General features: G+C 46.2%; 5 protein-coding genes across 5 annotated transcripts; 3 read left to right on the top strand and 2 right to left on the bottom strand.

Annotated features, from left to right (window-relative positions):
* Positions 1-11,930: 11,930 nt before the first annotated feature.
* Positions 11,931-39,682, bottom strand: LOC149339512 (uncharacterized). Its single transcript, XM_089548274.1, has 8 exons — positions 39,360-39,682; positions 34,679-34,892; positions 30,387-30,508; positions 28,772-28,853; positions 24,000-24,084; positions 21,542-21,622; positions 14,043-14,205; positions 11,931-12,523 (listed from the first exon to the last, which is right to left on the bottom strand). The coding sequence occupies exons 1-8, from the start codon at positions 39,494-39,496 to the stop codon at positions 12,418-12,420; spliced, it is 990 nt and encodes a 329-aa protein (XP_089404400.1). The 5' UTR covers positions 39,497-39,682; the 3' UTR covers positions 11,931-12,417.
* A 219-nt stretch (positions 39,683-39,901) lies between these two features.
* Cdk7 (Cyclin-dependent kinase 7) lies at positions 39,902-42,970 on the top strand. The gene is made up of 2 exons (XM_089548273.1): positions 39,902-40,608; positions 41,953-42,970. Exons 1-2 carry the CDS (start codon positions 40,102-40,104, stop codon positions 42,499-42,501), a joined length of 1,056 nt encoding a protein of 351 aa, XP_089404399.1. The 5' UTR covers positions 39,902-40,101; the 3' UTR covers positions 42,502-42,970.
* A 21,598-nt stretch (positions 42,971-64,568) lies between these two features.
* Positions 64,569-102,696, top strand: LOC149339510 (uncharacterized). Its single transcript, XM_089550496.1, has 13 exons — positions 64,569-64,643; positions 69,546-70,392; positions 70,644-71,045; positions 71,204-71,342; positions 73,516-73,663; positions 76,379-76,491; positions 78,978-79,157; positions 81,645-81,707; positions 82,823-82,914; positions 91,241-91,314; positions 93,181-93,409; positions 94,479-94,581; positions 102,339-102,696. The coding sequence occupies exons 1-13, from the start codon at positions 64,569-64,571 to the stop codon at positions 102,694-102,696; spliced, it is 2,823 nt and encodes a 940-aa protein (XP_089406622.1).
* A 2,420-nt stretch (positions 102,697-105,116) lies between these two features.
* Positions 105,117-107,576, bottom strand: LOC149339509 (uncharacterized). Its single transcript, XM_089550939.1, has one exon. It carries the CDS (start codon positions 107,574-107,576, stop codon positions 105,117-105,119), a length of 2,460 nt encoding a protein of 819 aa, XP_089407065.1.
* A 9,336-nt stretch (positions 107,577-116,912) lies between these two features.
* On the top strand, positions 116,913-131,258 carry LOC149339508 (uncharacterized). The gene is made up of 7 exons (XM_089550938.1): positions 116,913-117,003; positions 117,198-117,253; positions 118,276-118,371; positions 120,207-120,254; positions 123,925-123,942; positions 125,457-125,515; positions 131,132-131,258. The coding sequence occupies exons 1-7, from the start codon at positions 116,913-116,915 to the stop codon at positions 131,256-131,258; spliced, it is 495 nt and encodes a 164-aa protein (XP_089407064.1).
* Positions 131,259-137,413: the final 6,155 nt, after the last annotated feature.

Below are 137,413 nucleotides of genomic sequence, written 5' to 3'. Positions count from 1 at the left end.
CCGTGTACTGTGCGATGTCAGTGCACGTTAAAGAACCCTTGGTGGTCGAAATTTCCGGAGCTCTCCACTACGGCGTCTCTCATAGCCTTAGTCGCTTTGGGACGTTAAACCCCATAAACGGCCGCCGCGGTGGCTCAGCGGTTACGGTGCTCGGCTGCTGACCCGAAAGACGCGGGTTCGATCCCGGCCGTGGCGGCTGGAATTTCTTTGGAGGAGAAATTCTAGAGGCCCGTGTACTGTGCGATGTCAGTGCACGTTAAAGAACCCCAGGTGGTCGAAATTTCCGGACCCCTCCACTACGGCGTCTCTCATAGCCTCAGTCGCTTTGGGACGTTAAACCCCATAAAAACCCAAAAAACCCCATAAACCATAAACCATAAAGCTCATGGTGACACAGCGCAAAAAGAAGAACCAGAGTAAGAAAGATACAGGACAAGCGCTGACTCGCAACTAAAGGCTTTATTTGCTAAAACCTTATATGATGGAAACAAGCAGCAAGATACACACAAAAAAACACACAAAACTAAAAACACTTTTGAAAATGCGCACGACAATCAACCATTCTGAAGAAAATCTATCTTCTTATCAATTAAGGAAACTGATGATTTGGTGATGCAGTTTCGCTTGTCATTTTCAATGTGGAAAGCCTCAACCACTTCCCATGTAGTCTGATCATTGTGCTTGTCCAGCACTCGTGCGCAATGAAATAAAGCAGTGCACTTTTTATTTTCCATCTCTTCACATCCTAGACAATGTTTGACCAGATATGACAGGGCGTCCGGATTTCTTAACTTGTTCCTATGCTCTTGTAGGCGCTTATTTAGGCACCGTCCGGTCTAGCCAATGTACCGGGCCCCGCAGGAGAGAGGAATTGTATACACCACACCTGTGCTGCAGGCCACGAACTTGTCGCTGTGTGCGACGCCACACCCATTACTATTGCCTCCCTCTTTCTTTGAATAGCTGGGCATACTTGCTTTAGATTGGTTGGCCAGACCAGACGGTGCCTAAATAAGCGCCTACAAGAGCATAGGAACAAGTTAAGAAATCGGAACGCCCTATCACATCTGGTCAAACAGTGTCTAGGATGTGAAGAGATGAAAAAGAAAAAGTGCACTGCTTTATTTTATCGCGCACGAGTGCTGTACAAGCACAAAGATCAGACAACACGGGAAGTGGTTGAGGCATTTCACATTGAAAATGACAAGCAAAATTGCGTCAGCAAACCATCAGTTTCCTTAATTGATAAGGAGATGCGTTTTCTTCAGAACGCTTGATTGTCGTGCGCATTTTCAAAGGCGTTTTTAGCTTAGTGTGTATCTTCCTGCTTGTTTCCTTCATATCAGGTTTTAGCAAATAAATCCTTTAGTTGCGAGTCAGCGCTTGTCCAGTGTCTTTCTAACTCTGATCACTCGTCTTTTTGCGCTATGTGCCACTATGAATATTTCTCAACAAGCCCAGTTGAACGTCTTGCTTTACTTCAAGTGATTGGTTACACTTTGTTCTCGTGCTGCGTTCTCGTCGGATACGTGTGTGCGCTCGATCTTTCCTTACCACCACAGTTCCAGTCGCAGGTTCTGGCGTTGCAGCCCTTGGACAGACGATGTCCTTCGAGACAAAGAGCATGCAGCTTGAGACAACTGGTTCTTTTTAGGAATTTTATAACTGCTCCGTTGGCATCATACTGAGACGGTAAGTTAACAGTCTCTGCGTGCCTGTAGCAGCCAGAAAGATAACGCTTTTGTGGGAGGTGTCAGATGTGACTTTCGGGTGATCGCTTGTTAGTTTGTACGGAGAAGCATGTTCCGTATGTAATTATATGTTCATTTACTGCAGCCTGCAGTAGAACTGAATAATTACGTGTTCTATTGTCTGTGCTGGGTAATATAATTCAACAGATTATTTTTGCGCCCATAGACGCCACATTTTCACGTGCACTTGGAAGGATTTGCATGTCCTGCACAAGTATTGCGTGGCGTGCCATTTCGGTAATTTGAAGCGTACGTGTGTTTTATAACTCTCAACAAAACATCATCAATGAGTTATACAGGCAGTGCAGAACGGTGGGGCTAAAAATTAATACACAAAAAAACAGTCATGTTTAACTATTTCGGAAAAGAGCAGCAGTTTACAAGTGGTAGCGAGCTGCTGGAAGTGGCAACAGATTACGTCGACTTAGAATACGCAGCGACCGCAGATCCGAATCATGAGAGCGAAATAACTACAGGAATAAGAATGGGGTGAAGCGAATTTGCTCGGTTCTCTCAGATCGTGAATGGCAGTTAACCAATATCACTCCAGAGAAAAGTATATAACAGCTGTATCTTACCGGTACTCACCTATGGGGCACAAACGTGGAGGCTAACGAAAAGGGTTCAACTTAAGGACAGCGCTGCGAGGTATGGAAAGAAAAATAAGAGGTGCAACGTTAAGAGATCGGAAGCGGGGGGAGTGGGTGAGGGAACAAACACGGGTTAATGACATCGTCGTCGAAATTAAGAGGAAGAAATGGGCTTAACTGGCAGGGAATGTAACGCGAAGGAAAGGGAACCGATGGTCCTTAAGGGTAACGGAGTGGATCCCGAGGGAAGGCAAGAGTAGCATGAGGAGGAGAGAGAGAGAGAGAGAGAAAACTTTTATTGCTCTTTCAAGAGATTCGCGGAGATGAAGACTTCTTGGTCGTCCTGCTTGTGCGCTGGCGACTTGAGCATGAGGAGGAAGAAAATTAGGTGGGCGAATGAGATTAAGAAGTTTGCTAGGATAGGGTGGCCGCAGCTGGCACAGGACAGGGTTAATTGGACTGATATGAGAGAGGCCTTTGTCCTGCAGAGGGCGCAATCAGGCTGCTGCTGATGATGATGAGCTTGGCAGACATTTTATTGCCGTGATGCTGCCATTTTATACTTCCTTATTAGAGTATATAAAAAAAAGTGTTGTATGTCTGTGTGTCACGGTCTGCTCCTTTTGCAGAATCTCGATGCTCCCATGCTATTTCTGTTTGTGTGTAAGCACAAAGCAGTCTGTATTGAGATGAACTGTTTATTTAAATTTCTTGGACTAAGTGCTTGCTTGAAAGTTTCCTATTACTAACAAGCTCATTATTCGTTTTTTGCTCATTCTGCCGCACCTTCGGTTCTTGCGCATGTGTGAGCACTTTGATTGTATGTTTCATTCGGTCTGCGTAGCATTTAATCGCAATAATGAAAATGTCTGTCCTCCATATATTCTAAGAGCCAGGCTTAATTGCACTGGGCAAGTGCAGCGTTATTTGCAACACTCTTATGACATTTATGCACCGCAAGGCGCTAGCTTGCATACTCTACAGGTGATCACAAAGTGAACAAAGGAGGGAAAATCTCAGGGTGATTGCCAATGTTTCGACATGTGGAGTTATCTTCGTCTGGCCCTCTACCATGTACTCTTAAGGTTTAAATTTTAAAACCCATCTCCTGAGCTAGTTCAGCAAACTATTATTGTGTCACTACCTTAATTTTATGTTCTGGTTTTGAAATATAAAAATTATGGTGTGTAATAAAAGTTTAAACTATTGCTTCTCTTTACTGGTAGCGAAGCGCTTGAAGCGATAAGGAAACACATCTACTTAGGGCAGGTAATGTCCGCATAGCCGGGCCACTAGAGTGAAATAACTAAGAAGAATAAGAATGGAGTGGAGCGTATTTGGGAGCTACACTCTCAGTCCATGAATGGAAGTTTACCAATATTCCTGAAGAGAAAAGTATATAACAGCGGTATCCTACCGATACTCACATATATGGGGCAGAAACGTGGACGCTAACGAAAGGAGTTCTTAAATTGAGGGACACGCAGAGAGCTATGGAAAGGAAGACGATAGGAGTAACGTTAAGAGACAGGAAGAGAGCAGAATGGATCAGGGAACAAACGGCGGTTAGCGATAACCTAGTCGAAATCATGAAAAAGAAATAGGCTTGGGCCGGGCATATGTAATGCGAAGGCAAGATCACCGATGATCGTTATAAGGGTAACTGACTCAATTAGGAAAGGCAAGCATAGGAGGGGGCGGCAGAAAGTTAGGTGGGCGAGTGAGGTTGAAGGGCAACAGCGGCACTTTTTTGAGAATTTCGCGATATTCAAGGATTAAAATCTATGTAGGCTGTAGGTAAAGCATGCCAAGTATTTTTGCACTAGCATTTAAAATAGTGACGTAATCGACGATTGAATTTTGCGCTTCTCCTCAATGCACCGGAGGACTGCAGGGAAACTCAGCGTGACGTCACGGAAGGTATGATTTCAAATTACTGCTGTCGTCAGCCACACCCTTGCCCTTACTCGTTAGACGCTGCCAAACAACTCTCGGCAGGGTTCGCCTTCGGTGGCGTTGGTTTTCTCCATCAAAGCAGGCGTTTGTGCGTTGGAAATGTACCAATACCTTCGATGACGTCATTATGCGCCCCCCACTTGGCGCTGTGCGCTGCGGAGAAGCTTGAAGGGTGTCCGGATTTTAATCGGCGATTACTTCACTATTTCAAGTGCTAGCCCAAAAAGACTTCGCATGCTTTACCTGCAGGTTTCACACATTCGTCCCTGTTAAGCTTGTTGATTTCTAAAACCTTTGCAGTTTCCCTTTAAGAAGTTTGCGGGGATAAGGTCGCCGTTGCTGGCAAAGGACAGGTAGGTGGCGGTGTACACCTGCAAATAACCGTACGTGCTTTCGCGCAATATTTCGTGCTTAGCAATGCTAAACCGCCAGCCATTTTTTGATGTTTGTCTGTACCAGACAAGAGGCATCAAAATTCTTGAGTTAATTTCGTCTCGTGATTAGCTTCTTGTTGGAAAGCTTCAACAGCGTCTATTTTTCGGCGGTCCTGAATGTGGGCGGATGGAGCTTCACTGGAGACTCCTATCCCACCCAAAAACAACTGGATCCATTGCTCTAATATGGGTTGCAACCGCAGCTTGAGAAATTCGCTAGGAAAGGCATTTTGTGCGTTACTAAAGCGGCAATAGAAGCAGCTTGGCACAGCTGCTCCTCGCCTTGTCGCACCTGCATCGCCCGGCTTATTCCGAATAAAGTTGTGGTATGCCTACGATGTTAGAGGACGCTGCTCCACAAATATCCTCCAGCGAGAATTTTTTTTAGCGCGTTTTGTGGAAGTTCACTTATCAACAGTCAAAATTTGAATTTACGCTTCTTCGCGCCTTTCACTCTCCCCTCGTCACTTCTTGCACGCTGAAATGTCGGCGCTCCTCCGCCGGCCCCACTACAGAGGCTAGAAGGTTTTCCTAGTGTCGTGAACGGCCGCCGTTTCAAAGGGCCCTTGTGAAACCGGTTTGGATGCACAGCGTAGATGGCGCTGCAGCTGCCAGGCGTGCGGCTTTTGGCGCGCTATGCAAGCCGCGCCGTTCGCCCAGCCAGTTGGCAAGTGCGCGCGGGCGATTTGTGACAATGAAGGTGATGCCACACATCACGCAATCACATGTGCATCCAAACGCATTCGAAAAAATGCAAGTCTTGCATTTCAGCTGTTCAGTCAGGAGGTACTAAAGGGTATTTTCTTTTACGGGACCATTTGCAAAGGGACAACGTCAGAAACATCGAACCGACAGAACGGTTTGTAAAACTAATGGAAAGACTAATTTTTATAATATCATCTAGAATCCCATCAAAAGGCCTTCGTGCTGATTCAAGAAGTGCACAGTTTTTGAATGAGTTCATTGTTTTTCTCAAGGAATGGGAGTAACATGCTGCGCAGTATGGTGGCGGCTTTTTAAGTGCAGGAACTGCCCTTGGGCTGCGTGTAACGCTGCAAAGCACACTGTCGCTTGTAAGATACCTGACCACGTCGCTGCAATACAAGTACTTGTTGACTGCAAACCTAAGCCAAGAATGGAGAAAGTATTTGGGATTGTGCGCCAGTGCTTCGATCGGTTGCAATGATCATCCAACTGTGGGGCAGTTTTTGATAATTATCAACAACCTTTCTTTCTACAGCCTCGCAAAGCCTCCAAAAGGAGCAAAAGTACCTGCAGAAGTCGTGACTGCCCTCTAGCAACCATCTGATGTTCCCAAAGAAAAAAATGAACGAATAACTGAACTTGTCGATAATTTACTGGATGGCGGAAACTTGGCTTCTGCTGCAGAGCTGCTCGAGGAGCACAGCAGCCTGAGCGATCATCAGGGCTGTGTAGACAAAAAAAGTGACAGCAGACTAATTTTTTATGTAGCTGGGTATGTTGTAAGAAAAATCCTTAAAAGATTTCCTTGCCCCGAATGTGCAACTTGTTTCAGCACTTCCCCTTTGCAAGCCGAGTCAAACAACAATGCCTCACTTACTCGAAATTTTGACCATGGAGGCTTAGTTTATCCATCAAGGCCAATTGAACAGCTCATAGCTAAGCTTGAGGACGCATTTACGGTGTTTTTCAGCCGCAATGAGCTACACGCAGATAGCATGGTCAGCCTTCTGCATTTTCTTCAGGGACGTGAGCTTCAATGTGTGGGCTGCGCGGAGCATGGACGTCGAATTACGACAGAAGTGGTCAAGTTTTAAGCCTTGACTAGGATGCATTTCCTTGTAAAGTCGGTAAACAAAGAGCGCGGCGCGCAGCGAGAAAAGAAAAAGTTGCTGAAAATGAGGCGCTGTCAGTAGCCTCGCAAAGGGCACTTCGCACAAAAAAAGGCATTCGTACATTGCTGTCATGGAACCTTGCGTAATAAAGACGTTCCACCCTGCAATTTGTGCCGCTTCCTTTTCTCATTTCGGTATCATGTACAAAATGCGTTTTTACGCTTCTTTACGGCGCAGTAGGTGAGGCCCGACGTGACGCTTGCATTTGCTCCTGCCGCGGCACACTGTCGGCGTTACAGCTAGTCCGTGTCGAATCTAAATGAGAAGAGAACCTAAGCCAGTGTTTGCACCGTCTTTAACACTAACGCCTTGTCAAAGCAGTGATAGCAACCCACACACGATCAACCGACTGAACCAGCGAGCGCTACCCATAGGGGCTTCTTGCGCCCGCCCGCACGCCAGCGGGCGGCAGCGCCATCTGCCTTGAGCATAGCAAGTTATTTCAGCTGCGCCGGCCCGGTCGCGACACTAGGAAAACCTTCTAGCCTCTGTAGCCCCACCCACCGGCTGCCGACAGGCGCGGGACGAGGGGGCGGAGCTTCCGGCTGCGGCCATGATGATGATGACAACTTTTATTTCCACCGGAAATGAAGGCCCCTTACTACTCCCCGCCAGCGGAGACTCCGCGACTAAAGGCTAACAAAGAGATGTTGTCTCTTCGTGGCCGCCGCCAGGCTGATAGTTGTTTCTGCCGAGGGGGATCTTCGCTCCGCAGCAGGCCTTCCCAGCTTCCTCAGCTGCTATGAATATTTTATTCGACTCTGGGGGAGTCGGCGTATTCCGATATTATGCGGTCGAGGGTGCCCCTCTCGCCACACATTTTACAAAGATCGTTTTCGTTTTCCCCTGGAAGGACGTGAAAGGCCCATACGGGTTTAACGAAATTTGCGGCTTGCAGGCGCCGCCATGCGGTCGCTTCTCTATTTCTTAACTTATTATCCGGTGGTTGGTGGCACCATTTTTCTGTTTATAGTCTATAGTTCTCAACGATTTCGGAATAGGTTGGCGCGCACCTGTCCAGGTTCCAACAGTCCGGCGGTTCCACGGTTACCCGGAAGATGCCCGGAAGTATAGAGCATAACACCGAAAGGAGGAATAAGAGAGCCGAGGCGTTTACAAAACGCTTCGAAAAAATTAAACGCGGAGAGGTCGCCTACGGGGACGCGTGGTAAGCGATAGTAAAACTGCCATCTGGAATTTCATGAAAGGCAGAGTGCCGCCGGAAGCGGCGAGGATCCTGGCCGGCAGGAAGCTGACCCGCAAAGTCAGCTTAGCATGGACCCCAGCGCACGCGTCGGTTCCCGGCAACGAAGCGGCCATGGAGGAAAAAAAACTGAGGAGGGAGCGGCCGGCGACAACCTTGAAGCCTAGTCTTAACAAGTAAAGACATAGTAAAAAAAAAACAAAACTTTCAGCGCACCTTGGTCTACAAAACTCACCGTGATATTTTCAGTATTGTCGAAGAATTAAAGGTGCACTGAAGAGGATTCTGAACTTGCCTTTTTGCCGCGGAAACTCGATCTACACGTTCCTAGCATTCTTAGAAACTGCAACTTATTGCCCTGTATGGCCGATTTCCCTAATTAAATCGAATTAACGTCGGCTCCCGCCCTTTTACGCCTAGGCTCCGACTTTTACGACTTTTACGACTCCGCCCTCGTACGATGGGCGGAGTCGACTAACGCGTGAAGTTCCTTTCAGCCAGCTCCGTGGAGGCTTTGCTTTCGCTTTATTTTGTTTTTTAGGTTTCCATGAATAAATAGTTTCATTCGCAGATAATATAGCTGCAAAATAAGCCCGCAGAAATAAAAATACGCGCGGACTATTTGCTACTACGGACTACTACGTATTACTCCTCCGATGGCAGAGCGGCAAGCAAGCCACCACGGGACTGGGTGAAAGGCACTCCACGCGTTGGTCGACTCCGCCCACCGTACAAGGCAGAAATAAAAAAAAAAGGACGGGAGCCGGACGTTAATTCGATTTAATTAGGGAAATTGGCCACACAGGGCAATAAGTCGCAGTTTCTAAGAATGCTAGGAACGTGTAGATTGAGTTCCCGCGGCAAAAAGACAAGTTCAGATTCCTCTTCAGTGCACCTTTAAGTCTCATACACTCAACGTATATATCCTTCAGCGACTGGAGTGCTGTGTACTTACAATTTGTATATATAGTTATTCTTTGTATTTGTTAACTACTGTGTGCAAATACAAGGTCTGTTCTGAAAGTAGTAGGACTGGTTTTTTCCTGGGCGAACGGGTGGACGAGAGGTAGTCTGCACGTACAGGATCATTGAAGGGGGATATTGGGAATGCTGGGGAAAATCGGCAGTCGGCTCTCGGCCGTTGAAGAGAGGAGGTCGCTTGTACTGTGAACCCCTGTCAAAACGTCTCGTCACGCAGAATCGTCGAGCGTTTACTGGATCAGCGATACGCAATCAAATTTTGAGTAAATCTTGATAAAACGGGCAGAGAGACTCACAACATGATTAAGGAGGCCTACGGTGACGCTTCCATGGGTAGATCAGGTGTTTTTTGAGTGGCACAAGCTTTTCCGAGAAGGTAAGGAAAGAGTGGAGGAAGACGACCGCTCCGGACGCCCTTCGACCAGCAAGACCAACGAAACTGTGTAACTAGTGAAACATTTAGTTAACAGTGATCGTAGAATGAGTATCAGAATGATTGCTGATGACTTGAGCATTTCTCAAACCCAAGTTTTTGAGATCGTGACAGAAAACTTATCCATGAGGAAAGCGTGCGCGAAGTTGGTGCCGGGAGTGTTGTCAGAGGAGGAAAAGGCCAACCGGTAGGATCTTCTTCATCATGTTAATGGGGAACCCGATTTTTTGCCCAGCACAAGGCGGCAACGCTGCCTCAGCCCCCCTACAGCCTCGACTTGGCCCCGCCAGCCTTTTTTCCATTCCCGAGAATAAAATCAACGCTCGAGGGGAAATATCACGGATCGGTAGAGGTGGTTCAACAGGCCGTGACGAGGGAGCTAAACAGCATTCCGGTCCAGGCGTTCCTGGAGGCGTACGAAAACAGTAAAACTCATTGGCAGCAGCGTGTAGGTGCGGAAGGGTGCTACCTTGAAAAATTGTAATCGATTGCACTATTCTCATGAATAAATTTTGTTTAAAAAAATGAGTCCTACTACTTTCAGAATAGACCATATATTCTGTATTGTTTTGTTTTGATGCCCTCCCCCCCTATGTAATGCCCACTTGGGCCTTTAGGGTATTTAAATAAATAAATAAATAAATAAAGTAATGTTTCACCCTCAGAGAAGAAAAGAAATCCACACGACTCCTGGTGTATTTAGGTCACAGTAAGGCAAGGCGCAGCGCTGGGATGGTGCTGTTGTGCGGCGACTCAGCTCCCATCACTACAGTTGCCTACACAAGGTTAACCATTACTTATAATGACAGATGAACAAGAAGCATCCTTGCAAGCTCACCGCCGGGCCTGGGAACATGCAAGAATGTAGAGTCCATCAAAATGGCGCCAGAAACCTGATGGGCAGTGTGTGGTGAGAAAAAGGCAGTTTGTGCAGTCACACGTGTTATCTGTTGTGCCTCCGCAGTGTACTGAGAGCCGTAACTAAAATTCCCACTACAAAGGTAAAAAGGTCGCACTTTTCAGCACACAACAGCAGTAAACAGAAGATAGATGGCTGAGAAGGAATCGCACTTTTTACATGCAGCAGCAGCAGCAGCAGCAGCAATTTATACCTCTGCTAGGATTTTGCTGGGTTTTTATGTAACCACTGTTTGTGAGAAATTGCATTTTACTTTCACAGTGAGTGATGTATTCACAGTGAGTGATGTATTCACAGTGAGTGATGTACATAGGGAAACAGAAAAGAAAGCATAGCTTCTACTACACTGGATGTTTCTTTAATACATTGCAAGAAAATGTAAAACCAGATAAAATCACACATGATACAGCCTCATAACTGCCTTGAACCCTAATGAAAATTATACCTATTAGACAAGTATTGACATAAAACACCTTGCTCACCAAAAAGAACTTTAGCAGAATGTATGAAGGGCAAAAGTTTTTCTCCCACTTTAAAGAAAGTGAAACACAAAGATAAATTTCACCAAAGGCAACAAGGCTGGGAAAGGAATTGTAGCAAACAGGGCTGTGCCTAGCACCTTACTTATCCAATTACAGAGAGTTGTTCCAAAAGCGATTCCCCAGAAGACGAGTTTCTTCACTAAAAAAAGCAACAGAATATACATTTGCCCCTAAACCAACCAAGCAATCCAGTGTGAGGTGATTATGATCTTTGAACTTCAATTCTGAGATGACGAGTGTGATCTGTACATTTGTGATCCGTACAAAAGAAATCTTGTACATTTTTCATAGACACAGTAACAAGGAGTTGCCAACCATACTTCTTTACACAAATAGATTCGTGGCTTGACTACACTCTGGGCAATGCTTTGAACTTTTGCAATGAAACACTCCGTGTTTGAGTTTGATATAAAAATAGCAGCAATTGTGCAAAAGCAACACAACAAGTAAACTTCACACAAGTATATTTTGTGAGCACAATAATTCTCAGTGATGGACCCTGTACCACTTTAGCAAGCCTCACAAATGCTAGTGCAATCATAACATCTACACCACAAGGTAAAAGCAAGATCACAGTAAAAACAAAAATGCTGACTAAAAAATAACACTTAAAATATATAACCACATCACTGACAGGACTGGTCCTCCAATTAACACAATGAGAACACCCAGCCATAACCTAGCCCTTGAAAGTATCTAAAGCAAAAGTAAAAGATCTCATTAAAGCAAATGCATTTCATAGCCAGGTACGCCCGACCAAATCTTTAAATGGCTCGGGTGTTGTATCGCTAAATGCACCTAGTAAAAGGTTCTTTTCGGCTACATCACTGCCATATTCATGCTGTAATTTGACGCGTGAGATAGCATTTCGTGGTTCCTTTTTTGTTCACATAATGTTTTAGTGGAGTACTTGCTTATTTAGATCAAAGTTATGCCAAAATATTCATCGTCTGCCACTATGAAGAGCCGAAACAAGCCGAATATCCAGCAGTGGTTCTGGTGGCACATTTGTGCTTACTCTGGGTAAACGCCTTGTCCACCATGAAAGGAGTCGTAGTTTACCCAGAGGAAGAGGCCATATGGACCATAACCATTGCTGCGTATGCCGCTTGTTTTAGCTCTTCGTAGATGTGGACGATGAATATTTCTGATAACTTTGATCTAAACACGCAAGTACTCCACTCAAACATTATATGAACAAAAAGGAACCACTAAATGCCATCTCACACGTTGAATTACAGCATGAATATGCCAGCGGTGTAGCCGAAGAGAACCTTTCACAAGGTGCATTTAGCGATGCAACACCCGAGCCAGTTAAAGATTTGGCCGGGTGTACATTAAAGTGGACACAATAAATCCATATAGATAGTGCCCCCCATATACAAAATTAAATGCTAGTTCTCCTCTGACCATGGCTAACCTGGCATATGCAACTGACTTTAATAGTAAAATATCTCTCTCATGCTAATTAATACAATTATACACATTTCATGGCGGCAGAGTACAAGTGTATGCTACCAACTACAGAAGCCATACACTCTTGAGCACCGAACTACTTTCAATCAAAACATAATTGAGCGATTAATCAACTGCTGACGTGCAGCTGCGGTATGTTTTCGTGTTTTCCCCTTGGTACCATCAGCGTGCGAAGTGTTGTGTAGAAATCAACACAGGAACACTGAATTGCAATAGGGAGAGAAAAACTTCCCGATGACTACAGACAGGCGTCATCACAATGCCAGGTTTGTCGAACTTTGGTCACCTCCTGCTAGCTGCCGCTCCCTCTCATTCCAGTTGGAAATGGCAACAGCCATCTTCCGCTTTGGGCCGATGAGGCTGCAGCACAGAGACAGGAGAGAGAATGTCACTGTTCCCATTTGAAACACAGATTGCATAACAGGCATTCATACAACTCACCACACCAGCCACATTACCTGACATAAGCAAAAGTGTAGATTCCTCCAGAGTGTTATACAGGGGCCTTCCATGTGTCACATGAAATTCTGTGCCTTTTGAGCACAAGCTCGCGGTGCCTCGGCATTCGGTCACTATACTGACATCTTTTTTCATACCTCGGAAAACAAATCAAAGGCTTTAAAATTTCAAAAAATTTTACTAAGGCTTTTTTCACTATGGAATGTATCAAACACTAGTAGGCACATTGTTTTAAGTACCAATATTTTCATTTTTCAACTTCATTTTTCCTAAAGCGATTGTTGCTGTTTCATTGTAGAATTTGTTTTTTAGGTTTTACTTTCGGAATGTTAAATGTCCTGTTACCATGTTGCTGCTAGAAGAAGCATGCTTTTTTTTTCCTTCGTTGTATTTATGTGTGTTCTTTAGTTTTGCCATTGCATGCAAATGCTGCCTCCCTATGTGATATCCTCAACTGAGGGCCTTTAAGAGTGCAGTGAATACCAATAATAATATAAAATTCAGGGGACAGTTATGCTCTGCCTTAAGGGCATGACAAGATAGGTTTGATGGGATCCCCTTAGCACATCACTTCGCAGACACGAAAAACATCATTTATTTTATGTTATTTTTAAATTTTGTTTTATTATTATTATCATTTTCATTGACAAGAAGACACAGGAGGTGAGCTCCCTTCAACCAAGTCGAATAAACGTTCCTCAGTGGTCGGGTGGCAGCAGCGCATGCCCAGCTCACAAACCAAGGGGCAGCAGTTGCAGTCCTGGCTCAAGCATTTTTTTTTTCTCCACAATTGCTTTTACTTCTTCAGAGGCACTAGGTAATAGCGGTGAAATGATGTCACGACCCTGCAGACCAATCAGGAATTGTGTAGTGACGTCATCACCGTTGCACTTTGTGATCGCTGTGAGGTGTTTGAATTACCAGCGTGAGGTCATGTAGTTGTGATGTCATGACCCTCTCGACCATTCCCGATTTGCTCAACACGCCAATACCAATCACAGTGGTTCGTACGGTGAACAGGACCCTTTAAAAACACTGATCATCTTAGCAGCGTGAAGTGTGTCACCCACTGGTAACCAGGTCAGGCCTAGGGTTGCTCAACAATTGCTTCAAATGGCCTTCGCAGAAGTGAAATGCCAGGCTACTTGCAGTGTCTCTCAGCAGCCCAAGAAACTAGCTGTAAACAGTGACCCACAAGAGGGTCACCATTTTGGAGCACAACGGAGGTAAGCAGCAGATGACCCATCAGCAGCCTATGATGCATGTAGGTCTAAAAAAGGGCTAAAAAAGGGCTAAAAAAGGGCTAAAAAAGGGCTAGCGCTGAGTGAACCTTTCCCTGTCATGCTCGAGAAGGAGTTAGTTGTTGACAAAGTTAATGCAGGAGAGAAAAAAAAAGAGAGAGAATCGAGTCAGTCCTCACCGAATGCCTGCCTGCTCGAGCTGAGCATCACCGAAGGTGAGCAACTGCTCCAGGCCAATGCCCTGGGACTCAAGCACGGGCACGTACTTGGACAGCCCTAGATGGCCGAGGAAGTCGGCAAGGTTGCGAACAGCTGACTTCGGAGGCAGGCTAAGGCAGCTGTCTGCAAATGTAGTGCGAGCAAGAAAAAGCATGCTCTGGACAATGATGCTATCCGAAGGTTGCTTTAAGCCCAAATTCTGTCCCAATGCTCCCCTTAACGTTTGACTGACGTTGTGCTGAACCACAGTTCCGAAATGGCACGCAAAAGTATCCTTTCAATCTTTTAGTAATGACGATACATGAAAGAAAAGTCCACTATACTCAAAAATGAACTTATTCCAGAATTCAAGGCTGCTACAATAACTGGAAGTGCATCCAACATTTCCACTGCCTCTAATTCCGTTACACCAGGCTTTAAGGCTGGAATCAATTATAGCTAAAAAATTCTGCTGTACTGATGTACAAAAATCAAAACAAAGCTGGTGTACTATAAAAAGCTACAGATGCAGCGTTGTCAACTGTAATCAAATAGCTTTTTCTCTATCCTCCCTTTTCAGTGCTTGTATGAAATAATATTGTGATTCTGAAAGCTCAATCTTTTTGATGTGAAGCAAAAAAATGCACAGACGCGGTTTTACGCTCGACTGCAACTTAAGCTTTTGGTGGTGTTCTTTCCCCTTTCAAGAAATGACAAATCTCGCTATTTCTGGGGACTTAATAAATAGGGACGCAAAATGTGTGGTAATTCTGAAGAAAGAGGTAGACACTTCCACTAACTCAAGCCGTTTTCGTGGCACGACCTTAACACGAGAGCAGCGTTCACACACAGCTGATTTCATGCCACCATGTTACAATAAAGGAAGCCCCCGATGCAAGGTGACTGTGTCAAGTATTGTAGCAACTGAGGTTAACTAACACTGCAGCTCCTATTTCTGTAGATTACTGGCAGCTGCTTTGCCTAGCATTAACTTTAATGCAAAGCTGTCAACAATCCTTGATGTTGTGTTCACAATCACTCATGTAAAATGAACATAACACATTACCAGAATATCCTACAGTCAGTCTCTTCTTCTACCAGCATCCTGAGACATGCAGAACACATGGGCCATCCACATGCTTAAGTCATTAGTACTGAAATTCTTCCACATGCATTTCAGTGTCTGACGCGATACCTTTAGTGGGTTAATGCCCATATATGCAGAACTAGTCATTCTCTACTTAACATTCGTAGAAGACAGCGAGTCCTCCTACCACTGCCAGCGCAATAGCGCAGCGGTTAAGCAATGTGTCACTCCACTGGCAGGTGGCTGTTTCTATCACAGCCACCAGTAGGGGACTGTGCGACTCATGTTGCTCAGGTAGTAACACAGGTTGCTAGGCAATGACACAAGATCTTATGTAGGTATGGATGTACGGTGACAATACTTTTGGTCGGTGTTGGTGAGTGTATAAGTTTTTTTGCACTAATATCTCATGAAATTTGAGGTACATTTCATTTCTACGGCACCTTCAGCAGCGAAGCAGGCCACGCCAGATCCGCCGGCAGCCATCAGTCAGCTAGGTTGGCTTCGCCTCATGACAAGTGGTACACCGAATGCCGGCTTCCCCGTATGGCAGCGGTGGTGCTTTCAAAATAAGCATGCCAGACTGATCAACATCCACGACACCCCTCCCCTCTAGTCACACGGTTCTACAACATGTTCAAGAACATATTCACATGGCTAACATAGCCAGCAGGTCTCCCAGGCTGTGCTGCCAACACGGGTCAGTGCGCGAAAAGTAATCCAGGAGGGCCGTTAGGAGAAGTGCTACTGGCAGGGGCGCAGCATACCGTTCGTGATACCTAATGTTCCGCTGATTGGGAATTCGATAAACAAGAACAGTAATGCTATACTTTTGCATGCGACTTTCAGGGGATGTCCTGACTGTTCTATATAAACAATAATTCGATATACCCCATTTCAATATACCTGCATCAACTGCATGGAGTTTTAGCATACTGTAATTCACGTTCGCGGTGGAAGAATTTTGTGACCCACTTCTGCAAAGCGCCAACTGTGGACGTACTACCTTTGCTTGGCAAGGAGATGCATGCGCAGTTAGGAACAGGAGTAAATGTACACCTTTTTTTACTGTGCACGCATAATTGGCTCTCCCAGAAAGTGGATCGCGTTAGGCTAATATACTCTCTAATGCCAGAAGGTGGTGGAATGCAAAAATGGCCCACATGAGAATCGAACAGTAGAAGCACGAAGACCGGAAAAAAGGCACAATATCTAGAATGTGTGAAGTGAAAGATACAAGAACACGAGACAGGGCATCGAAGATGGAAGGCAGAAACTTTAACCCGGTGTGCTCCAAACTAAGGCTAACTACGAGCAACATGCGCAGCAGCGATAATAACGGCACAAGCACGGCATCACAATTAAATGGGCACCTGAGAGGTATTTTTTTCTTTTGTATGTGTTCATTGTGTTTGTTTCAGAAAATTTAACCAGCGTGATCTCTACAAATGTGCATACACTATGTACAAACAAAAAGTGGAAAGGTGCCTAAAAGTGAATAAAAGTTCAATTTTGTCGGCCACCATTTTCATCCTATATCAATCGAATAAACTAATGACCCATGCGTATGGATAAGGCAGTACTCCTACCACATCAGCTACGGTCATTACACCTGTATTTGGGCGTAGCGTTAGAGAAGTTTTAAGAAAAGCCCTAGTAGCATGTAGCAGGTTGCAAGCGTGGTGCAACTGTTGCAGGCAGAGCCATATATCAATATATGGCTCAATATATATAAATATCAACATATGGCAATATATGGCTATATCAATATCAATATATATTGTTACGGGCTTAAAAAAACGCAGGAAGGGCACGGCAGAGAACGAAAGAAGAGGAAGTTGACAGTGTTGTGCCCCATTGGACGCTGATCCCCGCTCGCCAATTCAACCGCTCGCCGCTGGCCTGTTGAACCAGCTAGAACACCCCGGCTGTGAGATTATAGTCGTAACAATATCAATATATCACTCAGGCTGCAGAACTTCCACCACTGCCGATTATCCAGAAGTGGCATGAAGACTTATCTTGGCTGCAGGGTGGCTGTGCCATGATTAGCTAAACAACTTTCCAGGAATTCCACAGGGAAGCACATTGAATTGCTACACCATTGCAAACACACTGCCTCTCTGAACAGCCCCTCAATGCTGGTAGCGCAGATGAAAACAATAACGATGAGTCATGGTTACGGCGATCGACTATTGAGCTGCAGGACCTAGGCTCAATCCTGGCCAGCCGCATTTCGATGGAGTTGAAACGCAAAAGGCACTTGTGACTGTGCAATGTCAGTGCACGTTCGAGAACCCCAGGTGGTCTACATTAATCTGGAGCCCTCTACTGCGGGATCCCTCACAGGCCATCTGTCACTCTGGGACATTAAACCATACAATTTACAATCCGAAATTCAAGCGAGCTTAGCTCTATCACAAGTAGTGCAGGCTGAGACACTCAGCTTTAGTGGTTATTAAAGGGTAACTGGGGATAAATTGAAGTTGGCTTGTATAGATAGATTAGCGCACTGTAATGAGAAACAATGGGAGGCAACACTTAAACGATAACTGCATACTTCTTAGAGATCGACGAGCTTAAAGGGACACTGAGGAGAGCACTATTAATATTTTTTTAATAGTAAAATCCGATAGTTCGGCATGTCATGGCTTTGTTGCCACTTGGCCGGCAGCGAAAGATGCATTTATTTCTAAGAAATTTGGATTCGAAGTTGAAAAAGTTTTTCCCGCCGCTCTGATTCAAACTTGGGATTCGCCTATGACGACACAGGACTAAGAGACGTGAAACATGACGTAACGCAGACTCCGTGATTTCTGGCTGCCAGCAGTGCGGCCTAGCAGCAGCCGAAAAGAAAGCTACCGCCGGCCGCACATTGAAGGCATCTATCGGCTATTGCCGCCGTCGCTACAGTCGCTTCGATTACGTTTGCACTGGCGTTTTGCCAGCGTTACGATTGATCTCGTTCTCGAAGTCGTCAACGAAGTTCTCGCAAATAGACACCTTTAGCATACCGTGTACCTTGTTACCGCTAGCGGAATACCGGAAGCCCGCCTACCGCCGGAAAACAGGCGCTGATTTGTCCCGATGCTTCAGGAGCGCGCGTAGCAGCCGGGCACGTCGCGCCATCTGGCGACATCAAGGAGATTTGCGCATGCATTGGCTGCGCCTCAGTGATTCATGGTTTCTCGGTTCCTGGTGTTGCTAGAACCATTCGTTCTAGCAACACTGTTTTGGCCTATGATCTCATCACGCTTGTACTTGCGAGTTTGGCCTGTGGCGGCGATACCTGTATTTTGGTTCTTGCTCTTTTCTACGTTACAAGAGCTTTGTTGTCAGTATGAGTGGCGTTTTTGTAATCAGGAGCTGGTATTCTGTCGATACAAGCCAACTTCAATTTCTCCTCAGTGTCCCTTTAAAATGGTAGAATGTGTGAAACTTGCAGGTAAAGCATGCGAAGTCCTTTTGGGCTAGCATCTGAACTGGTGACATAATTGCTGATTAAAATAGCAACGGCCCTCAAGCTTCCCTGAAGTGCACAACGCAAAGTGGGGGGCGTCTGACGATGTCATTGAAGGTATCAAGACATTTCCAGCGCATAAACGCCTGCTTTGAAGAAAAAAAACCAACACCACAGAAGGCGAAGCCCGCCGAGCATTGTTTGGCAGCATACAATGAGGCACAGCAGGGTGTGGCTGATGGCAGCGGTAATTTAAAATTATATCTTCCGTGACATCGCACTAAGTTTACGTGCACCCCTCCGGTGCCTTTGAGGAGAAGCGCAAAATTGAGTCGTCAATTCCGTCACTATTTTAAATGCTATTGCAAAAATACTTGGCATACTTTACCTAGAGCCTATGAAGATTTGAATCCTCTAATATTGCGAAATTCTCAAAAAGCGATGTAGTAGCCCTTTAAGCTCCGCATTAAGGGTATGACGTGATGGCGTTATTGGGTTCATGACCATATATGCGAATGTGTCATTTTTTACTTAAAGTCAGAGATCCCTGGGAGTCCTCATACCCCTACTGGCGAAGGAACGTATAACCGGAAGGTGGTTACCGTGGAAGGATACGGAGGATGCACACAACGCGAAATTAAATTAAAAGCTGTTGCTAAATCTTGCGTTGCACAGTGGTAACTGTCCTGAGGTTTTCTTTTGTGCACAGATCTCTGAGGTTACAAGCTACACCATCATTCACTTGGAACTGGTGATCACGAAGTCTTTTTCATCACTGACGTGAAAGGTCTGAATTGCATGGAGGGATAAAAAAGGTTCCATTTCTAAATCCAATTTTCTCACCAAGAAGTACTTCTCTTGCTGGCAAAACAAACATCAACATAGCCATAGAGGGGTGAACGATCAAATTTTATTGTGAACAAAAATTGAAGGGGTTACCCTCAGTGGCCCCTTGAAGTAAGAATTTTTCAAGGGCTAGTGGGTTGGAATGTTTCTGGCCTTGTGGAATGCTTCCCAGACAGATCTCATAAATGTTCTACGACTACGCAGCTTGCTGAGAAACTTTTAAAGAATAATTTCAGACCAGCGTGACCTTTAAAGTGAAAAACAATTAAAAGTGTCCGTCTTGAAAGACTAACTAAATTTTGGCGTCCTCTACCGCTTCACTCCAAAGAAGTGATAGTAACCACTGTAATGTATCCCATTTAACAGGAGTTTCTGGCTCTTTTGAGCAACACTGACACTCAAGTATACAATAAAAACCAGTAGATGTCATAAACACAGCAATCAATATGAAAAATTTGAAAATAAAAGCAGTAAAAGAAAGTGAATTCCTGTTGTTTCTACACTCCACTTGCGATTTGCTTCAAGAAATCTTAGCATTAGCCTCTGAATGGTGCAAAATATCAGGGCATGAATTCACAATGTTGGAATGGCTTTCGACTGCATAAGATGCGGTGCTATTTTAGATCTTGCACTTGAACACATACAAACAAAACATAAAGAAGACACTCCTGGAACTCCAGACAAAACCTTATGAACCAACAAAATACAAAGCTCTTTCACTCACGGTGACAAATTCTTCTATGTTATGTTCAGTTCACAAATGAAGGGCTAGACATTGCATAGTCCCAACCGTATACCAGGCTGTTGGTAACAAGACAGCAATGATCCCAGAAATTTATTGATCATCTTTGAAAATGCATCATTTTCATTTCCCATGCCTCAAGCTAGCACATCTGTACTGTTTAATTCCAGCAAGCAAGTCAACAATAATCGCAAGATTGCTCTGCTCAAGGAGATTCATGCAAATGGCTGTGCCAAACTTTCCTCATCGATAAGAAATACTAGTAAAAATTTAGTTTTATGTTCTCAAGCAACATTCCTGCCATGAGCAAAATAAGGAAATTTAGATTTTGCAGTAAATTAAAATTTCCACCAGGAAAATTCTTGTTTTCTCTTTGGCGAAATAATGCTATAGCTTCTCCATGGGCATACACATGCTTGCAAATGTCCCAACTGCCCGGCCACAACACCAGAGACAAACATTCACTAAAAGAAGACCACGATGGGCAATGACAGAATGTAAGTAAAAAGTAGGAAAAGTTACACAACAACAGCTAGGATGGTCCCCTTTGGACTTACATCTCAAAATAAAAACGCAACGAAAAAAAAGGCACCTCTTAAAAATAGGAGAAGACATTTAAAGGTGCAGCGAAGAGGAATCCGAACTCGTTTTTTTGCCGCGGGAACTCAATCTACATGTTCCGAGCATTCTTAGAAACTTCGATTTATTGCCCTGTGTGGCCGATTTCTCTAATTAAATCGAATTAACGTCCGGCTCCCGTTTTTTTTAATTCTCCGCGTACGGTGGGCGGAGTCAACCAACGCGTGGAGTGCCTTTCAGCCAGCTCCGTGGAGGCTTGCCGCTCTGCCATTGGCGGAGTAATACGTAGTAATCTGTAGAAGCAAATAGTCCGTGCATATTTTTATTTCTGCATGCTTAATTTGCAGCTACATTATCTGTGAATGAAACTATGTATTCATGGAGACCTAAAAACAAAATAAAGCGAAAGCAAAGCCTCCACGAAGCTGGCTGAAAGGCACTCCACGCGTTGGTCGACTCTGCCCACCGTACGCGGAGAATTAGAAAAAAAAAAAAAGGCGGGAGCCGGATGTTAATCCGATTTAATTAGGGAAATCGGCCACACAGGGCAATAAGTCGCAGTTTCTAAGAGTGCCCGGAACGTGTAGATCGAGTTCCCGTGGCAAAAAGACGAGTTCAGATTCCTCTTCACTGCACCTTTAAGCTCTGCGTAAAGGGTATGACGCGATAGCATTATTGGGTCAACACCCAGGATTTGCTGTAGAACAGTAGCCTTAATGCTATCACGCTAATAAATACACACACACACAAAAAAAAGGCATCTCACTAGGACGAGGTGATGTCCCTTCCAAAGCGAGGTTGGTACAACGACGGACCAAACTCTCTACTTCGGGGGTCCTCTTGAGACCTGCAGACATGAACCATCCATTAAAATCCTTCGGTTATTCTTCACTGCACTGCGAGCCCAAATCTTAGAAACAAAGCATACACATGTGCAAGCACATAATGTGCACCCAAACATTTTTATTTGCCTCAGTGGCAGCTATATGCATTTCTTCAGGTACTGTGTAAGAAGCCATTTTTTTTTTTCTTGCAGCAGCTGCATGCAATGCCACTGAAATAGCCCTTTATTACCATTAAACTGGAGCCACACTACTAGATTGCATACATTGCATACGTGAGACTGAATACGTCCTTGAAAAGGTATGTCACAAGTTCTCTGCCTGCAACTGCAAAATAAGAGCTCACAAATGCAAACGGCATTTCATCTGTGCTTCGTGTCCTTGCCATCAATGGTGCTTCTTGGCGATGGCCACATCAGCTCAGCCAGTCCCAAATCATGCCTCTGCCTTTTTTTATTGCTGGGTGATGCTCCTGTTTTTTCCGCCCTATCCCAGTGCTCCTCAGTTAAAGGAAAATGCTATTTAATGCATTCAGTAGCCAGTATTATTCCTGCCCGTCTCTCTATGCAAAAACCAGTTCATTTTAGACAGTGTAACAACTAGTGCAAACAAACATATTGTTCAAACTTGTATGGTTGTAGAGGGAAAAAAAGAAAGATGACAACCTTCAGACCACAAGCTCAGCAGGTATAAAGTTTCACTTGTAAAGCTCCCCTCTGTAACTAAGTACTAGGCCTAGTTCATAAATACAGTATATAAGAAACCTCAGTTTCTAAAACTAAGTCGTTTAATGTTAGCTGCTGAGAAAAAATATAAAAAAGCTAACACTTTTCACATACAAGGGGGTAGAGAATTTATTATTTTGCCATTTTATCCCTCCATACATCAAGGATCCCTAGTACAATGCCTCTTTGCTCTGACATTCAAATCCGCAACACATGCAACGTCGAGAGATATTGCCTATGACAATAAAGTGATGTAAAACTTTGATAACGGAAGAAAAACAGCATGCTAACAAAAGTGCAGTGAATATTATCCACACAATTACAGAGTCCTCTGATGTAGATTTATGCAAGTACCAAGTGTGCAAGGTATTTCAGAACACTATTCCCTACCACGACAGATACAAGCAGATATTTCAGAACACTATTACCTACTGCAACAGATACAAGCAGTCTCACCACATCTATCTAGGCATGCAGCTTCATGTATACTGACACCTCATCATTCATACTGTTCCAAGATGGAAGCGTACAACTTGATGCAGGAGATAAAATGCCATGCTTTCCTCATTGCCCTGCAGCACAGCACAGCAACTAAGAAATTGCCGCCTTTCTGAATACAGAGAAGTCTTCCGTTTACAAGGTGCGGAAAGAACTGATGTGCTCTGACAGTGGCGTGTAGGCACCTCATCAAAGCTTGCGTAGAGTCACCTCTCGTTAAGGCAGTTAGTGGCCAAAGTTCTTTCCATCTGAAAAAAAAAAAAAAGCACAGCACTCCACACTTCTCAAGTTTCTTCAGCTTGCTTAGGAAGCGCTTGGACCGGCACACACGATTCTCCGGGGTTTTCTCGGACATGAATTGCCCTCTCCTAAGGACGTAGGAATGGTACCTGAAGTCCTCGTGTACAGTGAGCCCGGCAGTCGACACTGCAACTTGGAGCTCCTCTGCTTTTGATCAACTTTCCTGGGTTGTCACTCACAACGAATTGCAGCCACTGGAAAAAATCACGCGTTGTAGCAACACCTGACAGCCGACTGTGCCTTCTGCTCTTTTGCCACAAATGCCACGTCACCGTCAAACCACATCAGGTCTTTTCGTACAAAGTTAAGTGAAAGACCTTGCTACGATCAGAAAGGTGGCAATTTCCAAGTTGCTGTGGCCAGGGTGACAAGGATTGCATGGCGTTTCATTTCCTGCTTCAACCTGTGCGCTTCCTCGGAAAAAACTGCTCAGTATGAAAGATAACGTGTCAATATACAAGAAGCTGCACACCTAGATTGATGTGGTGAGGCCGCTGGTGCCCATGGTGATAGGGAATAGTGTTCTCAAATACCATGCGCCCTGTAGCTCCTAGTCAGTGGCACAGTAGGAGACACTGTGTTGAAATGAAACCAGCAGTGTCTACTCCCCTTGGACAGTAACTGACGCACTGGGACAAAAATGTCAGCACTTCCAAAAACTTTTCATAACGTTCTCAGGCAACTTAGGCTAACCATATTTGAGCTCACAATAATAATGGCCCCTTAGATGAGCAACAGTGTATGCAACGCAAAATAAAATATCAGTAGTGATCAAATTTAAAAAAAATATCATTAGATGCTTTATATTACAGCAGTCTTGATCGTGCTGTAAAGAAAATGGCTTCTTGGCATCTCTTACCACAGGGCGATGTTTTCGGGATGTTGTCCTGGCGTACGGGGTACAATGTGTTCCCATTTGTTATGACCTGCGCGAACCTTGAACCCTGGGGAATAAGCCACAAAGATAAGGAATGCCAACACCTTAATAAGCAGCAAAAGGATCCATCAAAGCACAACCTTGCAACGAAGATATAGCAACCAGTTAAGACCCGCTTAATTATTTACAGCTTTTAAGGTTCAAAATAGGTATAAGGTATCGTAAGTACATAACTTCTAGCCTGAATACTTGTGATTTTTCCAATCACGAATGAGCACTCACTTGAAGAAAACAATACAGCTGCAAAAAAAAAAAGGAAGTTATGAAACTTGCTCAAAATCCCGCTTACAAGAACAAGCTTTTGTTGCGCAATGAATGCATTAAAGGTGCACTGAAGAGGATTCTGAACTTGTCTTTTTGCCGCGGGAACTCTATCTACACGTTCCTAGCATTCTTAGAAACAGTGACTTATTGCCCTGTGTGGCCGATTTCCCCAATTAAATCGAATTAACGTCAGACTCCCGCCTCTTTTTTTGAATTCTGCCTCGTACGGTGGGCGGAGTCGACCAACGCGTGGAGCGCCTTTCACCCAGTCCCGTGACGGCTTGCCGCTCTGCCATCGGCGGAGTAATACGTAGTAGTCCGTAGTAGCAAATAGTCCGCGCGTATTTTTATTTCTTCGGGCTTATTTTGCGGCTATATTATCTGCGAATGAAACTATTTATTCATGGAAAGCTAAAAAACAAAATAAAGCGAAAGCAAAGCCTCCACGGAGCTGGCTGAAAGGAACTTCACGCGTTGATCGACTCCGCCCATCGTACGAGGCAGAATTAAAAAAAAAGGCGGGAGCCGGACGTTAATTCGTTTTAATTGGGGAAATCGGCCACACAGGGCAATAAGTCACTGTTTTTAAGAATGCTAGAAACGTGTGGATCGAGTTCCCGCGGCAAAAAGACATGTTCAGAATCCTCTTCAGTGCACCTTTAAAGCAGTTCAGGCATCTAACTTTGGTGGCATGCTTTCTTTTTTTTTTGACATTACTATACAAGATCCCCACGTGGTATTCGCCTAGTTCCCTCAAATAACTTATAGTCGAATTTCTTCTCTCATGCGGTGTCAGTTTCAGTTTAAACAGCTCTGTGATGTCAAAGTTCCGTATAGGTCATGTGAGGGATGAGAAAACTGCACTATAATTGCATGATACAGGATGACTTTAGTGTTGTAGTGAATTAGAGTGACGAAGCAGTGATTATAATGCAGTCTTTTCATGCCTCGCGTGACCTATACGCGACTTGGATGTCACAACCATCGTTTTGGCTGTTGAAACAGAAACCGAAACAGCTCGACAGAGAAATTCGATTATAATTTATGTAGCGGTCGTAGGTGAACATCAAGTGGTAAGCCATGTATACTGATGCCTGACACATCCCTACAAAGAAAACATGCACACAAAAATTAGTTGTCTATACTCCTTTAAGCAGCTTTACTAGAACTTTTCTTCTGAACATGCACTCAGGTGAATGTCAGTTGCACTGCTGTGCATTTTCATATGTCAGAAATCTATTCAACCTGAGGGATCCACTCTGGACCCTTACCGATCACTGCAGCCACTCAGCACGCTTAAATTTTCATTGCGCAGCACGATATTGTTGCGCACAGCTGGAATGTAGTCACAATGAAACACTACTGCCAGAATTTAACTGCTTTACGACTGTAATGTGGACCTATCCGACAAGCCAGAAGTCCCTATAAAATATGAGGCCAACAACGGCACTCATCTAACAGGCTGTCAAATGAGCGCAGTGTGCAGTCGTAGTTAGTGAGGAAAGCAAAGTGTTGATATAAGCTTCCAATGACGACTGAAGCAGCACATTGGAGTTAGAGACAAAAAGCCTGTGGCAACTTGCTCAAAGTGTAGCTCCTGAATCCTATAGCAATGAGATTTGGTGACACAGAACCACAACATGCAAAGAAGAAGAAACCCCGCTGGTAATACTGGCGATACTAGCAACTATTTCCTTGCTTGTAACCCTCCTATGGCTTGACGATGACTAGATGAGGTCATATAAGAAGGCACTAGAAGAAATGTGCTTGCTGTGCCCTCTTGAGGTGCACAATAGTAGGCTCTAGACCACTGGACGTATATGTAACACTACAGCACTGGACCAGGCACCAGCCACATCATAACTATTGGCACAACAAAGTGAAAGACGGAAGTAAAGTTTTAAAGTACATTGGCACAGAGCTAAATGTCATCAATATCTGGTAAGGAAATCGGCAAACACAATACCACAGCAACACAGAGCCAGCCTAAGCCCCTCATCAGCACAATGCAGTACCTAATTAATCACTCCTCTGTCAGCATTATTCTTCTAGGTTAAGTTTGACATCAAATCTGTTAACGTCGATACAGTGAGTCCTCTGTTTACGAGAAAGTCTCATGCCACTTGGAGCATGGAATATCTACTGGCAGAGTTAATCAAGGTTGCAGTCAAGTTCTTGTAGAGCCTTGTAGTTTCAACCATTAACTCCAAATACTGCACTTCTTGCAAAGTGTCAGCCAAGCATACACCATCATTCGTGATTAGGTAAAGTCTTTGAAGTCTTGCAAAGCATGCAGCTTACGATGAAATCTCACACAGACACACCAGTGCATCATTCTTGATCAAGTAATAAAGAAACGAAAACCATGCCCCACTGGTCAAGCCAGTGATTGCACTGTTCATTTCTTTATTTTGAAACCAGCATGCTACTGATTGAGCTATGGACACATCACAGCAGCATACACTAAAAGAAATTAACGGTGCAGTTATATAACACATAAAACATGTCAAAGGAAGAAACTGCTTGAAGACCAGAAAAAGAAAGATGACAATTATGGCCGAGAATGTAATTAATAGACATTAACAATATAGACCTTTATATGTTTCAAACAATACTGCACTTAATTCTTCTTCTGGCTACAGAGCATGCTGCAGTTCTTACAAAATGTGATTTATGAAGATTCAATTACGGGCACTGAACGTGCTTAATTTTTTTTTAAGCTTCAAAGCCAGAATAACGACAACTGTATAGCTTTGTAATACTACTAATTTGCACTTAATTGTCGTAATGAATTACAATGACCATAGCCAGGCCTTATTCTGAGTGTCTCTGTATGCATGCACATGCCAAGCACATGACTGGTACATGACTCATTCCTAACCACGAACAACCACCTAACACCTTGCTTCACCCAACAAGACCTTCTAGGCGAGCTTATGTCAGTGCGGCACTCTGAAATGCGGTATACTCCTATTAAACCACAAATATGGAACACACCAGAAAATACAGTAAAACCTCGCTGATACGCACCCAATTCATATGATTTCCCAGGTCACAGGCTCAAAATCACGGACAATTCAAATTGCCGTCGAGCTATATTTTTTTTTGGCTAACGTGTTCCAGGATAACACAACTTCCTGGCTACCACATTCAAAAATTTTTCAAATTCTTGGCGTGTGATAAATTTAGAGGTCAAATGTGCATGTGCAAACACACAACTGGGCCAAACCTGGGGGCACGCGACATGAATAGCTGGAATGCAGTGGCAGTCAACTGTCATGGTGGCTTCTCTGCAGTACTTTGATGTAAAGAAGCAAAGCACAAAAAAAAACTGTGCTTACATATGAGCCGGCCGTTCTTGCGAGGATTGAGGAAAAAAAGAGCTGAAAAGCCACTGCGTTTTTTTTACTCTCCGTCTGATGTGATGTGAAGACGTCAGACGAACAGAAAAAACACAGCGGCTTTTTCGGACAGCCTAAGGGCAAGGAGGCGAAGCATCTGAGAACTACAACAGTGCGCTTGCAACGAGTGAGCTTGGTCTGGAGAACGCGGAGCAAAAATGCTGCAATAGTCAGCCGTGGCAGTGGCTTCCCCGCGGTGCACTAGAGCAAGGAAGCGAAGTATCTGTAAGCGAGGAAAAGTCCCCATAAATTCTGCCACTGCTGTCGATGAACCTGCCGGATGTGCTGTGAAGTTTCTGCCCCACCAAAGAAAATGCAAATCTGGACTGAATTCTGCTAGACCAAAAAGGGAACCGTTCAGAAATAGCGCTACAGAGTGCTAATCGAGATTTCGTCAATGCATGCCTTTGTACCCACTTCAACAGCTACATTTCTCAAAATTACGTCGTTTTGATTATAAGTTTTCCCTAATAAGTTTGGAATAAGTGCGTAACAATAAGTGTGGAACAATAATGCCTCGGAAGAGAGCGTCAACAACTTATCAACGGATTAGAGAATGTAATGCGGAGACAATGCATCTGCAATGTGTGGCTGAAATTGCTGAAGAGAACCAATGGTGTGCGGCAGTAGATGCTGAAGCGAATGCTGTCACATTTCCTCTGCATCAGTCCAATCGACTACCCCTAAAAGAAGGGCAAATGTGCCAGCGCACCCAAGTTGCATTTAGTTTAGCCAGGTAAATCGGGGGCCATTTTTTTTTGTTTTTTAGAACATATCAGCTAGGTTTTACTGCATTATCAAGGAAGATCAGGGCCAAAACAGTGATCAGAATTTTACACCTGTTCCTAAAAAGCCAAGAGGTCATGGCCATCAAACCATCAAGATTGAGTTAACGACTCCCAAATTTGTCAAAAGCAGTGTAACAAAGCAAAATAACCACGGCTACACTGTGTTTCACCAGAGATTACTAGCAACGTTCTAGGCATACTGGGTGGTAGAATAGAACTGCCCTCGACAGCAAAAACTCACAGCATTCAAGAGTATCTCCACTATACTGTCATGGTGGTTCTCTGCTGCTATGCTCTTTGGGCTGTGTCCACTGAACTGCTCCCTGGAATTAAAAAAACACAAAGTTTTCCAGGAAATCGACTTGAGGTTATTGTAATCATCAACTACTGCCAGGTGTCAGCGTTTACTACTCATTTCAATTTCACACTCTTGCAGCATGTCGCTGAGTACACCACGAAGTTTTTTTGCTTAATTTCTTTTCATCTGGATTTCAGTCATGTGATTCTAGTTTACATTATTTTTCTGTACCTAATGACTAAGTCACATTCATGTGAAAGGAATGCGACATACAAAAATAATTTGAATCATGCTGTAAGTACTAACAGCAATGATTCCAAAGAGGACAATGTGCCCTGTATATACGAAGATGCCCAACGAGTGTCGCAAAGCTTTTCCTGGAAATGTATAATAAAGTATAATAATTATAATAATAACCACACATGAAGATTACACGCATGAAAATAAAGCACGGGAAAAATTCATTTCCAAATAATGTGACTGATTTTTGTAATCTGAGCAACAATGACAATACGATGGGATGATCACCCTCATGCAGTTAGAGATGGTCAGGTTGCTTCATGCATATAAAGCAAGTGCTTGCTCTAAGTTGGCCTGACTATACTTTCCAAATAAAGTAATGTTTGTTTCTCATGGCTGCAAACAAAAACACTATTTCACTCGCTGAAAATGTCTCTACACATGCAATATTCACTGAGGCAGGCAACACAGAGTTATTTACAGCAGCAGAAAGCTACATTCCCATGCCAATGGTAAACTCGTATCTGGTCTGGTCAGGCTACATTCCTCTCCAGCCCAAGTTCTAATGTATCTGCGCGGCAAAATACTCAATTAGCACCAACCCTCAAGTCGCTGTTAGCAATATTTTACAACCCTAATGAAGACAAATTTCGAATTTATAGAAATTCACCAATTTTCCAATTTACACTGGTGCCTCAGAAACTATCTAGTCACGCAGCCTATGCTGTTACATACCCCTGAGAACAGCAGACTATGAATGCTCAAACTGTCCAAGAAATGTTCTCAAACACTAAATTTTAAATATATTGAAACTGTTTTCTGTTTAAAAACGTTTAAAAAGTTTCTCGGGCTAGCAAAGGCTGAAGGTTAATCCTCTCGCTTTCACGCAAGAGGATTAACAAATTATGCGAAATATTCCTTCACAGTGCTTGGAACCTGGCGAAATTCTTGGTTTGTTTTGTTGGGGTTTAACGTCCCAAAGCGACTCAGGCTATGAGAGACGCCGTAGTGAAGGGCTACAGAAATTTTTACCATCTGTGTCAGAAGGTTAATCCTCTCGCTTTCACGCAAGAGGATTAACAAATTATGCGAAATATTCCTTCACAGTGCTTGGAACCTGGCAAAATTCTTGGTTTGGTTTGTTGGGGTTTAACATCCCGATGCGACTCAGGCCATGAGGGACGTCGTAGTGAAGGGCTACAGAAATTTTGACCATGTGGGGTTCTTTAACGTGCACCGACATCGCACAGTAAATGGGCCACTAGAATTTCACCTCCATTGAAATTCAACTGCTGCGGCCGGGATCAAACCTGCTTACACGCAGTTGATGTTGACGCCCAAGTCAACGAGAACCTGCACCACCTCAGTGTGGCCAAAAAGAGCAGCATGGAAGAGGGCTGTGCAGTCTTCATCGTCCCTTGCTTCAAGGTCAGCCCCATACTTGGTCGTCGAGGGAAGGCAGTGAGACGGGTGGTGAAGTAAAACAGTAAAGCAAAAGAGGGCAACATCAGCACAACGTGAAGGAGTATGCGTTGTCATCAAGTACAACAGAACAATGTGCACATGTAGTTTCTTGCTATATGAAGTGAGAAAAACTACAGCTTGAAATGAAAACTTAAAAAGGTGCAAAAAAAAAAATTCTGACAAGGTCCTTAAGAGTGTTCAAAGCATCTTGGCGCACACTGCATGCCATGGAGGAATGCAAAGAATTCCTGAAAGGAAGTTGTTCGTAAGATACATGATGACTAGTTGCCCTCTGAACGAGGTGCACAGGGTTTATAACAAAGAAGAACAAGAGAAATAGTCGTTTGCAGCAACACGCCACATTGGAAGCGCCCAGGGACTACACTACCTATCTTAGTTGTGTTTATAATGCCAAGTGCCTACAATTCACTTTTTTCAAACAAGCCTCCCACCATAGGTTAAGCTTTCGATGAGGCGTAATTATCAATGTGTTCGGAATAGAAGCAAAAACTTGTGACATGTATTTTCCGACTTTCTTTCAGACATTTTTAGTGTGTGACTTAAATCCTTTCACAAACAGCAACTGGGGAAAGCAGACAGTAAGTGACATCACCAAAATGTTCTTACAACTCCACTGTGACCTCAGCATCAGTCAGAAGGACCAGAAGCTAAGCAGAGTTTGAAGCAGTCTTGGAGGTCAAATGTGGGATTGCCTAAGGTATGTACCATGGCCATGCTCTTCTAATACATATCCATGTATCATAGTTTCTCATTGCATTTAAAAAATTCGCTGTGGCTTAGCTTGGTTAAGCCCGGTAATTGCGAAAGCAATATCCGTACCTACACCATGGTACAGCTGGTAGTGTAGCTGGTGATGGTGCTTGTGGTTAGACTTGTGGTGATGCATCGGTTATCCAATCCAATCCAATCCCATCCAATTCAATCCATTCCAATGCAATCCAATCCATTTTAATCCAATCCACTCCTATCCAATCAAATCCAATCCAATCCAAACCAATGTAATCTACTCTAATCTAATGTAATCTAATCTAATGTAATCTAATCCAATCCAGTCAAGTCCAATCCAATCTAATCTAATCCAATCTAATGCAGTCAAGGTGAAATGAAGGTCAGTGGTGGTCACCGCCGCGGCACGGCAAAGGCGTGAAAGTGCAAGTAGTATTGCTTTCGCAATAAAATGCCAGAAATTGTTTACCACTGCTCACAATAAATGACATTTTGGGCACCACTAGGGAAGCACTGAAAGGAGACATCTACTTAGCTTTTATTACTATGTCACTAAGAGAATATCCTGTTCTCACAGATGATAGTAAATCTTGAAGCCAAGGCATCATAATATAAGCACCATACATTTGTCATGTCCTGCACTGCATACAAAAATCAGCTACTGGGTAGAAGAGATATTAATTTGTAATTTTAAAGACCACTGGCTAGTTTTAAAGAGTGTGCACTACTGCCACAAAATATAAAAACCTGGAAAATAATGCAAATCAGTGCAGGCATACATTACCCAAAGAATTATCTATACTTACTATTTTGTTAATGAGTATGAAGGGACTAAATCTGGCATATGCACACCACTGTGATCAAGCAATCTGTACAAAATCATTTTCACTGTGATAACACAGATTGGCAGTTCACAGGACTGACCGAAGGGTATTCATAACAGAGTGACACAGTTGGCCATCTAGAAGTCTGGAAGGAATCCAAAGCCTTTTAAGCTCAGTTTGGAGAGAAAGCAGGGCATGCCAGAGACAAAAATGGAGTGCTCATGAAGCCACACCAGACATTGGTTTTAAACCAGGCTTCATTAAAAAAGCTTTGGCATTTTCCCAGGATTTCACATGAACAGGCCGATATCCTCCCTTATAAATGAACACTTCGTGACATGCCACGTAAGCGAGCATTCTTTGGTTTTTGAAAAACATGTTCAGGAGACACAAGCACTCAGTATCGTATCATGGCTACCGAAACAGCAGGTATCAATTAAAGCAAAAAAAGCGAAAATTAGAAACTGATTAAGATACTTGCATCGCGCCTAGTTTAACACTTTAAGGCGCCATGTACACATCTGAGCACATAGTGAACTCACATCTTTGAAGAGCGTTAGCTCTCATTACTTACGTTTGTCAAGGACGTTTCTGTCTGCAATGAAGGTCTAATTGACCAAAACAGTAACCACGTGACCACACTATATGACATAGCAACAGTGGACACATAGCGTCTCAATTGATACCTATAACTGATACCTGCATTTTCAATCTGTTATAAAATGTGCCAGTATAGCGGCCATCGAAGTGGGACCCTCCCGGGACCACCATCTGCATAAAATGTGGGGGCCACCCGTTTCATGCAGAATGATCCAAGTGGTGTCAAATGACTTGGCATGTTCCTGAGGATGAAATTATTAACTGAGATGAAGCCCAAAATACATGTGGAATTCGCAAAGACGACCTTTCCGCCTCCAAACCATGCATTTTGAGGACCTTCAGATGCTCATTACGGCCAAACCGTTTGTCGCAAGGGGTTATGGATGGTGCCAAATTATTCTTCATGTTGTGACGGACATGTTTAAAAAACTTATCAACTGATATAAGGAGAAAATATGCCAGAAATAGTGGAGGTGGCTGAAAATCGCAATAGTAGTGCAAAATTCATGAGCTAGATGGCGCTGCTTGTGTCTTAGAATGGACGTTGCCAGAAAGGACATATCCACAAATGTTTGGATTCAGTCTTCTCTATGTTTGCTGAGCACACCGATGTAAACACTCAAAGCTCCCGCAGCTAATGCTCTTAAGTCGAACACAGAGGCAGTGTTGGTAGAGAATGTCTTTTTAGAGTGTACTACATGTACCATGTCTTTGCTTCAAAGTGCTTTTTTTTTTATGCCAACCATCGAGAGCTGTAAACAATATTCCTAAAAACAGTGAGCTCGGCAGCACATCTTTTGGAGTGACTCGTGAAAAAGGAAGGGAAAAAGAGGTGTGTGGGAGCATGTTAAGCTGGATTTTTCGTGCCTGGAATTCAACCAGTTTGAATGAAATCTGGCTTGAAAAGCTCTGGAGGCTAACTGCCAAGGCCCGAACCTCAGGGGACCTTCCCATTCCTCAATGCCATGATGCTGGATATCATTTGCTCCCTGACTTTCGAGCATAAGGTGCATCTTCAAAACAAGAAAGAGTTCCACGACCTTTTGGGTGTTTACCTTTTACCTGACAAATCCTGGTATCCCGATGCTACAATGTTCAACCATTTCAACACTCAGCTAGTTTTTGTGCAAGCCTACAAAGAAATAACTGTTGGGGTTCGGTGGCAGAGAACTAACAAACAGCTTTCCTTGAGGCCAGGTAGGCAGGCCAATGTTTGTTTTAATCGAAATAATAAGGGGCACCTGAAAGCTCTTAGTTCACCTTAAAGTCTTTTCTCCCTATCTCTCTTAAAGGTGCACTGAAGAGGAATCTGAACTTGTCTTTTTGCCGTGGGAACTCGATCTATACGTTTCGAGCTTTCTTAGAAACTGCGATTTACTGCCCTGTGTGGCCGATTTCCCCAATTAAATCGAATTAACGTCAGGATCCCGCCTTTTTTTTTTATTCTGCCTCGTACGGTGGGCAGAGTCGACCAACGCGTGGAGCGCCTTTCACCCAGTCCCGTGGCGGCTTGCCGCTCTGCTATCAGCGGAGTAATACGTAGTAGTCCGTAGTAGCAAATAGTCTGCGCGTATTTTTATTTCTTCGGGCTTATTTTGCGGCTATATTATCTGCGAATGAAACTATTTATTCATGGAAACCTAAAAAACAAAATAAAGCGAAAGCAAAGCCTCCAGGGGACTGGGTGAAAGGCGCTCCACGCGTTGGTCGACTCCGCCCACCGTATGAGGCAGAATTTTAAAAAAAAGGCGGGAGCCGGACGCTAATTCGTTTTAATTGGGGAAATCGGCCACACAGGGCAATAAGTCACTGTTTCTAAGAATGCTAGGAACGTGTGGATCGAGTTCCCGCGGCAAAAAGACATGTTCAGAATCCTCTTCAGTGCACCTTTAAGGCTGCTACTGCATTCCTTGTTTTCTGCCGACTCACGAAGGAAGAAATCTAACAAGAACCTGCGCAGCTCAGGTTTGCCCACCTGGTACAGCAAGGTGATGCAATGGTGGTGGCCATACATGGCGGCAAGGATGGCAGGTGTGCGCCCTCGACCGTTGCGCTGGTTTACATTGGCCCCATGTTCAAGCAACAGCTTCACTGTCTCCCGCCTGCCTGAGCTTGCGGCATACATGAGAGGGGTCCAGCCACCACGATTCTGCGCATTCACATCCACTGGCTGGGTAGCCCCATTGCTCCTGCACAAGGGTCCACAAATCATGTCCATCAGACAAAATCAAGAAAGAAAGTGAATCTTCTAAACCAGAAAAAAAATATACCTTCTCGAATGCAGTATTCTATGAATTTGCAGCTTTTCTTTGTTTATTACGTTTCATTACGGAGGTCAATATTTCAGCCACATTGCTGGCTTGTGACCCCTAAAGCTACTGCATTTTTCTTGTTCTTTCAGAACGAACACAGTAAGTGCTTGCAGAACTGTGGTAGCAAAACATGAGCCTAAGAGCGAACCATAATTTTACTGTCAGGTAGCGCAGCTAACAAGAAATGTATACAAAAGTAAAGAAAATTCTTCAATATATACTGGAAATACCAGACCTCTCTGGTCTCATGCTTCAGAATGGTGGCACATGCTGTAGCTATCGGCCGTTGAAAATGAGCCTTCTTTGCACAGAATTTTTTAGTATAAGAAGTTTCACACAAAAATTCTTTTGTAAAACACTACCTCCTAAACCGCATCATCACCTTCGTTTCTGTAACCGATAGAGCTGCTGAAGGCAGGTCATTACTCTGCTACCTTCACAACTGTAGCAGAGCTAGTGCACTGAAATGCAGTAGTAATAAAAACTCTCAAACTATTGACCCATTCTTGAAATTAAGAAGCAGCAATAACAATTACTGCATCACTGTCCACAACCAGTATTTTACATTTGTACGTACTTATAGGCCCTCCTGCATCACATAGGCAGAAATGGCATACTCTCAAGGACACCTACTGATCAACACGCATGTTTTAACAGCTTAGGTCCACCACTATAACATTTTTTGGGGATATTAAGACAACAGAGAACATTACCCTACAAGTACTGTTTCCATACATTATTGTACTGCTGTAAAATAAAGAAATCCCCATATCAAATATTGCAGCTTTATTTTCTTGTACTACAAAAAAAGCAAATATACTGAATTTCACTTCTGCAAATGTTCATCATACATAATGGAAGATCACATTCCCATGCACCGCATGAATGGCCACCTATGGTGGGGTATGGGGCAAGACAAGATGTGCATGTTTGACTGTGGATGCATTACCTAAGAATATTGCATGTACAGCTCAAAAAGCTCTATTTTTCACACACATCTTGCTTGATAAGAAAAAACTGTTAGAGAATTCTTCCTATGGGCTGATGCATGGCAGCTATTTGGAGAATGAACGCACTACACGCCCTTTTCATGAGCAAAAATACTTTGGGGTAATTAGTTTACTAACGCATGTGCCTAAGGCTACTTTCTGTACTACAAGTCTGCATGGCCAGTTCATCACCGACTTACTTGCACCTGGGGTTACATGCTAATTGCAAAAAGACCAACATGTACAGGACCTCTCCATTGCAAAACAGATGCTTACAGTGAAAAATGTCCACACATTCAGATGACGCACGCATTCTGCACAAATGAGTGTTTTGTGGAGATGCCATTCTCTGACCCCACTGAGACGTACACTGCTACAGGCAAATCCCATTTTACCGTCTATTTCAAGAGACACACACAAGATTTCCCTTCTGGTTAATGGCAGAGTGTCATTTTTGAATATCAGAGTGCAGCTGGCTGGGATGCAATAATTTCATACAATTCCTGCCCTTAATTTTGATTGAGGACAAATTGAAGTTGCCATGTACCGACAGTCTACCGCATTCTCATTACCAAAAGACACTACTTTCCCTGAAAATGGAGCTTTTAGAAACCACAAAAGGTCAAAAAACGAAATACAGCTATTGCTACCTACAGCTTGTTTTCGCACACAAACTACGGTGATGTTATGACGTTTTGTATGCCGATCTCTGCGGCTAAGCTACATCGTTATTCGATTCCCTGCGATGATCACAAAGTCCTTTTCTGTCCTGACGTCACGAGTTTAAATCGAGTATAGGGAAGAAAATGTTTCCTCCTTAAATCCAATTTTCCCAGCTATAAATGTGGTCTTTAATGCCAGAGAAGCGTAAATACCCCCAGAAAAAGACACAGAATCGATTTTTAAAATGAACAAAACTTTAACAGTCGTCCTCCGGGCCCCTTCCAAGGTCGACATCTTGCGAGGACGTCAATTTGTTATTAGCGCAATCTTGCAAAGTCCTCTTGTTTCCGTACTGCTGAAGTGGTCAAATTTTAGGCAACATTTTCATGCACAGGTCAGGCTGCTACAAGAACTAGGTCTAGATAACATGCATGTGAGACGCTTCAGTTCTGATACTTTACTCACTTCTCTGTTACAGAAAAGGGTGACACTGGTGACCATTTACTGAAGTATGTGACTGCAGCCGTATATAATCTCAATGGCAATCAAATAATATTGCTGTGGAACTTGCCAAGGTTCCATCTTACTTCCTAAAGCTGTTGATGATGCAAAGCATTAAGTAAACTGCTCCTAACAGCTTCCACGATAAACAGCTAATGTTGAAGTCTGTAGCATTTCCTTTTTGCTAGCTTAAATGATTCCAAACAGACAAAACTAAAGTAATTTAACAATCACTAATACCGCAGCATGAGACGATCTTGGTCCAATGTTTAGGGGAATCCTTCAAAGCGGAGTAGACTTGTAATGAGGGAGTAAATACTCATTAGCATCACCCCAAGCACAGCCATAATACACAAGGAAAGCTCACTACATGACTTGTGTTGACTTCCGCACTTAGCTCCGACAGGGTTACTAATAAAGAAAGAGATTGAAAGAGATAGGGTTTAACGCCCTAAAGCGACTCAGGCTATGAGAGACGCCGTAGTGAAGGACTCCAGAAATTTTGACCACCTGGGGTTCTTTAGCATGCACTGACATCACACAGTACATGGGCCTCTAGAATTTCGCCTCCATAGAAACTCGACCGGCACGGCCGGGATTGAACCTGCATCTTTCGGGTCAGCAGCCGAGCACCATAACCACTGAGTCATCGCGGCAGCTACAAGGTTAATAGTGCAAAAACACAAAGGACGAGGAAAATGGTTCTTACAGAAAACAACGGTAGACAACAAATGAAGTTTATTGGTCACAGGAAAGTGGTACACCTGAACAAACCAGAAACGCATGCACTGAAAGCATTCTTTTTCTCACTTCTTTTCTTACTCAGCACAGCAACCAATCTTAACACCTTGATGAATGAGAGTGTACCACTCTCCCGTGTCCAATAAAGTTCAGTTGATATCTAGTACTGTGTCCTGTGGAAACCTTTCCTTTGTCCTTCATGTTTTCACAACAGTAATCAAGACAGAGATATTTAATAGGCACTAATTAGGCAAGCTTTCAACTTCAGTCATACTCGTGGAGTTTAGCAGTTTCTTCAGTTGCCCTCTGATTTCTGCATCAAAATAATCTACCCCTGTGCACAGCTACGCTACAAACAGCCATCCAGTTCGGGATGTTAAGAAGAAAGTCTGTTTTATGGCCATGGCAGCTACATTGCAATGAAGGCCAAATACAAACATGGTTGCATAAAGCATGATGCTTGTAAGAAGGAACTTTTGTGACAGTAACCGCAAAGAATGCATGTGCAAAACAGGAGGACACCTATTCCACATGTGTGGTACGCTGTTCGCAGCAAAATGGATGCTGCATACTACTATAACTGTAGCAGCATGATATGTAAGTGCATGCTGCTGTAACTATATAGTTATCATTGACATAACTGATGTAATCATCACAAAAAGACACAGTCATAACATCCATAAATGTGATGTGCGAACATTAACAGCACCACTGATAATTATCTGCTATTACTGGAGAGCTACAGTAGCATTAAAAATAAGTCAAGTAATCTATCGGCCACTGCACCCATTTTGTGCTGCACAAAATCACAAACATAAGCAGAAGTGGTCTTCCATAACACAACCAATCAGGCCACTTTTCCATCACTAGTCCTGCAATCGATTGGGCAAAATGAATTGCGCACAATAACATCGATGGTTTTCTTGGCCACACAATGCAACGGCTGTCAAAAACCGTCTTCAGTGTTCAACACATTTAACTCTTCCCGCACCTCAAAAACGTGGCTTTCACAACAGAATAGGCGCATGGCACTAACTTACCGCAGACCAAATCGCAACCACTAAACGTTTGTTTATAGATTTCTCGTTTGTACCGCTAACTGCGTCGCACTCCGAGTTCAGCCGCTGCCCATGCGCGACCGTTACGAATGGAGGCACGGGCTAACCACTCGTAAACAGTGGATGCATACAATTACCACTAGGATAACTATACATTAGCTTCAGCAGCCATTACAGACTTACAACCTAACTTTCTACCTATACGCAAATCTCGCCATGTGCCAACGTTCAATCACCGAAATCTGTCATTCATGTCCGAACAACAAGAGCAAACGATATCTGGCAAGTCCGAGGCGTGGCATGAACGTCAGTCAGAAGAGCATGGCGCCACTCTATTTAACGCGCCGACGACAAGTAAGTGACGGCGCCATAGCAACATAATAAATACTCGCCCCACGCTCAAGAGCTCTCGCACAAGCGATACGCAGCCGAAGTTTGAAGCTGTGTAGATATCGAAGGGAGCGGCGCTTTCCAACACCTCCGTCGACAACGCCGGCATGTCAACGTCAACATCTTCAACCGAATCCATTGCAGGGATGACAACAGAACGTTGCACAAGCGCAGATGATGTTTTGGCGGAGAGAAAGAAAAGGAAGGGGCTAGGTCAGAGGAAAACTGAAACGCAAACGCCAACACACATCACTGCGCTCCAGCTTCAAGCACCGCTGGTCCGGTGGCTTCCACAAATCACTCACGTTACTTTCGCTTTACAGTGTTGACAGCGGTTGACAGATGGTGGCTGAGAGGTGGAGTAACTTTTTTTTTACATAGGCGCTTATAAAAATAAAATTTATATACAATTACTAATTTTTATTTAGCCCTCATTATATATTTTTAGTTTTTGTGAGCCAAATGTGCCAGATAACAACGTGTTTTTTTTTCATAACGCCCGGGCGTGTAGATGACAGTAGCCGATATAGGACAATCTGCGAGCCAAATCGTGATGCATGTTTTGACGGTTCTAAGCAAACGTGGTGTCAGCCGGTAGTGCCTTGGTGCCTTTGCCGGCTCGCAGCTGCTGCACGCTGCTGTTGATTTCAAGCGCTGGCCATGTTATAAGAGCGAGGATAAAGGTTTTCCGTTCTTCCTTTCTTCTGTGCGGGTAGTTTCTCCGGCGTCCTGAAACCTTGAGCCATGTCTGACGACAGGACCAAGAGGTACGAGAAGATCGAGTTCCTCGGAGAAGGACAGTTCGCCACGGTGTACAAGGCCCGAGACGTTGTAAAGGATGAGATAGTCGCCGTGAAAAAGATCAAACTGGGAACGCGAGCAGAAGCCAAGGACGGCATCAATCGGACGGCGCTACGCGAGATCAAGCTGCTGCAGGAGCTGTCGCACCCAAACATAATTGGACTGTATGACGTGTTTGGCCACCGGTCCAATGTGTCGCTTGTGTTCGACTTTATGGTAACTGATCTGGAAGCTATTATCAAAGACACCACGATTGTACTGACCGCGGGGCATATCAAGTCTTACGTGTTGCAGACGCTCCAAGGGCTTGAATACCTGCACATGAACTGGATCTTACACCGCGATCTCAAACCCAACAACTTGCTGCTCGACGACCGGGGGATTCTAAAAATTGCCGATTTTGGTCTCGCCAAGTTCTTCGGCTCACCCACGCGCATATACACCCATCAGGTACGGAATGGGCTTACGATTGTACCATTGCTGAATATGGAAAGCGCTAGTACAGAAGCTGTTCTTGTTCAGTGAATCACTTTGCAGAAAGATAAATTACTGAGAAGACAGAGCTAATTAAATGTTTCAAGTGTGTCATCGCCCCATTTTTTCCCCTTTGCTTCTGCAAAAAGTGCTAATATAGCTTCATTAACAACAAGACGGGACATAAGTGTCAGTGAACGCCTACTGACATCTACATGCTACAGCAGCATCTGTTTGCGCAAAATTCGTAAAAGTGCTGCACGGCTTGTTCTTCAGAGGTGAAGTGTTTAGGTTGGCCTTCAACATCTTATTGCCAAATTGAACTTGGAGAAAAACCATTGGTGGAAACTTAATCAGAAAATAAAAATTAAAAAGAACAGGGAGGTCAGATATTTTTGGTCGTATTCAAATCAGACTGCAGACTATTGCTTATGGGGTTTAACATCCCAAAGCTACACAGGTGATGCAGGCACCGTAGTGCAGGGCTGAGGATAATTTTGTCGACCTGGGGTTGTTTAACATGCACTGACATCGCACAGTACACAGGCCTCTAGGATTTTGCCTCCATTGAAATGCAACCGCCATGGCCGGGATCGAACCCGTTTCTTTCGGGTACTATTGAACTTTCAGTAATTCCACTTGAACACTGGCGAGATGGCTTGCTCAGCTTTGTAGATTGCAGCTCAGCAAGTGAGCTTGTGAAAAACACACTTGTATGTACAAAGCTCACAACAGCACAACTTTAATCTATGTTACTGTCTTATTTTTTTCCAGCCGCAATTCATAGCTTGCAGTACTTTCTCTTACCCAGTGTATGCATGGCACCATGTGCAACATATTCCATGTTCGGTACAAATGATTGGCCAATAAAAAAAAAAGAGAAAAGGAAAGTAAACTGCCAGATTTTTTGCTTGTGGGACATTTTGCGAGCTGTGAACAATGAAGGAATGGTGAGGCCCTTCCAGATCTGTGCTTATTGCTGCAAGCTAGTGGTGAGCATCACAGTAAATTGTGGCAAACTAACCTCACAATGGTTACATTGTTGTGTATTTCATGGTCGCGTGTATACAGTTGGCTCATTTTGGCACTGTATTCTGTCAGATGACATTGATTGACTGGTCTACCAACACTTGCATGATGCTATTTAAAAAATTTTAGATTATTTGATGCTTCTCACCAGCCCTCGCGAGCTAGTGAGGTTAAGCAGCAGTAGTGCATGTTTTGGTGTACACTTGCTGCAAGCCAAAATGCTGTTTAGTGGAATCGCAGCTATATTTCACCTCTTAGTCATAACACCTGAATGCATTGTTTCACACCCAGGTGGTGACTAGGTGGTACCGTGCACCAGAGCTGCTTTTTGGTGCACGCATCTACGGCACCGGCATCGACATGTGGGCAGTCGGGTGCATTCTCGCTGAGCTGCTCCTGCGTGTGCCCTTCTTGCCCGGAGACTCTGATCTGGACCAGCTGAGCCGCATCTTCCAGACTCTTGGCACACCCACTGAGAAGGACTGGCCTGGCATGCCCGCGCTTCCCGATTACGTGCAGTTCCGTAGTTTCCCCGGCACTCCCTTCCGCCACATCTTCACCGCAGCTGGAGACGACCTCCTGGATGTCATTGGCCGGATGCTCGCAATCAATCCTCTGTCTCGCTGCACCTGTACAGAAGCCTTGCAGATGCCTTACTTTTCAAACCGGCCCCCGCCTACCGAGGGACCTAACTTGCCGCTGCCGGCTGCCGTGGTTCAAAAGAGGAATGGCGGTGCTGTCAGTAGTGGTAGCAGCAGTAGCAGCAGCAACAACCATGGTCTGAAGCGTACCCACAAGGGCGGTGACGATCCAGGTGTCATAAAGAAGCTTGTTTTCTGATTGGCCTTTTCCTGCGTGTCCTGGCCTCCGGTTGGAATTGCTAGTGCCTTGGTGGAGTGCCACGTCAGTTGTCTGGGCTTTGACATCTTTATCATTGGATCACCACATGGCAATACCCATTGCTTCTGCTGGTTGAGCCTTTTCTCCCACTGCGTTTCTGTGAAGGCTGCTCAGTGACCAGCAAGAATGGAAAAATAAATGCCAACAAGAGCTGCACAGGACCTCTGCAAGCTGGGCTCATTGTAGAACTTGCAGGTCAACTGTAGTCGAAAGATCCATTCCAGGAGGAAAGCTGAAGAGCCATTTTTCACTGCTGTGCAGCACAAACAGCACATGAAGTACGGGAAAACAGCTTGTGATCAAAATTTCTGCTTTCTGCAAGGAAGACTTGTGTACATTGGACGTGATCAAGAGGAAATGTCAAGTTATGTCAAAACTTGGAGGAAAATAAAACGATTGCATCACTACAGACTAATCTAAGACCGAAATTACTCAAAACCCAGAGACGGTGGTTGGTTTAAGTTTGTCTTGCTTTAATAAGCTTCTGCAAGAGCAAGCTTCTGTAAGCGTGATCATTTTTTCGATAAAACCAGCTGATTTGGAACAGTTGTGATTTTAGTGCTTAAAGTAGTATAGACACCTAACTTTCGGGTGCTTGTTTTCTTCTTTGTTGTGATGCGTAAGGCATTATCATACATGTATTACCACGTGGTATTCTCCCACGACCGCTAAATAATTTATATCCGAATTTTTTTCTCGTTGTGTTCCGATTTCAACAGCCAAACGAGGACTGTGACGTCAACTTGTTCTTATAGGTCACATGAGGCATGAAAAAGCTGCAATATAATCGCTGCTTCTACTTTTGTTTTCATTCCGGCTCTTGAGGCAGGCTGGCTTTTTAGCATTGTGGTGACTTACAGGTTTTGAAGTTTTTTATGCCTCGCGTGACTTATAAGCACACGTTTGACGTCACAGTCGTCGTTTGACTGTTGAAACCAAAACAGCATGACAGAAAAAATTCTATTATAAATTATTTAGCAGCTGCAGTCAAATACCATGTGGTGATTCATGCGTAGTAGTGTCTTACGCATCGTTATACAGAAGAAAACATGCCACCGAAATTAGGTGTCCATACTCCTGTAATGAAAGGCCGTCAGCACGTTTCATGGCTGCCATTAAAGAGCATGGGAGTGATGACATAATTTTGTTATCACCATTACTCGCCTCCACCCTTGACACGAGTTACATGTATGTGTAACTCATGTGAGCTGTGTTTTACATGCGAATCGCTAGCAGTTGTTTATAGTTGGGTGCACCAGAAAACACATTTTTGTCAAGCTGTCAGCCCCTGTGCCTAGCATGTTGCATAGCAAATTGCTCAATGTATGATCATTACTGCAGGCGAAAGACAGTATGAGAGAACTGCGCAATTATTTTAGTGTTCTTGAAAATGGTGGGGACCAACCTGAAACATCTGCCACTGCAGAAAAGGTGCTATTCATTTGAGAAATGGTCTACTGTGAACTATTGTGGACTAATATATGTGGCAAAATGGGTTTCGTCATACAATGAACTACATTTTCAATGTTTCTATTTTCCTACAGAAGACTTATACCAAGTGTTTCAGTAAAACAGTTTAACACATTCACTGTGTCATGTGTCATCGGTGGGCCACGTCGTCTATTCCTGCTGGGCGGCATGAATACTGAGTGGATCTATAGCCATGGGGCAGCTCGGGTTTTTCTTGGAGGTTGCGAAAAACACATATAGCAGGTTACTATTGCTATCTATTGTCACTTCCAATTAGTCGACTTTGCCGCAAGCTATATGGCAGGTCCCGCTGCACCCAAGAAAATCTAAGGAACCCCAAAAAAAACCCATGAAACCCAAACCCAAGAAAACTAAACTAAACCCAACTAAAGAAACCCAAGAAAAATGACGCACAAAGATTAGGGCCCTGAAAATTGCTGCTGCAATGAATGTGTTAAACAGTTCCTAACATTAAGGAATTAATAGACAGAAAATCTTGTTAGGAACGAAGTTTCATCATCAACAGATGTCAGTGACTATAAAAATCGTCCTTATTAGATAGCTAGTTAGCTAAAATAATGAATTAACATTTTAGTTAACACTTTCATGGTTAGTGCCAGTGGAGAGCTCAAAGCTTTGAGCAAGACAATGCCTGTTCTTGCTGGAATTCACCGTCTTGATAGGTTGATGCTGGAGACTGGCAGACTGTCACACATAAGCACATCCTATTTGCTAGTTTGTTCACAGTGACGCTTGAGGTGAGTTAGATTTAGCAAAGGAGTAATTGGAGTTGTTAATTGTGCATTCTTTTCAATTGCTGCACCACTACGGAGCCATTACAGGACACTAACAGACAGAGTAATCTGAGACAATAAAGGCTCAGTGTGCTCATAGCTTTGTTACTGAGACGTGAAGGTGCTTTAACACAAATCATTACACGTGCTTGAAAAAGGTATCAAAAATTAAGGAGGGCAGTTAAGCTCTGCCTTAAGGGTATGAGGTGACAGAGTTAATGGTTATTTTCTACTTTCTTAATTTGGTCCTCTTTTAAGTACACGCACTAATGAGCATGTATCAAAAGGCACACTACACTGCAGGATACACCACAAGAAACACAAGTTCTCCCTTTAACCAAGATGAACGAACGGGCCTCAATGGCCTGTTGGTAACTTATCCGACTAGCAACCCAAGGGTCATGGGTTCGATTCTGAATTACCCCAGTTTTCTTTTCTGAGAAATTAATTTACTTTGCATCCTTGTATGTCGTGATATTTCAGTCATGCTACGACCTCAGTCATAATTTAACTCATTTTCATTCCACAGCTCAACATGTGACGTCACAGCCCTCTCGACCAGTCCTGAATTAATTCTGAACTAGTATGACAACGTCCGCTATAGTGCTGTAGCTTTAAACACACTTCGTGGAGCCGTACCAGACATAGTCCACGGTTAGTGTTAAAGGATTTCACGCACACGCAAGTGTTTCTACAAAACCACGTTCATTTCTGTTCTGCAGAGCCACGTTCGTTTCTGATTAACAAAGAAAAAAACTTGTTCGGGATTCTTTGAATTTATGGTCTAACATACCTCCTATTAGTGCCCGGCAGTGTCACTGTATAGCGCGCTATTTGAACGGAGTGACATTACCGCGGTGTGCTCCTCTTATTTCCGTTTGCGCTGGTACAACCGAATATTCCAGCGCTCGCCCATCACCGCTCCGCCAGACAAGCGCAAGCTGATTGCGTCCGCATCTGCGGCCACCATGCCCGAGGATGGCACAGCGGTACAGCGCGGCGCGCCCGGGCGTTATCAAAGGCATCGTCATGTCTCTGTCTCCGGCAGCGTGGCTGCTCACGGATCACACCGCGTTCCAGACACAAGCGCGATAACGTCTTCGCTACGAGCCGACGAACTACGATCGGTGATCCGAGACACCTAGCTGTTCCTAACCTCAGCCTTCCATGGCGCTCTAGTAGAACCATTACTCTTGGTCTCACCAATACTTTTCAAGGAAGCAGGCTTGCGCGTCACGTGAAATGACATCAGCTAATCTACCATCCGCCGGCCGCGCTTGCCGCCGCAGGTGTTCTCAGAACTGTGGATCAGCGGTTACCGCGCTCGACCGCTTAACTTGAGGACGTATACGTAGGCCCTGGACGAAATGAAAGACGCCCGCGTACAGTGCGTTGTCGGTTGCCTAACTTCATCCGGAGCTCCCCCCTTGCACCGCCTCTTTCTTCCTTCTTTCACCTACTCCATCACCCGCAGCAGTGGCTCAGTGGTTAGAGCGCTCGGCTACGAAGCCGGGGTACCCGGGTTCCATATAATTTCTAAATATTAACTAGAGGGAACGCTGCCGGCCCTGCACTTCGTCTACCTTATCCACAAAGGACGCCCGTTGCATGCCGGGAAGACGTGGCTTCGCATTGACATCTGGTGGCTTGCTGACTGTTCTACGTCTACAGGTTGGATGTTTTGGTTGGTCAGTTTCGTTTTTATTGATTGGTGCATTTTCTGGTGGTGTAGTTATGGAGCTACGCACTAGTTCATTTGAAATATGATGCAACTGCGGGGTGCAATAACTGCGACATATTTAGTGACCGTAAAGATAGCGCAGGCGTAACGGCGTAATGTTTTGGTGCTGCTCGAGAGGCTAGTTGGTGCTGCATATTGTGAAAAAAAACAGCGCTAAAATCAGACAAGAAAAGGCACATCAGACCTGTGTGTGCGCGCGCGCGCGCGCGCACACGCACGCACGCACGCACGCACGCACGCACACAGAGAGAGAGGATATCCCAGCTAACTTGCACCAAGATTTTGAAAAAGCCCAAGCGTTCTTCAGAACTGAAATCGCATGGATGTTGTTAGGGTTTGTCTAAAGTTACAGTACCATTTTTTTTTTGCTCGTTCTACTTCAATAATTATAGACAAATCAATTAACTTTTTAAATATAACCTGAAACGTTCAGGCGTCAATTGGAAAGTTGTGGAGCTTCACAAATGTTGTCCAACTAAGGCACTCCCAACGAGCGTTGCCGTCTCTATTCGGGAAAAACTATAGCTCGCGGAGTTTAAAAACAACCACGTCACAGCGCGCTTCGTGCGCCCGAATTCGCCGCGCTTGCTGCGCTCTCATGCTTTCTAAAAAAAAAACATCAATCGCCTCGAGCCTTTGGTGCTACCCAAGACAGAGCTTCACGTTGTGATTGGTTCCAAGATAAGCGCCAGTGGAATCTGTCGCCATTTGGAAAAAGCGCGGCTCCCGTTTTTCAGCGTAATTCACACGACGTTATCAAGCTTATTGTTATAATGCGTCTTTGCTCGTTGGGGTCTTGCTCCCAAATTCCAACCCACGAGATTGTCGTCGCCCCTCCGCGTGCATTCTGCTAACGTGATCGGAGCGCAATTTTCGCCGCAGAAACGGGAGCCCCGCTTTCTTTCAAATGCCTCCCGAACTCACTGGCGCTTATCTTGGAACCAAGCATATAACGCAAAGCTCTGTCTTGGGTAGCACGAAAGGCGCGAAACGAGTGATGTGTTTTACAAAGCACTGTTGAGAGCGCTGTAACCGCGGCGCATTCAGGCGCACGGAGCGCGCTGTCACGTGGTATTTTTTTACACTCCACGGGCTATCGTTATTCCCGAATAAAAACGGGTTGGACGTGCCTAGATTGGACAATATTTGTGGCGCTCCACAACTTTCCTAATGATGCCTGAATGTTTCAAGCTATATTTAAAAAGCAAATTTATTTATCTCGACTAACTATTGAAGTAGGATGAGCAAGAAAATGGTACTGTAACTTTAGATAAACCCTAACAATATCCACATGATTTCAGTTCTGAAGAACGCTTAGGTTTTTTAAATACCTTGGCCCAAGTTAGCTGGGACACCTTGTACACATCTCTGTATAACAATTTGAATAAAGAATAGGTAGTAGGGCAGGTGAATGTCTGATGAATTTGTCTCGACGTTTCGATCGGAGCACCAATCGAAACGTTGAGTCAAATAAATGTTTCTTTTAACGAAGCGTATACACCGTTATGTATATGTATATATATTGATATGTTTTGCTGTGCTTGTAGCGTGTCCCACCAGGCATCGGGTACAGGATCACCGCCGCATTGCCGAAGGGGGAAGGAACGTGGGCCGGAGACGGGGAGTAGGGGAAGTGAAGGAAAAACTGTATTCACATATTTACATTATTTACATAGAGCGGTACTGAGAATGGCTCTCAGTGGAAGGGGAACGTCTTCGTCAACCGTAGTCGACTGGAGCTAGCAGGCTTCTCTTCGACCACACTCACGGCCGAGTTAAATATCGTTCGGTTTCCCCAGATCCCTGGCTGGGGAATAATGGTCGACGAACACTGTCCAATCGGATGGACCGAAGGGGACGTTCTTGTTACCGCCCACGGCTGGGCAGGTGCGAGCTTTTTCACTCTCTCTCGCAGCTGGTTGATGAGAGGAGGAGATGCTGACTCATCCAGCGCTGCGGGATAGGAATCTCCCGAAGTCCTCCAGCAGGTGAATAAACTTGCTTCCCCGCCGAATGCCCAGAACGCGAGTCGGGGACACAGAATTCTTCAATTATCCGCCAGCGTGACCGGCGCCGCCAGGTCGCCTCCGCATTCACGGTGGTTGCTCGGACAATAGCTCCTGGGCCTCGCCTGCCTTCGTCGCCGCTGCACTCTGCTCAAGGAATTTCGCTGGGATTACTGCTGACAATGGCCTTTGACATTCCTGCTACACTAATCCGCTGAGGCTCGGAGGGGCATTCCAAGCATCCAACTTCCCATGGTCGTCGCGAGGTTGTCGACCTCGATGAATGTTCACGGTAGCTGCATGATCGGGCCCACGTGGTCCGAGTGGACACAGGTGTGACGGGAACACACAAAGAGAGTTAAGGGGGGGGGGGGGGGGGGGTAGAAACACAACAGCACGTCCGCCGCCCGAAGAGGTCTCGTAGTGGTTGCAGCCAACGCTGCTGCGCGCAGAGACCTGGAGTTGTGTCCGTTCGGCTTTTGGTCACAGCTGGGCCCAAAGGTTCTTCTTGCTTCGTTGACAGCTGTAACGAGCTCAACCAGCAAAGTCCAAAGCCCAACAAGCAGAAAGCGCCAAACCGACTTTAAGAACTGCCAAGCTGTTTTCGGTCAACAAAACCTCTTTAGAGAAAATGAGCTGTCGCGTGAAATTTACGTCCTCCTCCGAAAGTTTCCAAGTTTGACCAAACCAGAATACACAGAGCTTGTTTAGCCAAAAGGGAAAAATTTCCTAAAATTTTTGGGGGGGTGCCGTAGCACGGTGTATGTCACAGAAAGCCACCGCCCGTGAGAGCACAAAGGGAAGGTGGAGCTGCTGAACACACATACAAAACAGACAAAATGATTTCCGCTAAAGCAAAAAACAAAATACAAATTTGCATAGCGGATTAACGTCCGGGGAGTCAGGAAAGGGCATTACACGGGAAAGCCTCGGCTGAGGCCATCAGCGTTGCCATTATCTCTTCTCTTTTTGTAACGCACGTAAACTGAGTCCGGCAATGCCAATCTCCAAAATTTCGCTCTCATTTCGCATAGGAGAGTGTAATCAACAAAAAAAAAATAAGCATTAAAGTCAATATGAGATTATGCCTCGTATCCGCTCACCAAGAGCGTTGCGACTCAAGGAATGTACTGATTCCTATTCTTCAGCCGCCCCTTGCGCGGCCGCGGTCCGACAGCTGCTTTAGCATTTGAGACATTGACATAATGCTAGGAATTTCAGCCTGCATTTCCGTACAGTACAGTTAAATGAACAAAAAGAAACAAGCAATAAACTGAATAGGATTATTCCTCGAAACCGTCCAGAAACAACTTTACGATTAGAGGAATTTACTGGTTCCTATTCTTCAGCCGCCCTCTGCGCGGCCGCGATCCGATAGCTACTCTAGCAGGTGCAAAATTACACAAGGCTAGAAACTTCCGCTTGGGACCCTGCACTGTTCTTCGTCCAAGTCTCGCGGTTCTGAAGTTTAGCTGACGCTCAGAAAGCAGAATGCGAGAAGGGAGCGAACGAGTGCGAATGCCGTGCCAGCGAATCTGCCTTTCTCGGATTGGGTTCGCGCGTTGCATCCCCTTAGCTTGTGTTCCCTTCAAGCGGCGCGTGCGAACTCTTGAGCGCTGAGGTGCCAAATTGGGGCGGGTAACCGGTTGTCCGGTTTTCTGTGCAGCAGTCAACATGAGGCGCACTTTCCCCTTCATTAACATTCCCCGTTTGGCCACCTCTATACGCTGCCGCTCTGTGGAAACCCTCGCTGTTGGTTTGCGGGGCGCGTCACTAGCCATTGCGGAACCGTCACAGGTTAAGTCGTCGGCGTTCGCCTCTTTGTCCGTTTGTGATCCAGCCTGCTCTGGCTCACTACCGTGAGAGTTTATAAGGCTTACAGGGCCACGTTTGCCCTCTTCACCCGCGTGCTCTGCTGGCTCTGCGAATTCTGGAGCCTTCGAACTGGTAAGGACCTGCGCAGCATTATCTCCAAAACAAAGGCCTTTTTCTTTGGGCAGCATATCCAAGCGATTTGATAAAATCGAGGGATACTGCATAGGCAGGTTTTGGGAGACGGCTGCCTTGGTCAGACGCAGCTCGAGCGGGCTCTCGTTCGCGACGCGGGCAGTAAGTTGGTCGTATTGGATACCTTTCCTATCCTTATACTGGCGGTACAGCAGGCCAGAACGGAGCTGGAAAGGTATGTTCTTCCGTGACACACCTATGTCACTTTGGTGACTCAAGTTGCGTAGAGATTGGTCTTTCTCTTGCTCAGCGGTGAACGTTTCCCTGTCTACACGAAGGAGTTCGAGAAAGCCATCTGAGTGGGGCAACACTAGATTCGTATTCAATTCCTCACCTAGCCCCAGCTCATCACATGCGCCTGCTTCGGAAGACTCACTATAGGCTGCACTACTGTCGGTACTCTTTACCGCTGTGCTAGAGGTGAGTAAGTCCTGGGCTGGCTCGTCATTAGGTAGCGCGGAGCCGTCACGGGTAAAGTCGCCGGCGTTCGCCTCATCGCCAGTTTGCAATAAAGCCTGCTCTAGCTCATCACCGTGAGAATTTACAGGCTTCGGGCTTACAGGTTCAGGTTTGCCCTCTTCAACCACGTGCTCTGCTGGCGCCGCGACCTCACGAGCCTTCGAAATGGTAAGGACCTTCGCAGCGTTATCTCCAAAACAAAGGCCTTTTTCTTGGGGCAGCATATCCAAGCGATTAGAGAAAATCGAGGGATGCTGCTTAGGCAGGTTTTGGGAGACGGCTGCACCGGTCAGACACACCTCGAGCGGGCTCTCGATCGCGACGCTGGCAATGGGCAAAGACACGCTGGTTTCAGTGGAGCATAACTCATTTTCGGGTGTTTGGTCGCGAGCGGCTGTCGTTCCCTGATCGTTGAACTGATCATTGTTTCGAGGCAGCGCTGAGGCGCATTCCTCGCTTACAATAGAACTTGCAGTTGCCACTTTCAGCGCGCGACTGCTTTCTGGAGGACTGCCTTTTTGCGCTGCGCCTACGCCTATCTGGGTTGCAAGGAAAATCTGCGCGGCATCGCGCTTTTCAGCTAGCGCTGCGCTCTGGCTTGGAGCGCCACAGTCGCTGTCAGGTGACTGACAACGACGCTCTGTGCCGTAGATTATCGCGTCAACTTCCCGACTGCCACTGTTCTTCTGAGCAACTACATTGTGCGTAGCTGACCAAGCGAGGCTCTTTGGCTGGTCACTGACGCACTGACGGGAGCGCGGCCCGCTGCTATCACTTCGGCTTTTAGACTCGGTCTGTACGCGAATTCCGAAGTATCGGAAGAGGGCACTTTTGGCTTTGTCGTAGTTTCTGGCATCCTCATCGGACAGTCGCGCTAATACGGCGCTGACATCGCAAGGAAGGATGGCCAGCAACATCATTGACCATTCGCCCTGATCTAGTTCCTCCTCCGCACATACCTGTTCAAAATTCGCGAGGAACGTTCTGAAGCTCTCGCCTCTCTGAAAAGTCCGCAACCGATCTCGGGCCCTTCGCTGTCTGAGAAACTGAGTAGTACGTATGAGCTGCTGCTGTTCTCGTTTTCGTAGTTCCTCGAGCTCAGCGAGTCTCTTACGGCATTGCTCCTGCCATTCTTTTTCAACCCTGTCGGCCTTCTCCTTGCGTTCTTTTTCAACCCTGACGGCCTTCTCCTTGCGTTCCTTTTCAACCCTGTCGGCCTCCTCCTTAGCGTTCCTGATTCCCTCCTGAATGACTTCCCAGGTCTCCCAAATTTTGTCACCCTCCTCCTTAGCACCACATTCCTTAATAGACTCAATCAGTTGCGGCTTTCTGTGACTTTTCCTGGCCTCAATACCCAGCTTTTCACACAGCAACATCAACTCTGGCTTCTTTAGCTTGCTCAAATCCATGGCAACTTCCGAACGAGGACTTTCATAAAATAAGCTGCTACGTGAAATGCTTAAGCGAGCACGTGCAGAAAAACAATCTACAGGTAGTGATAAATTTCCAGAGTTATCAAGCCTGGCAGATTCTTAAAGAAAGTCAAGCGCTCACCACTGCTGAAGCCACGACCAAGCGTGGAAGATCCCGCCGCTGCCAACCAGTTGATATATTTGTCGATGCTAGAAGCGTGTCCCACCAGGCATCGGATCCAGGATCACCGCCGTAGTGCCGAAGGAGGAAGGAAACGTGGGCCGGAGACGGGGAGTAGGGGAAGTGAAGGAAAAAACTGTATTCACATATTTACATTATTTACATAGAGCGGTACTGAGAATGGCTCTCAGTGGAAGGGGAACGTCTTCGTCAACCGTAGTCGACTGGAGCTAGCAGGCTTCTCTTCGACCACACTCACGGCCGAGTTAAATATCGTTCGGTTTCCCCAGATCCCTGGCTGGGGAATAATGGTCGACGAACACTGTCCAATCGGATGGACCGAAGGGGACGTTCTTGTTACCGCCCACGGCTGGGCAGGTGCGAGCTTTTTCACTCTCTCTCGCAGCTGGTTGATGAGAGGAGGAGATGCTGACTCATCCAGCGCTGCGGGATAGGAATCTCCCGAAGTCCTCCAGCAGGTGAATAAACTTGCTTCCCCGCCGAATGCCCAGAACGCGAGTCGGGGACACAGAATTCTTCAATTATCCGCCAGCGTGACCGGCGCCGCCAGGTCGCCTCCGCATTCGCGGTGGTTGCTCGGACAATAGCTCCTGGGCCTCGCCTGCCTTCGTCGCCGCTGCACTCTGCTCAAGGAATTTCGCTGGGATTACTGCTGACAATGGCCTTTGACATTCCTGCTACACTAATCCGCTGAGGCTCGGAGGGGCATTCCAAGCATCCAACTTCCCATGGTCGTCGCGAGGTTGTCGACCTCGATGAATGTTCACGGTAGCTGCATGATCGGGCCCACGTGGTCCGAGTGGACACAGGTGTGACGGGAACACACAAAGAGAGTTAAGGGGGGGGGGGGGTAGAAACACAACAATATATATATACACCAGGTGTCCCAGCTAAATGTAACCAAGCTTTTAAAAAACACGGGGTGTCCTAGCCGTCTGAAACCAAATGAGGGTTGTTTAGAGTCACGTGACCTAGTCTGCAGTATATTTTTCGTTCTTCGAAGTTGAATAATTAGTTAAGATTAATTAACTAACTTTTTAATTATTGACTTGAGGAACAAAGTGTCAATGGAAAAGTTGTCGATCGCTTTGAGAAACAGCTTACTGAGACATTTGCAGCAAAGTAATATTAACGTAAAGTAGTTTTTTTACCTGCCTTTAACCATAACCCGCACAATAAGAAAAAGCTTCTACATGACAACTGTGCCACTTCAACGTCCCAAGACGGGCCTTAAAGTATAAAATCCATTTTTTCTGAAGTCCTCTCCTCGATGAGACTTTGGGTGCACATTGGGGCAGAGAAGTGAGCGAGCAGATGGTCACGTGACAACTTTCTTTCAAGGCCAATAAATGAAGCTACGTAAATCGTAACTTGACGGAAACAGCACTACTACCGGTTTTTCGAGGTGATCTAAAACTTTTGCATTGACACTTTCTTCCTGATGTTAATAATTAAAAAGCTAGCTAATTAAACTTAACTAATTAATTAACTTTGAAGAGCGAAAAAAATACTCAAGACTAGGCCACGCGACTATGAACAACCCTGAGTTGGTTTCACTGGACTAGGACCCTTCGCCTTTTTTAAAAGTTTGGTTACATTTAGCTGGGACACCCGGTATAATTCTCAGTTGAATGTAGGACCCTTTACAAAACACAATAATTTTCGGTCCGGTCAAGCATTCGGGCTGCGAAGAGCTTCACACCTCTGGGTCATCTTCTTATATAGCGTGACTTCTACGCTACAGTTACCTTCAAACGGAAAATGAGGCATCCTGACGACAAAAGGAGCAAGCACGATAGGCGGATCATAGCATGCCTTGAGGCATGGCATGAGCGAGGCTGAGAAATGGACCCGACCACCGTAACCACGCTGCTAGAAGTATTTCTGGTGGTGGTGGTGTTGATGATACCAGATCCCAGCTCGAAGAGGGTGAAGCTCCTTGGTTAAGGTAGCGGTTTGCTAGGGTGTGACTAGCCGGTGATTACTGTAAGTGCTACGCTGGACTAGGCCTGCCTTTTACCTTGCGCCTGCTAGTCACACCCCAGCAAACCACGGTGGCTATCTTAATCAAAGACCTTCTTCAAGCTGGGATCTGGAGTCACCATCGTCGGGCTGAGAAAGAGCAACACACAGGGACAACTTTCTGTGGCTAAGCATAGCTGAGATCATTGCTGCTTTAGGTGTAAGTGATGATTCCAAAAAGGTGGTAGTAGTAGTCGATATTAATAAAATGAGGGAAATGGACCCGACCACCGTAACCATGCTGCTAGAAGTATTTCTCGTGGTGGTGACGATTCCAGATGCCAGCTCAACGAAGGTGAAGCTCCTTGATTAATGTAGCCATTAATTAATGTATGATTAAGCTATTATTGATGTATGATTAATGTAGTCATGGAAAAAGAAAAAGCTTGCATGGAGCTGGCATGTCCTTGCTGGCTGCTGCTGTTCTCCACTTCTCCTGGTGGTTCCGGCTTGTTCATCATTGGTGAGGCCGTTCTTCGTTGGAGAGTTTTAGCCAAAGCTTGATTTTGACGCAGTTCATGTGAGCCTGAGGGTGCGTTTCACTGAGAGATGTCGTTGACCTCCCCAGGTGGAGGGTTGGATTGCCAGCCCAACCAAAGCCTGTCCCCCCCCCCCCCCCCCCCAAAAAAAAAATGGCATTGATGCAGTTACCATGGCTCTCGTCCCACTCAGTTAAGGTGTGACCAAAATGAAAACCACCAAACCAATTCAAAAGGAGCTAAAATCTTTGACAGCTCACTATCTGCAGATCTCTGAAGTGCGTCCATTTGGCCGTAGAGGCATTGTTTGCAGGTCCTCAGACATCGCTTGTGTAGCAGACTTGCTTCAGTGCAAAATTTTCAGCTCATTGTCAGTGAACACATTCATTCCCGAGCAGCTTGCATGTGTCAAGGGTATTACGTGGTGTCGACCCAGAATCTTCCCCGTAATAAATTCTAGGAGAATTTTGGGATGCAGGAGTTGGAGTACTTTCAGTCTATTGCTGCAGTAGAGAGGTAAATGGCTCGCGTGTTGCTACTGAGTCAGTAATAACAACTTTTGCTGGCTCTTCCTGCCCTGATGAACTAAAAATCTGGCTGATTGTATAGCGTGTGGACACTCTGTAACTGCGCCCTCTTCTATGCACCAACTGTTGGCGGTTCGGGCATAGCGGCAAAGCATGCAAATCGGAGACCCGCTGCCGTTTCTGTGGAGGCGGTCATTCTGCTGATAACTGCACCTCAGAGCAGCCTCATTGTTGCCTCTGCAGCAACAACCACTCAGCAGATGCCGATTATGCAAAACGCAGTGAAGAGCGTAGCTTATTAGATATCAAAGAGGAGTAGTGCTCAAGAGCCGATGCTTACGCTTTTCTTAACAGGAAAAAGGATTCATATGCTAGTCGTGTGCGCGCTTCTGTTGAGAACATTGAGTCTAGTTTGACTTTCTTCATTGTGACCACTGTAGAAAAAGCCCTTAACAATGTGATTGAGCGAATGCTAAACACATTTTCTGGGGCGTTGGCTCAGTTTGTTACAGTCCAATCTATGTCACCTTCAACATCCATTCTGGCAGCAACGCCTGCGTCTGTTTCAGCTTGTGCAGCTAGTGCTAGCCGCTCAACATCACCTCCTGATGCTTTTCAGGTCCCACTTAACATCTCTGTTCCTAGCACTGCATGGCGCACTGACATCTACACAACAGATGTTGAAATGTCATGCCCTACGCAGAAGCGTCATGCTTTTTCGTCACGATCTAAATCTAGTTCTTCCCAGATGAAAGCTAAAAAAGCACCACCTAAACTTCTTCCCCAGGTTGATATCCTCAAAGAGGCAGTTTCTGCCTCTTCAATTGGTCAGTAATCATGACAGGCATCAAAGTGTTACAATGGAATAGCCGCTCCGTACTGTTGTCTCTTCCAGATCTAGAACTAATTATTCACAATCATCACCCTGGCATTGTGCTTTTACAAGAAACATGGTTATCACCTTATAAATCATTTTCAATGAGAAATTTTCGAGTTTTCAGATCAGATCGAAATGTTGGAAGGGGAGGTGGATTAGTATCCATGCTATTTAAACATATATGTCGTCAGGCATCTATCTCTAAGAAAATTCTTCGCCCTGACTGTGAGCTTTTAGCAATCAAATTTTAATTTCTGCAATGGGCTGATATTACAATTGCTAATATCTATTTTTCTTTAGGGGTCTATAGGACATACTGTTTAGACAGCTTGGGGGCTGACGCAAGCAGTGTAGTCATTTAAGGAGATTTTAAAGCCCACCTTAATGATTGGGGAAGTTGTACTGATTCCTGCGGCCAGCTTCTCTGGTCGTGGCTGTCTGCAAATGCTGTACGCTGCTGCAATTCCAGAGAAATAACCTTTATGCGAGAGGTTGCTCGCTCAGCCATTGACTTAACATTATCAGCAGGTAAGCTAGAGGTGACTGATTGGTCGACAGATGATTCGGGTACATCTAGTGACCACTTTCCTATAACTTTCACTATCCGGTTATCTCCACTCAAATATAGTTGTGTAACCCTAAATTTCCCAACTACAATATTTATAAAAATTTGATGTCCGCCTCACTTGCCTGTATAATTAGTACAAGCCAGGACGACAGTGCTCAGCATATGGTTTCATTTTTGTAAAATTAGACCACTCAATATTCACTGTGCCTGCAGCAGCCTCTAATAAACAGCCGCCTCCTTGGTGCACAGAAAAATGTGAGAAGGCCCACCGTCGCAGAGAAGCGGCCTGGAAAAGGCGATCCTGCAACCAGAGTCGAGCTGATTGGTTAAATTACAAATTATTTTCTGTATCTTACAATAGAACAATTGCCAGAGCCACGGAGGAGTATAACCGAAATTTAAACACTTATCTTTCCAATCCACATAATCGGAAGGCCTTGTATAGATTCATGGAGCGTAACAAGAGTTCTCCAGTCCCTCACCTTACTTCTTCAACAGTGTTATCACCACAAAAGGCTCAGGAAACCCAGGAGAGTATTGCTCAGGGATTGACATTACGTTCCCAGACGCAGAGAAATGTCCCTTTGTGCACAATCTCACCCTCTTGGGATTATACCGAGGTTGTCGCATCAGAGCTCCTCTCAGTCCTGGCAATGTTGCATTCTGCAGCTCCAGGTCAAGGTGGTGTCACTGTTGGTATGATTAAAATTATAGCCCAGGATTTTACAAGCAACATTTTATATATTGTCAATGCTTCGTTGGAAAATGCATGGATTCCAAAGATTTGGAAGATAGCGAAAATTATTTTATTGATGAAAGATGCAGAGAAAGGATACGTCTTGGAAAATATTCGGACAATTGCGCTAACTTCAAATTTAGTCAAATTAATAGAAAGAATAGGGCATAGTCGCCTCACAAAACATGTTCAGGATGTTAACGGCCTTAGCTCAGCACAGATTGGCTTTCGTCGCAGATGCTCTGTGTGGTCCGCGCATGTGGGCCTAGAGAGTAGAATCCGGCTCTCGATACACAGAAGGGAAGTTTCAGCTTTGGTGACTCTTGTTGCAGCAAAGGCCTATGATAGTGTAGAACATACTATTTTACTTATCAGACTTGCGCAGTTACATCCTTCAACCTACATTTATGCGTGGATATTTGAATTTATGAAGGACTGATACTTTTACTGCACAGAGGGAACCCTATGTTCTAATACTTACTATCATTCAAGAGGTGTGCCGCAAGGATCGGTACTATCATCGCTGCTTTTTAATATTTTGGTCAGTGACATCCCCATTCGTCCTGATATAGCAGTTTTCGTGTATTCAGATGACATAACATTTTTCGCCTTGGCCAGGGATATCTATTCCCTTTACCAGATTCTGAAGGGGTATTTGGATGCTCTTGGAGCATGGTTGCACCATATTAATTTATCCCTGAATGTTAACAAATGCGGCATACTGGTATTTCCTCCAGACACGCCTTTGCACATTTCATTAGTCTGTTGCTCTAATCAGATTCCACAAGTGGAATCCGTTAAATATTTAGGTGTTACTTATCACCCAGCATTAGATTGGAGCCTTCATATAAAGAACAATGTTTTTAAAGGCGAACGCGCTTTAGGCCGGCTGACATGAATCGCCAATAAAAAGTTTGGGATGCGCCGCGACACATTATTGTAACTATGCAAAGCCTATGTAAGACCTATACTTGAATTTGGTTGCCTTCTGTTCTCCGGTAGTGCAAACCACAAGATTCAACCCTTAATCTTACTCGAAAGGTGCACTCTATTTAGTCTCTGCCTTGGTCTCCCAAAATCAGTTTCAAACGCCCTGCTTTGTCTGGGAGCCCGTATCCCTGTTCTAAATTCCTGCTTTAAAATACTCATGGTATGAACTTTCCTCAGGTCATTGGACCCAGTGACTGGTGTCAGTACTCCTATTTTTGTGCCTTTTCTCATCATTGGCCACGGTATCAAATGCCACAAATTACGTTAATGCGGAACCTTTTAACATCAATTCGTGTTGATCTAAGTTCTTTGCAGTGGGTTGACGACACGCTGGCAGCAGTGGAATTCCATTTTGACAAATCTTCCTATCTCATGCGAAACACATGCCAGCGAACATTTTAAATGGTATTCTTTCTGATCACATAGCGGAATACCCCCTTCATATCGTGCTTTCTACCGATGCCTCCGTCAGCTGCCAAAAAGCTGCAGTTGGCATCTTTTCGCAGGATTTGGCATGGAGCTATTCTGTCCGCATCCCAGATTACATTCTTATATTCCTAAATTCTTTGTGGAATTTTTGGCTCTTGGAATGGCACTGCACAAAATTTCATGTCATGTATCACGCGTTATCATCCTTGCTGATGGTTTGGAAGTTTTAGTCTCCCTTGAAACTTCACAAAAATATGTTTTGAGCCGTTTTCTGCGATTTTTTGTCCCATCCACTTTAAAGGAGGTCCGTTTTGTCTGAGTCCCTGGCCATACAGGTATTCATTCAAACGAGGTGGCTGATTACTTAGTAAGGTCAGCTCTTGACGGCCAGTGACACATCCCGTCCCGAATTTCAGTCTGCTGGTAATTTCCAGGTTTCAGCGGTTCCAACATATATCAGCCAGGTTACGTGATCCCTTACTAAATACCACTGATTATCAGCTCTTAGCATATAATTGGAACGCCCGTTTGTGTAAAACCAGGTTGTATGAGGTATCAATGACGTGGTTGTGCGGTAGGATTCCCAGTTTAAATTTATATCTATGCAGATGTGGGTGGTCACCGACAAACCTATGCGACTCATGCGGGGATGTTGAATCTGTAGAACATTTTCTCTTCTACTGTCCATAGTTCGCACTTCAGAGAAAGATTTACCTGGAGGTCCCTCTCTCCAGATTAGGGCTCCCGTTATCTCTTCAAGTGTTATTATCGTTCGGTGCGAGCGCCAAAGGATTTGTGTTGGGTTCAATTTGTTGGATTCTTCATGATTACATAATTGCAACTGGTAGGTTGATTTTCTAACTCTTAAAATTCTTAAAGCTTTTTTTTTCACGAAGACGTTATTTGTTATCTAACTTTAAATATTTTTCTGACGTTTTTCATCTATACATTTTTCACAATTCACGTTTGGCTCCGATATTTTGTCGTCATCCTATGGAAATTTCCTTATTTATGCCACTACACCTTGGCCAATCCCCCCATGTGGGTACGTGCGATGTCTTAAGAGGAAGAAGAAGAAGAATGTAGCCGCCACGGTTTGCTGGGCTTTGACTAACTGGCGGTTAGTGTAAGTAACTATAGCACACACACTGGCCTAAGCCGGACTAGTCCGCCTTTTACCTTTCATATTTTGTGAGTGTATGCGATGTTCCTATAATCTTTTACACGCTGTACATGTTGAGCAGTTTCGCCATTCTCAGCGCATCTGTAAATGCATTTTCAGAAATAATAACCAATTTTCTTCAGGAGATCTGAGGATGACTTAGATAAGACGCGGCGCGCAGCAGAAAGCTATCTCAAGTGCTGTTTTTTCACCGGCTGTGCTGCGTGTGAAACTTAGCGATAATGCTGGTACTCTGCTGAGAACGGAGTTAAATGGGCAAACGAACGAGGCATGCGTCACAGAATGAAACAACACCTCTGTGATGAATTGACGAGACGTTTCTAAGTCTAAGCAATGTGTACGAGTGGAGGATCCGGACATCAAGCGAGCCTATGCAACTGTCTGACATCGTTAATCTCCTTGCAGAGTTTGTTAGGCACGTATAGGAACACGTTTGAAGTTCTTTTCCTTCACTCCGTTGGGCTCTGTGGTGGGTAGCTGACAGTACTGCTAAGGACTCAGTATACTTGTTCGGGTACCCTGCCTCCTATACCTTTTTTTGGGTGCTTCAAATGGGGCCATGGTGAGGCAATAAGTATATTTGTATCCGTGTAAAACATGGGCTGTTCTTTCGGGTTTGACAATTACTGAGGTAGCTTTAAGAAAACAAGAAGAATATCATTATTTCTAGTTGCAACAAGTCCGATAGGCCCTTGATGTCTTGCGTGTAAGGTAACTAAGATGAGAAGAGACGCGCTTTTCAACGTTTAGTGAATATGAACTCCATGAGACACGAAAGAGCCAAAACATCAGCACTGTCCGAACAAATAAAATTTGACATGACATCTAGGAAACACTTGCCAAGCCCATTTCTCTTATCTTTGCTTCCACTGTGCACTACCGCTTTTTCAAGGCAATATGCGCAAATATTCGAGTGAGATCTGCCATACTCAAGCTGTGGTAATGTTCCTATAGTGCCAGAAAAAGCCACAGATACCAAGGCGAGGGGAGATGGGTGTCTTTTAATCCACGATAAATATTACTTCCAAGATCTTCCCTCTCATAGCCGTAACGGGGAACCACACTATGTGAACTGCGATGGTGACTATCCCAGCAAGACGTTAGTTGCGGTCATGTCTAGATGCAAAAAAAAATAGCAGACGGTTTAGCGCCGCTAGGCATGGAATATCGTGCAGTAGCAGGAGTTACGGTGGACACCTAAGGTTCTTACGTGCTGTTAATGCGAATGCATCATTTGACCTGAAGGCCTTTACACTGAAGGCCTTCACCATGAAGACCTTTCTCCTAACGGCGTCCACTGGAAGGCCTTCACCGTGAGGCCTTTGACTTGAAGGCCTTTACCACAAACGATTTTGGCCAAAATACCTTTACCTTGAAGGCATTTCTCTTGAAGGCCTTCAACCGGGTCTTCACACGTGCCTGTGGAGGCAATCGCCATAATTCTGGACACCTCCAAGTCGGTTGGAGGGAAGGCAGTGGATCGCGCTTAAAACACTTTTTCGATAAAACGCTCTACAACGTACATTTTGTGTTTTACGCAAGTCCAAAAGACTTAGTAAAAAATCTTGTACGGTACAATTGCCATAGGGCGACTGCCTGCAGTAAAGATATTAAGCTGATGCTTAACGAAAAGAAACCTGACCTGCTCATCTGCACGGAATGAACTTAAATCAATTAAGTCAATCAGGTTGCACATTCTTCAAAATTCTGGATCTGTCTTGAGCACCGCTGCGCTCATCCAGATGGGTAAGAGTGTATAATTGTGGGCGCTGAGGCATAAGTGAAGAGATGATACTTTTTATAAGTCTCTGCTAACTGGTGGCCAAGGCGCTGCTCAGGCACTTTATCATATTTGACTCGATACTTACTGCCAGGATGCGAATTTGCCTTCTGAGAAATGCAGGACCTAAAACACCAGCTTCTACGCTCGTTAATGGTCTTATGAGATTCTGATGGGCACAGTCCGGAAGATTAGGTGACAGATTAGATTCCCGCTACAATGCTCTACAAGGTATAATTGAGGAAAATTGTGCCAGGTTTTTGAATAATCAAAGACCAATAATCTTTTGCAGCTCAACACAGAAATACTCCTTCTTGGACATTTTCTTGTCGCGAGTGAATTAATTTTAAATATGCCTAGAGAAGCAATAGTTTTTTTTTATACCCACATGCTCTAAAACCTCATTATTTGTCCTGCTAAGCTCAGCTTATGAGATAGAGGCTTGAACAAGCAAGCTGGGAGGAATATGAAATATTAGCGGGCTTGATTTCACGGGGCTTATCTTCTACTCTACTGCTCTAGTATACGCACTGTCCCCTGGTACAAAGTAAGCAAGTTCACTAGCTCATTTGTTGAGATGTGTAAGGTGTAGTAAGTAATGCGGAAATGATGATTGCCCACATCGCAGCTCTGTAAGCTTTCCTGCCACACTAAGTTCTTTTAGGGCCGCTATTCAAGCCACGTGTGTTGGTAACGTTGCCCTCTTTTGAAACCTTTGCGATATACTTGATACTCATTAGTGAGTCCCGAGCACCCACGCCAGTGAACACTCATCAAGAGCCACTAAGCAGAAATTTTCCAGCGCTCACTATACCCCCTTGTATGTGTCCCCATTTCTTCAAAGCGTCATCGCCAAGACCTAAATGCTAACATCGTAAAAAAACCGATTGCCAGTCGGCTGCGACTTCTGACATGAAACAATGTGTTCCCGGAAGCATAGGTCCTTTTTTTGATGTCAGATCCTATAAATGTCACAAGCCGTACAAAAGTTCTAGATCACTGCGGTAACCCGCATTGCAGTAATGCGAAAGCAATGACGCCTCCACATTTCGAGTTGCTTTTTAAGAGAGTTAGCGCTTACTCATCACGTTTCAAAATTTCGTGAAGTCTGCTAACGCCCTGAGATCACAGCGCCATCTGTGGCAGCAACTAGAAAACATCACATCTTGCATTGAGACTTGTAGTGCCATCTACAAGAGCATTGTAGAAACAACCACCTGCCGTGTGCTAGTGGTGACATCACGGTCCAATATGCTGGATAGAGTTGGAACTGTGTATGACATCAGGTGACTAAATGGAAAAGTAGCCTAATCACGTGGCAGTACTTCACATGGACGATAGATGGCGCTACCGAAGAGCTAATGCAAAAGCCTTAGCTAATGCTCGTTACTTCTTCTTACAGACGGTCACACATATAATCGATCATTAACACGCATCGATCACTTAACAATTCTTTATAGATCACTTATTAATTCTTATTGATCACTCATTGATTAGTTATTACTTATTGATCATTTATCGAGCACTTATCGATCACTTATCAATCGCTTATCGATCCCTTATCAGACACTTATGGATCACAAATCAAACACGTATCAGTTCCTCATCGATCACTGAATCATCTGAATGAGAGAATTTATGCAAATCGTCTAATTCCCACCACGCTGCATTTCAAACTTTCAAATTTGGCGCCGCGCGTTGGCTCTGCTCACACTTCCGGTCACGTGGTACAACACGTGATAGGTCACGTGCAGTCATCACGGGGTACGGCACTTCCGGCTATTCAAATTTCGCGCCACTCCGGCCCGACCACGCCCACGCTTGGTCACTTTTTTGGCTCTAATTAATGAATTAATGATCTGATCAGAACTAAATTTTTTCCCGGCATCCTCACATCACCCCCTTCGATTATAACCACTTTTTAGATGATATCTCCTTATAGTTCCCCGCAACTTCTGCCGACATGTTTTGAGGACACGAAATCGTCGGCATAGCCATGAAAGCCTTTCGCCATGTCATCGATGCCACTTTAACAGAAGTTGCGTTCGTGTTTACCTTTGTGCAGTCATTACAACGACGTTTCTTTCGGTGTGCACTTGCGTCCTGAACGCACATACTGGCATATTTTACAAGTCGCACTTTTCTCGTTTTTCTGTAATCGTCAGGAGGGGATGTATTTGAAAGCGAGGGCCAGTTAAAAAATCACTTTGCTCAAACTGCGCCGTATCGGACGAAATTTCTTCATGAAATGCAGCAATGAGTGCTGCCACTCATTTTCCATCTGCGTTCGTTCTGTCCAGAGTTGCTTCCAGAGAGGGGGTGACCATGAGCGACTTCGACTCGAGTTCCGCTTCAGACGACGGCCACTCGAGCCAGGAAATACTGCCAGTCAGGATGCTGGTAAGCGAAAAGCAATTAGGAAACCAGTACAACAAAAGCTATTCCGCCGAATCAGTTTGTTTACCCCGTTCCTTCGGTGCAGTTTGTAGTCGTGGTCTATTTTGTTATCTGCACCTACTATGGTGTGTAACTGTAGTAAAATACCCTAACCAAATAGTTCGGAAGTAATTTTGGCCTGTAAACGATAATAGACCGTAGTACATGCTTAATACGCCCTGGCAATAATCTTGAATTTTGTCGGTCGTCGTTCAATACTGCCTGAAACGTACGATATCTCGTTGCATGTGGCACGTTCAGCTACAATACATCTAGCGGCGCTATCGCCACCATCGGCGCTCGCAACCTTTCTCGTGACACGCTCTGGCGCCGGCTGCTGGAGCGATGTGCCAGGGAGAACAAAGTAGTAAGAGACATGGTACTCGGCCTGTACGTCTCGTCCGCGTCCATCACGTCCGGGTTCACTACGCTATAGGGAGACGGAGATTGGATCCCCTACAAGCTACACGGGGCGCGACGCGTTCGAGGCGAACAGGCCAGGAGGTGTCTACTACTTATTAAGGCGAAAGCCTTTAGTGCCTCATACTGTCGTTAGCAGACGCTGTCGGCAGCAATGTCGACAGACGCGTCGGCAGCCGTGTCGACAGGCGCGTCGGCAGATTTGTCCGCCTTTCGGCGTCACTGCTTAAAAAGAAACAGCGCCGAGGTGGGAATCGAACCAGAGCCTTTGGCATTTGAAGCGGAGACACTACCACTCCGCCACGAAGGCTCAAGGTTCGAGTATGAATAAAGGCGCATCTAGTGAATGCATGGGTTTCATAAATAAAAGTAATAAAGTGAAGGAAAGGAAAAATTAAAAATAAAAATAAGAAAATAAACAAAAATAAAAACAAAATAAAAGTAAGATATGAAAATAAAAATAAAAACAATAAAAAGGGTAAAAAGAGCAAAAATGAAAAAATGAAAAAAAAAACGAAATACGAAAAATAAAAAGTAAATAAAAACAAACAGTGCGCCAGGAAACGCTTTCGCCTTGCAGAACTTTAGAGAGCCAAAGTGCCCCCTGAATTTTTTATTCTCTCTGGCGCGTGGCTCGAGCAGAGGAGGCGCGTGGCGATAGCGCCAATACAAGGTGATATCAGCGCTCATTACAACGGAAACAGGAGGACTACAACACAGTAACAAGAACATGAAAATAATACCTGCTGGAAATTAAACACCGGTAAGGTTGAATAACTCTTTCAGTAGTCTTTTGCGTCGTTCAAGTGGAAATCGAATGCTCTAGTGTTGAGTCCACATTTCAAAAATAGTTTTTTTTTTCCATTGGAATTGTGTTGTTGGGCCTTCATTTCACCTTGTTGGTACCCTTTGGCGTAGGCTCCGCAATGGCCATCACCTAGTGTCCTAAAGACGCTAGCAAAGCGCGGTTGAAATATCGTAGTACTGGAAATGGCATCGCTTATAGCCCAGCGGGGCAAATTTGCTGCGTAGTATATGGGGCTTAACGCCTGAAGTGACGCATGGGCAACGAGAGACGTTGTAGTGGAGGGCTTCGGGTCAGTTTAGACCACCTAGGGTTGTTAGCGGGCGCTGATGCAGCACCCATCGAATCGCGGTCGCCGTGGATAGCATTCGATCCCCCTACTTTTTGTGTCAGCAGCCGCGCATCACAACCAATGATCCAATTGAGACAAAAGGGTGCCATTTTTCAGCACTCTTTTGCCCAGGAATGTTCACCTCGAGACGGCACACTCGAAGAATGCTTTTAAATGACACGATACCTCAGACATCAGACATGGTGTGTTACTCCATTACGGCGTAAGAATGCTAGTTTAACTTTTTTTTCGTTTAAGCCTCTGGAATTGTGCACCTCTTAAGGCTGGCAGTATTGCCATTTACAACTCCATTTCACAGTCCATGGGTTCTCCGACTGGTGATAAGATAATCCATTAGTAAGCCTACTCGAGTCATAACATTTTTTCTCTTGTTTGCGAACAGAAGAAGGCTAATATACATACTCAGCGAAATGGCGGTGCTTCTTTTCTACAGTTGGTGTTCATTCCACTTTTCGAAAGTACACTCTTAAAAAGAAAGTTAGTAAAAAAGTAGTAAGGGCAGCAGTTACTAACTGTGACTTCGTTTTACTACTTTTTATCAGCTATTTACTACCCTCTTCAAGACATAGTTAGTAAAAGTAGCTCTTGCTACCTTGCTACACAGATTGTCGTGCTAATAAATTGGTTTTGTAATTAACCATTTCTGCAGGGGCATATGGTTAGGTAGACTAAGCTTTTTCTACAATTTCAGCTTCGTAATTAACGCTGGTATCTTAGCTCAACCGGTAAGATCTACTAGCCCGTAAATGAGAGTCTGATTTACGGAGTATATGAGACTGAGAAAGATTTCCCTACATGTGCACGCGCATTGCGCGAGTGTGACTTTCTGATTTGGGCTTTTCTTGCATTCTGAACCTTTGTGTGCGCACGGTAAGGTTGTTGATGTCATCACCTCGCATAATTTCTACATGTTCTAATCCTAATTTCTACATGCTTAAACCTAAGTGTGTGATTTACGGTCAGCACGCTCTGATGGCTCTGTCTGGATTCCGGAATTAGTTAAATTGACCGTGAAGGTTTTTTATTTTTCAAGTATGCACAAATTTTACAAGCCACGCCAGCACACAGTACGTTGAATCTACCAACATATGCGAGTTTCTATTCATTTTCTTAGTAAATACTACTAGCTTCCCGTTACTAACTTCAGATAGCAGCCGTTACTTACAATGGGTTAGTAACTGTTATTAACCTTCCCGTTACTAACTGTAGTTACTAACAGGATAGCAACATATGTGACAACCAGTTACTGCCCCAAAAGTTAGTAAGTACTACTACTTTTTTCTGAGAGTGTAGCATGGACATTCTGGATGGAGATAGATGAGCCATCTGCATGTTCCTCTGATGTCGCGATGAAACTATAGAACTGGCAGACCGTGTTCACTTTTGCATTTGTAAAAAAAAGGCCAACGACGCATGTGCGCCTACATAATTAGCTGCAAGCGCTCAACATCTGCAAACGAGACCTGTGCTAACACACGCACACACGCAGCTCAGCTAGAGAGATATGCGGCTCAAATAACAAGATTGCACATAAACACTTGGACTGTTACGTGCGCTTCCCTGTGTGCACGCGTGGGAGAACGGGGTACCACTTTGCCACGCCGTGATATTATAGGGAATTACACCCATGTTCTAGTTTACTGTATGCGATGATGTGAACATTCGGACTGAATTTGTATCTAAAGTAAGCCCTGCACCGCAGTCAGATAAGCGGAGTCCGCTTTTTCCCGTTCCTACACCCTGTATGTTCGCCGCGCGCTCCGACAGCTCCAGCATTTTTGGGGCAGATAAGCACCTCTGCCGCTGTCGGCTCCCTCTTTGTGCCTGGGCTGTAGAGAAAGTAGAAAACCAATACTGTGAACACGTGGCCATTTTTTTTTCGTTCGGCCTTTTCGAGCCGTTGTTTATTCTTTTTGTCCCAAATTGTGTTCCTGTCACATTCTCCTGCGTACATCCCTCTATAGTCTCGTTGTTATTTTTACCTCGATGGAAATCACGGCTTCCTGGCCCTTCGGGTAGCTTTGCTTTCATGGGAGTTGGATTATCGAAATATGGTTTATCATTTCCCAGTTGAACGTGCAGAGACAACCATTTTCAGCCATTCAGGCATGTAGGGAGAACCTGGACGACAGAAGGAGTACTTGCGCTGGGGAGTACTAATACTATCGCACTGCACTCGTAAGCTCTGCCTGAGCGTCATTTGATGGTGAAAAACAGATCCATGTCTGTGAAGTGACACGCAAAGAGGACCCCAGACCGCGGAGAAGACCGTAACGCTATCGCGTCATAGACTTAAGGCGGAGCTAAGCTGTCCCTTCATGTTTTTCTTAACTCTGCATACATCTATGATGTGTTTGTAAAGTAATTTATCACTCCAGTACATCTTTTCATAACCTCCTATTTTGTGCATTAAAGCTACTTTGCTTCTCGCCATTTTTTCGGTCTTCGTAGGCCTATTCATGAACACGACAAACTAAGGCTAGTCTGTCCGTTTCAGGTTTTCTTCCCAGTCGGTTCAACTGCATCGGAAAATGAATACAGTGCATGTACGTGCACCCTCATAAGTTTACAGAATGCTTATTCGGCGAAGACGTCTGTAATTTCGTCCCGGTCCAGATTTAAGGTGCTCTGTAAATACAAATCGGTGAACGAACGCGTGTCCTCTATAGTGAAGCGCTCAAATTGCCTACTTCTGGAGATGAGGTTGCTGAACTGTTAAGTCCTTTTAGTTTAGAAAAGCAGGATTCGCCGAGCGGCTGGACAGGGGTCTTAAAAGAATAAAGCGTACGCGTGCGCCAAGCATTTCTGAAGGTTCCATGCTTGACTCAAACGCTGAAGCCACGTAGTGAGCACTTTTACAGCTGAGGCCTCCAAATATTATTCGTCATTTAATGAAGTGTCGTCTCCTTTCCAAAATGAAATGCGCACTCTGACATGTCACTAATGCATTTCCATTCTTTCTTTGCTGTTAGCCGCCTCAATGCCGGGCCTAGCTGCTCGGGGAAACTGATTAGGCCTTCTGAATTGTGCAGTGCCCGAACTGCCTCTTCGCAATTTGAATACGAGGCCTGTTGACAGGGTTTACTTCGCATGCACAAAATGAACATCTTATTGTCACATAGCGCACGCACTGTAAATGCTAGTTTTGTGAACCAAACCACGCATGCGTTCCCTACAGCCCTTTTAGTGGCTTCAACCGTGTTTGCGGTCGATATACATATCGGTATTTATGAGGGCTGATCTGTTTCCACTTTATAATGCTGTTACATTCTCTCCTTTTTTTTTGTAGAAAAAGAAAGACAAGGCTACGGGAAGGCCCGGAAAACCACAGAAGAACAAGTGGACATGGTACTACGACCTTAGCGAAAAACAGCGAAAGGCCGAGAACGAAAGGCTGCGAAAAGAGTTCGCGGACTTGGAAAAAGAGTTCCAGGAGATCGAGAAATTTGAGCTCGTCACTGAGCCCTTCACCTACAAGATACGCGGGAGCTCGCTGAGTCCCAACACGCCACCGCCAAGACCTCGTACAATGGAGAGTGGTTCAAGCATCGTGCTGCCAAGAGACAGCTTTTTGTCGACGTCGCTCGTGACAGTTCCCCTCTCGGATAGTACGATGAGCGTATCAAGCAAGGCGTCCGATTCCAGGCGGGTGACGTTCCGCCTGCAAGACGGTTCCGTGGTATCCAGTGACGACGAGAGTTTTGTACCACCAAACAGGCGCCCACGCAGTGGGCGGGCTCTGAAGTATGATGACGACCAAAGGCCGCCGCAGGAAGCAGACGACACGGACAGTGTTTCCTGGGACAGCTCTGGCTCTGAGCAAAGCAATGAAAGCAGCAGGCGCCACATTGTGCCTTCAAAAACATCCACGTTGTCTTTAAAACAGCGCTTGAGCCGTGGCCAAGACAACAGGAGTTCGTCGTCGCTGACGAAAGCTGAGGTCATCATGAAGCGCAGGGAAAGGATCGAGCATCAGCGCAGTCTTGTAGGAGATCTTCCAGGTTACAGAGGCCGGAGTTCCAGCGAGGAGTCTAGCGCTAGCCAGAACGTCCTCGCGAAGCCTGCTAGCATTCCGCCCTATTCGTACAGCTTGGCAAAGAGGAGCCGGCAAGACGCAGCTCAGGCGGAAAACACAGGTAGCGTTCTACATAGCTTTTCTTAAAGTTAATCATTTTTGTCGCAATAATGCAAGAAAGTCCACCGATGGGCTGGCACTGAATCTCTAGGCGCTGAATACAGGCCTCTGAGAAGGTCTATGATAGCTTGCGGTCTTTCCAGTGTAGCGCAAAGTCAATCTGACGTGAAACGACACTGATTGGTCATCTGTTTCCCAGCCACTGCTACAGAAATTTCTCTTGGCAAAATGTGCTTGTTTTACTCTTTACAGGCATAATCCACGAAAGCTTGCGTAGAAGGCTTTGGCCAGCAGCGTCTCTGGAGGTTTCCCCTGTGCCGGTGGCCCGTGAAGTGCAAGGCGGCTTCGAAGAACCTTTTCCCCCGTGCGGCCGCCCGCAGTCTCTTCAGGGAGAAGGCGCCTGTCGGCCTTCATCTTCCATTTCCATGTATTCTAACTTCAGGGAATGGTCTCTGAAGGGAGGGCCACCGGTGTCAGTCTATCACTCCACTCCCCTGGACGACATAAAGACTACTGTCGGCATGAATACTGGTCGGCGCTCCTTCTCATGGGACCCATTTTTGTCCGGCGCGGACAGACGTTTGCACTCTGGCTTTAAGGTCCTGGACAGGGGAGAGGACCTGGTTCAAAGCAGGCTGTTCGAACATGACATTGGTACGTAATATATACTACGTGTAAAGAATAGTTTTGCGGGGATCTTTGGAGATGTTCTAAACACAGATTATGCGTCCCGTAGAAAGATGCTGGGAATTGGGCAGGAAGAGGACCCGGAGTATTGAAAGGGGCGTGTGTTTCGTATCTCTCGCTAGCAGCAGGGGGAAGCGGTGTGCAGCAAACTAGCGCCGGCGCCACGGCAAATGTCGACTGCGCCGGGACCAGCGGCTCGCACCCGACAGCCAGCCGCAGGTACCCGAGCTGGACCAAGCCCAGGAGCTCCGGGTTCGTGGACAGGTGGGTACGCGATTGTCTAACGCCCATTACCCAGTTACGGACGAGCTCTTAAGGGCCACTGGGGAGAATTTAAAGTTGTCTTGTATCGGAACATTGCCGCGTTCTAACGACAAGCAGCCAGCTATCTCTAAAAACGTTTATGTAGGCTAGGAAAAGCCAGAAAGCTTGAAAACAGGTGTCGCCATCAGTGGCTGATTTCACAAGTGAGCTGCGGGCTTCAACATAATTTTTTTTGGTGCTGATCCCAGAGACTAGGCTACACTGCCATAAGCGTGAAAACAGAGTCATTTCGGTCTTAAAGGGCAACTGCAGCACTATTTTGAGAATTTCGCGATATTGAAGGATTCAAATCTATGTAGGCTGTAGGTAAAGCATGCCAAGTGTCTTTGCACTAGCATATAAAAATAGTGACTTAATCGACGATTGAAATTTTTGCTTCTCCTCAATGCAACGAAGGAGTGCAGAGAAATTCAGCGTGACGTCACGGAAGGTATGATTTCAAATTACCGCTGTCGTCAGCCACACCCTGCCCTGACTCGTTAGACGCGGCCAAACAACTCTAGGCAGGGTTCTCCTTCGATGGCGTTGGTTTTTTCCTTCGAAGCAGGCGTTTGTGCGTTGGAAATGTACAGATACCTTCGTTGACGTCATCACGCGCCCCCCACTTGACGTTGTGCGCTACGGAGAAGCTTGAATGGCGTCCAGATTTTAATCGGTGGTTACTTCACTATTTCAAGTGCTAGCCCGAAAAGACTTCGCATGCTTTACCTGCAGGTTTCACAAATTCGACCCTTTTAAGCTTGTTGATTTCTAAAACCTATGCAGTTTCCCTTTAAGGTCTCAAGTTTGAATCGAATGGCGAGAAAATTTTGTCAGCAATAAAAGCGCCTGTTACGTCGGACAAACGTCAACATAATAAAAAATTGCCGACGATTACGTTACTTCTTAGTGCGAAATTTGAGATCAGCTCATCAGCTGTTTCAGCTTTTCGATGGATTGAGGCAAAGAATTCGAGCAAGGCATGTATGTACAATTACAGACAACTTGTTATTTTTCACACATATTCCTTCTTCAAGAAACACCCCACTAACAGTTCTTGACTGTCATGAAAGAAGTTTTGTGGACGGAGAAATAGGTGGATATATGCTCGACTTGCTGCACCAATGCCTGGTTCTCAAAGACGAGGTCCCCCCCCTCCCCCTCTCCCCCCCCCCCCCCCCCCCACTGGCGCACCGGTTTCTAAGGAGGGGAGGAGGTTGCGCTTTTATTTTCTCCTTTCCAACCTCCCGCTCCATTGCTTTCGCAGCTTAAAGGGTGTCTACTGCTAGTTACAACGGACAACGGCGATGCCGCGAAACGCAGAAACGGGTGCCTAAGAGCTGCGCTCTAAAAAACTACAGAGAATGTTTACTACATTCGAATCGGAGCGAAAGCACGTATTTGTGCTGCGTAGAACACGACGGTGAGCAGGCAGTGCCGCGGGATCGAGCAGATGGAAGTTGATGACGACGCTCTCCAATGCCCAGCGCGAGAGTTTGGTGCAGTTTAACACGAGGCGTGTTGGTGGTGGTGGTAGTGAAAACATTTACTTAATTAAAAGGAGAGGTGTTGGGGGTCGTGACCTGAAGGGTAACGCGCTTACAACCACTAGGTGGGATGCCTAGTCAGGCACTCCATTGGCGGTTGCCGCAGCCCGGGCGCGCTCCGTTAAGACCCTTTAGGCCTCGAGGGTGCAGCAGCCGGACAGGGTCGCCTCCCAGTCCTCTCGGGTGGCGTTTGGAATGGGGGGTAGAGATGGGTTCTGCTGTCAGGCCCATACCATGTGGTGTGGGCAAGTCGAAGAAGAACTAAGGTTAGACAGATAAGATAAAGCAGTGGTCTTAAGAGTGCTCAGTGGCCTTCTATGGATGTTCGCTGCAGAAAAAATGCGTACCAAGCTGCCAAGATTTCAACTCGTAGTAAGCAGTATAAAGTGCCCTACGTGAATGCGGCAAGCAACCGCGTGAAGCCGCACATTCAGCTCGCTTTACAGTGCACATCTCAGATCCCCCTTGGAGTGAGTTGAGAAGCATGGACAGTTTAACTGGAATAAAAAATATGACCCATATCGTCTCGTTGTGCCCCTTCCGCTCACGCATTTGTCTCTCTCCTTATCATCGATTAATCTTCGCAGAAGCACGGTGATCCGGTTCGGCGTCGGCAACAACAGGGAGCGGGTGCTTGTGTCCCATTCGATGTCAGCGTCTTCGGCCATTTCGAGTTTCTGCGCTGATGGCGGCTCAGCTGCCCAGCTATCCGCGCGAGAAGCTGAGGAAGACCAGGTACGCTTCGTAATTGCTACCTTGTCGGGCGCATTGTGCCTTGCTCACCTGTTGTATGGTATGATTGTCTGCTCGCGTGCGCTATTTCACGCGCCCGCTTTATCACGCATATGCCTTAGAGCTTGTTTGTGTTTGGATGTGTGCATTAATACCTCGTGGAGCTCATTGTATCGCGGTATTTTACGGGGGCGCCTAAGAAGTGCTGTCTGGGGCTGTAACCCTGGCTTTTCTCTCGCGACGGAGTGTTTCACTAAAGGACACTGTCCTTTAGTAAAACGCATACAGTGGTGTATTTAGTGATTTTTATTTGCGGAAACAGATTCGGACTGGCAAAGAAAATAATTCGGCATAAACATGTTTTTATTGCAGTATAAAGGTGCTATTCCTTGCCTGCGCGAGCGTGCGGTGGCCGTGACTTCTTAGTTTTTAAGCAGTTGATGTTATTCTTGAACAAAAAAAAACGATGTTCATAAATACTTGCAGAAATTTTCAGTTTTTTCTCAGTAGGCCGGCACAATGCGCATCGGAATGGGTTAAACACTCTTCCTTTACAAACGCTAATCTCTGTTCATCGTTTAGCCCCAAGCTGAGGGGCACACAAGCTCAACCTTGACGGCATAAATGTCCTCTCACCGTTCCGTCGGCAAATGCCTCATCGTGGCATTGTGCTTTCCGAGCGATGTGGCGAGACATTCGTAGCGCGCAGAATGCTACGCGCTGCGGCCGATAACCTCAGAAATCTTCGCCGTCGTTCGAGAACCTTCTACAGTCCGCGCTGCACCTGTGCCTTTCGAGGTGCGGCTGTTCCTTTAATGTGCGCCCGGCTGGATTAGATTCACACGGAAAGTTTTGAAAAGATGCGTGCTATATTTGTCCTTAGGTTCGGCTTTATGCCCGCGGCCTCAGGGTCTCCGCGGTTTCAGGGTGGTGTAGCACCCTGAAACATCGTAGGATGTTTAAATAAACTGATTTGATTTGAGAATGACATACCTGACATACAAGAGGGACATACCTTGACGAAGAAAAAATTTGCTGAGTGACGTCTATTTTTAATGCCTATTAATTAGTTAGCACGAGAATTTTAGCCAGAAAAAGCGATCTTTTTCTGGTATTGGCTGTAGGTTAGCTGTGGCTATCAGTCCTGATACGGAAGTTCGCCGTTAAACCCGCGTATATCGAATTCGAAAAAGATCGCTAAGTCGATATAAAAATGGCAAAAAGTTGGAGGACGCCTAATTACTGTTAGCTGTGAGAATTCGGTAGCCTACGAACCTCCTTGAGAGCGTGCCAACTCAGGTAGCGCATTCGTGTGCCCACGCCAGAACCCCCTTCTTCCACGGTAGCCACCCTTTCGGTTCTTCCCCTGCCAGTGACCTTCCGGCCTCAATCTCCTCTCCTATAGAATGGGAGATAGGATTTCTCCCTCTTCACTTTTTCACCTGGCAACCTTGTCAGGTGGCACCTAGCTCTTCCTTGTGCACAGTGCTACACGCCTGTTGGTGGCAAAGTGTGACACTGCCGGTGTGTGTGCGGACATGGGGCTGTCATGCTATCGCGCAGATATGCTTATTGATAACGTACAGGTAAGAATACATTGCACTCACGCTATTGACGCGCTTCATGCAGTGACGTGCCGCCCACTGACGTGCTATGAGCGCATCGCTCGCTAGGGTCAGTAGGCATAGCCTGCATTGCATCGAAGCCGCAGTGGACAGTGGTCCGGAAGTAGCCACTATCTATCATAAGATTCCGAGACCTTTTACCAGTGCGATATAAACAGAATAACGACTCATTAAAATTAAAGCAATTTGTTTTCGCAACGCCTTCGGCAGAGTCATGCTTCAGTTAGCTTGGTTCGCCTCACTGCGTGAGAGCAATGTGGCGTGAGCGCAAGTGATCGAAGGCCACCGTTAAGCACACTAAGCACACCCCACCCTTAAGCACACCCCACAGCAGCTGCCCAGGGCTGGACAGCTGACTATTCTCTGTGAGCGACATGTAATCGAGCAGCGCTGTTAGGAGAAGCGCCACTTACAGGGGCAACACGAGCAGTTCTATATATCGAACGACTAGAGAAATTGGAGGTCCATATACTGCGCCACAATCCTAAACTCTCGCATAGAATTTTCAAGGCGATAATCTGTGTTCGATATAGCCGATAATTCCAAATATCAAGTTTCGATATACTGTCCGGGTTCGACTATATAAGGAGGTGAACAATTAGATAGGACAAAAGAAACGGCGTGGTTCTAGATACCTTTTAAGGATATGGTGAAGTTCGTGTGAGCAGGGTCCTAAATGGCACAAGCATATCCTTACCTTGTGCGACCGAATTTTTTCGTTCTTGTTCTTGGCTATTCACGCTGAACGTCGTCCTCTAATTGACTAGTTGATGCCAAAATGGGCGCCGGAAAAGAAGCCAGAATTTCCGTCATAATTATCTTTACATATAAAAAAAAAACATTTGAAGGGAAATCCTCGTGATGGAACATTAGTTTTAGTGTCAAGTTTTGTTGAAGTCATGTTGTGTAAGGCCATTATTGTCATATGTAAGGACAAAGTGGCCGATGTGAATCATTAGCAGATATTGAATAGGTCACACGCCGCATTGGACCATCGTTCATGTGAGCGATTGCTCGTCGGGCCTTCCTGTGTGTTGGCGCATAGACGGATGCGGACAGGTGGACAAAAGATTTGCCCTTCTGCTCAACACAGGATAAGAACCTGTACCCGTTTGGTGAGCCCGGACCCGTGGACGCTCTAAGCCAACTGCTGAAGCTGTGTGGCCAGAGGTCTCCGGTTACCTTTGAAGATGCGCTGCGGCTCAGGTGAGTGGCTGAACACAAAGGCACCTTTGCGTAACCAGAAGCGTCGGACAGTGGAGCCGTACAGACCATGAAGGTGTTTATTTGAATGATCATTGCCGCCGGTTGCAACAAAGTCTACTCGCGCTACACACGGCACCACCTCGCGAAAAGGTCAGACGAGCTAACTGAGGGTACAGTTGGTTTTCAACTTTTGAGAAAAAAGGAAGGCCGGCTTTCGCATGAATGCTGCGAATGCTCCAGATGGAAAACAGAGGCTGGAAGTGGTTCCATACTTGCGCAAGGTCTCCCGAAACTTGAAGAAGGTGGCTAAGCGGTTTAATGTTCCGACTGTCTTCGGCCTCCAAGAAGCGGTGGTTGGTTTATGGGTTTTAACGTCCCAAAGCGACTAAGGCTATGAGAGACGCCGTAGTGAAGGGCTCCGGAAATTTCGACCACCTGGGGTTCTTTAATGTGCACTGACATCGCACAGTACACGGGCCTTTAGAATTTCGCCTTCATCGAAATTCAACCGCTGCAGCCTGGATCGAACCCGCGTCTTTCGGGTCAGCAGCCGAGCAACTTAACTGCTGAGCCACTGCGGCGGCCTCCAAGAAGCTTGCTCAGCCGAACAGTCGCATCAATTGCGATGATCGAAGGCAAATGCGGTAACAAGATGCAAGAAAAGTGTTTTGCGGACTGTGCTACCAACGCCGTGTACGAGATCCCCTTGTCCTGCGGTAAATCGTACATCGGCCAGACGGTACGATGTGTGAGTGACCGACTCAAGGAGCATACAAAAGATCTTGCCAATAATGAACGCACGCACCGTGTTGGCCACTGCATTGCTTGTGCCGACTGGCCACCGCGTTTCCGTTGCGCAGGAATCCTGGGCAGAAGTAGGCAAAAAAACCGTTCGCGACACACTGGAGGCTTATCTCATCAGAAAAGCCGAACAAGACTGTGTCAGTGATAATTTCCTTGCTCTGTATGAAGGGGGGATAAATTTTCTTTCACACCTCACCTGTTAACTTCCTGCTTGCTCATTTCAAAGATCCACTGTAAGGTGGCGTCTGCGCAGGTCAGCGAACATATATATGCTTTGATCTTTCATTAAATAGATCAATTGTGAGTAGTGCTCATGTTTCGTCCTGTGTGTTTTTTATTTTGCATGCTGTGTGTTTTGCACTAAATGAGGTGAATATCATCGCGAAAAGATACTAACGTTTACGTGCAAGCAACGACAGGGACAAATAAAGAGATTGCACGTAATGGATCAAGATAAAAGAACTCTTTTGTCCAACGAACGACGCAGCTGGGATGCCTGGCAGCAGCGCATAAACTTGCCGCCGACGATTACGGTCGTGGTCATTGGCATGAGCGTGAAACTTCCGTGTGAGGATGGCTTACAATGTTTTTTTTGATGATTAGCTAGCTTTATTTTTGAAGTATTCGTAATCGATACAGCGCTGTTAAATGTTTATTTCAACGCCGGTTGCACGGAATGATATATGGTCAGCTTATTTTAATCGCACAATCATGAACTGGGCGAAGTTAGAAGAGTCTGCTCTGCAGTCTTCATCGCTAAACAATTAACTGATTAGCATCCACTCATGCGCAGTCATATGGAACGCAGGAAACCTTGTAGCTGTAGTGCTGCGCTTGGGTGCGTGTTAATGACTAACTAACTGCATCCTTTTTAAAAATATACACCTTATGGCATTCCTCCAAAATTATTGGGCTAAGCCGACATAGAGGATATATACGAAAATGTTCGGTGGGCCACGCCTGCATAGCTGCACGCTTTGTAACCTGATTCAATGTGGTCTCTACTGCTTTTGAGGTGTCGTTTGTTTTCATATAATTAACATACCGATGCCCCAGATGTTTTGCCTTTTCACGCATTTCTTACGGTGCATTATGGCTTAACGCGAAAGCATCAATAGTTTCATTACGAGAAAAGCCGGCGGCGTGTGTGTGTGTTTGCTTGCGAATGGTACAGAAAATCGCAGCGATGGCAAGAAAAACAGGGTGACGTCATCAAGCGGCCGTATGACGCGCGCAGCAAGCGGAGCACCGCCACCTCTGGCAAACCTGCACATATTGTTCGTCTATATATACTGGCCACTGACCAACTTCGATGCGGATTAGTTTCTCGACATTAGTTCCAAGTGGTGCAGCTGTTTGCTGTACAGCGTTCAGGGTGGTATCGATACTTAGTGTAAAACATAAAAAGGAATGAATTTAGCGCATGAGACAGCCAGAGGCGCGTTTTTTGAGTCTGGGCCGGGTCTTATCCGTTAGCGGGAGCCAGCTTTCGCGCGCCTTTAAAAACAGAGAAAAGGGCGTGGCTTCGAGAGGGGCTAGGCTTGAGGAGGCTAGCTGCATGACGTAACGCTACAACTTTGGCGAGGAGACGAGTCGGCGGTTTTTCTTTGCGCATTGCTTCGTTCCTCTATCCTGGAATGCTGCAGCCGGTAACGCGTACCTCCTCACTCACCGCTATGCAGCGAGAAGTGTCTGTCTTCCCGAAAGGTGGGGGAAGGCTGCTCGGCCGACGTGTACCTCATCAGGCGAGCGGACGCCGACGACAGCGCCATCAAGGTGGTCCGCGTAGGCGGCGAGTGGATAGCAGGCGCCGAGAAGCCCCTGTCGGTCGGAGGAGCTATCCCAGAGGTGGTCATCGCAAGGTAAACACGTTCTTAAATAGCCTTCGTAAGCATGAAATGCTTTTAATTCCCATCGTGCGCGAACCCAGGCGAACATCGGAAAGCGCGGTGAACTAGAGGCGGAACATGAGGTGAAACACGAAGTTGAACAAGGAGCCGAACATGAAGCCCAACCTCTCTCATACATTCCGAATTTTCCCGTCCGAATGGTATTGCAGTTGAAAGACTTCCTAGGGCGATTAAACTTCTCATCAATGCGTTTATCCAGGGTTAGTTACTGTGTTCTTCTACGATTTATTCTTTGCGATTGCGCAGTTTGTGAATTTGCACTCAATCCATGCCTTCTTCTTTTTTAGGCATGCTCACCGTGACATCGCTGGGCGGGGGTCACGTGAGCATCTGGAAGGGCTCTCGCCGGACGGTTTCTTTTGCGGTGTTGCCACAGGGTAGCTTCAGGCCCTTTTCACATGCATGCGATTTTCGCCTGGACGCTGCGAATTCAGTCGGTCTGAGACTGGGGATGGTTGTCGGTCTAACCGCAGACGGCTTGCGATCGAGTTCCGTCCAGTTGCTATTCAGTTGCAGCGTCGATGTGTTCGCTTTGCGACTGACCAATGGGAGCGCCGAGATGACGTGCGACATGGGGTCACGTGGGAGCTGTTGCCGCGACGGCAGCAAAACTGTTTATTTTAATCAAAATATACGAAATATTGTCTTGCATCTAAAACTACGCTGGTTATAACATCATCAACGCATTCCGTGTAGCGTTTCTGCAGCGTTTAATCAAGGGTTGCCTATGCAAACATCAAGTAACCTTGCGAGTACCTCCGACCGAATTCGCTGGGTACGCGTCGCATGTGAAAGCACTGAGCGAAAATCGCACTGCGGTGTCACCAACTGGGCCGAATATTTTCATTCTAGTCGTAGTGGCCTCACGCGGACGGCGTGGTCAAATGCAGCGCTCGCTCGATTGACATCACGGCGCTGATCACATGGTGACCAGCGAAATGAAGCTGCTCATCATTCGACAACACCTGCTGCTGCTCGAACGCCGATAGATACAGAGGGAATGGTAACTTATCAGCTTCGCTCTAACCAAAAAAGAAACTTTAACATGCCATTGCCATGAGCGGGATTCGAACCAGCGCCGGCGCAAACAGAGCAGCTTTGTTTCCCGACGCCCTAGTCCTCTTGACCTTCGCCGCGCTGGACCACTCGACCGTCGCCGCACTACGCCACGTGGCCATCACCGTAGCCTCCTACGCACAGTGTACAAACAGGCAGTCTCCAGCGCTACTTGTTCGAAGTTGTCGCGTTCCTCGCATCATTCATTTGTTCGCTACGCGCTTTCAAACACTCGAGGTCAGCAGCGCTGCCGTCTGGGCTGTGAATTAGGGCCGTTCATTAGAGCCGGACATCAGAGCCGGACGAGTCAAGAGATAGTCTTGCCTGAGTCGCCTACGGCACCTGGAATAGAGGCGACACACCAATGTGAGAAGGCTACCAAAGCGGCAGAACGCGTCACGAATACCGATGAGCGAGTGAGCGTTATGGTGCTCCGCTGCTGACCGAAATACGCGGGTTCGATCCTGGCCGCGCCGGTCCCATTTCGATGAAGGCGAAATGCAAGATATCCGTGTACTGTGCGGTGGCAGTGCACGCAGTATGCCTAGATGGTCGAAATTATCCGGAGACGGCGTCCCTCATAGGCTGAGCCGCTTTGGGATGTTAAACCCAATAAACCGTAAACCAAGAGCGGGCGAGAAAAATGGAGCGTCAAATAGATAGCGTAATGTGCATTGGTTTGGCTTCCAGAAGCGACACATGGGCTATGAGGGACGCCGTTGTGGAGGGCTCCGGATTGATTTAGGCCATCTGGGGTTTTCTGAGGGCGCATTTTGTGTTTCGTCTCCGTAGTAACGGGGCCGCAGAGGCCGTGATTGAACCCGAGTCATCTGGCTGAGTAGACCAGCGCCCTAAGCACTAAGCCACCGCGTCGGATTTCACGCAAAAACATCTGGAGCCGCTGAACGCGCCGCCGGATGCGATAAAGACAAACGGCTGAATGCCTGGCACATAAAGCTCCAAAAGCGTTGTAGGAAGCCTTGTGCGCTGTGAAGCTATGCGGATCGGCGGATCGCAGATGCGCTTCCAACCGTGAAAGCATTCACGGAAAATACCATGCGTGCTGCCCAGCTCGAAGAACGGAAGCGGGCGAAGGCGTGAGCGCGTTCAGCAGCTCAGTGCAATCGCCAGTACCTGCGTGCAGCTATAGCACGATCGATGAGGCGTCGTAGAATGCGCTGCTTTCATTGCTTTCTTTTTTTATCCTGCGCTCTGTTCTCGACAATGTCTGACCAGTATACATGGCCGGCGGGGTTGTCCTTCACGTACGGTTTAACCTTTGGTGACTTTTATGTTCATGCTTTCACTGCTTCGTGCTCCGTTATTCCACTGCCTGATAGGTAACGCATGTCGTTGTCATCGTACATTGTTTTTCTTTTTCAGAGAACTGAGCAACCTACGCTTCAACCCGACCAACCAGTCGTCCAACTTCATCGAGCTTAGAGGGTAAGCTGTTCCAGTAGTTTAGCGTTAAGCTGTTTAACTCCGCGCGTGGCGACTGCGCGTCCTACACTTTGTTAATGTATGCGTCGCAGGAGGCAGTTGAACAGGTTATATCTATGCTTCGCGCTCCATATGTGCGTTGCTTACGGAGCCTTTACGTTATTGGCGTGTGCAAAGCTCACCCGCCAGAGGACTCAAGAGGCTGCACTTGTTGCGCGGAAGCTGTTCTGTGGCCAAGGCTGGTCGAACGGGGCGTTCTTGTATCAGTGATTTTCACTTTGTAATTTATTTCTTGCATTGAACTAAACAGATGCCACGGATGTTTTTTTCTCCTGGGGTTATGCTTCTCAGGACAGCATACGCATGTACATTTTTCTCCGCCATCATTCCGTAATGCCTTTTAGCACGGAAGTTCTGTGTTTTTCTCTTCGACTGTAATATTAATCAGTCGGGCCGGCAGCGCTAAGGCGGAAGAGGCTGTTTTTGAGCGGACAAATTTCCAAGCTGCCGTTTTGTCTTTGGACTCGATATGGTGACTCCACTGTACTGCTATGGAGCACGATTTCACAGGTGTGCATAGTTCTCTGTCTTGGCGGCAGGGAATTCAGTCCACTTTCCCTGAGGGCATGCGGAAAATAGAAGGATGTGATCCCGATCAACACCGTGGGAGTGTAGCCTGTAGTCATTTCGTGCCTTCCCCTGACATTTTTCGCTCCACGGAAGAGTTGTGGACCACACAATGCGAGGACGCCGTATACGAAACGTGCCTTCGTTACGCAATACTGGCGTCGTTGGTTTCTGAGGGATTGTAGAGCGACAGGGTCTGGAAAGGGGTAGTTGATATAAGAAAGTGGGCTCTTGAGCAAGAAAAGGTCAGTGCGCACCGAAAAGAGTAAGGGAATGATTCTGAGAAGTAGGCTGTTATGCTGGATTTTTCGGAGGTGGCGAATATGCTCGCTGGAGAGGCTTGGCTGGTAAGAAGCCATGAACATGAAAGTAAGTCTGCATGCTTGCCGTTTTGTAGAGAATGACACAGCCAGCGGCTGGTCGACTTGAATAGGGGATCGCAGGTTCATCACAGAACAGCGTTAAGCGCGAGAGTCTTCTCTCTCTCGCAGTGTGCACTGTGTCCAAGGGCCCTACGCTGTTGAACTGATCAGGAGCTGGAAAAAGTACGACGCGCAGTTCTGCTCCGAAAATGAAAATCCTGGTAAGTTGTGCGCTTTCGCGCAGTCGAACGTTCGTTCACACGGGCGCAGCTCATCGTGCCGGACGTGTGTAAGTCGCGGTTCATGCATCCACGCTGGTGGGGCATTTCTTAATCTATTCACTCTCAAAATTTTGAAGCTACTAAGAAATCTATATCTCTAGTACAACTGAGAAACGTGTGATCCATTTTCATCATCATCATCAGCCTGATTGCGCCCACTGCAGGGCAAAGGCCTCTCCCATGTCTCTCTAATTAACCCTGTCCTTCGCTAGTTGCGGCCACTGTATTCTCGCAAATTTCTTAATCTCATCCGCCCACCTAACTTTCTGCCACCGCCTGCTACGCTTGCCTTCTCTAGGAATCCACTCTGTTACCCTTAAGGACCAGCGGTTATTTTGCCTTCGCATTACATGCCCTGCCCAAGCCCACTTCTTCCTCTTGATTTCGACTAGGATGTAATTAAGCAGCGTTTGTTCTCTCACCCACTCCGCCCGCTTCCGATCTCTTAACGTTACACCTATCATTTTTCATAGCTCGCTGCATTGTCCTTAGTTTAAGCTGAACCCTCTTTGTTAGCCTCCACGTTTCTGCCCCATAGGTGAGTACCGGTTAGATACAGCTGTTGTATACTTTTCTCTTGAGGGATTTTGTGAACTGCCATTCATGATCTGAGAGAACCTTCCATATGCGCTCCATCCCATTATTATTCTTCTAGTTATTTCCCTCTCATGATCCGGATCAGCTGTCACTACCTGCCCTAAATAGACACATTCTCTTACTACTTTCAGCCCCTCGCCACCAATTGCGAACTGCTATTCTGTTACTTGACTGTTGAATATTACTTTGGTTTTCTGCATGTAATTTTTAGCCCCACCGTTCTGCGCTGCTGTCTAATTCATTGATCATGCTTTGCAGTTCATGTCCTGAGTGACTTAGCAAGGCAATGTCATCAGCGAATCTCAGATTACTGAGGTATTCCCCATTAACTCTTATCCCCAACTGTTCACATTGCAGGCCCTGGGATACCTCCTGCAAACAGGCAGTGAATAGCATAGGCGAGATCCTGTCTTCCTGCCGGACACAGTTCCTTATTGGAACTTTTATTGCTGACTTTATGGAGAACAATTGTAGCTGTGCAATCGTTATGAATATCTTCCAATATTTTCACATAACACTCTTCCACACCCTGATTCCGCAATGCCTGCATGACTGCTGAGGTTTCTACTGAGTCGAATGGTTTCTCGTAATCAATGAACGCTTAATATCGGGGCTGGTTATATTCTGCGCATTTCTCTATCACATATTTTACGTCGCTGAAAATTAGATTCTCTCATTTTTTGCAATATGAAACGATGATTAGTATAGTACACGAAAGCCGTTTTTTCGCACCACTTACGCCACCGGGTGGACACCTATCGAGAGTCAGGTGTCTCACAGTTCAAATCGGTGCAATTTTAATACTCGTATTTTTGTGCGTCTTTATTTTCAGAACTATGAGGCCGTCGATTGTTTTAACTGCGCCTTCTGGTAGAATTCTCTCAACGCGTCCCTGTTCCGCGATCTTGGGCGCCAAATTTCTAACTCAATCGATCTGATTGCTCATTCCACGCAGTGAATACCGACCTAAACTCCACCCAGGTTCACTTAAGCGGCGCTTACATGACGGGGTTGAGTTGCGGAGTTGAGTTGAAAACCGGTTACTGGGTTCATGTGAACACCGCAGAGTCGGGTCCGGGAGTCGAGGGAGCGAGTCCAGTGAACTCCGCTGCAGGGGATGGGTTGACTCTCTCGACCCCAACGGCAGCTAGCATGTAAACCGGACCGTGTCGAAGAGTCGGGTTAGTGGGAGGGGAAAGGATAAACTCGAACCTGTCTTTACGCTTGCGCCCTCGCGCCTCCGAGACAGTGATACAGTGCCGCAATCTTGGAGGCTGCCACTGCCCTCTCCCTCTGCGCTGCTCGACGCTTGGTGTCGCTGCAGTTTAATCGGTCTCGATTCCCCAAAATCGAGTTCATGTAAACACGCAGTCATCGAGTTGGGATGACCTAGCTCAACTGGATCCCTTGAGTCGACCAACCACTGTCGGGTTCATGTAAACGAGGCTTTAGTGGTCGCAAATTGCATCTCGTTTGCTAACATGGCAGCGAACTGAAGCTGACAGCTGTTTCTATTTCTCTTTTGGTTACCGTGATCGAAGAAGTGTCACACGCAGCAGATGCCTCACACGATCGAGGAGTATCGCGGTACTCGTGAATAGGCTGCGTGTCTAATTTTGCGGACTGTGTTGAAATTGGGAGGCAGGTATCTTTGGACATGATCTCGCAACATCATAGGTCATAACTGCGAACGCATATTAGCTTGCAATACAAGCATGCTGGCTAACTGCAGGTGCTTAAATGGCTTAACTTGAAACAACGCGAACGACGGTACACTTCGGACAGGCGCCACCAACGCTGACTAGCAGTGTAGAGCACAAGATTAATTAGTGAATACCACGGGCGGCACGAGATCCGAAGAGGTCCGATGTCAAGGCGGCGTCCACGGTCATACTTGCAGCACTACGAAGGACGGGACGAGGGAGAACTAGAAGACAGTGTGAGCGCCGACTGGCGGCGTCTCCCTTACTCCGCCCTCATCAAAATGGATTTTGCCTTCCTGCTTTCTCTGTGTTTCTTTTCTTCTTGATCAAGCTTTCAGTGGTTCGTCCTTTCAAGTAGTTCAACTTTATTTCATTAATATCAATAGCATAGCCAACGACATCGACAACTGAGAGTGAAATTGTTCGACGATGATTGTGTCCTGTACAGTATTATACACACTCCTTCAAAACAAGGTTTCTTGATTAAAATAAAAAAAAAACAAATTAGCGGACAGGTGTGAGGAGAGCGGGATGAATATAAACTTCAAGAAAAGTGTTTCTATGACAATAAAAGCCCAGAAAAAGCCCCTTGATTGCAATTACCACGTAAGGGACCAGTTCATTCACTCTGTTGCGACTGATAAGTAGCTAGGCCTAGCTATTATAGTGTCAAATTGGACACTCCTAATAGAAACATAGGCATCGTAGTACGCATTCAATGGCCGCATTTTATGTTTTCCTCTTTTTTTTTAATTCCACCCTTTCCGCACTGCTCTCCTTGTGCCTTTATCTCCCAAACTTCCTTCGCCACGCAAAGTAGCATGCCAGTGATTTTAAAGCGAAAGCCTTTAATGCCTCGTCGTTGTCGACAGAAGGTTGTCAGCAGAGGTTTCACGCTTTTTCTAGTCAGACCAGAAAAAAAAAATCCCTGTGCACGATGGTATTTGATCCACCTTCCTTCCGTTCCGCAGCCGAGCGTGCTATAATGGCTACGCTACTTCCTGCCAACGCATATGTAGTTCTCCTTGTCTAGGACGCTGGAGAGTGTTTGCAGAAAGCCGTCCAATCAGACGGATGACTCTCAAACGCCCTCCAGTGTCTCCAGCATTTAAGGTTCTCAAACAATTGTGTACTTAATTAACATCTTAACCAGACATTAGTGACACAAGCAGCAACACCGCGCTAAAGGCTTTCGCCTCACCGCACTTTAAGTCAACAAAGTGTCCCCCTGAATTTTTTAGACGCCAGCTAAATTCTCTGCTTTTTCACTAAAGGGCTTCTCTCTCTGTCTCTAACATTTGCACTAAGACATTTTGATGAGGTTTGTCTTCTTAGCCGGAAATTAAATGTCTCTACTGCAAGCGTTAAGCTTCAAGTATACCGATCTACCATCGCACCGTTTCTTCAGTACGATTCGACAGTATAGGACCCTTACTATACCAAGGACATTGCTAAACAAGAGAGCATCCAACGCCTTTCTGCTGGGTTTATTTCATCTGATGATCGGTCAGATTCATCAATCGCTGGTATGCTGATCCCGTTCAGTTTGGAGCCCCTTCATGTCCGCCGTCAGGTTCCCAGGCTGAGATGTTCTGTCACAACTTTTTTTTTATTTATTTATTTATAAATACTGCGGTCTTGAACTACAAGACCATCGCAGGTGGGTACATGATTTGTGTAATACCCAAGGACAATGAAAAGGAAATACAGCAGACAAGGCGTCACAGCAACGAAATTAGTACATCACACTGTACTGTATGAAATTCACAACCTCAGAATATATATACTGCAGTCATAGAGCCAAGCATATAATTCAGTAAATCTAAACAAATTACTCATCAACCGAACATTCAAAATTTCTTCACTTGTTGCAGCATCTCCTCAAAATGGGACAAATTATTCTCTTCGACTATATGACCAGCAAGGTTGTTCCATTCGGTAATGGTTCTCGGAAAATAGGAATATTTGTAGCAGTTCGTTCTTGTGGATAAAGGTTTTACGGAAAGAGAATGTCTCAGGCGTGTTGCATAACCACTAGAGTAACTAACAATTTTCGAGATGTCAATGTTGTATTGCCCATGAATTAACTGGAAAAAGAATTTCAAACGACAGATACGGTTTCTATCAGTAACGGATGGTAAGCCACTCTTTTTAATAAGATTAGTCATAGAGGTGCGGCCATACGAATTATAAATAAATCTTACTGCTTTCTTTTGAATCCTTTCTAATTTGTTAATGTTAATCTTAGTATATGGGTCCCAGATCATTACGGCATATTCTAAGATTGGCCGCACAATAGTGTTATACGCAAGGAAACGTGTTTCAGGAGTAGCGAACCGTAGTGCACGCCTCAAGAAGAATATTTTGCGCAGAGCATTTGCCGAGATGGTATCAATATGTTTGTTCCAGGAAAGATTATTGGAAATCCATAGGCCGAGATATTTGTAGCATATTACCTCTGAGAGTGCACTATCGGAAGTACCATACTGGTAGAGAAGAGGATTCCTTTTAAGCGTTATTCTCATATATACTGTTTTATCAAAATTTATCACCATTTGCCACCTATCACACCAGCGCATTACTTTCTGAAAGTCATTATTTAGCCTTATTTGATCTTCACTTGAGTTAATTCGTTCATAGAGGACACAATCATCAGCATATAACTTAACATTAACAGAGAGATCTTGAACGATATCGTTAATATAAATAATAAACAAAAGCGGTCCAAGCACAGATCCTTGGGGAACTCCCGATTCAACTGGAATGCAATGTGAGAGGGCACCATTTAGTGTAACAAACTGGCGCCTGTTTGTCAGGTAAGCCTTAATCCAGGTTATTAGTTTATCGTTTTTTATTACAGAACTCAATTTATATATTAGCTTGTTATGAGAAACCGTATCAAAGGCCTTGCGGAAATCTAAAAATATTACGTCAGTTTGTTTTCCCTCGTTTATGGCTTCTGCAAAATCATGAATTGTTTGTATTAGCTGTGTACATGTCGAATATCCTTTCCTGAAACCATGTTGATCTGATCTGGTTTATCACGGGATTTTTACTGAAACCCACATATCAAGCAAGCAACCACTGTAACGCGCCTCTATTTCGCCAGGACCAATCTGTATCAAACATACTGTATTCTCTTCACAAAGCACCAGTGGTACTGTTTACCCCCACTGATTGCCGAATTTTGGAATGAAAAAAAAAATGTTTAAGATTTGTTACCGCAGCGCTTGTTGTAACCCTATCCTGCTTGAGCAGCGCTGCTTCCTGCAGTATTTGTAAATAAACAAAAAAATGAAGCTACGCCTGTCGTAAAAGAAAATGGATATAAGAGTCCTTTATGTGTTGTCGAGGAAACAGGCACGTGCATATAATTAACAAGCTACTTCGTGGGAGTGAAACAAGTACTGCAGATTATTGTCGGCAAAGTAAAAAATTGTCTAAAAGCTCTGTTCCGAATGGGTGCTACGTAGGCTACGTAGCCAGATAGAGAACGCGCGTAAACGCTCCATATTTGCGCGCTTTCTACATGCTAACAGCGAGGAACGAACGAAACACACGAAGAAAGAAACGCAGAACAAACAAATAATCAATGTGTGAACGGAAAACAGCGTCCGTATTTTTTAATTCACATTGTGCACCAGTTGATCGGAAATGTCGAATGTACTTAGTGTGACCGCTTTTGTTTGAAGTCCGTCCTGTTGGCGGATCATGCAGCGGCATGGCACATTATGGTAGGAATTTTGGCCGCAGGATTTTGTGTTAAGTGCGTGCAGCTAGAACTTAGTAGCATGCCCAGGTATGGCTAGAATACGAACTGGCGCCGCGATATAGTGTAAAGATGACAGTTTAGGTGTCAGCTGTAAAGACTGCGAGGTTTAATAAGGGGATAAATACGTTCTCCCCGCATGACCGCGGCTGACAGAGTTCAGAACCGCCCACTGCACTCCGTAATCGCGAGCACTACAGAGCGCACGACAACCTTGATGGCCTTTGCTCTCAGGGAACAAAGGAACGGCGCTCTGGCTGACACAAACAAGACATTTATTGCTGAACAACAATGAAGCCAGCTATCAACAGAATACGCTAGAAATAGAGGTCGTCGGGCCTACCAGCAAGGTTATGAGCGAACGTTCGTCCACGCTAGGGCAACGGAGAAACTTCAGGCCGGGCGGGTTGAGCTGGCGGGAGAATGTTCCCACCACATGAAAGCTGGGCTAGTTGGTGCTGGGACTCTGGCTGTGACAAGTTAACTAGCGCGAATAAAACAGCGGACGGAGACAGAGAAGCGGACGGGACACACGCTAGGCATGAACTGAAGTTTAATAGACATTCAGAAAGATTCCCAGTTCGCCGAATCACGTCTGCACATGCGCAAGAAACTCAACTATACAAAGATTATCTTTCATATCGGAAGAGCAAGCATTTACAAAGTTCAGAGCAAGGTGATGCGCATGTGTTTTGCTATGTATGACAACTTTTGAATTGAATAGCAATTGAAGGGCAATTGAAGGGGTGCTTAAGCACTTGTCTCCTGCTTTATCAATGCAAAACGCTTCAAAAATTTCCCTATCAACCTGCTTGATGATGTCTAACGTGTGTCCCGTCTGCTTGTCTGTCTGCTGTTTTATTCGCGCTCGTTAACATGTGGCAGCCAGTGGCGGTGAGCGAAGAGCCGCGCCGAAACATCCGCGCGCAACGGTTTCCTGACTCCGGAGCCGAAGAGCGAGTTGCCTGCCGCGCGCGCGCAGCAGCAATCACGCCGTCCGTGGCGCTCGCCTAGCTGCGACGGCGGCGCCCTCCCTTGCTAGTTAAGGTAACTAGCTAGGAAGGGTGTATCGAGGGAAAGCTAGCCAAAGTGGGGGCTTCGCCCCCTTTAGGTCCACAGAGATGGACACACGCTTAAAAAGACGAGAAACGTGCGATGTGCACCTACCTCTTTGCGTGCTTGCCTGTTTTGAAGTGAAAAGCTTCACTAGGCTCGTCAACACCGGGTCTGGCCTGCGCCGTGATCAATTTTAGCCACAGCTGCGCATGCGCGAAACCGAGCGACGTCACGCGGAGCGCAGGTGGCCGCTGCTGCCGCAGCCGTCGTCGCCACCGCGCGCTGACTCCGTCATCTGAGCGTCGCTGCTTCTCCTCCATGCCACCGTTTTACCCTTCGCCGCTGCTGCGCGGTCGCCGCCGCCGTCCCAAGAGGAGAAGGTTCCTTCGCAAGGCGTTGCGAGAACGCGTGAGCGTTGGCGGCCATAGAAGAGGCGGCCATCCTCGCCACCTTTTGACCTTTCGCCGCAGCCGTCCGCAGAGCACATTTGAAAGGCGGGGTATATAAGGGGCGCTTGCCCATAAAACAGGCGCAGACACTCGCCATAGAAGGAGAAGAAGAAACAACAGTCGGACGGCGCAGAAATACCGATCCAGAAGTGGTAGCTTGGAAGTTGGCTGAAAAGCAGCGAGAGCTTTTTGCTTATCCAGCCACAGCCAATTTTTTTCATTCCTGCAATGTCTAATCAACTAGATGATACCCTCCGGCTTATTTTATTTTGCACCATTGTTTTATTTTTGAACCTTTCTTATTTCAATGTGATTTTGTAGGCCGAAGTTTATGCCTTTTCTTTTGGTGGCAAAATTGTTTTTACATATATCTCATTTTTGAGAGGACATGGAAAAGAATCCACAGATAGGACGTTCAGATCGAATTGGAGGGCATTAGTCTATTGGAGGGCACTAGTCTATTTTTTATTCAGAGGAACCTCAAAGGCCTAGTCTTGCCTCAAAGCAAATGACTTTGAATCCAAAGGTCACGTGTTTTCATAAGGGTCGGCTGCGTTGGGTACTTTTGTTCATTCATTTTTTCGTTAATTTCACCATAACTGAGGTGTCCGTATGGCGCTTAGCTGCCGCGATTTTAACCTTTGTAAAAGAATAAACTGATATGAAAAGGCCACTGCCGTTTACTTTTTCAGAGTCATTCGACGCTGCGCAGATGTACGTACTCTTCGAGTTCGAACACGGTGGAAAGACGCTGGATCGCTTCAAGGTAAGAGACCCGGTCAGATAGCATGTTTTTCAGGTAAGCGTCTTAATAATGATTGTTGGCACACGTAGGGTGTTGGTGGTTTCAAAGACCACAACTGTACGATTATTTAACAAGCGTGATGCAAATATATTGAAACCTAATGTTATGTTTGCGACACTGACATGTACGGTTGGCGCTGCAACTAGAGCTTTCTCTCGATATCTGCAAGAATCCAAGTTTGACTTCCGGTCGTGGAGCCGAAATTCTGACAGAGGTGAAATGGTGACCGTGCACTGCAACGACTATTACACGAGTGTTATGCATCTACGCCGTCGAAGTTATTCAGCTAGCTAACCACCGTAGTGGTTAGCGAGCTCGGCTACTGAGCCGGAGGACACAAGTTCAATCCCGGCCGCGGCGGCCATGTTTTCGATTGTGGCGAAACGTTAAAGGCGCCAATTTGCTGTGCGAAGTGAGCCCACGTCAAAGAGCCCCAGGTGGTATAAATTTATCCGCTGCCCTTCCGTAACGGTGTTCCTCGTAGCCTGCGTGCCGCTTCCGAACGTTAAGCGAAACAATGCCTCTTAGCCTAGCTGAAGTTGTAACTCGTAAAAATACATTAACTGGAAACCCGGGGAGGACATCACCTTTTGAATTTTCACTGGGGATTGTGTTGTGATCGTTAACTTGTGGTCAACAGCGGTTAGTGCGACTGTTCATGGGATCTCACTTCAGTGCAGTGAAAACGATACCTAGGAAATATCCTTATTTGGTTTGTGATATAAAACTACGCAAGGCTTAAGTCTACTCGCACTCACATCGACTCGCGCTCACAGTGGCTTACGTCCCTTTCCACTCAAACTATGAGACTCATGTTTACTCACAATGGCGTCCGCTTACGCCTGTAGCACGTCACGACCGCTCTGTGTAGCTTACATGGCCTGTGGAAGGTGAGCTTTATAGACTTTGGTTTCAGACACGTTGGCACTCGAATCAAGTGTTCCAGGCGAGAAACACGGTAGTCAGCTTTTTTCAGCTCATCTTGTGATGGCGGGTGTGATGTAGATGGCTGGTGGTGCTGACGTTGAACCCTAACGCCCAGCTCGTCATTCACGCTATTTGTGTGAACTTGTACAAGTCACCTGAAAATTTTCCTCTTAGGGTCAGTGCGTACTCTTTTGTCTTCTTTATTTCTGCCTTCCGACATTCCCCAATTAGTGCTGAAAAACTCACCCGCAGCCCATCCACACAGCCGCACTGCTTTACCAAAGAGACGAAGAATTCTTGGCTTACGTTTGCTTTCTATCACTGGGGCTCCCTTTTTATCGTGTGCTTTTTCTGACAATCACAAAGGCGAAATTGCACTTGCAGCGGCGTAATTCTAAATCACACTCAAGAGAGGGACTCACATTCTCAGGGCCTCCATGAAATAAGTCTAAAGAAGATTGGACTTGCCGTGATATGTTAATACCTAGCCACATTTTTTTCTGTGTACGTGTCTAGTACACAACTTACTCTCTGCAGCGGCTTCTCAATATAAGCGCATTTACAGAGGTTGGTGAAACGCTTGGGAGCGTACCGCTACGCACTGCTGTCGACAGGCGCTTCAAAAAAAAGGAAGCGTTTTCGTTAGAAAAAAAACTTCGTCAAAATCAATTTGTGTATTCATTTGGCCACGGCTACTTAATTTCACGGAGAGCTTCAGAATTGTGGATGCCATTTGTATTCAGGAAAACATTTTTGCTCGTATATCAGCTTCATTGCGAGGTCTTTCTGATGGTTTATTTGCAGCAAAAAGTTAGGTTAACATTTAATCCATTACCATGAAACAAGTATGTCAAACATGACATGTATACTGTACATAAACCGGCGGTGATGACTTCACAGGGGAGTCCCGAAATGCTCCAGAGTGCCTTCCTGCAAGTCGGCTGCTCGCTGGCGGTGGCCGAGTGTGAGCTGGAGTTCGAACACCGGGACCTGCACTGCGACAACGTGCTGCTGCGACGCACCTCGGAGGAACAAGTGCGCTTCCTACTGCGTGGACAGGAAGTGCGTCTACCCACGGCGGGAGTGCGGGCCTCCATCATCGATTACACGCTGTCGCGCATGCGCAAAGGTCTCGCGTCTTCTTTTACCTGTGGCGACAATGTGTCTGTCAAACCACGGTGTTCTATTCATTGTTGTTCAGTACTATCATCACCAACCCAGAGTTTACTGCATAAATAAAGCACCTAACTCATCCCAGCAATTAACCCCGTTCGGTATAAGCTGCAGTTGCCTTATACCTGCAAACGTTCAAATCCCGTCTGGCAATCTTACTCGGTTCCGGCCACTGCTATGATTACCTTGTCTTGGAATTTACTCCGCTACCCTAAGGGACACCACAGGTTATATTTCTCTTGCAGTGCGTGCTCTGCTCATTACCTTTTATTCCTCCTGATCTCAATTAGGATATCATTTACTCGCGTATTTCCCTCACCCACTCTGTACTCAAACGCGCGCGTGCGTGCGTTGGTGTGCGAATTAATTTTCAATGGTAATTTGCAGCGCGTAATAATGTTTTTATTTTATTTATTTATTTTCACAATACTACAGACCTTCATTTGGATCCAGGAAGGGAGGGCAAAAAAAAAAAAACACATTCACACAACACTGTAGCACATATACAATCTAAAATAGCTCACAAAGCGCATTGTCAAAATCAACAGCCGATATCACTTGTAGAGGCAGGGCGTTCCATTCGTCAATAGTTCTTGGGAAAAAAGAAAATTTAAAAGCGTTAGTATGCGCGAAGTATGGTGCTAAAGTGTGATTATGATGACGACGAGTTCTACGCGTTTCAGAAAAGTGCACATAGGGGGTTGGAGAGATGCCTGGTTTTCCATGGATTAGTTGGTGAAGGAAGGATAGGCGGGCTATCTTGCGTCTGACATTTGCTGCCATTAACGAAGATGGGGAATCAGTTCTGTTGTACTTATTAAATATAAAACGTACTGCGCGCCTCTGTATTTTTTCTGTGTGTAATGTATTTTTTTCTGTGTGTAATAATTCCTGTGTGTGTAATGCCCTCTGAAGGGCCCTTATGGGAAATAAGTGAAATGAAGTAAATTTAGAAAGTAGACGCTCCATGACTTCATTGGGCACGTCTTCTAGTTACTTAGGGTGCCTTTTCCCTGCGCACACAGATGAAAACGTCATCTTCACCGATCTGGCTCACGACGACGAGCTGTTCCGGGGATCCGGAAGCTACCAGTACGACGTCTACCGAACCATGAAGAAACGCAACGGGTGAGCGTTCGGCCTCCTCTGAGCGCATTACCGGGAAGAAGCCTTTTTCGGAGAAGAGACAGAGCGGCTCATCCTCGGTACTCCCGGAGAGTTTTGGCTTTCGCGAGAAGTAACCAGATTAACCAGTCTCTCCGTAGGCGCTGCCCTGTCGTGCATAGAGGAGTCAGTCTTAAACAAGGTAAACCCATTCAACATTGCGGCTTCGCCAAAAAACAGGATATGGCCGCACCCGCAGCTCCACATGCGAGAAGCTTCGCGCACAGCGTCAAGCGGGCAACAAAGCGTACATATCTGATCATTTTGCGATCTTCTTGGGGAGAGAGCGCGGGGTGATGCGTTGGGCGAACTTGGCGGCCCTGAAGACAGGAAAGTAACTTTTGAGACGTTCAGCACCTTCTTTCAAACTTTTCAAAAGTGCGGTAGTTGGTAGTCTGACGTCGTATTAATTTCATACAGCGCAAAGGGCAATAGAACACGAAAGAACACGAACACGGGCGCTATGAAGAAACGCGAAAAGACGACCCGCATCTAGAAGAAATATACCTCAGAAGTGTGAACTGTTCGGTTTGATGGTAGGGTTTCTTATTCATTTCATTTAGTACAAAGGATTGGACAACGCAAAGAACACGAAAGAACCTGAGCAAGCGACAGTATTCATGGTGTTTCGTATTTTTCTGTTCTATCATTCGCACTATATGAATTGAAAGTTGTGCACTATTGCTGAGAACTAGGATTTTGCAGTAGACGATAGAGGCATGCCCTCCAATGGGGTTGGGGAGTGTGTAGTCCGTTGTGTGCCTTTGGAATGTTTATTCCATGTTTTTCATGTGCTGCACATAGCACGAACGCTTACCATTCCTAAATTGGCATGCTGGCAGACAGCGCGTACTCTTTTAACGTGTTCCCTTTGATTCATTTTCACCTTTTTGTATGTGCGTGTGCGCCTGTTTCACGAACCCCTTGGTGACCCTGTACAGCCCGAACTGACGGGGAGGGTCCAACACAAGTCGGACCACAATGAACTAAGCCGTAATTCAGGGCAACGTATGGCTATTTAGCTCTGGCAGTGTACCGTTCTGTACCGCTTTACACCGCTGTACCGCTATACACCATTTCGTCCACATTCAGTTGTGAAAGGATATTTTGCTGCCATCCCCGTGAAGTATGAGAAAGCACGGCATGCCGTTCACAGTTGGACCCTTTAAATAACAGCATAGTAGAACCAACCACTTTGTGAAGAAACAACCAGAGTGACAGGGACATGTCTGTACTTAGTACGAATTACTGGAACATGCAGATACCTTTTTTCCTTGTACAGGCAGCTGGCGGTGGGAAGCGACATGTTGTCATCTCCATTCTTGATTCAGTTGGCTCATTTTGTCAGAACGGCTCCGACAGTATTCATTCATAGCCGTACTTTTATCCTTCACTGCTCTAGATGAGGAAATGGCGAAAATCTAGAGCATCGGCTTTGCTCATGCCTTGCATTCTCCTCACATATCTCTCTTTCTATCCCCTCTTTAGTCATTCTTTCTCTCCCCCTTATGATCTCAGCTTTAATGTTAAACCAAACCGAAGCATAACAAAGTTTAAAAATGCATATAAAAGTATAGCAGGGGTAAGCATTGCTAGCGCACCTTCTTTGCATTCGATTAACCATGCAAATCGGCTGTAGTTGTTTATGGTGTTGATGCATGGGAAATTAATGGCTTAATTCTTTTATGGGTGAAAGATAATTGATGAGAAAGTGGAATAAAAAAGCGTCCACTTGCCGCCGGTGCGATCCGAACCCACGGCATCCGCATTTCGTGTCTGGTGATGTACCAACTAAGCAACGGCGGCGGCTGTATAGTCTTATCTCGGGGGCATTTATGCTGCTTGTAACCTAACCTTGAGAGTGTTCACCAGCGCCTCCCTCGTCCATAGCGAAGGACATGGTACGGCCTTAATTACAACTAGTGTCACGCAGGATGTGATCGAATGATGGGGACGGAAGCTTTGCGAGAACCGTTGTATCGCATCAAGACTGCCAGAACCGGAGGCCTCGTTAAGTGAAACGATGAGTTGAGCGTGTTGGTACATAATTGAAGAAAATAGCGCAGCAAAAGGGACAAGAGAGAAAGGTGCGCCTGTCCCATCTTGTCTCTTGTCCCCGTTGCTGCACTGTTTTCTTCAAGCTCGTTAAGTTTGGTTTATTGGGGTTTAACGTCCCAAAGCGACTCAGGCTATGAGGGACGCTGCGCTTGTATCGATCGCTTCATGCAGAGACGCGACACATCAGTAGCTAGGCCAGAAAAGACGCCTGGTCCTTTATTGCGCATAGATTTATATCTGCGGCTGCAGCGAGGGAAAGGGAAAGGAAGAAGGGGCGTTGACATGTTATCAGGCCGCTTGCTTGATAGCCACATCTGATACATCTTCTTTCCTCTGTGAAAAGATCAGTTTGACAATGCTCTAAGAAATTTGCCGAAACGTGTGATCATAAGTCAGCCGTTTAGGTTCCATGCGTGGCCGGGTTGTCCTGCGTGGAATGGCTGGCATGGTTGATCCAGCAGCTGCACCTGATGCTGTGAGCTGCGTGCTTGTGGCAAGTCCATCACGTGGCAAGTCCATGCTTGATCCACCAGCTGCACCTGATGGTGTGAGCCGAGTGCTTGTGGCAAGTCCATCACGTGGCTCACCCTGGCCATCGGCGGTACCAGGACTTGAAGTTCTTCTAGCCTCGGAGCGGATGTCCGCGTCGTCGTCGCTGTCATCAATGACGTTGTAGTGCTCTTGGGTTCGCAGCAGATGTTGCCTATTACGTCTTAGAAGACGGTCGTTGTCCATTCTCACGATGTGGGATCGTGGAGCCACCTTCTGGAGAACCATCCCTTTGCGCGACCATTGGCGGTCGTCACGAGCCCGCACCGTGTCTCCTTGCTGCAGTGGAGGCAGTAGTTTGCCCTTGGACGACTGGCGGTGCTTGACTACCGGGCGCTCCTGTTCGACGCTGCATTCAGGCAGAGTAGTGCGCAGCCGACGACCCTGCAACAATTCTCCCGGTGATTGTCCGTCCTCTAATGGGGACGCGCGATATGATAAAAGACCCATCCAGAAGTCCTCACGAGACTCTGCAGTTTTCTTCATAATGCGCTTCACTATTTGTACTCCTTTCTCGGCCAAACCATTCGACCGCGGAAATTCAGGGCTCGAAGTAATATGGACAAAGTCATAGCGCCGTGCAAACTCCGCGAACTCTTGGGAAGCAAACTGAGGTCCGTTGTCGGTACACACTTGGGCAGGAATTCCGTACCGCGCAAAAATAGATGCAACCTTTGTAACGACTTCGCGCGCAGTGGTGACGGCGAGTTTCTCAACGTCTGGAAAGTTTGAATGCGCATCAAACACCACTACGTACATGTCACCAGAGAAATGAAAAAGGTCGATTCCCACCCGGTGCCATGGCACCTTGGGTGCTGGCCACAAAATAAAAGGCTCAGAAGCTCGCTTGTAGGCGTACTTTTGGCATGCGCTGCATTTGCGAATGAGCGTTTCAATGGCACTGCCCATTCCTGGCCAGAAGATCAGGCCCCGAGCTCTGGCTTTACTTTTATTCAGCCCAAGATGTCCCGCGTGCAACTTCTGCAGCATCTCCACTCATTGTCTTCGGTACGACAATTTTGCATCCTTTCAGCAGTATTCCATCAATTTCCGATAGTTCTGCTGCAAATGGCTTTAACTCTCCTTCAATTTTAGTTCCTTGTGCCACCTGCTCCAAGACTTTGCTCAAGTATGGATCCGCTAAAGTTTCACTTTGCAGGCGCCGTTTTGTTGGTGTGCTTACTATGCTTGAGAGGACCTGTACAGCATGAACGTCGACGTATTCGGTTGACTCCAGGACGGCACGGACGGCAGGAGCACGGGACAACATGTCCGCCAACAGCAGGTCCTTGCCAGGAACAAACTGCAGTTCGTAGTCATAACGAAGAAGACGAATAAAGAAACGCTGCAGCCTTGGTGGCATATCTCCGATTGCCTTTTTCGCGATTGCCAGCACAGGTCTGTGATCCGTTTCAATGACAATCTTGCGGCCATATACCAGCTGGTGAAACTTTTCGCATGCGAAAACAATGCCCAGGGTTTCTTTCTCGATTTGCGAGTACCGTGTTTCGCTATCGGTGAGCGCTCGCGAAGCGTACATGACTGGGCGCCACTCACTGCCATGCTTCTGCAACAATGCTGCGCCTAACCCTAGCCCAGATGCGTCAGCCGAAATTTTGGTTTCTTTCTTCGCGTCGAAGAAGGCCAGCACAGGAGGCGTTGTTAATGCTTCGCAGACCTCTTTCCACTCACGCTCATGAGCCGAACTCCAGTCAAAAACGACGTTCTCCTTCACCAAGCTGCGAAGTAGGGACGTTTTATCGCTCAGTCGAGGCACGTACTTGCGGAAATAGTTAACGACTCCAAGCATTCTGCGTACTGAATTTTTGTCATTCGGGTGTGGCATAGCTTGAATGCTTGAAATTAGATCAGAACTCGGCAGTATGCCATGTTCACTGATGACGTCTCCAAGAAATGTTATTTCCTTCACACCGAAGGCACACTTCTCACGGTTGAACGTAAGACCAGCTTCCTCTGCCCTTCTCAGTGCTGCTCGCAAGCGCTCATCATGCTGCTGTTTGCTGTTGCCACAGATTAGCACGTCGTCAACATATACATGAACCCCTGGCAGGCCGTCGAAGATCTCTGCGAGCGTCTTCTGGAAGACCTCACTAGCAGACGAAATACCGAAAGGGAGCCGAAGGAATCTGTAGCGGCCGAACGGAGTCGCAAACGTGCATATTCGCGACGTGGCCTCATCTAACGGTATTTGGTGGAAGCCGGAGTTTGCGTCAAGGCGGGAAAACAGTCGCGCCCCTGACAATTCGCACTCAATGTCTTCACGTCCGGGCATAGGGTAGTGCTCACGCATGATGTGCTTGTTAATTTCTCTTGGGTCCATGCACACCCGGAGGCTTCCATTCTTTTTGCGAACTATGACCAAGGGACTCACCCATTCGGTGGGCTCGTCTACCCTTTTGATGATGGACGACTTCTCCATGCGGTTGAGCTCTTCACGTAGTGGTTCCCTTAGGGAGAAAGGTACCCTTCTAGCTGGTTGTACCACTGGAACCGCACCGGGCCGCAGGACCATCTTGTATTGTTTCACGCAGCCGGTTCCACTGAAAAGGTGCGGGGCCGTTTGCTCTGGTGTTTCATGCCCATCCTGCATGTTAACGGCATCGACAACTGATGGAATGAGGCCAAATTGCAGGCATGTGTTAAAGCCAAGGATTGCTTGTCGGCCTTTTTTCACGATAAAAAAATTCGTTTCGTGCTTCGCTTTGTTCAGGAGCAGTGATGCTGTGGCGACACCCAGGTGCTTGATAACGCTGCCATTGTAGGCAGTAAGAACCGCTGTACTCTTGCGCAGGGGCGTTGTACTGCAGATGCGTCGAAAGATGCTGAGGGGAAGAAGGTTTGCCTGGGAGCCCGTGTCAACTTTGAAACTGATGACGCATCCGGCAATCTGGCCTTGCATTGCCCAATCTAGCCCTGCTTGCCTGTTGACACCACATATGCTGACGTCCAAAACTTGGAAGTTTTCATCGCTTTCCACCTCTTCCTGTACTTGGTTGACTTGGCGACTTCTGCAGCACAACGAGAAATGATCCATTCTTTTGCAAGTGTAGCAGCGCTTCCCGTAAGCTGGACACTGTCGCGGCGCGTGCGCCTGGTTGCACTGCTTGCATCGAATCCGCCTTTCTTTACCAGGCTGGTTTCTTACGGCGTAGTCAACGTGGACGTCGCCTTTGGACCAGGTAGCATTTTGCTGCGCGGCAGTCTCCGCTGCCTTACACATCTCTTCTGCTTTCTGCAATGTGAGACTCTTATCTCGTAGCATTTTTTCTCTGAGCGGGGTACTATTAGTGCCGAAAACAATCTGGTCTCGTACCATGGATTCTTCAAGGCCACCAAAATTGCAGAGCTTAGCTTGCGTTCTGAGGTCTCGTGCAAAGGGCTCAAATGGCTCGGACTCACCTTGTACCCGCATACGAAATACATGCCTCTCGTAGACTTCGTTTTCTTTTCCGTCGAAGTAACTGTCAAATTTCTTGAGCAGCGTGTCGTAATCATCTTTGGACTCATCTTTCGCGTAGCTGAATTTGTTGTAGATGTCCAGTGCCTCGTCGCCGGCAGCGCTTAGAAGGATCGCTGCTTTGACTGCTGCTGACTTTGGGGTGGCGGTCGACGTCGCTGTCAGGAACAGTTGCAGCTTCTGCTTGAATATTAGCCAGTTTCTTCTGACATTCCCAGTCAACTGAAGTGGTCCCGGCGGTTTCACGATGTCCATTGCTTCGGCTGCTTGAATAATCCAGCTGGGCACACCGGGCCACTTCTGACACCATGTATCGATCGCTTCATGCAGAGACGCGACACATCAGTAGCTAGGCCAGAAAAGACGCCTGGTCCTTTATTGCGCATAGATTTATAGCTGCGGCTGCAGCGAGGGAAAGGGAAAGGAAGAAGGGGCGTTGACATGTTATCAGGCCGCTTGCTTGATAGCCACATCTGATACAGCGCTGTTTTCTTCAAGCTCGTTAAGTTTGGTTTATTGGGGTTTAAGTCCAAAAGCGACTCCGGAAATTTCGTCCACCTGGCGTTCATCAACGTGCACTGACATCGCACAGTACACGGGCCTCTAGAACTTCGCTTCCATCGAAACTGGGCCTCCGCGGCAGAGATCGAAGCCGCGTCTTTCGGGCCAGCAGCCGAGCGCCGTAACCACTGAGTCACGGCGGAGGGGTCAAGAGCGTTAAGTGGTTGAGCAGATAAGGAAAGGGAACTGAGGGGTTCGCTATGAGATACAGGTACGTATGTATGTCATAACGAGCCCTTCAATTCACTTCCCTTGTCTGCCCGATAGCTTAACGAGAACATCGAGTGTGGCCGTCTTGATGCCATAAAGAGCATAAGTGGGTTCTCGCAAAGCTTCCGCCATAATCATTCGACCACATCCTACGTTACACTCACGGCAATTAAGGACGTACTATATCCGCCGCTATAGCCGCCGCGGTGGTTTAGTGGCTATGGTGCTCGGCTGCTGGCCCGAAAGACGCGGGTTCGATTCCGGCCGCGGCGGCTGAATTTCTTTGGAGGAGAAATTCGAGGCCCGTGTACTGTGCGATGTCAGTGCACGTTAAAGAACCCCAGGTGGTCGAAATTTCCGGAGCCCTCCACTACGGCGTCTCTCATAGCCTTAGTCGCTTTGGGACTTTAAACCCCATAAAACCAACCATGTCCGCCGCTATGGACGAGGGTGGCGCTGGAGTACATTCTCAAGGTTAGGTTACACGCAACATAAATGCCCCGAAAGAAGACTACACAGCCGTCGCCGTGCGCTTAGTTGGTACATCACCGGGCACGACATTCGGATGTCGCGGGTTCGGATTCCACCCGAGGCATGTGGATGTTTTTCTTATATTTTCTCATCAATTCCCTTTCACGGATGAAACAATTACGTATGCATTAATTTTCCTTCATATGCATGTGTGTAATAACAAGCCCGTCAATTTCCTTCCCTTCCTTCATAAGACCGACGTGTTTAGGCTAATCCCTCAAGCTATATACGATTTGTAATAACCGAGTAACTGTTGAGTAGCGTCCACATTGTACGCGCATCGCTGCGCTTGGGTGGATATGCTAATGAGTAATTATTTCTTCTTCCCTCGTAGAAACAACTGGGAGGTGTACGAGCCGGCCACAAACGTTATCTGGCTACACTACCTGCTGCTGAAGATGATCAACAAATGCGCACCGCGCTCCAAGCGCGACTCAGACGAGAGCGGGTCCGGTGCGCGAAGCGCTTTGGCCGCCTGGGCGCAGTGCATCCGCGACTTCCCGTCGGCGTCGGCATTCGTGGCCCAAAATTTGCTCCCTCAACATTCGCCTCCACCTCTCCCTGACTGTTCGTCTTCTGAATCTCCTCCTCAGTCTCCCCAGGAGGAGCCTCGTCTCCGAGAGAAGCGTAGGCGGCCGTTGCCTGCGAAGGCTACGTCGCACCCGATGCGCCTTCGTTCGCGCCGCACTTGACGATTACTGGGACCTGTTCCTTTGGCGAAATTTTAAGCAGCCGCTTTTTGCACTCAGTACTCAACGTTCATAGCAATTTTTGTTCACGCCGATTAACGCTTTTTGAGAGGTCTACGTATTAAGATTTTAACGATATGTTCAAGAGTATGCTTAGAGCTCTTGGTGTTTAGTTTTCCTGGCGCAAATAATTGTTGATTAAAAACAAGTGTTAAGAAAAACAATATAAAATGAGAGTAACATTTTTTTTCTCCGATGCTACATGAGCGCTGGTGTAACGAACAACGGGCAGCACAAAGGCCCGCTTGAGAAGCGACTGGGGCCTTCGAGCTGTGTAAAAAAGAAGATAGAAAAAAGAGAAGTTTTAACCACATTACAATTGAAATTTAAACGCGCTAACCTACTTTGCTGCTCATGCAGCGAGCAGGAAACAAGCAGTGCAGAAACCCAATATTCCCAGCCTGGCGAGTTTGACCCCCACCATATTGGCGGCATTTCCATGGATGTCAAACACGAAATTCCTCGTACATTTTGACGCACGTTGTAGTGTCCACCGAGCCCATATTTCTCTACACCTCCCTATTGCGACCGTGCCTTATAACCCAAGGTACAACTTGTGCCTGGCAAATTGCGTTAGTGAAGTTGTGTGTCTGGTGTGGTAATATATGAATAGTTGAATGCTTCAGTGTCCGTTCTTTGTTATCTTTTTGTACAAGCTTGATTACGGTGGCTAGATGAAAGTTGATATTTTAAAGCAGAGGCAAACGATGAGACTGTGCTTTAACGGACGGTAGCCCGTCGAGCATTCGGATGAAGGTTCTTCTCCAGTGGCCCGAATCTTATAATTAAAATGTCGAGTAGAGAGCGGCGACAAAAAACCGAGGAGATGCGGAGCCCTTTTGGTAGGTACCAAAGAAGAGGAGGAAGTAAAACTTCATTCAAGGCCAGCACTAAGGTCCAGTGAAAAAAAAAAAAAAAGGGCTTGATCCGCTAAGGCCTGTTCATAATCAGCCGAGCCCGATTGAAGCCAGGCACCTCAGGAAGGAGTAAGAGGATAATGTAATTAAGGAGAGGTAATCGATTAAAGTTGCTATTTTAACATGAAGGCAGACAGACCCCTCCAAACGCTCGTGTTTCTAGCATTCACCTCCTATGTCTTGGCCACTCTTCCGTAGTAGGTATGTGCCATCGTTATATGAGACCAGCCAACCAGTGTTACATGAGTACAGACTGCGTTGCGTGTCTGCCCTCATCTCCGGACAGTCAGGACAGGGAGCTTTGTCACGCCATCTGAAGCTGCAGAGCATTAGCGGGGTGGGGTGAGTGTTAGTCTGAACTTAGCGAAGGACGAGTGTTTGTTCCGTGTTTAGAGACGAGTGTGTTCCGCTGTTTGCAGCTTGCATTTTTCGGAGTCTTCCGCTGACGTTAGAATTGGTTAGAGGATCGAGGGCGCCCAGATGAGATGTTTATTAAGGTATACTTACTTCCCTCGATCCTAGCATGACTAGTATCAGTCAAATGTTCGGATTGCATTATCGAATTATATTACAATGCCATGTAGCTGAGTTTCCAGTAATCCCTACACTTTCGCCTCTCACCGCCAGGGGAACAAGGCGGCGCTGCTGCCGTGCCGGTAATTTTAGCTCCTGTTCCCTTACCATTCAGCGCAGGGTTCCCACTCAAGCTTGCATACGTAGTGGTCGCACATCTGCGCCCTGCTCACCTGCTTGGGTAAAAAAAAAAATGCAGACGACGAGAGAGAGACTTGCCTGATCAAGCTGCCTTGTTCTACTTACAGTTGTCAGGCTTATCACCTAAGCGGTATTGTATGTACCAAAAAACTTCCAGTGCAAACTTTGCTTCGGCGCAAAGGAGCACTCTGCGTTTCCATTCACATCACATTGTCCAGTCCTCAAACGACAAAAAATCCGTGGTCGTAGGCAAAACGACCATTAAGCGTTATAATATCCGCCATGTTATAGAACAAGTCATTCCCGTTAAGATTCGGCATCAAAATATTTAAATGAGCTTGTCTTCGCGTGTAGTAACAGTACATCCACGACGAATGACTTCTACTAGTGAAACATGCGGGGCAGGTCAGCATTAAGCGCATGCAGGAATTAGACTGGCAGAAGAAGGTACAGTACACATCTGAGAAGCTTCAGGTAACGCATGCCCTGAAAGGCACTATTTTTGGTGGTGGGCCTCCTACAAGAAGAAAGCAAGTGCAATCAAGCTTTCGCCTCAAGGTCCGATGTTATGACAGGATATCGTTAGCGAATTTCGATGATTCCCCAGGTGCACAGAACGATGTTATATGTGACAAAGCGCAACACATAAAGGATGTACAGGACGAGAAACAACAGTTATGTCATGTAAACAGTCTGATTATTGAGGATAAAAGTGGCCAACGTGGATTTGTTTTAGAAGAACCGGCACCTTTTCTCCGGATTCATTGCAGTTCCGGGAGCGCATTGGAATGCCACGGCGAAACTTTCGCTGTTCTTGACGGCCTCATTGCAGATCGCTTCAGACACAATGCTTTCATCGGAAGTGTTTGGCATGCACAGTAAGTAACACATCACAACGAAGAAAGACTGCAAGCTGTCATACATTCGGAGTCGCCTGTAGTCGGTATTTCCAAAAGACCGCAGCGCGTCTAGGGCGATGAAAAAAGACGCGGCGGAATGGTAGATCTCCAGTTGGCCGCTGCGGTATTCAGCCGCGTCGGCGAAACATCGCAGCCTTCGGAAAGCTTCGTCGGTGGCAGTTGAATGGTTGGCGAGCTTGGCAAGGAAGACTTCGAAGCATGCCGTGGCAAAGAGCGTGCCCAGGGCTCCGAACTTGGTCGTGTCGCTCAGCTGTCGCCTGTAAAGCGGCAGCATGGCGAACATGGGAGGCAATGAGAGTGTGCGACTCGTGTTGTCGAAAAGGCTGTATCGCTCCCTTGCCACGAGGTCTTTGACGTAGGTGGTAGAGATCCGGTCTCTGAAAGTGTCATTTATGGTACTCATGGCTGCGGCGACGTCCATCCAGTTGCTTAGAAGCGAAGAGCGGTTGGCGAGACCCCTATGGCCAAGCGCATCTTCGACGACCCTCATGGTGTCCACGTGTAACTCTAGATGGAAATCTCTCACCTCGACCGGAACTCTTCCACTTTGGTGACTCCACTGCGCCTTCTCAAACACCTGCCGCACTAAACCTCTTGCGATGACTTCGGCCAGGGTACGCACGTAGCTATGGTCCTCGGCGTCCACCTTCCACAGGACGAAGCGTCCGAAGGTGAGCTGTCCCATGAGCATCTCGGCGAGCTGCATACAATCGGCGTGCGCTCTCCAGTCGGCAGATTGTTCCGGCCGGGCGCTGGCGCCTTCATAATCATACCAGCTGTTAGCGAGATCCTGGCTTACATAGCGCCTCATTTGCTGCACAACGCACCAGCCGAGGTAGTAATGAAGGAATCGCTCGCCAACTCTGATCAGGAGCTCGTCAATCTCTCTGAGGTAATCCGTGTTGGTGATGAATACACGCGCGCTCTGCGAAAGGCCCAACTTTTCGGCTACTTTTCGCCACGTTGTCTCGGAAACGTTTCTTGTGACTTGAGCAAGACCTGCGATGTCGCTGACTGTACTTTCGCCAGCGATTGGTCGTTTTCGCAGCAGTGCCGTCAGGACGACATCCTCGAGTCGGACAAACGATTCGTAGTCGAGTAGACGACCCGGTGAGACTTCGTTACCAGCGTATTTCGTCCTGGTCTCGTGGAAAAAGCGCGCGTAAGCACCGGAGCGTGACAGTTGATCACGCGTACGAAGCCATCCGCGCAAGAACGTTTCTTCCGGCGCGACTTCAAGCACGCTGCTCGAATTGCGTATGGAGGTTCGTATGCGCAGTAACGCTGTCACCTGGAAGGTGGCGTACACAGAGGCCGCTGTGAGCATCAGGCTCGACTTGGCGAAGACACGTGGCCAGGTCACTCCTGCTGCCTGCAGCTGACGACGGAATGACGCCAGTTCGTCGGCGCCTTCCGCCAGTACTGCCGTGCACGACTGGTAGAAGGCGGCGACCACCTGAGGCGGTGTTTGAGCGTGGGAAGGAACAAGGACGCGTGCCAGGATCCAGTGCACATCGCTGATGAACTCGTGCAAGTGGCTTCGGTATACGGAGAAGTTGTGCGACTGTGCCCAGCCGCTGCAGACGTGCGCGTAGAAGTTGCTGCACGGCGGTCTGGTCCAGTCGACGCTCGCCTCTAGAAGGGCGTCTAGTGCCGCGCAAGAGGCCGTTGTGCATACTATGTCTTGCGGATCGGAAGGCACGGTGAGGAACAGGAGGGCGGTGAGGAGCGCGCAGAAGGCTACCACTGTGAGCGAGACGGCGAAGTACGAAAACAACATTTCTTTCTGTTCCGGGCCGTATGCGACGTAAGACTGAGACTCGTTCTGCTTCCCGCATACGTCTATCGGTGACATGATGCCCTGTGGAGAGAACATGTCCCGCGGCAGAGTCATTACGTTGCCGGGTGATTTACACTGATCTTGCTCAAGCTGGGGAGGTGAAGGTACCTCACTCAGTAGTGATGGAGACGAAACGCCGATTGGTGGCTGAGAGTACTTTCGTGTGATGGATGGCTGGAAACTATCTGGAGATTCCGGGCCACGTTGCACAGTCGCACTAGTTCTGGAGGCAGATGATCGGTTTAGAAGGCCGGAGCGTCGTGTGCTATCATAAGACAACGGCGGATTGTCTTCGTACGGTACCATTGGTTCCAGGGTGTGTGGTCGTGATGGGCGGTGGGTGGTTGGTGTGACTCCTATTCTTCCCAATGGTATGTCACCTTCGGCCTGTGACGCTGGTGACACTGGTGACACTGGCGACACTGGTGACATGTTTCCTGGGGGTGGCAGAAGAGATGAAGACGGCTTTGCCTTGGTACTGCCCTTTCGCTTGGAATGCCTTGACTTTGAAACTGCACTGCCTGTTGTGGTCTGCTTCGCATTCACTTCCTTTAATCCTACTTTTGACTTATCTACTGAAGACTTGTCCTCTCCTCCTAAGTCGTCAGCAGCGGAAGAGGTTTTTTTCTGCAAAGAAAAAATGCAGCTATAGTGTTAGAAGGTCAAAGATGAGATGAATGATATATTTATACTGCTTCCGCTGTGTCGCGGAAGGTATATGAAGAAGCTTAATGTTTAGCTCTTAAATTTCTTTTTCGGTGAATTTTTGCGCAATGCGCCAATTTAATGCTGCTCCTTGGAAAGCGGGTGCGTTTAGCAACCGGGAACTCCGCCACAAAGGAACAAGTTGCTTGTGGAGCAATGTAAAAAGGTTTCTAATTTCTGACCATGTTCTGCTGCTCTAACAAGGTATAGAATAGGACGAGTTGGAGCTCTATTCCTGCTAAAATAGGAAGTGGGGAGGGGGGGGGGAGGAGGGGGTTTGACGCAAATGGAGACTTATTTTCTGTTAAAAATGAGAAAATCATAAGTACGCACTGAAAAAAAATTGGAAAACGAAAGAGCTACAAGTATTTACCAGTAAATCATATGTACGCATTGAAAAAAAAAATCAGAAAACGAAAGAGCTACGAGTGTTTACCAGTTATAAAAAGTGCGCGCAATTCCAAAGACATTTTTTTGCTCTAAAAGAAAGGACGCCAATGTTAGGTAGTTTAGTATACTTTTCACAACTCACCTGCAGCTGCCGCGATGATATCACACATGCATTTGTGCTTCTTGTTGTGAAATTGCCTACTTTACTGAAATACGGTACGCACCCACACCGATGACAATGTAAGTAAGATTGCTAAGTCCTTTGCTATGCCCTGCGATACATTGGAAGCCTTTCACTTGGGAGTTTACATGCCGGCAAGGATAGCTACCGCCGCATCACCAGTGCGGGATGCTGTAAAAGACACATTCTGCGCAAACCACTCGCGGTGGTTAGTGTGACAGCCTTCGTTTTCCTTTCAGACAGGGCCGCCACGGTGGCTCAGTGGTTATGGTGCTCGGCTGCTGACCCGAAAGACGCGGGTTCGATCCCGGCCGCGGCGGTCGAATTTCGATGAAGGCGAAATTCTAGAGGCCCGTGTACTGTGCGATGTCAGTGCGCGTTGAAGAAACCCAGGTGATTGAGATATGCGGAGCCCTTCACTACTGCGTCTTTCATAGCCTGAGTCGATTTGGGACGTTAAAGCCCATTAACCAACCAACCTTTCAGACAGCTTCGCAGACTAATGTATGACAGCTGTTTTTGGAGCCGGAGGGAAAAACAACGTCTTTACAATGGCGTAATTTTCCGTGATGTGAAAACATTGTTTATGTGGGCAATCTGTCTAGTCTGGGAAACGCCTTGGAAAAATGCAATTTGTTTTTCTTCTTCTGCTTTGCTTTCCCCATATCTCCCGGCATTCCTTGGTTTCTTGAATAAGACCTCGGCTTCAGGCCTGGTAAAATGCTCGGAGCACGAATTAAGAAATACGCAGTATATCGGTACGCACTCTGGAGCATGCCTATACGCCATGTTTAATCGATTTCTCTAGGATATTGGACTGGCAGTAATGCACAGTACTTCTGTTGTCCAATTTTGAACCTGCCGAGTGCTATCACGAGAAAGGCATATTAATTCTTGGCTCGTACTTTCACATTTACAAACCACAGAACAATCAAGACTCGAATTGCGATACCGACTGGAAACATGCATTGAGCAGTTCATCTGTGACCACACGGAGTTTAAGGTCCTGGCGAAACACGGAAATAATGCATAAAACTTCCGCGTAGAAGGACTGAAAGTCAGAATTTACATGAGCCAGGCAGTCATTGCCAAACAGAAAGGCACTTGAGAGATGAGATCTTCGGAGGCATTTGGATCCGTCTTTCTCGTTATGCATAATAAAATTGTCACTGAATTAACCCCAGGGCAACACAGGAGAATTACTGTGGGTGCGTGCAGTATTTGCACAAGGTTAGTTTTTTTTACTGTAATCGGCACCAGTGCACGCAGTATACCATCGACGCAGCTGTAATACATTCCGACAAAAGGTTCAGTCAGTCAGCCTACCATCCTTGTTGTTATTCGCGAAATAAAAAGATGTTTCTTGACGGTTACTAATGTTTATGTGCAATGAATCCTAGCACTTGATTTTTTTATTTTCAGAGTGCTATATTTTATTTTTAACCAATTTGTATGCACGTTCAATAACTATACAGACGTTACACTACGCTGGACAGGACGCTGTGGCACGCATTCCGCTATTAGCGCTGTTCTTGAACGTGAAGCTTAGCATTGTCTTCATTTTATGCACGAAACTTCTCACATGCATGTGCTGTAACTAAAACTCCGACGAAAAGCCTGTGCCATTAAAGTGCGGAAGCCTACATAAAGTACCCGTACGGAATTAAGAGTGGAGGAACTCATTTAGGCTCGATTTCCCGAACACCTCGATTAGTACAATCAAATACCTAAGAGGGTCAGCTTACTATTTCAAAAAGTTACACGCCACTGCCTTGCCTCGGTGTTACCTATTTAGCTAAACAAGCACTGAAATCAGGCATCCTGACATGCAGCAAGTGGTTGTTTGTTTTGAATTTATGCAAATCCTTCTAGTGGTTGCATATATCTTCCGTCCATGAGGCGAAACCTGTTAGTGTAACTTAACTACACACGTTTAGGCTCAATAAGTGCTGTTCCTGTAGAACGCTGCATGGATAAAGTATGAGCTCCTTGAGGACCACATGGTACCGTGACATTTGGTGGAATGCACAGCTGGCCCACGGCAACAACACGATGCGAAACGTCGAGTTCGAAAACAGTTCTTTTGTAAAACACCGGATTTTAGACGTGTGGTAGGGAGGGGGGGGGGGGGGTGGAGGGAGTGTGGCGAGAATTTTGCCCGGAAAGCTTGCACACATTGGAAGAACCGCTGCGTTTCCGGCTGCAGCATATCCCGAACCCGGTACCTCGCAGAAACGATATGAATGCACTGCCGCCAGGGAAACGCTACGGTCTTAGCCTGTACAAGACTCGAGCAATGTTTTTCGAATTCTCCGTGTGTAAGAGTCGACGTTTTAAAATACCAGCGGCTGGCACAATACGGTTGTAAGTACTAACGTGTGAATATTATAGAAACCTAATTTGCATGATTTAGTGAGGTATTATAGGAAATATCTGTCAAGAAATGAAAAAAAAAGACTGACACCTTGCAGGACAGCCCGCCTCGTTATCCTCTATACTTTCAAATTTCCAATTGTGATTCGTAGAGAAGCCTAACTTGCCGATCCTTTTGCGTACGTTGCTTCTGCCACATTTTTCCTGCAAAAAAAGATGCCCAGGCTTAGCTTGGTTAAGCCAAGAATGCGTTGCATATTGCGCGGTCTTTTTGCGCGAGGTATTGCTTGGCGGCACTCGATTTTCTCAGCAGCTTTTCCTCCGTGACGTATGGATGGATGGATGGATGGATAGGAGCGCCCCCTTTGAAACGGGGTGGTGGCAACCGCCACCATGCTCAGCCGTCCTTTTTTCTTTTTACTTTTTCCTTTTTCCTTTTTTTGTTTTTTTTTTCTTTTTTTCACGTGGTTTGGTGGCTGCCCGGCCGCGCCCAAGGGCTGAACTGAGTGATTGCAATATGCTACGCATAAAAGTGCAAGAACTCCCACCGTGGCCTAGTCCGCCAACGGCTTTGCTCCCTTGTGCACGCATGAAAAGAAGATATGCCATTTGTAGCGCTGTTCAGGCGATGTGTGAGTGGCGAACTCTCAAACATTTAAGAATGCTGCAACAACTACATGGCCCTCGGCTTCGGAAAAAACGACACGTTGTTCCGCTCCTTGGCAGCTCCTTCATAATGAAGGCAGTGATGACTATTGCCCGTAAGTTTTAATCATACCCTTATGCGATTTAGTCATGGTTAGTCACATAATCCTAAGTGGTTCGAGGTACGTGGTAGCCCGCTTGCCTTTTGCGACGACTTGCGTGGCATCCTGCGACCGCTGAAAGCCGGGACGTTCTTCTTCTTTGTTTGCTACTTCCTCTCATAGCCACGAGCAGCAGGCCATAAGAAGAAAAAAAAGCAAGACAATAACAGGCATTGAACAACAACAATAATAAACAGTTAATGAACAAAATGGTCCTCTAGACTAGTACCGCATCGAGAGTTGCCATAGCTCTTCGCGAGAGTTCAGCTTCATTCCTCAATGAGTGGTTCGGGAAATTAGGTGGTGATGGTGATAGATTTTTACGGCGCAAGGGCGTCTGTGGCCAAATAGTGTCATGGTACAAGGTACAAGACCCATTTCCCAAGCATTTTAACCTAAATAAGCCGAGCACCAGACCAGTGGAAAACTTGTACCCATTGTATCACCGATGGGTACCCGGTGGCACTGGGGTTCGAACCCCGCACCTCCCGCATGTGAGACGGATAGTCAACTACTAGGCCACCGCTACGTAGTGGTTGGTTTGTCTATTACTAATGAAAGGTTTGAACGCTTTCTCTGCATACAGTGACGTTTCATATGGCGAACTTTTCTTTTTTCATGAAATATCGCAACGGACATTCGACGAACAACTAATTTTAATTGCTATACAAGGAATTTTAAAAATTGGAGTTTTCTCGTTTCTTTTCTAAATTGCTGACATTTCCAGACTGCTGCAGGGAAAAACACCCAGAAAGAAGTTTTCGGTTCTAATTCGGGTGTCTAGTCCTCCATAGAGTTTTCGAGAGGTGACAGCTGCAGGAAAAAATGTTATTTACAAATTAATGAGCCTTCATGTCAGCCGCGGCAGAGGTCTCTCCTTCATCCACGTAAGGTCCGGCTGACGCAGCGTGCAAGATGATGATGATGATGATGTCCTCAGGCTTAGTGGCACATAGCCACACCTTTCTTTTTCTTTCTCTTTACTCTATCACTTCTCTGAGCAAATAAAAATGTTGACAACAATAACAACAAAATATAATTTTTGTGCTTTAATGTTTATTAGATTTCTAGCTTGCTTACTGTATACGCCCCTGTGCAGGTTACACTTTTGTCCCGCACGGCTACCGCCGTTACGCCACTCCGTCTGGCAGCATGGTAGCAGTGAGTTGGAAGAAAGTGTGTGGCTGCAACAGCGTCGCCCTGTAGTCTTCAATCAATTCTCAATCAATTCAGAACTAATTACAAGGGTTTTACAGCCCTCTACAGCCGTAAAGCACTGCGCTCGAGCCGTCGTAAACGAACTGTGTGCTTGGTAACGGCAGTTTCACTTTAAAGTAAAGTTCCATTGTAAGCTCCTATACATACTGCTACGAGGAGCGCCAATAGCCCGTTAAAACGGTTGGCAATGCACGGGTATTTGGGCTGCTAGACGCGTCGGCACACGCGTAGAACGTAAGCGACTGTTTAGCACTCCTTACACAGCAGGAGGTTGAAATCGTCGTCGGCAGTACCTTTGGGTACGTGTCCCAATAAACTGCCTCCTTCGCATCCTTCTCAATTTTCTGCACAGTTCCAAGACGCCCTGAATATAGGATATGAAAGACTCTGCAGACGTTCGGCCACGATTTGAAAGTGCGATCGTTGCGACGAGCCGCCGTCCAATAGGCTCACCAAACAAGTCACGGAGCTTTTATTTTCATACCGCCCAGGGGGTCAGTTCTTTGTGGGTTTCATAGGATGCCTTTGCGGTTCCGACCGGACAGAAGATCATGCTGGCAAGGATGAACTTGGCGTCCCGCCTGTTATGTTTGTTAACGGACTCATACAGCCAGAGCCAGTCTTTGACATCAATATAGTCTGTCTCGCAAGATGTTCCGGGGTCTCGCGCGTGGGCCTTGACGACGGTTGGCATTGGTGGTGTAGCGAAATACAGTTCGGTAGACATTGAGATGATGCCAAGATCGCGGCCGATGCGTAGATCGAGCTTTTGTTGGCGTAGCTCTACTCCTAACCTGCACTAAAAGGTTGCTTCACCATCACAACTGTCAGGGATGGCCGAAGTGGTGCTCCGCACAGTTGTCGAGCCCTAACATGACCATCTCATGTATGTTTTTTTCGGTGTCATGGCCGGACTCGGCACGTCACTGGTCGAACAGGCAGTGGATATCCCCATCCTCTATATAATATATGCCTAGTGAAACGCGAGTCAAATAAAATAAAGTCGCGCGACATGCAATAAAGGGCAGCCACCGATCGCTGTCGCTGGTACTCGAGCACAGAAGGACGGTAACATCAAGCTTGTGCTCTGCGCAGATCCATGGCGTCTTTCAAGGCAAGCGTTTTGACGGCATCTGGTATAACAGCGAAATTTCATCAGCTCTGGAAACGTCCTGACTTTTCATTGCTTTTTTGAGCGGTGGCGTTCTCAGCGGGAAGAAATATGTGGCGTTTTTTTAGGTTTCTTTACGAAAACAGGGTAGCGGCAAAAACTACTTCAGGACAGGCGCTATTAAGTGAAGCTTTTATTTGGTAAAAAAAAAAAAGCCCCCCAAAATGCAACTTTCTTCGCGACCAGGGGGCGCATGGTGTATAACAAAATATAAAAACACTGGTGCTTCAATCAGTGCTTTACCAACAATCTTAACTTTCTTTATATGGTGGTTGTCAGGGATCTCTGACAGGGTTTAAGTATTCGTGACTGCGGGAAGGGCAAGTTTTTTTTTTTTATAGTGGAGACGAATTTATAGCGTCTCGCCGTTCTCTCTTACTCACTGATGCAATCACGATTTTTCACTGTATGCGAAACAGTACCATTTGCCTAATGGATATTTTCAAGCAAGCACCGCCCCCGTTCGTAATGAGTGAGCGTTCGTTATACTGCGGCCGTTATAAGGGGGCTGGACTGTGCAGTGTACATTACGGATTTCCTCTTTATACACGCGTATAACAGACATCCTCAAATTGTATTTTGGTCATTTAATGCATGCTTAATTGCGTCAACTGAGCACGTAAAAATTCGCCTTGATGTTATTTCATCCTTGTCGCCGCTGAAAACAGGGTTTGTTATGGGCTAGCGCAGGGAGTTAAAAGGCAAAAAATTTCTGTAACGCCAATATTTCGCTAAAACGAGGAGTGTGCCTTCTCTTTCTCGGTATCACAAAACCCGGCAATAGATTCGGTTTTTGGCTCAGTCAACGTTAAAAAAAAAAACGTTCACATAAAAGTTAATGGAAAGTTCACGGACGTGTGGAATAGTACACACCCGTTGCTGCTGCAGTCGAGAAATTTGAGAAGAACTCGTTTCGGCTCCTGTAACTTGGCGAAAAAGCTTCTGGGAGTGGCCAATTCCCAGACAATGTCCTAAAAAATTAAGAACTAAGCAATTTACGAGGGTTAAACTTCAAACCAGTATCTACAATAAGAATCTTACGAAGTGAGGGACAACAAAAAAAAAGTGAATATTTGAATACAACGATCGCCTGAATGATGGCTACAGTGCAGTTGCGCTTTAAGGGAACGCTCAATAATTGCGCGACTTGAACCTTCAGTTCTACTACCTCAGCACCGTCAACAGGTGCCGTGCTTCAGCTACCCTTTCCTTATTTGACACTTCAGGATCACTTTGCACAGCGCATTCTGTTTTTATATCAAAAGCCGTACCAAAGTTTTAAATGTTTCCCATAAACTGACATTTGGCCGAATAAACAATCCACTTTTATAATAGCGAGCTAAGTATATAACGCCGAGCAACAGCTGTGCTAGAAACTACTCCAAAATAATTCCATGTCTGTTCGTCGTGCCTGAATAAGAAAGGCTTGCACTCTGGCGGCAAACGCGCAAGACACGAGTTGTTTGAAGCATTATGAGTCAACCATAAGCTATAGCGCGACTTTCTTGCATTGTGTGACTTAACATCCCTCTTCAATGATGGCAAAGCAGGTGACGAACTCTTGAAGACGTGCGTAAGTTGCCAGGAAATATTTAGAGATAATGCATGCTCTGTGCGCACTCAGGTGCAGCAGAACTTGCTCATACGCTGATACCCAGGCACGCAATTCGATCTCTCTTTACCATGCTTTGAATTTGATTAATTCAATCTGGAGAAGGACCTGTGGTAAGTGCAAAATTTTTTCTTCTAAGGGTGGGTTCATAAGAACGGACGGGATCACGGACGATCCGCGCGGACCGCCTACCACATCACGCAAACGTCACCCCTCTGAGCCGCTGTCAGCGTCCTGCGTTGAGCTCGATTGGGAGCGGCACGCTCAAGGTTACTCAGAGGAGTTCCTCAGAGTGGTGACCTTGAGCTCGCCTGAACCCACCTTTACTAAGGACAACATCGTCCGTGTTTCGAACCGCACTCCTGATATGAAACTGGACGAGTGAACAGGCATAGCACCGTAGTCAGACTTGACGTTACGACGTGAGCATTAGACATGCAGTGATGTGATCCGGCATTTTCTGCGATGAAAGGGAAAACATTTTTAAGAACACTGTAAGTTTTCTCGCTATCTCCTAGGATTTCAGATCCCCGTTTCAAGAAAACTGCAACGCTCCAGATTTTCTCGAACAGAAGTAGTTACAGGCATACGCGAGGTATCTTTTTAAAGGGAAGTTTAATAGGTACTCAGACTAGTTTCAAGACACCGCAGTGTTCAAGCAGCAAATTAGAAAGAAGAGGCCTTTGCACTCAGGGCTCCGGCACAAGCTTACATACGTCATCTGGAGTCCCCCTGCACTTTGATTTCAACGACGGCCGGCAATAGCTATGGTAACATAGCCAAAGTACGGACAGCTCGACAACCGACGTTGCTAAGGATGCAGATATCGACGCGTTGAAACGCGCGAAACTGGACTACTACATTTTTTTTTCATAAATCTCCTGCATAAGTTCTTTACTTCTGTAGAAGAGGAGTTTGTAAGCCCTTCGAAAAAAAAAAACAAAATTTTCAGCGTAATGAGATTCAAAATTGTTCTAAGAAATGCTTTTGCGCTTTTGTTGCCATAAAATACGAATTATATTGAGCTCCTTGCGTGCTCTCTCACCACCTTAGCATACATCAAGGACAATCACTGAATAAATTTACAGCTAATTCGCTCTCTGCTAACCCAACACATTCGCTCCACAGCATCTTTTCACTGGCTTTCGTTTCGCTGCCTTCTCACGCAATTGCATGCCTGCCCATATGAGCAGTACCGATGCTGAAGCGGGGCATTAGCAGAATTGTCTTCACTTTGGTGTAGGACGACTTTACCATGACAAACAACGGCACGTTCACCAGAACACCTTTTTTCTCCATCTCTACTCCAGCAATGACTCGAGACGGCAGAAAGTGGCTGGTGGCCGCGGCCGCGCTAATTGCGTACACCTACAGCCAAAGCGCCGTCCAAAAGTGCGACTACGGTGAGAACTAATAACTTTCCACACACGACTTTAGGCAATGGGTCAGTGGAGGGTAGGAAGAAAACTAGCACTAAGGTGCGCAAACCTTGTTGTAATAGTGTTTTATTTTTTCTAGCAAGTCTACCTGCTTCATTGAAATAAGGAAGCTGAAAGACGTCATGAACACGTTCATTACTACTGTGCATATTTTTCAGACAAGCAAGAATTGAAACAGCTCATTCACTGCGCGAAAAGGCACTTCGACAGCATGGTAAGAACTGCGTTCAGATTCATGTTAAGCTAAAGCATTTCAGTCTGAGTGGTGTCGTGTCTTTATGCTTCAAGGTGTCCGCACGATTTCAGAACTTCATTTATAGATTTTTAATCCTCACCTTTACCATATATGTTACTGGTATTCTTAATTTTGTTCAACATGAAGCCATACATCTCTCAACGCTTTCATTGAGATCTAGTCATCCATAAAATAAATTTCTCCGTTCCAAATTCCTGGGGATACCAATGGTAAAGTGTGCACCTCCGAGGATGAAAGCTAACAGCGCATTAACGTAAATGTATTTTTTTGTTTACTCCTGCATGAGACCATTGTTACAATCATCCTTGTTACTTACATTTAGGACATACAACACCATAATCGCAAGTTTCAGAGTGTGTTTAAATTTTCCAGCGTCAGAACTTGTGACCGACATTGTCTAAAATGCTTCTGAATAAACGGCCGGTCGGGACGGCGCTGCATTTGGTATAGCAAAAAGAAATATGATTTCAACTGCCGAACTTCAATCCAAATTAAAAGCGGAGGTGTAAACTAAGTCAATCCCTCAAAATGAAGCAGACAAAAAGTTGGGCTTTCCTTCTTAAGAACGAAACGCGTTAAGAAAATTCATGGAAGCGTGCATCACCCTATTTTTTGAAAAAAAAAAAAATAGCTGTAGTACCGGTTATATATTTTTTGCACTATTTCTCATTGTGGCTCAGAGGTTTAGTAGCGTTTGTCCTTGCGGTGGGGAAGTAGTACGTGTAAATAATAGTTAACTGTGTAGACTAGGTCACGCTTAGCTATGCACGCAGCAATATCTTAAAACCAAAATGACCCTTCCTATTACCATTCTCTCAGGCTACCTCTAACAAAGAAGCATAATCTGCACCGACACCAACGCTCACCTCAGTTGCAGCCAAATGAACAAACTGCCCGCACGACTATTCGCAATCCTTGTTGTTGAGAGCGGATTTATAACAGCAGCAAAATAAAGCGCGCCTAATCATTTTGATTTCCAGATTCTGAGGAATGTTTCGATTAAGGAGACGCAGAAGATTATTCACGATGTGCTGAGACGTGAGAACGTTACCAGCGGCTGTCGAGATCCTCATGTGGTGAGTCAGTGCAGGCGCTCGCACAGTCTTTAGTTACAGGCAGCGTCATCGCCTACGCGCCTCATCGTTGGTGCGTGAACAATGGTCCAAAGTTAGGCTGTTTGTGCTTGCCTAAGCAACGCTCTTCGCCATGAAGAACGCCTTATTTTAGGGGTTTAGATTAATTCCGACCACGAGGTCATAATTAATGCTAGGTGTAACGTTAAGCGACCGCAAGCGGACTGAGTAAGAGACTATGTCTGTTTAGGGCAGGTAGTGACCGCTGATCCGGATCATGAGAGGGAAATAACTAGAAAAATAAGAATGGGGTGGAGCGCATATGGCAGGTTCTCTCAGATCATGAATGGCAGTTTGCCAATATCCCTCAAGTATACAACAGCTGTATCTTACCGGTACTCACCTATGGGGCAGAACCGTGGAGGCTAGCAAAGAGGGTTCAGCTTAAGTTAAAGAGAACGGAGCGAGGAAAATGATAGGTGTAACGTTAAGAGATCGGAAGAGGGCGGAGGGGGTGAGGGAACAAACGCGGGTTAATGACATCCTAGTTGAAATCAAGAGGAAGTGGGCTTGGGCAGGGTATGTAATGCGAAGGCAAGATAACCGCCGGTCCTTAAAGATAACGGAGTTGATTCCAAGGAAGGCAAGAGTAGCAGGGGGAGGCAGAAAGTTAGGTGGGTGGATGAGATTAAGAAGTTTGTGGTGATACGCTGGCTGCAGCTGTCAAAGGACAGCGTTAATTCGAGAAGCATGGGAGAGACCTTTGCACTGCAGTGTGCGTAATCAAGCTGATGATGATGATGATGAGATTAATTCCGACCGCTTACTAGAAGATCAGCGTACTGGTGCTCTGCACTTCGCTTCCTTAGGAATGCAGCCGCGGTGGTCAAGAATGAGCATTTGCGCAATAGTCGAACTCGTGACTTTCTGCTCAGCAACCGGACGCTGCGGCGTATGCCACGAAAAAGAGTCGAGTACTCAGACGCATATGTTTCTCCAGTGCCTATTTATAAAGTGGTGCAAAAGACTTGTAGTAGATCAGAAAACTGTAACAACGAACAAGACTCTATGCGTGCTTTATAATGGGCGTCGCACTGGTTTGAATGAACAAGCTCAGTGTTTGATAAGGCGGAGGTGCAGATGACTCGCCAGCTTTCGTTCAAGCAGGAAGTTTCCTTTGGCCAAATAGCAGTGTTGCGAGAACAAAAAACGTTCAAGAAAACAGTGTATAACGTTAAGAAAAAGCTTTAGATGGGCGAGTGCCATGTTTGGTACGCTTCACGTGGAATGACATGTTAAAGTAGCTTTTGTCATACCCGCTGTGAGAGCGCACTGATTTCTATACCAGACAATACAATGTTCAGGAAAGCTTGGTTTATGAATTTGCAGTCTATAAAACGGATGAATTCAAAAAGCGTTGAAGTTGCTTACGTGAGGTAAGTATTTTTTGGATTGCTGTAAATTCAAGGCTACCTCCTGTGTTGAAGCGGGCCGCTGGGCTGAGGTGCCGCTTAACTGGCATTCGACATTTTCCTCCATTTCATCAATGTGGGAATGATCGGTTCCTGTATGTTAGTTTCACGGGGGTCACATAGCTCGAAGAATCTAGTGGAGTGGGACTGCAGTCCCGTGGCGATATGACATAAGATTCCTCAATTCATTCCTCATCACGGTAATTTCATCAGAACCGATCCTTTGTTTCCATTGCAGCTTAGTAATGAGTGACAGCATAAGGTAGCGTTAAAATATTGCTGCTTCGGAAAGATAAATTACGGAGCAGTTTAGACTCGACTTGCTCTGTTATACTGTACAACTAGACTGTTATTTTTCTCATGCAGATAGCAGCAATTCAAATGAAGGTGTTTCTCAGCTTCACAACTAACAAGGTGCGTTTCTTACCATTCCTAAACTGAGCGTTTATTTTTTAGAAAGTTGGCAGGAGTGTCTCGGTTGGAGTACAGTGAAGTGCTCGTCGCTTCTGTGCTTGGTAGAAGCCTGTTTTCTGCAGTGGAAGTTTTCGCGAATTTCTCAAGGAGTTCCATGGAGCAGTTCCTTGGCTCCAGGTTTCAGTGCCTTAGCAAAAACAGGTCGTCTCTGCATTCTACGCACACGTAAACCGCTTTTGGGCTGTTTACGTGAGGCGAGCCAATTACGGATCATATCTTTTTTGAGAAATTTCAATTCTATCTGCATCACCAAGACGTGGACGGGGGTCATTCTACACATGACATATTGAGATGGAGAAAGACACGAATATTACGTGAGCGTACATAGAGAACGAAGATATATAATGCACGAAATACATGCCCTTTGGTAACGAAGTGCAATTAGTTTAGACGAAAAGAATTAGCGCTGTAAGTACGATGCGCTACACAAGGAGAAATGCACGTTAACGTGGGAATAACGCATAACTTTAACGCTTTTTCAGTACCAACTACCCCAGCTTACAGTGCTTTTAAGAAAAACATGGTTCTGTATGTCGTACACAAGCACAAACAGCTACGCACAATCACTCATGCAGGCAAGTTCACACGCAGGTGTGCCCGAACACGTAACAGTTTTTTCATGAGCTATGTTTCTTGTTTTTGCTGAAAGCATTCTATCATTCGTGCGCATCGAAAACAAAGCGTCAATGAAGGCCTTTTCTTTGTTTGTGTCAAGCCGCCTAGTGTTCTGTTCTTGTGATTTGTTGGAAGATTATGCCAGTAGGGATAGGGCACAGCGTCTGACTCAGGGGAAAATGCACAGAGATCAGAGAAACCTCACTGGCATTCTTTCCGGCGGCTGTTATTTTGGAAGCTCATTCCATCGAACCTTTATTTTAAAACAACCAACAGCCACGGAGAGCAATGACGTGAATCAGATGAAGGAAATGATATCGGCCTCCTACGTGAAGTAGAAAATAGCACCAGTTTTCAATTCATCATCATCTTGTGCGGCTAGCCACTGTTCTTACGACGCTACTGTCAGCGGCCAGGTCAACTGATTTTCTAGGATGATTGTTTGGACATTGTGGGACTGGTGAGGTCCTTGAATTGAACGCTGGTGGACGCAAGACAGTTCGCACATCACATCTGGGTTCGGTTCTGCTTGATCAAGATGTAGGGAGTGCAAACCACTTGTGTTCTGCGTTTGGGGGCTAGAACCTCAACCGCTCGTGGGAGACCAGTGGTGATGGAAGAGAGGATGTTGAGCTTTTTCCTCCTTATGGTATGCTCTTCCACTCATGTTTTGTTCTAGCGTTTTTGTTGTTCTCTATTGGGAAGGAGTCTTAGGAGACGTAGAGGTGGTGGCCCAGGGCTTCTGGTTCGCCGCCGAGGTTGAGTTGGAAATCTACCTTTGGGCTTTCACGGGCAGTTATCAGGGGTCATCCTGTTCATGGAACCTGTCCTTCTGGGGCCCAATCTCTACTGCACAAGGATAAAGATGGGTTTCTCCTTGAGCAGGAGGCTTCACACCTGTTCAATACAGTATGAAATGGTTGACTTGTGAGCCCGGGAAACGAGCCGTTTGAGGGCTTCATGATCGTCGCTGAAGGTGTAGCCTGTTTATGCGTGGCTGCACTGTGGATATAGCCGCTCTGGCAAGGGCCGCCCGACTGGACGCCCTCCGGGTAACAGCAGTGTCTGCAAATATCATGCACGTGTCTCCGTCACATTGTAATGTGCCCTCCATGTCGATGTCTGTCAACTGGCGGTTGTCTTGAACTGCAGGTACATTTCGTTCCAGGTACTTGGTACCTTCGCCCTGGGTGACTGTGAGAAGTAGCTTCATTTCTGCGACTCTAAACTCCTATCAGGAAGCAGAGATTCGATTGAGCTCTGACAAGTGCCGGTCTGTGGCACCATATAACTCTGAGAGGAGTTTTATATATTGTGTTGCTGTCGAATCGTAAATTGGAGCCCCACGCGCCTTAGCTTGTCGCTGACTACTGCGACGATTAGACTTCTTGCAACCCGCAGTCTCGCATTGGGTCTTACGCGTGTAACAAGTGTAACAAGTGTAACGCGTGTAACGAAGAGATGACTTGTCTCTGTCTTGTCCTGTGCTTTCCTCTCTTCGTCCTGCGTCGTTTTACGCGGTTGCAATATGCACTCCATTGTCTTACGCATGTTTCGGCTGCCCAAACCTTTTATATCTAGCTTACTGCGTTTTCGTCGACTTTCTGAATATGCGCTACCAATGACTACTTGGCTCCTGCAGTAATGTATCCCGTACTACTGCCAACGCCTGCCATTGTGCAGTGAATAATGCGATGGTGTCGAGCTGCCGCTAAAGTTGGCCGATTATTCTTTTGTGCCCTATTGCCGACTGCTCCCAAAAGCGTGCGCTATGGTAGGCGACAGCACTGCGTTGTTTTGCGGAAGGCCGGTAATGTCACTTCAGTTTCACGCATAAAAAAGATACTGAGCAGCCGACTCTCGAAAATTCAGATCCCATTTGTGGGCTCGAAACCCTCGACACTTCCTAGAATGCTGGTGTATTTTTGTGAGAAATTGGCGCAATTACTTTTGAGTGGATGGAGGCCTGCCAGGGGAGGATTTAAAATGACTTTTAATTAACGAGAAAATTTCAGTGCTGAAAACGATAAAAATGGGAATTTTCTCAAAAACTTCCGAGAAGTGTACACCGAAAATATGGCGGCCCCGGGGGCAGTCTTTCCAGGCGGAGCTGTGCCGATGCGAGTGGCGGCGACTTCTTCTCTTAGGCACGGAGCCGTTGAGAGATGTGATCGCTATCGAAGCCGAACCTCTTTTGTTCTGCTGGAATCTGCCTAGCCGGCGACTCCAAGAAAAGCCAAGAGGGGGCCACCATGAGGCCTGACACGTGCTTCTGCATGCGACTGAATCTGGTGCTTCTCGCGGCTCTCGTGTAGTTACGCGGCTCACTGAAAACCTTGTAACAGGGTTGGAAAATCTTTCCCTCTGACAGCGTTCGTTGAGCGCGTTTTCTGTTACCTGTATCAGTACCCTAATGCATCAGAAGCCCCAATAAACGCGAACGGGCATGTGCAGCCATGCACCTCCGCTCGCATTTACTGGTGCTTATGCGCTTAATAAGGTATTCGAAGCTGCAAATGAAAGATGAGACACAATGGGAGGAAACTTGTTTTAGTGCTGACCCGTTCGCTTCTACTGAATTTCATGGCACGCACACTCGCACTGCGTATAGAGCTTCAATTAGACTCTAGAGTGCGGCTATGTGTCCAAGACTCTCAGTCGTTATCCGCGTGGCTACGTGTGGCTAAGACTGTTCAAATGTCTATAAAAGAGTGGCTAAGTGTCTCTAGCCTGTGCGTTTCTAGCTTTTATCCTTGTTTTTTCTGAAAAACCTGCAGTGCTAGCCCGTGAACACGATGGTGTCTATAGTTTATGCTCATGCTTCCGTAGAGAAAATAAGTTTGTTTGCAGAAAAGTTAGGCCTTTTCTTAGATATCTGCTATTTTCCTTCTTGTTTTTGTTGTACCGGTGCTGACGTTCAGTTGCAGCACATTTGAAAGCGACGCCCAGCCTTCTATTTTGTTCTAATATCCTCTTAACTTTTACAATCACGCAGCGAAATTCGGACTTGAAGGTGAGTGACTTATGGGCTTATTGCTCGAGTGTTCTGTAGATTTTATAGCGAAAATGTTGTGAGGGAAAAAAAATCAGGCCAAGTAACGGTTACACTCTAAGTATGTTAAAAATAAAGAGGCCCCGACCAAAAAGGTGTAGTCAAAATGACAGACGCTTCGGCTTCCACACGGAAGCCTTGTTCACTGAAGGAAAAAATTTCCAACAAAGAGCTTAAGTACGCTGCACTAATCGCCGCAGGCATCTAGCGTACGCGGGCGGCAGATTACCGATGTTACGATTCAGCGTGTGATCTGTTGTCTGTAAAAACAAGGACTCCAGATATTGGCGTGACGTCCAGTTTTTCTCACGGCGGATAACTGCGGCCTCTTCCCAAGCGATACTGTGCTTCGTGCTTTCGGCATGGTCAGCAAGTGCGTTGGAAGCCACCTTCTTGTTTCTGACGTCATTCTTGTGATCTTTCAGCCGTCTCTCGAAGTTTCCGCTTTCCCCTATGTAGGAATAATCGCAGTCTGAGCAGGGCATTTTATAAATTACGCCTTCCGTGTGGAAGCCGAAACGTCTGTCATTTTGACGACACCTTTTTGGTCGGTGCCTCTTTATTTTTAACATGTGTTCACCCGACCAGACGAGATTTCGTCAAACCTTGGATTTCAACACTAAGTATATATGTCCGTAAGAATATTTTTCCGCCGTCTAGGTTTAGCAAGTTGTGGCCCTACATGCGAATTCCAGTTCTGCACAATTCGTACACTTCCGCATAACAAGTAGTTTTGCCTGGGTGCCAACTGGTAACTATGACTAAACTGGTGCTTCGGTTTTAAATACCTGGTTAGATAAATAGAAACATGTCACAGTTACAAAAATCAATAATATGCGTGAAGCCGTGTTCTAATTTAATTTAGAAAGTTATATGCTGAACAGTGTTCCATGTACACGTTTATCTGGAGCATTGTTCTTCATAGCGCACTTGCTGTCGGTGCTCAAGTACTTTGTTTAAAGCCCTGCTGAATAGCTGAACAAAAACGCAAGCGTCGTCAGGTAGGCAGCCGTTTTCTTTTTGCCACGTGTGAAATATTTTCGTGTTTTTGCCAAATGAGCTATCATACCTGACTCTGAAAAGAACGAGAAAAAAAACTTCATTTTTTTATATAAAGAAACGCATTCTACAGTGGCTACCGGGCCCAATGCTCACACCCCTCCTCCTACCCCAACCCCCCCTCTCCCGCCTTCTCTTTACCCCAAGACAATATTAATTCTCTTTCCAAGCCAACGCGTGAATGCGGTAGTGTTCGGTTTCGTCCGGTGTGGACGTTCTTTGCGCCTGACAAAGTAGTGGTTAAGGACCGCAAGTTGGGTTTATCAGTGCAGATTCACATTTTTCTTGTTTCCTTCTTCCTGTTCACGCTGGTTTTATTTTTAAATCGGGTTCCTGGGGAGGTTCCCTTACTCAGCTCTCGGCGTAAAGAAAAAGAAATTATATAATGTTGACAAAAGCTTTGCGTTTCCTTTCAGATGCTGCGAAAGGGAATCAAAAAGGGCAAGACTATGCTGCAATTTTCCGTGAGTATACGGTGCGGCCTTGGCCTTTTTTAGAGCGAAAGTCTACTGATTCAGTTCTTTAAGGTCATGTCGGCATGGAAAACGACCTTGATAGGCAGTGAAGCGCTAAATGAAAATAATAAAACAAAAATGAAAACAATAATACAGTAATAAATTACATATAATAAAAACAAAAAAGAAACATCGTAAATGAAAGTAAAGAAGTGCAGAAATAATTTCGGAAAGAAATTTGTAAAGAATCGCAGAAAGAATTGCAGAAAGAATTTTGTAATCAATTGCAGGTAGAATTGCAGATAAGCAGCTTAAGGTTCGGCGCATTTGCGACGAACCTGCGTCAATTTTTTTTGCTAGACTGTAGGTAAGGGCAAACTTATTCTGACTCCTCTGCCCGTCGATGCCCTTTTAATTTCAAGCCATTTCGTGTCGTTAATATAATTATTGGTTCTTATTTTCTTTTGATATCTTGAACAAACCAGACTTCCCTCCAATGTAGAACGCTTCCGTACGACCGTTTATTCATCCTCTCTCACCAGTCACTACCGAATACAAACATCACTATCAGAGCGCTTATGAAGGTATCTGTGCTCTCTATTGAGCAGACGAGTGCCTCGTGTGATGAGGGTGCACAGCCATTTGTGCAAGTGGAAGCTCTCTCGCATTCTTTTCTTGAGACTGCTGCTGGTTGGAATGTTTGCCTTCGAGTGTTGTTGCTGTTGATTAAAATGATGTGTTCATAACCGCACTACCTGATGCGCTACAATCCTATAGCAACATCTCTTCACGTCGCTATTGCCCATGCACGCCCTCCCCTCTCTATTGTTTCGCTTTCAGGCCCTTTGGGTGTGCGATAAGATAAGTAAGATAATATCGCTGGATCCGCAGGGCGCACGGGCCTAATCTGCAGGCAGCTAGTCGCCTTGACGTCTGGCTTGATATACCTGAATACTTCAAGTTCTCAGATCCAAGCGTGACACGATGTACAATTTTGCATCGGATATGGCGAGCTTGGCTTGTCGCAACACATTTTAAGGAAACATTTTTACGAAATATTAATCACGGAAAAACGCATACGCACTGTAAAAGCTGCTTTTGCTTCTGTATGCTATATATATCAGGTGGTTTTGCCAAAGCACCTGTAGCTCCCTGAGCACCCCACCAGTCTTGGCAAAAAATGTCTCTGATCTGAAATGTGGTAAGTAGCCAACAAGATAAGTACCGTTCCGGCTCACTGCGCTACTGAGTAGTATGAATCGAATGGTCTACAAGCGCATTGCATGTTTCCTAGAAAGCCGGAATGAGTATCCTCGAGAGATGAATGGGTTTTGCCAAAACAGTTTTGCGATTGGCAATCTGATCGCCCTCGTTTAGTCACCTTGGCAATCTGATAGCCCTCGATTAGTCACTTGAAGAAGACCTTCATGCTGGATGCATCCAGACCGCTGTTTTCCTTGATATCAAGGCCTCTTTTGACTCTATTTTTCACCATGCCGGTCTCAGAGCCTAGGGCAATCTTGGTCTCGGAGGGAAGCTGTGCAAGTGAATTGAAAGCTATTTAAAACCTTCAAATTTTTAGCAGTACACCAAATAGCCCAACGCTGTTTCGGGCAGTGGAAAAGGGCATCATACCTCAGGGAGCTGTGTTCAGCCCTCTCCTAATCAATATTATCCAAAAACACTAGCAAGCAACCTACCACGAGGAATCATCACCATCATCATGATCAGCCTGAGTACGCCCAATGCATTGTAAAGGTCTCTCCCATGTCTCTCGAATTACCCTGTCCTTGGCCATTTGCGGCCACCGCATCCCTGCAAACTTCTTAATCTCATCCACCCACCTAACTTTCTGCCGCCCCTTGCTACGCTTGCCTTCTCTTGGAAATCGACTCCGTTACTCTTAAGGACCAGCGGTTACCTTGCCTTCGTATTACATGCCCTGCCTAAGCCCACTTCTTCCTCTTGGTTTCAACTAGGATGTCATTACCCCTTGTTTATTCTCTCACCCACTCCTCCCGCTTCCGATCTCTTAATGTTACACCTATCATTTTCTTTCCATAGCTCGCTGCGTTGTCCTTAACTTAAGCTGAACCCTCTTTGTTAGCCTCCACGTTTCTGCCCCATAGGTGAATACCGGTAAGGTACAGCTGTTGTATACTTTTCTCTTGAGGGGTATTGGTAAACTGCCATTCATGATCCGAGGGAACCTGTCATATGCGCTCCACTCCATTCTTATTCTTCTAGTTATTTCCCTCTCACGATCCAGATCAGCAGTCACTACCTGCCCTAAATAGACATATTCTCTTACTACTTCGAGCACTTCGCCACCAGTTGCGAACTGCTCACTATTTATGCAGATGATATCTGTATCTGAAGCTTGCCACGCTCGCGCTAAGTCATCCAGCGACGTCTACAAATGGGATTACCCCCTGCATGTACTTGGCTCTCCGAGGTCTCCGGCTCTCGCCAGAAAAGTGTGTTTTCATGGAATTTACAAAGAAAACAATGACCATATATCCGCACCTCCTTGATGGCCGGGTTCTAACTTGGGTATGGTCCCAGCGATTCCTTGGTATTGTGATCGACGGAAATTTCTTGGCGTCTCCGATTTAAAAACTCCGTGAGAGGATTTCCGTAACATCAGAAATTATCAGGCTTATGGCAGGAAGACGATGGGGTAGTAACTGTCCTTGAATGGTGCTGCTTCAAAAACCTATGTTTAAGGAACATTATGATATTGTTTACTGGTATTTTAGAGAAGTCCATGGAATCCACGCAGGACAACTGCCTGCGGATTTGTCTTGGCATTCCAAAGGGATCCTTTGCCTGGGCGACAGTAGCGGAAGGAGAATTTTTCCCGCTAGATGTCATCACCTCCCAGGAAACTATGCGTGCCCATCTACAGCATGTACTAATCCAAGGAAAGAAACACTTCCTACACCATGTCCACATAACCCACAGTAACTCTGGCTTCGGCCAAGCTGTGCAACTCCTGTACCTTCCTGCTATTATATTACTCAGCCTCAGAAACGACTGACTTCAGCCTTTTCTCACTGGACATTCTCGACTAAAAAGAACAAACTGTTTATATCAGGCGCGGAAACGAAGAGCCGCATAACACTGGCTGCGCTACTGCAAGCTTTCGAAGAGTATTGACAGGACACTCACATCTTCACCGATAAATGAACTTCTTTGCAGACCTCCTCCTGTGGACTTTATGCGCCCTCAACAAGCAAAATGCTTTCTTATCGCCTGCAGCTGAAGATATCCTCCATGATAGCAGAGCTTCACGTAGTTAAAGGATCTGTCTCCTTTATTCTGTGGCAGAGCCCTGGCTGATGAGTGTCATTCACAGGCTCCAAAGCAGCGCTACAAACCCTCCCCAACCTGGTGAAGAAAACCAGTCACCATCCAGTTTCTCAGAACACTACACATCTTGTACATCACTTGGCTACTGCCGCAGGCAACTATACGTGTAACATTTAAACGGATACCAGCTCACTGAGGCATTAAAGCCAGAGAAAAAGGGGATTAAGCGGCCCGCAAATGTGTACGGCATCAGAAGTGCAAGAGGATTTTCTTAACAAAATCGATGCACTCCAATTGGTCGAAGGATATGCTTATAAAGTAAAGAATCTGCTTTGGAAGTCACCGTCACATCATTACCCATTGCTTCACTCAATCTACCCAGATCTCAGATGTTGACTACCACCCAATCTTCCTCGCTATCTGGGAACTGTTTATAATCATATCCGTCTGAACGCCACATTTAAGAATAGCTTGCGGCAGCACTTACAAATGAACCACCCACACTTTGACAACTGCGGCTCAATAGAAACAATACAACATATTATGTTTGAATGTTCACCGTATGCCGACGAGCGTCCGTTTCATGAACACTGCAGGGAGTAAGTCATAAAGGTGCCTCTAACAGCGGGCTGTGTGCTAGGTTGCTTATCCTGGTTTACGCAGCCTGCAAATGCGATGAACTTTGATTTGACTTCTTAGATGAGTGTTGCCGACTCGACAAGCCCTGATATCTCCGCTAATATTACCCTTAAGTGCTTTTCATTCTTCATGCCGTGAACTTTGTTATTCCTTTCGTAGGACATTGAACTTCATCGCCTAATATCTCCTCAAGTTTCACCTTTGTGCACTTTGTGTGTTCACCTTTGGCAGTGAACTTCACCATTCCATTTGTAGGACATTGCTCTTGAACTAATATCTCGTAGCATTACTCTTTGATAGAACTCGGCCCAAATTCACTCCCCATTTTTTCTTTTCATTAAAATTTTTATTTTTCCTCTTTAACTTATTAATTTCATGGGTTTGCGCAGCTCTCTCCTTCCGTCTGTGTTTCCCTAATTTCCTTCCTGACGCAGAGTAGCATGTCAGCCATTATTTCACGCAGGACAAAATGACTGCTCCTGAATAAAGGGTTTCTCTCTCTGTCTCACCTTTAGCGCCGAGACAGTGAAAGTGTGCGGTCTGCGTTCTTACTCGTGTGTTTCGTCCAAGCATTTCACCGAAATGTTTCCTGCAATTTTTTATCCCTTTTATTTCATTATCAAGGCCTCTTCTAGTTTACCAGCGCAACTATGAAGGAGTTGCATTTTGCATTTCGTTTTAATTCAGTTTCGCCCTCCGGTATTGGTCACTCCGCTCGGTGACGTAGGCCCTCGATACAAGAGTTGCAGGCGTAAGAAAAATTGTTGAGAACGAAGACATCACGACAACAAAGAAGAGCCAGTTAATGCAAAGGGCGTTGCTGATGATTCCGTAGTGAAATTTAGCTTAGACTTTGATGTGATCTACATCCTCATCCTATGTTCTGGTTTTGTGAGATAAGTGAATGAATGTTCTTGTGTGTAACTTATAAGAAGGGCGTAATTTCACGGGTAAAAAGCAGATTTTAAGAAAAATTAGCTACTGTCTTCGCAAGGTTACAAATTTATACACATTGAAATTAGCTCAGTGAACTTAGATTTTGCGATGTTACCCTGTTTACGCTGGTTCCAGCGCTCCTCGATGACTGTAAAGCCTGGTTTTAATTGTAGCAAAACTGACGTCGTGGACACGACTCGGCACTTAAATCTGAATGGAAGCGAAGAGCTCCGCTTTATTCACAGATCACCTACGTTTACGTTTGTAGGCAGTATGCCAACAGGCAACGCTTGGGCCGTAAGAAAGCGCTCTTAGCGGCATCTCGTGTTGTCCAGTGTGCGCGCAGCATTTTAAAACATGCTCCTCGGATGACAGAGTGCTTGGGAAAGGTTGGAGTGATTGCAGCTTAGTCTTGTCGTAATTCACTGCACAAACTGTGTATACTTTCAGGACTGCTTCACACATCTCTACGAGTGACCTGAAATGAATGTCAGAACAATACGACAGATTTTTCAAGATCCAGAGCAGCGCAAGCAAGTCGCGTAAAAAGCTTGACATGATAGTCGCCGACCGATTAAAGCATTCTGAACACAAGCAAGCCCATAAAAAAAAAATAAAGCTGGGATATTATTCTGCACAGCAAAGCGCCACTCGTTTTTTTTTTCTAGAGGTGATGCGGAGATCAGCCATTACGTGTTCTTATGACGCGTAGTGGTTGTCTGAAATGCAATGCTCTTTTTCTGTGCTAGTCTCACCATCACCGTCAGCATCACCGACTTGCTCACCATCACCGTCCACACCCCGGTTTGTGTCGCCAGGCCGCAGCAACGCAGTGGCTCTTCGCAAAGGTCCCTCAGCCCTCGCAAGGGAAACTAAAGAAAGCAACTTTTGAAGGTTAGGTTGTTCACCAGTGAAACGACGAAGATCCCCAACCGACCACGCCACATCAAAATGCCGCGCCCACCACGCCAACGCCGCACACAAACATGAGCTCGACCACGACGTGACCGGACTTCAGAATGGTGCCGCTACCGAGAAAAGCCCCGACGACACGCCCTACCCACGATTCACATTACCCGAAGAAGCCGTGACCCGAAGCCGAGAGAGACGTGCAACGCAACACCCATCACATCCGACTTAGAAGTGGCTATCGAGGGCTGCAAAATTGTCGCTGTAGTAGACACAGGAGCCGATTATTCGGTGATGAATGGAACATTCGCCACGTAACTGGGGAACGTTATGGCCCTTTGGGACCGCCACAAATTCGCACCGCAGGAGTCTGCCTCATTACTCCATCGGGACACCGCAAAGCATGAATGAATCTCAAGGGACATACCTATCCTGCGACCTTCGTAGTGCTGCAACTATGTTCCCACGATGCCATATTGGGCATGGATTTTCTAAATCAGTATCAATCGATCATCGACCTTCGGTCCAAACTCATCACACTTTCGATGGACGAAGACAGCCTTTTGAATGACGACCAAAGAGCGTCATGTTGCCTTGAGTGTCCATGATGAATAAGTGAGCGTGCCACCCTGATAAAGCGTAATGGTCACCGTAGGTGCCACGGATGCCAAGAACATGGAATCTCTCAATGAGGGCAACACGGAGATGTTTCTAGAGCGAGGAATCGGCATTGCAAGAGGCATCGGAAATTTTCGCAACTGTGAAGCTGAAGTGCTGCTGAAGAACTTCAGCGAAGACTACCGGCACGTTAGCAGAGGAACGACGATTGCTTTCTTCGACGAACTATCCGACACTCACGACGCCTTCGCCCTCTCGGATTGAGTCCCAGAATATTCACCCAAGGAAATCACAAGCACGTCTTCGACATGAACCCAGCCGTGCCCCGGAATAGGCCAGACCGGATACGCAATCTACTCCAAAGGTACAGCGAGTCTTCTCGTCATTGTCGAAGGTCCGACAAACGCAGGTTGCCAAACATCGCATTGTAACTCACCAGCACGCCCAACCTCACCGCCAAACTCCCTACCGTGTGTCGTTGTGAGAACGAAAAACCATTCGGGACCAAGTTAAAGAAATGCTTCGCGACGACGTCATCCAGCCATCGAGGAGCCCCTGGGCGACACCGGTTGTCCTCGTGAGGAAGAAAGACGGTGTACTTCGATTCTGCGTCGATTACTGCCGCTCGACCAACATAATGAACAAGGATGGCTCCTCCTCCACCGCATCGACGACGCATTGGACCGGCTGTGCAACGCCAAGTACTTCTCATCAATGGACCTCAAGAGCGGCTACTGGCAAATAGAGGTCGACGAAGGAGATCGTGAGAAGACCGCTTTCTTCCCTCCAGACAGCGTCTTCGAGGGCAAGGTGATCATATTTGGTCACTGTTCGCACCAGCGACGCTTGAGTGAGTAATGGATACGGGTCTTGCAGACCTGAAGTGGAAAGTTTGTCGAGAATATTTGGGTGGTGTCGTCTTCGCCTAGAACTTCGATGACACCTAATAAAGCTTCGAGCTGTACTGGGGCCAATCAAGTCGTCCGGTACTTGATTCTAGGCCACATAGTGAGCAAGGAGAGAGTACGGCCAGACCCGCAGAACACAGCTACTACTGCACACTTTCCACCGGCGGCCGATAAGGAAGCTCTGCGTAGATTGCTCGGACTGTGAGTATATTACCGACGATTTGAAGAACATTTAACTCATCGCCGAGCCTCTGCCCAACTAGCAAAGGAAGACGTGGCATTTAAGTAGGAAGCGCCGCAAGTGAGCCTTCATGAAACTTCAGCATCGTTTCCTGCCCAATTCATACCGACAAAAGTAAAGTGGACCTTGGGGCATTCGTCGTTGAAAAAAGCGACACACTTCTGAACGTAAAGGTGTACGCCAGCCGGTCCCTATCGAAAGCCGTGGCCAACTTTTTAACGGCCGAGAAGCAGTGCTTCGCCGCCATCTAGGATACGTCGAAATTTCGACCCTATCTCTACGGACGACTATTCAAGATGGTCAGCGATCACCATGCACCGTGCTGGCTTGCTTATTTGAAGGACCCACTTCTTTCTCGAGGAATTCGACATAACAGTCATCTACAAATATGGACCCAAGCCCGCCGTTGCGGGCGACCTATCTTGAGCCCCTGGCGAGAAGCCGCCGAAGACGACTATGAGGACGTCTTATTGGGGCCGATAAGTACCAGCAACTTCGTGCAACTGCAACGCTCGGACCCCCACCTACCGGTTCTCGTCCAGTATCAGTATCTTCACCCCTCGCAGCATTCAGGCGTGGTTTGTCTACTTTGTCTACAAAATGCCGTCCTCGTAGAAAGAACTTCGCCCCCAAGAGGACCGTGCACCTACTCATCATTCCTCTCAGCTTGCGAGAGGAAATTCTGCAGGCTACAAAAGATGTACCAACAATTAGCCATCTCAGATTTTCTCGCACCATCCGGCGCATTCAGGACAAGTAGTATTGGCAGCAACTATCTGCTGATGTCGCGCGCTTTGTGAAAACATGGCGATACTGGCAGCGACGAAAGGCGCACCCTACCCTACCAGCAGGACTCCTGAGCCCCATTGAACCCCCGTCAGGGCACTTCCAGCAGATCGGTATGGACCTGCTTGTCCCTTTCCCGAAGTCCACATATGGAAACAAATGGATCATCATAGCCACCGACAACCTCATCCGCGACCTCTAGGCGAAACCCCTGCTGAACGGAACAGCAGCAGAAGTCGCCAAATTTTTGCATACTTCTGTGAAACGTTGCCCCCGAAGTGCCCATCATGGACAGAGGAGCAGCGTTCTCAGCGGAACTGACGCAAGGCATCCTGCGTTACACTCAAACAAGCCACTGGAGGACAACTGCGTACCAACCGCAAAGCAGCGGCCTTACTGAGCGCCTGAATAGTACCCTAGCAGACAAGGTTGCCGTGTATGTCGATGCTGAACAGAAGACTTGGGACGTCATCTTACCTTACGTCGTCTTCGCCTACAACACCGCCATGCGAGACCATTCAGGTGACGCCTTTTAGACTCGTCCATGGCAGAGAGGCCACGAACACGCTCGACACCGTGCTGCCCAGCGTTACTGAAGAAAATTTCAACGTCGCCGCTTATCTACAGCGCGCGGATGAAGCACGTCGCCTGGCTTGCCTGCACACTAAAGACCAACGGTGCACCGACCTGTGACACTGCAGCGTGCGCCGAAGACATGCGGAATACATGCCGGGTGAGTGTATATTGGTGTGGACCCGCATTCTCATCCGCCAACTGAGTGAAGAACTTTTGCACCGCTACTTCGGTCCGTGCAAAATAGCGCTCGTGGTGTTCGACTCTCGTCTCTTGTGTCCTCGTCTTTTGCTGCGCTACAGTGTATTGGAACTACAAAATCATTCGTCGAATTGGCAAGCTTGACTACGATGTAGACCGCAACGGAATGACAGCGTCTCAGCGGTGCAGTGCATGACAAGAAGTCGTACATATTTTGCGCCTAAAGCCTTATTATGCGTGGTAGTGGACACTGTGCTTGCATTTTTAATGATGGACTTTTCACTTGCAGTCTTTATTTTTGGCCAATTTTGTTTTAATTGTAAAGCATCAGGTCCATGCTTCTTTAAGAGGGGGGTAATGACGCGGAGCTCTTTAATGTTTTTCATTGTTTAAAGCTGCCAACGCACGGCTTTATAGCAGTGTTTGTGATGCAAGATGCGACCAGATTTATCTCTATCGCACCGAGATGGAGCTGATTCTACGTTGCTCTGGACTGTTGTAGTTACTTTGCCAGCCGTATCTCGAAAGTTTGTTGTCAGCTTTAAATTTAGCGCTGCCGTGAGCAGGAGGCATTCTGTTCGACGACCACTGAGCACACTTGTTGCTTTTGGCATCGCCGGGTCATTCAGTTCATTGTGGGAGCAGGGAACCTAATAAACAGTTTCTTTTGGAAGCCTTCTTTCACTGTCTTCTTCACTGACTGGGCTGTCGTCACCACCACAACGTGACAATATGGAAAGGTAACGGGACAGAAAACATCCAATAGCCAAGTGCACATACTAGTAGATAAGCAAGGAGAAAATTCAATGAAACACGAACTGAAACCAAAACTCGCAGTGTTACTGTATCCCGTTTTTCCAGGGAAAAGTAACTACAGTGAGAAGAAAATAAGACACATGAAAAAGCACACTCTGTAACAAATGGAAATATAGGAATTTGGAGAATACACATGGGAACACAGTTACAATTAAAAATTATGAAAGAACACAGAACACAGAATCTTTTGAAAAACTTTTTTTAGCTCTTTCGCTCTCTCTCGTCCCGTAGTGGAAGATCTAAGGCATAGGAGCCAAAGAGACGTAACATGCCGTTTAAGTTTACGCGTTGGCTAAAATTACTGAAGGTATGCGCATGCTGGTAAAGGAAGCTTGTGCAGCTCTTCACGGACATTTTTTCTTTCTTTTTTTTTGAGGAAAGAAAGATGCAGTGACAGCCTCATTCTTGGTGGACACCTCGATCGACTTCTCAAGGAAGGTTCTTTGGTTCATATGGTTTTACTTCCCAAAGCGACTCAGGCTAGGAGAGGCGCCGTAGTGAAGGGCTCCGGAGATTTCGACCGCCTGGAGTTCTTTAACGTGCGCTGACATCGAACAATAAAGGGGCCGCTAGAATTTCGCCTCCATCGAAATTCAACCGCCGCGGCCGGGATCGAACCCGTGTCTTTCTGGTCAGCATCCGAGCACCATAACCACTGAGCTTCTGAAGGAAGGGTAGAATGAGTGAAGGAAGGGTAAAATGAGTGACAGTTCTGCCTTATTTTGGAAAAGACTCTCTTTTTATGGAGTGCTTTATTATATTTTGCGATAAATTGTATTTTGATAGTTGGCCATAAATTCTGCTGGTAGGTTGCCCACAACTCGGTAGGCTAGATGCCACTTGCTCATCATTACAGTTAAGCGACTTGTCAGAAGCTTCAGAAAAACATCGCCGAAATCTGCGATTGGGGGTTGTATTGTTAGCGCACTCAACAAAAAATCGGGATATGAGGCGCATGAGAGAGAGATTGTACGAAGTGCGTATGCACGGGGAGAGACGGCGGAGCAAAAAGCGACAAAGATTATTCCGAAGCCCTCCAGAACGCCACCTTTTTCTTTCTTTTTTCTTTCACTCACTGCTCCATTCCTTGTCTCGTGGGGATGTTGAGTGCACCGAAAAGTGTCACGCTCCCTACGCCCTTTCCCCAAAAAACTTATTCTTGAGTGGTCCACTAACAAATAAGACACTTGCTTTAGCTTTCCTTTCCTCAGAACCAATTTTCATTTCATTTTTCATGCCCTGTCACATTTAGAGAGAGACAAAACTCTAGGAACCCTACTGAGGTGGCTGAATTGTTCGGACGCTTGGGTCCGCTAAGGGGGTCCGCGTGCTGTGCAATGTCGGCGCACATAAACGATTCCCAGTTGGCCGAAATTAACCAGGAGGAGGAGAAAGAAAAACTTTATTAAACACAAGGGAGGTTGTTCGAGCTTATAGGTGGGGTCCTTATTCTAGGGTTAAGCTAGCTAGGGCTGCCCTGCGGACCTGTTGGATCAGGGCCCCTTAGTTCTCTATAGGTTATGGTTAGTCAGCCGCGCCTTCCACAGCTCAAAAGTTGTGTCTTGAGTCTGTAGATTGTTTGCTTTGGCTGCACATCCCTGCAAAATGTGGTGCAGGGTGGGCCTGGCACCAGAGACATGTGTCGGGATACAATTTTGGTCGTATGAGATGCAATCTATGGAGGTTTGAAAAAGTAGCTCTCTATTACTGACGGTCTTTCTTTCTCCCATCGTACACTTCCCACTTCAAATGACCTCACAGAATATGTTATTGCTCATTTGCTTCCCTCATAAAATATGTGAAAGGGCGGGGGGGGGGGGGGGGATGCGGAAAGGACCGCAGGGCCCCCTCTGTAGATAATACACACGGGTGCTATGAAGTAAGTGAAGCAAGGCCCGACCAGTAGGTTACCAGCTGCGAGTGATCGAGACGCACCAGCATCAACATCATCAGCCTGACCTTCCCTGCGGAGAAGGGCC

Source organism: Amblyomma mixtum, chromosome 6, assembly GCF_055824585.1.
Source record: "Amblyomma mixtum isolate Tamu chromosome 6, ASM5582458v1, whole genome shotgun sequence".
NCBI lineage: Eukaryota > Metazoa > Arthropoda > Arachnida > Ixodida > Ixodidae > Amblyomma > Amblyomma mixtum.
The sequence above is the reverse complement of the archived record's forward strand: the minus strand, read 5'-3'. Positions and strand labels throughout refer to the sequence as shown.

What these genes read in the sequence shown, in the direction of transcription:
- LOC149339510 (XM_089550496.1), top strand. Translation starts at nt 64,569, where the DNA reads ATGAGCGACTTCGACTCGAGTTCCGCTTCAGACGACGGCCACTCGAGC. An exon ending in GCTGTTCGAACATGACATTG is followed by an intron (nt 71,046 to 71,203) that starts GTACGTAATATA and finishes TCTCGCTAGCAG; the next exon opens with CAGGGGGAAGCGGTGTGCAG. An exon ending in AGACGCTGGATCGCTTCAAG is followed by an intron (nt 91,315 to 93,180) that starts GTAAGAGACCCG and finishes ATGACTTCACAG; the next exon opens with GGGAGTCCCGAAATGCTCCA.
- LOC149339512 (XM_089548274.1), bottom strand. Translation starts at nt 39,496, where the DNA reads ATGGATTCGGTTGAAGATGTTGACGTTGACATGCCGGCGTTGTCGACG. An exon ending in CGAGAGCTCTTGAGCGTGGG is followed by an intron (nt 34,893 to 39,359) that starts GCGAGTATTTAT and finishes ACCCTTGTGCAG; the next exon opens with GAGCAATGGGGCTACCCAGC. An exon ending in AGGGACATCACCTCGTCCTA is followed by an intron (nt 14,206 to 21,541) that starts GTGAGATGCCTT and finishes CTACATTTGCAG; the next exon opens with ACAGCTGCCTTAGCCTGCCT.
- LOC149339509 (XM_089550939.1), bottom strand. Translation starts at nt 107,576, where the DNA reads ATGTCACCAGTGTCGCCAGTGTCACCAGTGTCACCAGCGTCACAGGCC.
- LOC149339508 (XM_089550938.1), top strand. Translation starts at nt 116,913, where the DNA reads ATGACTCGAGACGGCAGAAAGTGGCTGGTGGCCGCGGCCGCGCTAATT. An exon ending in CGTCCAAAAGTGCGACTACG is followed by an intron (nt 117,004 to 117,197) that starts GTGAGAACTAAT and finishes CATATTTTTCAG; the next exon opens with ACAAGCAAGAATTGAAACAG. An exon ending in GCTGTCGAGATCCTCATGTG is followed by an intron (nt 118,372 to 120,206) that starts GTGAGTCAGTGC and finishes TTTCTCATGCAG; the next exon opens with ATAGCAGCAATTCAAATGAA.
- Cdk7 (XM_089548273.1), top strand. Translation starts at nt 40,102, where the DNA reads ATGTCTGACGACAGGACCAAGAGGTACGAGAAGATCGAGTTCCTCGGA. An exon ending in CGCGCATATACACCCATCAG is followed by an intron (nt 40,609 to 41,952) that starts GTACGGAATGGG and finishes TTTCACACCCAG; the next exon opens with GTGGTGACTAGGTGGTACCG.